Genomic DNA, 144,179 nt, shown 5'->3' on the forward strand with positions numbered 1-144,179 from the left:
TCAAGTGGCTTGACTTGGCGCATGTTCATGCATGTAGTTGAAACAAAATCAACATAGCCTCTATGATGTTTGTGTTCATGGTGATTTGTATCCTGTTCATGCTTGCATTCCATGTTGGTCAAACTCATTGCATCTTGATGACTGTTGTCGCTCTCTTGTTGGTCGCTTCCCAGTCTTTTGCTAGCCTTCACTCGTACTAAGAGGAATACTGCTTGTGCATCCACTTCCATAAACCCAAAAGTTTTTCCATGAGAGTCCACCATACCTACCTATTTGCGGTATTTACCTGCCGTTCCAAGTAAATTTGCATGTGCCATTCTCTAGCCTTCAAGAAATAATCTGTTTTGCATGCACGAACCGCTCATGTGGTGACAGGGGGCTATTGATATCTTCCATGTTAGGCGTGTTATCCTCGACATGTGTTTATTCACTATCATTCACGAGAAAGGGGCTGGTAATTGGAATGCCCAGTTCCACGCTTAAATCAAAAACATAACTGTAAAACAAGACTCCCCTCGTATTGATGTTAGTATGGACGGTACCCGAGGATTCGGCTAGCCGTGGAGTATGGTTGATTGGTGGTGGGGGAGTTAAAACTTTACTTCTCTGTTTGGGAACCGCCTATAGCATGAGTACCGTGGAAGATATTGAGAACTCTTGGTCATTGCGTTGACAATGAAAGCATGCCACCCAAAATTATTATCTCTGTTTTCAAAGCTTGAGGTCTGGCACCTCTACAAATCAATGCTTCCCTCTGCGAAGGGCCTGTCTATTTATTTTCCTATTGAGTCATCCTCTTCTTATATAAGCACCAATTAGAGAGCACCTCTGTCATTTTTATACTTTGCTTTTGATTGATATTGAGTATGACTATGACTGGATCTTCGTTGCTATGAATTACAATGTTTAGTCAGCCCTTGATCTTTGAAAGTGCTCTGCATTTATGTTTTGCGGTCTCAGAAAGAGCTAGCGAGATACCACCTATTCATATTGCTTCATGCCTGTTTTGATTGAATTGTTGGTATCTGAAACTCATTATTATTTGCTCGCTAGCTGATTATGCCATTGATATTAGTCTACCGTGAGACCTATGTGTCACTTGCTTATGTGGTTAACTTGTCATCTTGCTGAAATTCTGGTTATGAGTTAGACATAGTTGCAACAACAAGATCAAACAGAGTTTGTCAAAGTTTTTCTTTCTCTTTCAGTTTGTCAACTGAGTTGCTTGAGGACAAGCAAGGTTTTAAGCTTGGGGGAGTTGATACGTCTCCATCGTATCTACTTTTTCAAATTCTTTTGCCCTTGTTTTGGACTCTAATTTGCATGATTTGAATGGAACTAACCCGGACTGACGCTGTTTTCAGCAGAATTGCCATGGTTATGTTTTTGTGCAAAAATGGAAGTCCTCGGAACGTCCTGAAAATTTACGAAGAATTTTTCTAGAAAATATGAAAAATACCTGCGCAAAGATCCACCGGAGGGGATGGGCCAGTGGGCCACAAGCCCTGTTGCCGCGGCCTCCCCCCTGGCCGTGGCAACCAAGCTTGTGGGGCCCACGGGGGTCTGCCGCCCCCAACTCCAGCTCTATAAATTCACTTTCACCCAGAAAAAATAAGAAGAGAAGATTTCATCGCGTTTTCGATACGGAGGCGCCGCCACATCCTGTTCTTCATCTGGAGGACAGATCTGGAGTCCGTTTTGGGCTCCGGAGAGGGGAAATAGTCGCCATCGTCATCATCAACCTTCTTCCCTCTCCAATTCCATGAAGCTCTTCATCGTTCGTGAGTAATCTATTCGTAGGCTCGCTGGGCGGTGATGAGTAAGATGAGATCTATCATGTAACCGAGTTAGTTTTGACGGGGATTGATCCCTAGTATCCACTATGTTCTGAGATTGATGTTGCTACTACTTTGCCATGGTTAATGCTTGTCACTAGGGCCCGAGTGCCATGATTTCTGATCTGAAATTATTATGTTGTCACCAATATATGGATGCTTTAGATCCGATCTTGCAAGTTGTAGTTACCTACTATGTGTTATGACCCGGCAACCCCGGAGTGACAATAACCGGAACCACTCCCGGTGATGACCATAGTTTGAGGAGTTCATGTGTTCACCAAGTGCTAATGCGTTGTTCCGGTTCTTTATTAAAAGGAGAACCTTAATACCCCGTAGTATCCTTTTGGACCCCGCTGCCATGGGAGGGATGGACAATAGATGTCATGCACGTTTTTTTCCCTAAGCACGTATGACTACACACGGAATGCATGCCTACATCACATTGACGAACGGGACCTAGCCACATATCTCTCCATGTTATAACTGTTGCATGATGAATATCATCCAAACGAATCACCGACCCATTGCCTACGAGTTTGTCCCACTGCTGCTGTTACTTGTCTTCCTCTGCTGTTGTTACTACTATTGCTACTTACTACTGTTGTTACTACAGTTGCTACTTTCTACTGCTGTTACTACTGTTGCTTGCTACTGCTGCTACTTGCTACTGTTGCTACTTGCTACTGCTGTCACTATTGCTGTTCCTTGCCACTTCTGTTACTCGTTACACTGCTGCTACCTGCTACAATACTTGTTCGTACGACGTTGACGGGAAAGAACATTTCCCGTCCACGACAACTTCTGGCGCCATTGATACGACAGTTAGGAATAGTCTGCCTTGTCAACAGATCGTTTCTGACACCGTTGTTATCATACTACTTTGCTGCTGATACTTTGCTTGCAGATACTAATCTTTCAGGTGTGTTGAATCTGACACATTCAACTGCTAATACTCGAGAGTATCCTCTCACTTCCTGCCTGGCGAACCAAGAAATTTGGGTTGAATACTCTACCCTCGAAAACTGCCGCGAACCCACGCGCTGGTAGGACATTGCAAGACAATTGCTAATTGTTGAGCAACTGGGAGCAGTTCTGGCTCTGTTGTCGCAAAGCCATCAAGTCAGGGACACGTCAACAACATTCTTCTAGTTTCGTTGCCGGGGACTGCCGTCAGCAGGAGGAAATTGTGATTGCAACGAAAAAGTAAATGAAAGCGGTAAATGAGGGAGGTGTAAGCAATGATGGTGATATGGACCGGATTCACATGATGTTCACTAGTGATGTCTCTCTGCCAAAAGATGATAAACAACTATGCTTGGGTAAACAAATCATAGTTGGGCAATTGACAGAATTATGATCGCACCGCAATGCTAATTATGCTCCTTGATACTTAGAGGCTCAATAGTAATGGGAAGTACACCAATACAAGTAGACCGTTTGTTCATCAGCATCTACTTACTAATCATCCACCTTGAGATATCTATCCAGAACATCTCTCCGGTATTAAGTTGTGAGCCCCACCCAAAATGTAAACTCAAAGAAACGGACAACTGCATTAACGAACTACGCGTAAGGTAAAAAATCCTTGGAACCGTGGTCACAAGCACCGTTGTTTTCTCCCTGGTGGTAGAAAGCACATCCCCTAGTCCCATGTTTCTATCACTCAAGCTAGACATCAAGGGGCATGAACCCACAATCATGCATAACGCTCCCTCTTGGAGTTACAATCTACTACTTGGACAAAGGAATAAGAAGCAACTGAGAACATGCATGAATCACTAAGGAACATAATATAAAAGGACAATCAAATATATAACTCATAACAATCTGAACATAATCTCATAATCCATCGGATCCCAACAAAGCAACGATAGCAATAGCAAGAGAATTATATAGATGCCTTGATCATGTAGGGCAGCTCACATGGACTAACCATTGAAGCACAAGATTGGAGAGAAGACATCACATAGCTTCTGGTCATGGACTCATGGTCCAAGGGGGACTACTCACGACACGTCCGGGAAGCGTCCACGATGGTGGATAAGCTCCTGGAGGTCAATCCTCCCTCCGGCAGGGTGCCAGGAAGAGGTCTCCTAATGCTCCCGATCTCGGAAGCGCTGCGGCGGCGGAACGATGGAGAAATTCACGATTCCAGAAAGTCTGCGATGGTTTCCTCTCGGGACTCTAAATATAGGCCAAAGGAGGGCATAGAAGGAGGTGAGACCTACCCAGGTGATCTCCTGGTGCGGCCTAGGGCCTGGCCCCGCTAACAGGCCGCTTGGGAGGCCCCTGGCCCCCCTCTAGCCCTTCTTCGGTGATCCAGAAGCTTTTGTTTTGCTAATTTTTTATATATATTTTTTGGATTTTTTCGGGCTCCGGAAAATTGGGTAAAATCCCCTGCATAATAGACATCAAGAGACAAAAACTGGCACTGGGTGCACTGAGTTAGTAGGTTAGTCAAAATATGTGTAAAATTATATAAAAGTGTGGCAAAACATATAACAATGTCACCCAAAAGATCATGGAACAAGCAAAAATTATAGATACGTTTGGGACGTATCAAGAAGCATAGTTGGTGCAACATCCTGAGTGGCGACACGATGATGGAGAACATGATGATGGAGATCATGGTGTCATGCCAGTGGTGATGGAGATTGATACGTCTCCAACGTATCTATAATTTTTGATTGTTCCATGCTATTATATTATCTGTTTTGGATGTTTTACATGCACTAATATGCTATTTTATATTATTTTTGGGAGTAACCTATTACCCTAGAGACTAGTGCCAGTTTCTGTATTTCCATGTTTTTGAGTATTGATGATAAGGAATACTAAACGGAGTCCAAACGGAATAAAATCTCCGGAATGATTTTTCTTGGACCAGAAGAAACCTGCCACACTTGGAGAAGGGGGCAGCAGACCTACGGAGAGAAGACAAGCCTGTAGGGCGCGCCCTAGGGGGGGCCTGGCTTGTGAGACCCCTGCAGGCCTCCTAACCCTAATCTACGTCCTATAAATTCCCAAATATTCTCCCAATATGAGAACGACACCAAAAAATACTTTTCCGCCGCCGGGAGCCCCTGTTCCAGTGAGATCCAATCTAGGAGCCTTTTTCTGTAATCTGCTGGAGGGGGAATCGATCACGAAGGGCATCTACATCAACTCCATTGCCTCTCCGATGATGTGTGATTAGTTCACCAAAGACCTACGGGTCCATAGCTAGTAGCCAGATGGCTTCTTCTCTCTCTGTGTTCTTCAATAGCATGTTCTTCATGAGGATCTATCCGATGTAATACTCTTCTGCGGTGTGTTTGTCGAGATCTGATGAATTGTGGCTTTATGTTTAGATTATCTAAGAATATTATTTGAATCTTCTCTGAATTCTTATATCCATGATTTCATATCTTAGCAAGTCTCTTTGAGTTATTAGTTTGGTTTGGCCAACTAGATTGGTAATTCTGCAATGGGAGAAGTGCTTAGTTATGGGTTCAATCTTGCGGTGTCCTCACCCAGTGACAAAGTAGGGGTAGAGAGGCACGTATTGCATTGTTGCCATCGAGGATAAAAAGATGTGGTTTTCATCATATTGCTTGATTTTATACATCTACATCATGTCATATTACCTAATTCATTACTTTGTTCTTCATGAACTTAATACTCTAGATGCACGCAGGAGTCAACCGATGCGTGGAGTAATAGTAGTAGATGCAGAATCGTTTCGGTCTACTTGACACAGACATGATGCTATATGCATAATCATTGCCTTGGATATCTTCATAATTATTCGCTTTCTATCAACTGCTCGACAATAATTTGTTAACCCACCGTATTATTTTCCTTCATGAGAGAAGCCTCTAGTGAAACCTATGGCCCCTGGGTCTATTTTCCATATTATACTTCCAAATATATAAACCAAAAATACCAAAAATATATTGCTGCCATTTATTTACTTTTGTTTTACTTTTAATTGTAGCAATCTTTTATATTTGTCTCTATCAGATCTCATCCTTGCAAATAAACGTGAAGGGATTGACAACCCCTTTTTAGCGTTGGGTGCAAGTTTGATTGTTTCTGTAGGTGCTAAGATTGGGGCCTTGCTTGTTCCTCCTACTGGATTGATACCTTGGTTCTCAACAATCTTTTGTATCTATCTCTATCAGATCTCATCCTTGCAAATATCCATCAATGGATTGACAACCCCTTTTTAGCGTTGGGTGCAAGTGTTTGATTGTTTGTGTAGGTGCTAAGATTGGGGCCTTGCTTGTTCCTCCTACTGGATTGATACCTTGGTTCTCAACAAACGAAGGGAAATACTTATCTACTTTGCTGCATCACCCTTTCCTCTTCAAGGGAAAACCAATGCAAGCTCAAGAAGTAGCAAGAAGGATTTCTGGCACTGTTGCTGGGTAGGATACATAGCAAGATCAAGCCTACCAAGTACCCATCACAAACTCATCTCTTGCATTTACTTTATTTTTCGTTTGCCTCTCATTTTCCTCTCCCCACTTCACAAAAATTTTCCGTTTTATTCGCCCTCTTTTTCGTTTGCCTCTTTGCTTGTTTGCTACCTTTGCTTGTGTTGCCATGTGCCTTATATTTGCTTGCATCTTCGCTTGCTAAAAATCTTTTGATATGGATCCTCATCAACTTGCTAATCTTTTCAAAAGGCCAAATTATGATGAATCAATTGCTAGTGACTTGAGTGCACTTGATTATCTCTATCAAGTTTTATTTGAAAATCATGAATGTATTTTTTTGATGAAGTGTTGAAAGAAGAAATTTATGAAGTGATTCATGATAGCTCCTTGATTGAGAAGCATGATTGCAATGACGTTACTATAAATTCTATTGATGTCAATTATGTTAATGTTATGCAAAATTACAAGCTTGGGGATGATAATTTTGTCATGTCCACTACTCATTGTAATGATCATGATTGGGGTGATGCTTCTTATGATCTTGAAAATTTATTCAATCCTCATGATGAATATGTTATTGATAATAAGGTTTGCAATAGTATTGAAAGTGGGTTTGGAAGAGTGTCAAATTTATGTAAAAAAAATTCCACATATTTGGAGAGTGTCCAATCTTATGATTTTTTTTGTTAAAAGTGGGTTTGGAAAGGTCATGACTTTAGTTAATGTTAATCCCACTACCTTGGAAGACCTTAAGACTTTTATGCATGTGGATCATGAAAATAATTCTTTATGTGATAGTTATATTTTTGAATTTATTCATGATGCTATTGAAAATTACTATGAGAGAGGAACATATGCTTTTAAATACTATGTGTTGGAAATTTTAAAGTTATACTTGTTTTGCCTTCCTATGCTAATTGATTGTTGTTCCCGTAATTTGTTTGCTCACAAAATCCCTATGCACAGGAAGTGGGTTAGACTTAAATATTCTTGCCATGTGATTCATGATGCCCTTTTTATGTTTCAATTCTTTACCTTTATGCGAGCATCACTAAATCATCATGCCTAGCTAGGGGCGTTAAACAATAGCGCTTGTTGGGAGGCAACCCAATTTTATTTTTATGCGTTTGTTTTTGCTTCTTTTTTGAGTTCTTCACATATTATTACCTCTATAATAATTGTGCTTTCTTGTTTTAATTAGTGTTTGAGCCAAGTAAGACCTTTGGGATGGTCTACAGTGTTTGCAAGTTGATTTTGCTGAAAAACAGAAACTTTCGCTGTCAGTTCAGGAATTTTGTAAATTCACTGGAACGTACTTTTGATATGAATTTTTAAAACAATAATCGTATACAAATTTCCCTGATTTTACTATTGTTTCAGAATTTTTGGAGTTACACAAGTATCTGAAGTTTATAGATTGCTACAGACTATTCTGCTTTTGACAGATTCTGTTTTCTTTGTGTTGTTTGCTTATTTTGATGAATCTATGGTTGTATCGGGGGGTGTGAACCATGGAGAAGTTGGAATACAGAAAATATTACACCAATATAAATAAATAATGAGTTCACAAAAGTGTCTAAAGTGGTGATTTATTTTTCTTATACTAACAGATCTCATGAGTTTTCTGTTGAGTTTTGTGTTGTGAAGTTTTCAAGTTTTGGGTGTAGATTTGATGGACTATGGAATAAGGAGTGGCAAGATCCTAAGCTTTGGAATGCCCAAGGAAACCCAAGACATATTCAAGGATACCAAAGAGCCTAAGTTTGGGGATGCCTTGAAAGGCATCCCCTCTTTCGTCTTCAATCCATCGGTATGATATGAGTCTTTACTTTTTAATTTGCCACAATCATCCTTGCTGCACACATCTTTTGAGAGAGACACTCTGAATCATGAATTTATTAGAATACTCTATGTGCTTCACTTATATCTTTTGAGCTAGGCAATGTTGCTCTAGTGCTTCACTTATATCTTTTAGACCAGGGTGGTGTTTTATCTTATAGAAATTAATAAACTCTCATACCTCACTTATATTATTTTGCGAGTCTTTTAAACAGCATGGTAATTGGTTTAGGTTGTGAATTTAGTCCTAATATAATGGGCATCCAAGAGGGATATAATAAAAACTTTCATATTAAGTGCATTGAATATGATGAGAAGTTTGATTCCTTGCATACAGTTTTGAGATATGAAGATGGTAATATGAGAGTCATGCTAGTAAGTAATTGTGAATTGGAAGAAATACTTGTGTTAAAGCTTGTGATTCCTATAGCATGCACGTATGGTGAACCGTTATGTGATGAAGTCGGAGCATGATGTGTTGAATGATTGTCAACCTTTGTGTGGAGGTCGGGATCGCGCCATGGTTAACTCCTACCAACCCTTCCCCTAGGAGCATGCATGTAATTCTTTGCTTCGAGAACTAATAGGCTTTTGCAATAAGTATGTGAGTTCTTTATGACTTATTCTAAGTTCATGGATTATACGCACTCTCACCCTTCCACCTTTGCTAGCCTCTCTAGTACCACGCAAGTTTTGCGAGTACATTAAAACAACCTTCCTCAAAATAGCCACCATATACTTTCCTCAAAACAGCCACCATATCTACATATTATGGCATTTTCATAGTCACTCCGAGATATATTGCCATGCAACACCACCTTCCCTTTTTTATGACACGCACCATCACTTCCATATTGCTTTTAGAGTCATATTTTGTTCTAGATATCAAGTTGTAATATTTGAGTTGTAAGTAAATAAAAGTGTGCTGATTTGCATTATTAGAGCATTGTCCCGTGTGATAAAAGGATGATGGAAGCTATGATTCCCTCAAAAGTTGGGATGAGTCTCCGGACATTACAAAAAATAAAAGAGGCGAGTGAAGCCCATATAAAAAAATAAAAGAGGCCAAAGATGCTTGATACGTCCCCAACTATCTATAATTTTTAATTGTTCCATGCTATTATATTATATGTTTTGGATATTTTATATGCATTAATATGCTATTTTTTATTTTTTTGGGACTAACCTATTAACGTAGAGCCTAGTGCCAGTTTCTGTTTTTGGGACTTGGAGAAGGGGGTAGGAGACCTGTTGGGAGACGACAAGCCTACAGGGCGCGCCCTAGGGGGTGGGTGCCCCCTGGCTCATGGCCCCCCCTGCAGGCCTCCTAACCCTAATCTTTGTCCTATAAATTATCAAATATTATACCAATACCAGAACGACACCAAAAAATACTTTCTTGCCGCCTGGAGCCTCCGTTCTCATGAGATCCAATATGGGATCCTGTTCCTGTAATCTGCCGGAGGGGGAATCGATCACACATGGCATCTACATCAACTCCATTGCCTCTCCGATGATGCGTGAGTAGTTCACCACACACCTATGGGTCTATAGCTAGTAGCTAGATGGCTTCTTCTCTCTCTTTGTTCTTCAATACCATGTTCTTCATGATCTTCATGAAGATCTATCCGATGTAATACTGTTCTGCGGTGTGTTTGTCGAGATCCGATGAATTGTGGGTTTATGTTCATATTATCTATCAATATTATTTGAATCTTCTCTGAATTCTTATATGCATGATTTCATATCTTAGCTAGTCTCTTCGAGTTATTAGTTTGGTTTGTCCAACTAGATTGGTAATTCTTGCAATGGGAGAAGCGCTTAGTTTTGGGCTCAATCTTGCGTTGTCCTCACCCAGTGACAAAGTAGGGGTAGCAAGGCACGTATTGCATTGTTTCCATCGAGGATAAATAGTTGGTGTTTTCATCATATTGCTTGATTTTATCCCTCTACATCATGTCATCTTACCTAATGCGTTACTCTGTTCATCATGAACTTAATACTCTAGATGCACGCAGGAGTCGGTCGAAATGTGGAGTAATAGTAGTAGATGCAGAATTGTTTCGGTCTACTTGACACAAACGTGATGCCTATATGCATAATAATTGCCTTGGATATCTTCATAATTATTCATTTTTCTATCAATTTCTCAACACTAATTTGTTCACCCACCGTATTATTTTACTTCATGAGAGAAGTCTCTAGCGAAACCTATGGCCCTCGGGTCTATTTTTAAAATTATACTTTCAGATCTATACACCAAAAATACCAAAAATATATTCCTGACATTTATGTACTTTTGTTTTACTTTTAGTTCTAGCAATCTTTTATATCTATCTTTATTAGATCTCATCCTCGCAAATAACCGTGAAGGGATTGACTACCCCTTTTTAGCATTGGGTGCAAGTGTTTGATTGTTTGCGTAGGTGCTAAGATTGGGGCCTTGCTTGTTCCTCCTACTGGATTGATACCTTGGTTCTCAATAAACTGAGGGAAATACTTATCTACTTTGCTGCATCACCGTTTCCTCTTCAAGGGAAAACCAACGCAAGCTCAAGAAGTAGCAGAGATCATGTCGGTGCTTTTAAGATGGAGATCAAGAGCACAAGATAATGATGGCCATATCATGTCACTATTATGATTTGCATGTGATGTTAATCCTTTTATGCATCATATTTTTCTTAGGAGGGCGATTGAATTATAAGATGATCCCCAACTAAAATTTCAAGATAAAATTGTGTTCTCCCCAAGTGTGCACCGTTGCGAAGGTTCGTTGTTTCGAGGCACCACGTTATGATCGAGTGAGATAGACTCTACGTTCTCATACAACGGGTGTATGCCAGTTTTGCACATGCAGAACACTTGGGTTAAACTGACGAGCCTAGCATGTACAGACATGGCCTCGGAACACAGGAGACCGAAAGGTCGAACATGAGTCATATAGTAGATATGATCAACATGGATATGTTCACCATTGAAACCACCTCATCTCACATGATGATTGGACTTGGGTTGGTGGATTTGTGTCATGTCACACTCAAGCAACCTGAGGGATGTTGAGTTGAGTGGGAGTTCTTAAGTAATATGATTAACTGAACTCATTATCATGAACAATAGTCTAAGTTTTCTTTGCAAGTTATATTGTAGATCAATGGCTCGCGTGGTAGCTCCCCTGAATTTCAATGCCTTCCTAGATAAAGCTAAACTGAAAGATGATGGAAGAAACTTTGCGGACTGGGTCCATAATGAAAGGATTATCCTCATGGCTTTGCAAAAGGCTTGTGTCCTTGATGCACCGCTTGCTGCACCACCCCCTCTGGTGTCGTTTGTGGATGTTGTGAACGTTTGGCAAACACGTGTTGATGACTACATGATAGTTCAATGCGTGATTATGTACGGCTTAGAATCAGGAATTCAAAGGCGTTTTGAACATCATAGAGCATATGAGATGTTCGAGGAGTTGAACTTTGTTTTTCAAGCAAATGTCCAGATCGAGAGGTATGACACCTCCGATAAATGCTTTGCCTGCAAGATGGAGGAGAATAGTTCTGTCAGTGAGCAGATACTCAGAATGTCTGGGTACTACAATCGTTTGACTCAGCTGGGAATTGATATTCCGCTTGAGACGGTAACTGACAAAGTTCTTCAGTCACTGCGACCTAGCTATCAGGGCTTCGTTATGAACTATAATATGCAAGGGATGAACAAGTCAGTCTTTGAGCTATTCGTGATGCTGATAGTCGCGGAAGTAGAAATCAAGAGGAGAATCAAGTGTTGATGGTCAATAAAACCACCAGTTTCAAGAAGGGCAAGGGAAAGAAGGGTAACTTCAATAAGAACGGTAAAGCAGTTGACGCTCCCATGAAGAAACCCAAGGTTGGACCCAAGCGTGAGACTGAGTGCTACTATTGCAAGGGAACTGGCCACTGGAAACGGAACTACCCCAAGTATCTGGCTGAGAAGAAGGATGACAACGTCAATAACGGTATATATGATATACTCCCTCTATGTTAATGTGTACCTTACTAGCTCTCGTAGTAGTACCTGGGTATTTGATACCGGTTCGGTTGCTCATATTTGTAATTTGAAGCAGGAATACGGAATAAACGAAGACTAGCAAAGGATTAAGTGACGATGCGTGTGGGAAATGATACCAAGGTTGATGTGATCGCCGTTGGCACGCTCGCTCTTCTATTACCATCAGTTTACTGATGAATCTAAATAATTGTTATTTGCTGCCTTCTTTAAGCATGAACATTATATCTGGATCTTGTTTAATGCGAGACAATTACTCAATTAAATAAGAGAATAATGGTTATTCTATTTATATGAGTAATATCTTTTATGGTCATGCACCCGATGTGAATGGTTTGTTCTTCTTGAGTCACCCAATGATTTTTGCATCATCCCCCACCTTGTGCACTGCATTCACAACCTTTTTCCATGCTACCCCAAGGGAGTTACCTTAGAACTACGGATGCAACTCCGGACAATTTTGTTAAAATATTGTGGGATTTTACCCGCAGTACCATGGGTTCTCCCCTTCCACCCCGGTACGAGGTGTTCAAATCGAGGATCACTTCCACTACCTTGAAATATTGGGAAGTTATGCACATTTTTCTAGTGGACCCTAACAAAGACCCCATGGAAGTCTGCTTCAGCGGAAAATCTATGCCTTCCTTGGAAATGGCCATAGAGGTTGCTGCCTACAAAGCGATTACTCGTCTTCGATTTGCAGTACCATATGCCAGTGAAAGGGGGTACTGTTATTTTCTGAGCCGTGCAGTGCCCGGAGGAGCAGCGTCTTTTCGAGGAACCCGTTCAGAAAGAGACCCCGTGTTGATTAGCCTCGTGCAGTATGTCATCGCCTAAGAGAGCTTGACACGGCACATGATGGATTTCCTCCAAACCCTCGGTGTCCAAAACCCTCAGATCGCCATTGGCGGACCCCTGAGGATAGACCCAGCAGGACGTATTCTGCGCGTCCTCCAACCGCTCGCCCCTACAGACGAAGCAGATATTCCACCGCCAGGAATATTCCCTCATGACTGTTAGATTTTTCTTTTGTGTGTTCCGTAAATTCCTTATTGTATCTGCTAGTCTAGTTATGATCGTGTGATGTGATGGTTGTACTTTGCCTTGTAAATTATTGCATGCATGTGTTTTAGTTTAGTTGTGTGATCACTGCAATTTTTTCCTTGGATTGCTTTTCTTAGGACGGTCCTTTGCGCGATTATTTTATTAATACAACTATTGCAACAAAAATATTTTTAACTAGATTTTATTCGCATGGCAATCGGCTCACAACCACACTCACTCTGCCACTGCACTAAGAGCAGAACCACACACACAGAACCTAGCTAATTGCCTCGCTAACACAACAGTTTCTCCGAAAAGAATACATTGTGAGTATTTTTTTAAAGTGCTACCAGCGTGCCCATGTATTTTTGCGAACGCCCAGTCTTTGTGTTCATCGCCATTGCGGAGAGCCGCCACCTGAGCAGCAGCATCGCGACGATCATCCTGGATCATCACACATAGGAGCATTGGGAATCCGATCAACGCCGCCATTACTCCAGCCAGCAGGATTATCAACCACCCCGGGTGCTCGTCCACCATTGGAGCCTTGCTTCGAGCTCCTGCAAACTGAAAGAAAGAGGAGGAGGAAGCAGGAGCAGTGAGGCCGAGTGTGAGGTAGAGGAGAAAACGACGCGGTCGTTTTATAGCGTGAGACCGGTGTGCGATGGACGCAGTCCACCAGTGTCGCTCATCTCTTGATCGCCGGTGTTCGGAAGCGAATCCACGAGTACTGCCCACAAAGCGCTGGCCCGCGACACGAGTGCACGCTGCGCCGGCAGCTAGCACGCCGCGCACTACCACGGTACGACGCTAGACGCCTACGGTCTAGACACCACAATGGAGAAAACAGCGGAAAGCACGCGTGAGAGAGAGGAAGGAAGAGAGCCAGAGGAAGAATAAGAGAGTGACCGTGGGACCTGGGCCCACCTGTCACCGAGAGAGAGCACTATACACTCGGGTACGGCAAGCACAAATTCGGAAATTGAAAATTTTCCTTTTTTCAAATTTTTTGTCGTAGCCATTCGTAGCAACACCTCGTTTTCTCCAACCGTAGCAACAGTCTGTAGCCCATGTACCACACCACAGTTGCACCAATTATTGTTGTTACTATAACCTCATGGAGTAATTATTTTCGTGTAGATACTGTAGTGTGGTAGGAGTTTATATTTTGCAACGTCCCTAGCAAATCTCGAGGACGAGATTTTTCTTAAGGGGGGTAGAGTTTGTAACACCCCAAAATTTTGGGCATGATTTTTTTTTCATTATTTTTGGCCATGGTAATATAAAAATTTATTTTTGGGTTTTGTGTTGTTTTTGACCACTTCCTTGTTTTATTTTATAAAAAGATTTCTTTCTTAAGTAGGAGTTTTTGAAAGATATTATTGATTTGAGTGCTACCTCAAATATTTTCCAATTATTTCCAAATCAAATGATGTCATTTTTATAAATATTTCTTTAGGGTTCATTTATTCATAGATTTACCTCTAAATTCTTTAAAGGCTTGATTTGAACTACAACCATCTGATAACTTCTTTTAAAAAATTTCACAAAAACTTGGTAATAACCTAATATCTTTTTGGATCACTTTTATGCAATAATCTAGCTAAGTGTTTTGAAAAAATCGAGCTCATTATCTTCTTTTCTATTCTGGTCCAATTTGGTGCTTTGTACTACAACCCCTAGGTAAAATTCTTCAAAAATTCTACAAATATTTGGAGTGATCAAGGAGTTCATATAAATGAGTTTTATGCAAAAACATATATTAATCTTTTGAAAATTTTGAGCACCACTTCGTGTTTTCTGTTCTGGACCAGATTTGCACTTTCCACTACAACCCTATATTTTTCTCACCCAAAGCTTTTGAAAATTTTACTACTTGCACACGACCCTACAAAACCCTTAAGTCCAAAATTTCAGCCCCAGTGGCATTGTTTGAGACCAGGTTATAACCTCATTTTGTTTTTGTCCAGGAATGCTCTTTTGCAAAAATTGCACTAGAAAGTTTGTGCTTTGCAAAACTTAACCTTGCCATACTTGTTAGCTTCCAAGGAGACCTTAGCCTGGAAAGTTTGGTCGATAACAAGAATACCTAGAGGCCCCTGGCATTTTGTCAAACACTCTAAGTGCATGAACTGAGCTGGCATAGCTTTTAAACTTCATTGTGAAAATTCTTTACCTGCCAAACCAACATGTCTAGCACACCCCTAGTAAACCTCTTAGCCACCCTGTTAATTTGCAGTGCAACCCAAGCCTTCTAGGACCCCTTGACATTCTGCCGAGCGCATGATGGGTATGCCAAGAGCACGCTCGAGAGCTCGGCTCTTGCACCTAGCGTGTCTGAGCTACCGCGTCTCATCTGGCCTTGCCCCTTAACCCTTGCGCACTCGAGAATGCACTCCGCAACCCCTCCCACTTGCCAGAGTCGCACAACAACCTTTGGGAGCACCGCAGCCGTGCCGTCGTCGAAGTGAGAAGCACCTGCTGCGGCAATGGCAGAACAACTCTGCCCTCTTCCATGGCCATCACCGCCCAACTGCTACCCGCGTGCCACCTGCCCTGGACCCCCACCCTTGCAACATACCATTGCTGCACAGCCTTGCTCCCGCCCTCTGCCATCCTCATGAGGTGTCGCCGCCATTCTTATCCCCGACCATCGGGGTAACCGACCCTCCGGGGCTATAAATAGGACCCCTGAAGCCGCAACATAACTCATGAGCCCCCACGAAGCCGTAGCAAGCCTCCCTGGCACCAAATTGGCTGGAAGCCACCATCTTTCCCGTCTCTGACAGCTTCGGCCGCCGCCGCACTACAACCAATTTCGACCAAGCCAGGGCCTCGCTAGCTCCATTCGCGCCAGCATTCACTCTCCCTCAACCCCTCGAAGAAGTCTCACCTTCCCAAGATGATCGGGAACCACCGTAGGCCGAATCCCTAGCTAACCCGAAACCACCATCCGCCTCGGAACTCGCCGCTGGCAATTCAGTTCACCCCTCTGGTCATGGCGACTACATGAAGGACCACCCCGAAGAGGTGGATCCATTCCTGACGTAGGAGCCCCGTGGGGAGTCGCCAACCGTCGGCGACGATCGTCGGAGCGCCGCCTCTGTCTATCCAGAGAAGGAAGGAAGCCGGAGGACTGGTCAAACCTACTAGTGGACACGATGGACCCACTGTCAGTGACCTCCGAGTCATGCGCGTGCTGGATAAGTGGAGGCATAATTTAGCAAGTACGTAACCCCTACTGTGAAAGCATGTTTTGGTCTGAAACGTTTTTCTTTTGTGATTTTATTTAAAACAGATCTTTGACTGGCTCTAATTTCTAAACTAAAACTCCAATTGAGTTGATTCTTTTTCTCACCTCTTTCAAATTTCATCTAGTTTATTTTAGTATTTATTTGAAAATTTTCTTAGACAACTTTATATAATGTTTTTAAATTGTGTGTTAATTAGAATATTTTAAAAAATAGGACATGGAGAGAGGAGCAAAAACTTGCAAAAGTTTTGGAGTGAACCCTACCTCTATACACTTGGAAGGCAAGCATTCTGAACCTACATCTATCTTGGTTGTGTGTGGGTTGCTTGATGAGAATAACTTGATGGTTATGTTAAACAAGTGGTGTTATTTTATGTGACAATCATGCTTGTGGCTTCATGATTTGAAAGTAAAGTTGTTACAGGATTGAGATGCCTGGGACAACAGTCACACCTTCCTACCACACGTCTACCGGATGGGATACGGTAAGAGTCGGTGTCTTGTGGAGACACGACCTTGGGACTGACATCTCGTGGGATGAGAGTGGTCAGCAAGGCATGTTGGGGTACGACAGGTAGTGACTCTGTCTGCGGTGATAAAACAGTTTTTATTGTGCTAATCATGCATGGAATGTTTAAACCTCCCGAGTCAACCGTAGATCGCGTCTTGTCAGTATGTCACCTTAACCCTTCGTGCTGCCACAGGTCTTCCTGAAAAGGAATATGATTTAGTAGGAGGTAAACCTATTACCAGGTACACACCAAGTAGAGAGGCCGGGATGAAGGTATCCGGGGCACTGGACTAAATCCAGTCATCTGGTCAGGGGGCATGGATGTTTCCGGTCTGGGATCGAGAGGGGAAGAGCTCTCCCCTTGTAGCGCGCAGTATAAATTTGATCCCATGCGTGTCGAGGTTGGAGCCTCCCCGTCTTATTGTACTTCTTCGGTAGTGTAGTTCGAGTGATATCGGTCTTCGCGGGAGAAAAATGGGTGTGTAATGGTTCTGAGAGTTTACTTCTAAAATACCGCACGCGGGATTAGTCCGAGTGACTATTGAAACCCGTGGGCTATGGGTAAAGAGTACACCCTCCACAGAGTCAAAACTATTCGAGTAGCCGTGTCCACGGTCAAGGACGACGAGTTGACTAGTCAAGTGTTCGTGTGAGAGTCGGTCTTCGGAAGTAGTTAAGGAATAGTGAGACTAATCAGGAAATATGGTGGATGATTATAAACATTATTTTCTGTGGACTAACCCCTATGATTATGATTGTTGAATATCCCTAGGACCGTTGTACCTCCTGGAAATTCTTTATTTATTATTTCATATAAGCCCTTTATGTGGTGTAGCTGAGACACCTGACTCCGACATGTTTATAATTTCATATAAGCCCTTTATGTGGTGTCGCTTAGACGCCCGACTGTGGCATGTTTGTTATTTCATATAAGCCCTTTATGTAGTCTCGCTTAGACGCTCGACTGCGGCATCTTTATTATTTCATATAAGCCCTTTATGTGGTGTCACTTAGACGCCCGACTGCGGCATGTTTATTATTTCATATAAGACCTTTATGTGGTGTCATTTAGACGCCCGACTATGGCATGCTTGTTATTAGTTTACTCAATCCCTGTATGTGGTGTCGCTCAGACGCCCGACGGAGGCATGTTTTATAACACATCCGTTAATTTTACTCTTAGTGATTGCTTATTAATTTCTCAGTATGATTATATTTTCATTACTAGCACTTGAGAAGTACATCAGGGTTGACGAAGTATTGTGGTATTATTACATGTGTATACTAACCCTGCCAATTTATGTTTGTTTCATGATGTTTGGGAGTACATTCAAAGTACTCACTGGCTTGTCCGTGGCTATTGTCTTGGCCAGATTGCGTGCTTGGAGAGGAGGAACTCGACAATAAACGTGGAACCTAGGCACCGAAGACGGCATCAGCGTGAGATATGAATTATCCAGGTCAGCTGTTCGTGTGGGAAATGGAGTCCCATAGACGCTGGAGATCCCCGAACCGCTTCTGCCATCAACCATTAGAAACCTTTTGATGTATATTTCTAACTTTGCTTGGACAAATGTATCAAGGATTTGTGCACCAGCTAACAGTATTCCTCGGGTTGGAATGCACAAGGGCCATTTTGAAGGGAAATTAAAATCCCTGGAAATCCGGTGCTGACAGAGAGAGAATGCCATCTAGGTAGTGGAATGATAATATATGAGCATGGAACAATAAAATATTATAGATATGTTGGATATCTCTCAACCATCCCCAAGCTCAATTCCTACTCGTCCTCGAGTAGGTAAATGATAAAAACATAATTTTTGTTGTGACATGCTATCGAAGATTTAACCTTATGCATGCATGCTCATTGAGAAACGATGAATTAACAAATATTAAGACAACAATACTTATAGGTATAAGCGGCAAAATCATTAATATTTCAAAGTATACGATGCTCAAATATTGTTTTAGCTCATTCATCTTATCATATTAGCAAGGCATGGCTCCATCTTCACCACATTAATACAAATGTCAAGCACCACACTGTCTTAGTCAGGCAATTGGATCGTACTTTTTCAATATGCATCAACTTTTTATTTTTCGTGCAATGGATGAGCGTGAACCATTGGACATAGCATAAAGGTGGAATTGAATATGGTGGTATGTTTCAAAGGGGTGAAATTGGAGAAGCTAGTCTCACATCAACTAGGCATACCAACAAGCTATGGAGATGCCAATCGATAGATATCGGTGCAAGGAGTAGGAACATCCATGCAAATGATGAACTAGAGCTATAAGTGTAAGAAAGCTCCACTTAAGCTACATGGGGTGTGCATCGAACTTGCTTGCTCATGAAGAACTCAGGCATTTGAGGAAGCCCGTCATCAAAATATACAAGTCATGTTTATGGAAAAGTGATTCCCACTAGCATATGAAGGATATAACATGAGATTCTCTATATGAAGAACAAGGTGCCACTTTGAGGCACAAGTGTGGTACAGGATAGTAGCAAAGTCCCTTCTCTCTTTTTATATGATTCATTTTTTTATTTTTTTCATCATTTTTCATATGGTGGGATCATTTCGCCTCCCCATTTTTAGTTTCTCACTAGGACAATTCTCTAATAAGGATGATCATCACACTTCTATTTACTTACAACTCAATATGAGAACTGATAGGATGGGATGACTCTGTATGAATGCATCTGGCAGTGTTCCAGGATGTGCAAAGATCTAGCATGACATGTATTAAAAGTATGATGAACGGTGGCTTTGCCACAAATACTATGTCAACTCTATATGATCATGCAAAGCATTATGATGATGAACAGACTAGTTATGTGAAGTGATGATGGAATTTGCATGGCAATATATCTCAGAATGGATATGGAAATGCCAAGATAGGTAGGTATGGTGGTTGTTTTGAGGAGGATATAAAAAGGCTTATGTTTAACAGAGCTTGTCATGTCACACGGTTTGGATGCACCGGTGAAAGTTGCACCGATCCATAAGGTGAGAACGGGCGATGCACGGTACCGAAGAGGCTAACAAATATGAGGAGGTGAGATTGCGTATGTCCATCATGTCACATTATTCATGAAGAACTCATGCACTTATAACTAATCAAAGCACTGTTAGTCGACCCAAAACTTCCATCGACGACCAAGCTATTTCAGGGCAAAAATGGAATCCTCGAGCAGTGTAGGTTCTGACCCGACCCCTAACCCTCCCGATTAGGCCCCGAGATCGCCGGAATTTGTCGCCGGAGATAAGCTCCACGACACCCCCTCTCGGACCTCTATAAATAGAGCTCCCACTGTTGCCGAACCTCCTTAACCACTCCACCTCCTTCCCTCCTCGCTCAAAAACCACGCCCGAGCCAGGGAAGGGCCTCAGAGAGGCCTTCTTCCCCAGCTCCGGCCGCCCTGATCCGGTTTGGGTTCCAGTTAGATTTGAGCAAGGTGAGCAGAGGTAGGATCCCCTGAGGCATTCAGAAGCTTCTTGGTGAGCTCCTCATCCTAAGCTCCCCTCCAATACGATCGCACACAAGTCCCTCGGTGAGTCCCGGAGGTGCCCGAAGCTGCCGTCCACGGGAGCAAGGCCGCCGTCGATGTAGAGCCCCCCTTAGACCCCATCCACCTAACGAAGTGTAGGAGCATGGTGAGTGCGTAGGTGCCCTCTGTTGGACCTCTCCCTTCGTCAATCGCCACCGGCGATCACCGCAACGCCTCTGGTGCCGGTGGATTCAAACCTGACAGAGTGGACCCCCTTGTCAGGATTCTATCTTTTTGAAACGTTTTCCCCTCGAAGGCGTCTTCGCTAGGAGCCGTCTTCACAGTTGGATAGCGTATTCTATTGCGGGCACTTTGAGTATTCTCAAGCAAACCCGTGGACAAATTATGTTTCATTACTGATCAGTCCGTGGACTTGTTTTTTATAACTATTAAACTACAACAGCTTTGGAATTGATTCTTTTTGCAAAATCTTGCTCTGAGGGCCTAGTTTATTTTCAGATTTATTTAAAAATTAGTTGGAGACAGTAGCTAGTCCTCAACTCTTACGAAGTTGATGTTATATAACATAGATTCGGACGAAGGAAACACCAACATTAACTTCATCGGGCTTGATCCCAACTACGTGGAACCAGGCAAGCATGTTTGAACTTTTGATGTGTTGTTTCCTCACGAACAAGAATTTAATATTCATCCATTTTCATTATTCAAGCATGTTGCATATCTTATAAATAATGTTAAAAACATGACTATGGCAAGCGCTGGTTATGAGAGGTCGTGGATAACCTAGTCACGTGGAACATGATAGGTTATGTCTTGGTGATGATAGGTTATAGTTGCGGGGGTATAGTGGGTGTGTGCTGGATCTGAGAGTCTGCTTCTAAAATACCGTACGCGAGATTAGTCATATTGACTATCAGAAGCCGTGAGCTATGGGTAAAGAGTACGCCCTCTACAGAGTCAAAACTATTCGAGTAGCCGTGTCCACGGTTAAGGACGATCATTGGACAAGTCAAGTGTCGGTCTAAGAGTCGGTACTTGGAGTACAAGTGGTTGAACAATAATAGTTGTGGATATCTAATGATAATGTGGAATATTTTATGATTATATCCTGGGTTCAAGAATTATCCTGAAGGTTGGTTGTACCACCCGAATACTTCTTATTTATTTATATGCCCTTTTTGTGGTGCCGCTAAGACGCCCAACTGTGGCGTGTTATTTATTTATATGCCCTTTATGTGGTGTCGCTAAGACGCCCGACTGTGGCTTGTTATTTATTTTTATGCCCTTTCTGTGGTGTTGCTAAGACACCCGACTGTGGCTTGCTATTTATTTATATGCCCTTTTTGTGGTGTCGCTAAGACGCCTGACTATGGCTTGTTATTTATTTATATGCCCTTTCTGTGGTGTCGCTAAGACGCCCGACTGTGGTTCTTATTTATTTTTATGCTCTTTCTGTGGTGTCGCTAAGATGCGCATTTGTGGCTTGCTATTTATTTTACGCCGTGTATGTGGTGTCGCTCAGACGCGTGATGGTGGTTTACTAACCCTTGTTAACCTTTCGAGGCGTCGCTCGAGACACCCGATCGGTGCATTTTTACCTTTTTGTTAGGATATCTCGGGAGGATTACTTCCCGATATACCCAGTAGCTTAACTTACTTTTAAAACATCCTTTTTGATAAATTATGATCTGAACCATGCATATTAATAATTGACTACATGCATCTCATCTTTTGTGCAAATTGTTTGCGAGTACTTTTCGAAGTACTCACTGGCTTGTTGATGTGGCCAGATATGGAAGAAGGAGACCTCATGGATGAAGAGTTTCATAGCGAGTCCGATGTCTAGAGGAGTCCCAGTCAGTCTTGCGATCATGGAATCTGCCGCTGTATTATTTCACCGCTTCCGCCACCGCAAATAAATCATCAAGCCTCACTCTGATGCTTGGCGCGTAGTAGTACTTGTCATGTCACATTACTATAATGTGACGTCCCCTTTTATTACGAGCAGTAGAGTTATCCCATTACCACTATAACATATCTGTCTGTGTGAGACTTGGGCATGTTGTAATAAATTGTAGAGCAACCTCTGCTCTACGTGTTTAATATTAAGTACTACTGGTTTTCTGTATCAAGATGAGTCTATCAGTGGGAAATAATTTTTTACACAGGAGACGCACATGGCTGATTTCCAATAAATTGTTTTATTTGGAAACCGGTCGTGACAACCTTGGTATCAGAGCCATATTAACTGTAGGAAACCCCTAGGCACGATCGCTAACCAGATTAGTAATCTTATTTTTCTGCATGCTGTAGATATTTTGTATCAGTCAACATATATTTAAGTTATGACTATATGAAATTTTTGTCTACTGTGTAGATGGCTGGCAGTCATTGCCCGTCGCAGGTGTTCGCCAACGAGCCGGCGGGATTTTCGTGACTTCTTTCCGTCATTGCCTAGATCGTGTTTGGACCGACGACTCACACCGAGTACACGTTCTACCACCACAAGATCAGCAACTCCCTGACTATGCATCAGGCGTTAGTGCATTTTATTGGTGGGTGACCGGGGCCCGTCGTCTTCGTTTTGTTTGGAGAGCCATGCCTATAGAGAGGCAGGCTATTCAGATGGCACCTAGGGAGGCAATTGCCCGTCTCCGGGACACCCTCCTAGTGATGAAGACTCGTCCTTATCACTACCTACCTTGCCACATGTCGTACACCAGCCATTATGCTTTTGCCTGCCCCGAAGGAGAGGAATATGATGCTATTGGGATGCTCGTGCAGTACCTCATAGCCCTAGAGTCAGCATTTGATGGCTTAGTGGATGACTTGGTGGCTGCTCGCATGGAGAACCTTACTCTTCCTCACCGCAGGACTGAGGTCCTTCATCCCGCATCACCTCGTGCCCATCTTCTGCCTCATGCACTCCGCCAGCTCAGCTTCGCCGTCAGCTGCCTGCGATTGAGTCCTGCCCCCATTAGAGTTGCTATGCCAGCTAGTGCAATTCGTGCAGTCCGCCTAGTGCCCGTGCTAGAGGAAGTGGACTCCCCAGCTCCTCATCTGGGACTTTCCCTGGGTCAGCCAATCCAGGTCCCTTTCGACTCCACCTAGAGATGGTGCATTAGATCGCCAGTACGCTTGTGTGATATGTATGATATGTATGATGATGTGCTCCTAGACTAAAGGGAAGTAGCCATTTTGCGTCATGTAGGACCAGGGGAAGTGCAATATCTTAAATAACAAGTCACGCATACGAGAGTACGACCTGAGTGATACGTATAAGTACGTGCGATGTAAGATATACCGTAGTCCTTCTCCGAACGCGATGGTTAATTTATGAGAAGACTTTTCGCAGTCTTTCCCTTGGATTTAAAAAAAAATTATTTTCCATTGAACTTGAATTTCTCATTTGGTTTTTGCGACATTAACCCAACTTTGAGAAAATGAGTCGTCCCTCGACACGCTCCATGCCAAGAATACATGGAGAAAACCAATCTGCTGAGACAAGGAATTTTTTCACTCAAGGAGAGTCAAGCCGACACGAGAGCGACCCAGCATTTTCAGAGGTGTGTCGTCCGTATGAGCAAAGCCAACAACAACATCATGAGATGATGAATCAACTAATGAATATGGGGAATCAACGTTGACCACACCCACAACACTCCAGATTGGCTGAATTACAAAAGACATGTCTGCCAACTTTTTCGCACACCGGCAAACCTATGGAAGCAGATGATTGGTTACATGACATTGAGAGGAAGCTTACGATTGCGTAATGTTCCGACCATGAGAAATTACTCTACGCACCCCACTATCTGACTGGAGCCACAACTTCGTGGTGGGAAAATATCCTCCGCGTACATCCTGACGAGAACAACATCATGTGGGCTGAATTCAAGGAGAGTTTTTGTGGGGCACACATTCCCAACAGCGACATGAAAATTAAGAAGAGGAAATTTGAAGACCTTAAACAAAGGAGTTCCACTGTAATGGAATATCTGGACCAGTATAATCAATTATCCCATTCTGCAAGTGAAGATTATAAGACACAGGAGAAAAGAATGGATCAATTCCTCGATGGACTCGCTCCAGCATGAAAATGCCATCTAGTCGTTCACGCATTTCCAGACTTCAAAACACTTGTGGACAAGGCCAACATGCTAGAGGCCGAACGTCGCAGCTTGGATGACATTCGTAAATGCCGTCGTAACAACTCGACACGAGCGTGCAACATCAAGCACAAGACTAAGGACACAAAGAATCAAACTCCTCGTACTCCAACACCAACAAGTAAAGTCAACACCCACTTTTATGCGAGGAACAAGGGTTTTACTCCCCGCCCCGGTATCACAAGTTTTGCCTGCGAAGAGGCTGGACACTTCGCCCGACAATGCCCAAAGGCCGGGAATGGTGCAACTCAAACCAACCCTTCCATCTTTGACCCAGCACCAAAGCGCAACAACTTCAACCCCAACAACAACCACACGAAGGGTCACGTAAATCTTGTTGCCAAAGAAGATGCTATGAACGCGCCTGAAATAGTGCTCGGTAAGTTTCCTGTCAACAAAATTCCTTCCATGGTTTTGTTTGATTTTGGAGCTTCCCATTCATTCATTTCGGAAAAAAATTGTTTCAAAACATAACTTCTCAACCCTCCCCTTAGAAAATTCGATGACTATCAAGTCCCTAGGAGTAGAACAGATTACACAAAAATATTGCAAGGACGTTACTATTGAGATCGAAGACTTGACGTTTTGGGCAAATATCATTGTGATCGAAAGGAACAATGTGGATGTTATTCTGGGAATGGACTAGCTAAATACCAAGAAGGGATTTATTGACTGCTTCAATCGAACGGTCACACTCACCCACCATCAGGGTAAAAGAGTAAAAGTTGAAGCCTTAAATAAGGGAAAATCAAACCAAGCAAGACTAAATCAGATGGAAGCTTGTGAGCTGAAGGGCGTCCTAGTGGTATGTGAATTTCCGGATGTATTTGCTGACGAAATACCAGGCATGCCACGAGACCGGGAAATAGAATTTGTCATGGAGCTTGCACCTGGTACCACCGCAATATACAAAAAGCCATACCGCATGGCGCCTACTTAGTTAGTCGAACTCAAGAAGCAAATAAAGGAACTGTTGGACAAAGGATACATCAGACCAAGCTCTTCACCTTGGGGATCACCAGTATTATTTGCCAAAAAAGAGAGATGGGACACTAAGACTTTGCATCGTTTTTCGAGCCCTCAACATGGCCACCATCAAGAACAAGTATCCACTACCTAGGATAAATGATTTGTTTGACTAGTTAGCACAAGCAAAGGTATTCTCAAAGATCAATTTGCGGTCAGGGTATCATCAACTTAAGATACGTCGAGAAGACATTCCAAAGAAAACATTTACGTCATGACACAGAATGTATGAGTTTACGGTAATGCCTTTCATACTAACAAATGCACCAGCTTACTTCGTGCATTTAATTAATAAGGTATTCATGAAGTACATGGATAAGTTTGTCGTAGTCTTCATCGACGACATATTTGTCTACTACAATAACCCTGAAGAACATGCAGAACACCTAAGAATTGTGTTCGAAGAACTGCGTAAACATCAATTGTATGCCAAGTTCAGCAAATGTGAGTTTTGGCTGAGGCAAGTTGGATTTTTGGGACATGTAATGACCGAAGAAGGCATAGTTGTGGATCCTGAGAAGGTCAAGGCTGTAGTGAATGGCCGCAACCAGCCAATGTGACAGACATCTGAAGTTTCCTCGGAATAGCAGGATACTATAGGAGATTTATTGAATTTTTTTACACTATTGCCAAGCCCATGACCCAGCTACTCAAAAAGGAAAAGAAGTTTGAATGGAATGAAGCATGTGAGAATAGTTTCCAAGAGCTGAAGAAGAGACTGACCACGACTCCCGTGTTGATTGTGCTAGACTTAAACAAAATTTTGAAGTATACTGTGACGCCTAAAGGAAAGGCCTCGGATGCGTACTTATGCAGGAAGGGAAGGTCGTGGCTTACGCATCACGAAAACTACGACGACACGAAGAAAATTACCCCACTCACAATTTGGGTTGGCCGCCGTGATACACGCTCTCAAGGAATGGAGGCATTTTCTGCACGGAAATCTGTGCGAAATATACAGGATCATAAGAGTCTCAAATATATTTTCACGCAGCCAAATCTCAACCTACGACAACAACATTGGTTGGAGTTAATTAAACATTATGATGTTGGCATTCATTACCATCTTGGTAAGGCTAACGCGGTAGCCGATGCTCTTAGCCGAAACCCCACCTCAGACAAGGGCCTTGTACCAAAGCTAGGACCTGAGATTGCGAAAGAGTTCGCTCTGCTAAACCTGCTTCTCGTTCCAGAAGGCACCGTGGAACAACTAGAAGTACAACCCACTCTAGACGAGAATATCAACAAGGCTCAGAGAGAACACGCCAGCATAGAAGGCATAAAGAAAAATGTGAACCTTGGGAAAGCCCCCGTATTTATGGTTGATGAATAGGGGATTTTACGGTACGGAGACCGACTATGTGTACCAAACCAAGAGGACCTCAAAGCTAAAATTTGGAAGAAGCTCACAATATGCCATACTCTATCCACCTCGCAGGTACAAAAATGTTAAAAGATATTCAGACAAATATTGGTGACACGAAATGAAAAGAGATATTGCCTGTTTCATTGCCCGTTGTGATTCATGCCAACGAATCAAGGCGGAACACCGAAGGCGAGCAGGACTGTTGCAAACTATGAAGGTGTTGGAAATATGCCCTAGAGGCAATAATAAATTAGTTATTTTTATATTTCTTTGTTCATGATAATCGTTTATTACCCATGCTATAATTGTATTGATTGGAAACACAAATACATGTGTGGATACATAGACAAAACACTGTCCCTAATAAGCCTCTAGTTGACTAGCTCGTTGATCAAAGATGGTTAAGGTTTCCTAACCATAGGCAAGTGTTCTCACTTGATAACGTGATCACATCATTGGGAGAATAATGTGATGAACAATACCCAAACTATAAACATAGCATATGATTGTGTCAGTTTATTGCTACTGTTTTGTGCATGTCAATGTATCTGTTCCTATGACCATGAGATCATGCAACTCCCGCGTACCGGGGGAATACCTTGTGTGTATCAAACGTCGCAATGTAACTGGGTGACTATAAAGGTGCTCTACAGGTATCTCCGAAGGTGTCTGTTCGGTTGGCATGGATCAAGACTGAGATTTGTCACTCCGTGTGACGGAGAGGTATCTCGGGGGCCCACTCGGTAATACAACATCACAACAGGCCTTGCAAGCAATGTGACTAAGGAGTTAGTTATGGGATCTTGTATTTTGGAACGAATAAACAGACTTGCCGGTAACGAGATTGAACTAGGTATGGAGATACCAACGATCGAATCTCGGGAAAGTAACATAAGGAAGGACAAAGGGAATAGTATACGGGATTATATCAATACTTGACATAGAGGTTCAACCGATAGAGATCTCTGTAGAATATGTAGGAACCAATATGGACATCCAGGTCCCGTTGTTGGTTATTGACCGGAGAGTGTCTCAGGTCATGTCTGCATAGTTCTCGAACCCGCGGGGTCTGCACACTTAAGGTTCGGTGACGTTTTGGTATAGTTGAGTTATATGTGTCGGTGACTGAAGGTTGTTCGGAGTCCCTGATGAGATCTCGGACGTCACGAGGGTTTCCGGAATGGTCTGGAAACGAAGATTTATATATAGAAAGTCCTGTTTTGGTCACCGGAAAAGTTTCAAGCTCATCGGTAGTGTACCGGGAGTGCCGGGAGGGGTGCCGGGGACCATCGGGAGGGGTGTCACGCCCCAAGGGGCCTCATGGGCTGTGGTAAGAGATAAACCAGCCCCTAGTGGGTCGTAATAAGTTTCCACTAAGGCCCATAAGGTTTGAGAAGGAAAAAAACAAGGTGGAAAGAGTTTCCACGTGGGAAGGAGGAATCCTACTCCAAATAGGATTGGAGTAGAACTCCTACTCCTCTCCCTTGTGCAAGGGAAGAGAAGGATGCCCTAGTGCGCAACCCTCTCCCTCCTCTCTTCCTATATATACTAAGGGTTTTGAGGGTTTATAGACAACAGAAAACAACCACGTGCTGCCCTCTCTCTATAGATCTGTTTCTCCTCTAGTTTCAGTGGTGCTTAGGCGAAGCACTACTGGAATAGCTCCACCAACACCACCATCACACCTCTGTGCTGCAGAAATCATCTACCTCTCTGCCCCTCTTGCTGGATCAAGTAGGCGGAGATCGTCATCAAGCTGTACGTGTGCAGAACGCGGAGGTTCCGTCCGTTCGGCACTTGATCGGGACGGATCGTGGGACGGATCTTGAGACGGTTCGTGGGACGCATCGTGTGACGGTTCGTGGGACGGATCGTGAAGATGTACCACTACAACAACCACGTTTATTAACGCTTCCGCTTAGGGATCTACAAGGGTATGTGGATCCGATCTCCCTCTCGTAGATGATCATCACCATGCTAGGTCTTCGCGTGCGCCGGAATTTTTTTGTTTCCCATGCAACGTTCCCAACAGTGGCATCATGAGCTAGGTTCATGCGTAGATGTAATCTAGAGTAGAACACAAAAGTTTTTGTGGGTGTTGATGTTTGATTTTATGCCCTCCTTAGTCTTTTCTCGATTCAGCATTATTGTTGGATTGAAGCGGCTCGGATCACCTTATTCGTACACTTACGAGAGACCGGTTTCATCGACTAACATGCAACTTGTTGCATAAAGATGACTGGCGGGTGTCTGTTTCTTCAACTTTAGTTGAATCGGATTTGACCGAGGCTGTCCTTGGAGAAAGGTTAAATAGCAATTTTCATATCAATGTTGTGGCTTTGCGTAAGTAAGATGCGATCATACTAGATACCCATAGCAGCCACGTAAAACATGCAACAACAAATTAGAGGACGTCTAACTTGTTTTTGCAGGGTATGCACATGATGTGATATGGCCAAAGACATGATGTGATATATTGGATGTATGAGATGATCATGTTGTAATAGTTAAATATCGACTTGCACGTCGATGCTAGGAGAACCAGCAGGAGCCATAGGGTTGTCTTTAAACTAACGTTTGTGCTTGCAGATGCGTTTACTATATTGCTAGGTTGTAGCTTTAGTAGTAATAGCATAGATAGCACAAGAACCTCGCTGGTAGCACAATGATGGTGATCATGATGATGGAGATCATGGTGTGGCGCCGGTGACGATGAAGATCATGCCGGTGCTTTGGTGATGGAGATCAAGAAGCACAAGATCATGGCCATATCATGTCACTTATGAATTGCATGTGATGTTAATCCTTTTATGCACCTTATCTTGCTTAGAAGGATGGTAGCATTATAAGGTGATCCCTCACTAAAATTTCAAGATAAAATTGTGTTCTCCCCGACTGTGCACCGTTGCGAAAGTTCGTCGTTCTGAGACACCACGTGATGATCGGGTGTGATAGACTCAACGTTCACATACAACGGGGGCAAAACAGTTGCACATGCGGAACACTCGGGTTAAAATTGACGAGCCTAGCATGTACAGACATGGCCTCGGAACACAAGAGACCGAAAGGTCGAGCATGAATCATATAGTTGATATGATCAACATGGAGACGTTCACCACTGAAACTATACTCAACTCGCATGATGATCGGACTTGAGTTTGTGGATTTGGATCATGCGCCACTCAAATGACTAGAGGAATGTCTATTTTGAGTGGGAGTTATTAGTAATATGATTAGCTAAACTCAAATTATCATGAACATAGTCAAAAAGGTCTTTGCAAATTATGTTGTAGCTTGCGCTTGAGCTCTGCTGTCTTTATATGTTCCTAGAGAAAATTTAGTTGAAAGATGATAGTAGCAATTTTGCGGACTGAATCCGTAAACTGAGGATTGTCCTCATTGCTGTACAAAATGCTTATGTCCTTAATGCACCGCTCGGTGTGCTGAACCTCGAGCGTCGTTTGTGGATGTTGCGAAGATCTGACATACACGTTTTTGATGACTACGTGATAGTTCAATACCTAATGCTTAACGACTTAGAATTGGGGTGCCAAAGACGTTTTGAAACGTCGCGGAACATATGAGATGTTCCAAGAGATGAAATTGGGATTTCATGCTCGTGCCCCTGTTAAGATGTATGAGACCTCCAACAAGATTCTTTGTTTACATAGTAAGGGAGAAAGCTCAATCGTTGAGCATGTGCTCAGATTGTCTCAGTGCTACGATCGCTTGAATCGAGTGGGAGTTGATCTTCCAGATGAGATAGTGATGGTTCTCCAAAGTCACTACCACCAAGCTACTAGAGCATCCTGATGAACTATAACATATCAAGGATACATATGATGATACTTGAGCTATTCACAATGTTTGACACTGCGAAAGTAGAAATGAAGTAGGAGCATCAATTGTTGATGGTTAGTAAAACCACTAGTTTCAAGAAAGGGCAAGGGTAAGAAGTGATACTTTACGAAACGGCAAAACAGTTGCCGCTCTAGTGAAGAAACCCAGGGTTGAACCCAAACCCGAGACTAAGTGCTTCTGTTATGAGGGAAACGGTCACTGAGGCGGAACTACCCTAGATACTTGGTAGATGAGAAGGCTTGCAAAGTTGACAAAAGTATATTGGATATACCTGATATTGATGTGTACCTTACTAGTATTCCTAGTAGCACCAGGGTATTAGATACCAGTTCAGTTGCTAGTAACTCGAAGTTATAGCTACAGATTAAAAGGATACTAGCAAGGGTGAGGTGACGATGTGGTTGGAAGTAATTCTAAGGTTGATGTGATCAAACATCGCATGCTCCCTCTACCATCGGGATTGGTGTTAAACCTAAATAATTGTTATTTGGTGTTTGCGTTGAGCATGAACATGATTGGATCATGTTTATTGCAATAGGATTATTCATTTAAAGAGAATAATGGTTATTCTATTTGCTTGAATAATTACCTTCACTGGTTTATTAAATCTCGATAGTAGTTCTACACATGTTCATGATATTGATGCCAAAAGATACAAAGTAGTAATGATAGTACCACTTAGTTGTGGCACTGCCACTTGAGTCATGTTGGTATAAAATGCATGAAGAAGCTCCATGATGATGGATCTTTGTACTCACTCATTTTTGAAACGTTTGAGACATGCAAACCATAACTATTGGTATAAACACATGAAGAAACTCCATGCAGATGGATCGTTTGGACTCACTTGATTTTGAATCACCTGCCGCATGCAAATCATACCACATGGGCAAGATGACTGAAGGCCTCGTTTTGCAGTGAGGTGGAACAAGAAAGTAACTTGTTGGAAGTAATACATTTTTGATGTGTGTAGTCCAACGAGTGCTGAGGCACGCAGTGGATATCGTGATGTTCTTACTTCATTGACGATTTGAGTTGATACAAGAGTATTTACTTGATGAATCACAAGTCTGAAATATTGAAAAGTTCAAAGCTATTTCAGAGTGAAGATCGTCGTGACAATAGGATAAATTGTCGGGACCCCGATCCTGAGTCATAAGAACCCAGCCTGTAACACATCACATCACTTTGCGACCTCATGCACGGTAAACCCCATGGCTGCCAGCTTACCTTGGCCGGGACCGTTTGCGTCTTTTGGCTCATGTATATGAATATGTTGCTAGCGTTCAAACGACAAAGAACCCGGGTCGACATGACTAGTTATAAACCCAAGCGGTACATCCGTAGAGGGACATGCATACATAACCCAGCAAAGCAGGTGTCGATCAACAACGTGTGTAGACGAGTCGTAGCAAGCTACAAGGACTCCATTACACCGTGTGACATTTCCTCGATGGGACAGACACATCAGCAAAGAAGGATAAACGCCGGTCAATCAATGTGTCTAGAGCAGCAACAAGCTACCAAGGATCGATAGAAGCACAAAGAGGCATTTCTCTGTAAAGAGTACTACTAAAGGCACACAACTAGGTGTCGAATCCCACACATATAATGCATTTCATAACAGACACACAATATGCATGATATGTGTAGATACAACATGGCATCACAACATAACTCTATGACTCAAGCTTTTATTAAGGACTCATAAGAATCAACATAGTGTGTTATTACAAACAAGGGTCCCGTGAACCGACACTCAAGTCATACAAACAACAAGTGGAAGCAAATCATGTCTGGGTACAGACATCTACTGAAAGTGGCTAGAAGAGCCTGAAAAGCTACTACGGCCCTACCAAAGGAGCCAGACCTCTGTCTGGGATTCCCAAGCTATTCCGGTCAACATCGAACACATCGAGTAGAAACCTTTAATGAGACTAAATCTTCTCTGCAAAAACATAAATAAAGCAACTGTGAGTACAAAGGTACTCAGCAAGTCTTACATCAGGACTATCTACATATGCATCATGTTTCAATGAAAGGATTATGGGGTTTGATTGCAGCAAGCCAGTTTGACTCTTGGCTAACCTGTACTACGACTACAAGTTCTTTCTTTGAGGTGGGATAGCGCACACGAGTCCACATATTCACCAATGCAATACACCACTATGGATCCACTCTCGTCTCCCTACGAGAAAGCCTTCCATAGCACTCACACTTATCTTGCATGTTTTAGATTATCCATTTAAGTTGTCTATGTACCACGTAATGCTTCCAAGTAGTCCATATCCGAGGACGCGGCTATTCGAACAGATTGAATCACCCTGCAGGGGTATACTTCTTCACACATGCTCTCACCACTTAGCACCATATGCACGTCATGCATCTCGGCAACCTTCAAGCGGAAGCACTGGCGTGGGTGTCGGCCACGACCATTAAACACACAAGACCCTAGTCCAGGTTTATCGCCTATTTGAGACTGAACCCGCAAGGAAGTCCGACTGAGGTTTCCTCTACGGCCACAAACGATGTGCGTAGGGTTCCCAAGCCCACCATCCTGGTGCCACTTGGTACACTGTGCCACTATGTATCTACCGCAGAGAAGCCTACCCCGTCGGGTAGAGCTAAACACGGCCGCCAACACTTTTCCTACATACATCAGAAACTAATTGCAACTCCTGGAAAGGGATCTAGGCAATTAATAAGCCGAGCGGGGTCATATTTCAGGGCCCAATGCATGGTAGTATCTTGTCTTGGATAACATACACAGAACTCAATTCTTAAAGACGGTCCCAATGAGACAACCCACCATGTACTCCTACATGGCCTCTCATCGCTACCTTTACCAAATCGAATTCACACTTTTACTCTCACACTGTAGGACATGAACACAACCATTCCGATTCATCATCCAGATGGATCAGCCCGACACGACTCTAAGCATAGCAGACATTGTAAGCAAGCATGGATGAGTAAGCACAACAAAGCTCAAGAAGTTGCTACTCATGCTAAGTGGTTTCAACTATTTACTGTGACAAAATTAGGTCATGCAGAGGAATGGGTTCAACTACCGATAACATGTACGGTTGAATCGTGTTTGTCCTAATGCAGTAAAAGAGAGCAGGAGCGAGAGAGTGGGTTTATATCAATATGCTCAAGGGGGGTTTGCTTGCCTGACACGTCTGAAGATAGCAATGAGTCTTTGTCAATGTCAACGATCACATCGTCAGAACCATCGTCTACCGAGAAAGAACAACACCGGCAAACAAGAAAGGAACAACAATTACTTCACGGAAATGCAACACTATGATGCATGATCAAGAAATGGAAATGAAAGGTGGCAGGGCTAATGTGGCTATCATTCCTTAAGTTGAAGTTGGTTTGAATTAGGATTCAAACATCACTTCAGCCGGGTATTTTTCCAAATACCCTTATAATTGATTCGACCTGATGCTCATAACAAATTGTTCCAACATGCATGAAGTTAGTATTTTGAGGTACTGGTTTGCATTGACCAATGTTTGATGATAACAATTGAAGTGGAATTTAAATAAGTATCAAATTCCATCTCCAAACTAAATATGAAATTTATCCTATTCACCATTTTGCCTATTTGGTGATGTTAACTTTTTCAAACATGCATGAAAAATCAATAATCAGATTCTTTGGATTTTTTTGATCCTCTTTCATATATAAATGATTTCCATCCGAGTTATATTTTAATTTCTATGATTTTTACAAGTTTTGCTATTATTCTGGAATTAATTAAAATCACGAAAAGCTATTACTGCGTCAGGCTGATGTCATCCCTACGTCAGCAGGTCAACCAGCCGGTCCAGGTCAAACCCTGACCAGGGGGGCCCACTGGTCAGTGACCCCGGGGCTAACCCCGCGCTGACCAGCCCCTAATTGGGGTTTGACCAGGCGTGGGGCCCTCTGTCAGTGGCTCTAAGGCCTGATTAGTGGCGGGTTAAGGTGGCCACATCGGGGGCTGCCGGAGCCTTGCCGGCGGCGACCACGGGCACGGCTGAGGCTCGCCGGAGTTGTGCTAGAATGCGCTACAGGGGTCCATTTGCGACGCGGCTTGCGGCTACGGGACGCTGGCGAACCGGCCGTTCTCGCAGGGGGTAGCAAGAGGGCTAGGGTGGCCGGAAGAGGTGCCGACGACGAGCGTGCGCGGCGGCCGGAAATGGAGCTCGTCGGGGAGATGCTCTGGAGGGCGATTTCGAGCGGGAGAAAGAGGGGAAAGCATCGGAGGCTCACACGGGTTCCATTCCTGGCATCGGCGAAGTTGGAGGGGCTCTCTGACAGTGGATCTACGGCGGCGGATCTCGGTGATTGAGATGGGGAAGACGGCGGTGGCGACGCTTCAGGATGCTGCAACTTGATTCCTTCGGCGTGGAGAAGCTACTCGTCGTGGCAGAGAGGATGGACTGCTCGGGGAGGCTCGGTGCGGCCAGAAAGGCGCCGGTGAGCTCAAGCTGAGCTCGGCCATGGCGGGAGGAAGAAGAGCAGAGGGGGAGAAGGAGGAATGGATGAGGCAGAGGGGTTCGAGGGAGGAGGAAAAGCAAGGCACAGGGGTGAGGCATCGCGCTGGCTAGGAGGGACAGGCAGGTAGGTAGGAGGTGGCGCCCCTGGCCATGGCGACGTGCTCATCTTCTCCCTTGCCTTCTCACAGGAGGAGGGAGACGACAGGGGACCCCCCTGGTGGGCTGGGCCTAGAGGTAAGCGACAGGTAAGTCTCTCTCTCTCTTTTCCTTTTTCTGTTTTTATTTCTTTCTGGGACTTAGATTTAGGTTTTAAATAAAATGTTTAACTATTTTATAAAACCCTAAAATAGTGTTATGTGAGAGATATAAAATAATCAATGCCACAAAATAGTTTCATCAGTTTTTGAAACTCTTATTTTAATAGAAAACAAAATAACTCCATTCCAAACAGTTATTTGATCAAATCAAAAATCCATTTCAAAATGTTTCTGTGACTTAAAATTTTGGTTTGACAAACTTATTCCCTGTCACTATTTTGCCAATTATTTGGAACTTTTTCCTGGTCCCTTTTAAGGTAATATTTTTATTGCCCTTTCGTCAAATTTCAATTCATTTGGGCTTGATCACTTCCCTTTTGTAGATCATCCCCATTCCAATGAGTTGATTTGAATGCATGCATGAATGCCTGGCAAACAGAGCTATGCTAGGGTTGTGACATAAATTGTCTACGATATGATCATAGAGAAGAATATCTGAGTTGCGAGTTTTTGTACACAGTTTAGACAATGTGGAAATTGTTTTGCAATTCATAGTATGATGGTGTGTCCGAATGTCATAGCCAGACCCTTTGGATATAGCGCATATTATGATGTATCTTATCGAAATACCAGTATCATTTTGGGTTAGGCATTAGAGACAACCACATTCACTTTAAATAGGGCACCACGTAATTCCGTTGAGATGACACCGTATGATCTAGGGTTGGGAGAAACCTAAGCTGTCGTTTCTTGAAAGTTTGGGGCTACGACGCTTATGTGAAAAAGTTTAGTCTGATAAGCTCGAACCCGAAGCGGATAAATGCATCTTCATAGGATATCCAAAACAGTTGGGTAGATCTCCTATCTCAGATTGGGAAGCAAAGTGTTTGTTTCTAGAAATGGGTCCTTTCTCTAAGAAAGGTTTCTCTCGAAAGAATTGAGTGGGAGGGTGGTGGAACTTGATGAGATTATTGAACCGTCACTTCAACTAGTGTGTAGCAAGGCGTAGGAAGTTGTTTCTGTGGTGCCTACGCCAATTGAAGTGGAAACTGATGATAGTGATCATTAAGGTTCGGATCAAGTTACTACAAACCTCGTAGGTCGACAAGGTCGCGTACTGCTATAGAGTAGTACGGTAACCCTGTCTTGGAGGTCATGTTGTTGAACAACAATGAACCTACGAGCTATGGAGAAGCGACGGTGGGACCTGATTTCAGCAAATGGCTCGAGGCCATGAAATCCGAGAGAGGATCTATGTATAAAAACAAAGTATAGAATTTGGAAGAACTACTTGATGGACGTAAGACTATTAAGTACATATGGATCTTTATAAGGAAGACACACGATGATGGTGAAAAGTCACCATTAAGAAAAGCTCGACTTATCGCAAAGGTGTTTCCGACAAGTTCAAAGAAGTGACTATGAGGAGACTTTCTCACTCGTAGCGATGCTAAAAGTCTGTTAGAATTATATTAGCAGTTGCTGCATTATTTATGAAATATTGCACATAGGATGTCAAAACATTGTTTCCTCGACGGTTTCCTTGAGGAAAGGTTGTATGTGATACAACCAGAAGGTTTTGTCGATCCTAAGGATGCTAACAAGTATGCAAGCTCCAACGATCCTTCTATGGACTCATGCAAGCATCTCAGAGTTGGAATATATGCTTTGATGAGATGATCAAAGCTTTTGGGTTTATACAAGGTTTATGAGAAACTTGTATTTCCAAAGAAGTGAGTGTGAGCACTATAGAATTTCTGATAAGTATAGGCGGTTGACATATTATTGATCGGAAGTAATGTAGAACTTCTGGAAAGCATAAAGGGTTGTTTGAAAGGAGTTTTTCAAAGGAAAACCTAGATAGATCTACTTGAACATTGAGCATCAAGATCTATAGAGATAGATCAAAACGCTAAATAGAACTTTCAATGAAATGCATGCCTTGACAAGTTTTTGAAGGAGTTCAAAATAGATCAGCAAAGAAGGAGTTATTTGCTGTGTTGTAAGGTGTGAATTTGAGTAAGACTCAAAGCCCGACCACGTCAGAAGAAAGAGAAAGGATGAAGGTCATCCCCTATGCCTAGGCCATAGGCACTAAAGTATGCCATGTTGTGTACAGAAACTAATGTGTGCCTTGCCATAAGTCTGTCAAGGGGTACAAAGAGTGATCCAGGATTGAATCACTGAACAACGGTCAAAGTTATCCTTAGTAACTAGTGGACTAAGGAATTTTTCTCGATTATGGAGGTGATTAAAGAGTTCGTCGTAAAGGGTTACATCGATGCAAGCTTTGACACTAATCCGGATAACTCTAAGGAGTAAAGCGGATTCGTATAGTGGAGCAGTCATTTGGAATAGTTCCAAATGGCACGTAGTAGCAGCATCTACAGGATAACATAGAGATTTGTAAAGCACAGACAGATCTGAAAGGTTCAAACTTGTTGACTAAAACCTCTCTCACAAGCAAGACGCGATCAAACCCCAGAATTCTATGGGTGTTGGATTCGTTAAAATCACATAGTGATGTGAACTAGATTATTGACTCTAGTGCCAGTGGCAGACTGTTGGAAATATGCCCTAGAGCCAATAATAAATTAGTTATTATTATATTTCTTTGTTCATCATAATCGTTTATTATACATGCTATAATTGTATTGATTGGAAACACAAATACATGTGTGGATACATAGACAAAACACTGTCCCTAGTAAGCCTCTAGTTGACTAGCTCGTTGATCAAAGATGGTTAAGGTTTCCTAACCATAGGCAAGTGTTGTCACTTGATAACTGGATCACATCATTGGGATAATGATGTGATGGACAAGACCCAAACTATAAACGTAGCATATAATCGTGTCAGTTTATTGCTACTGTTTTCTACATGTCAATGTATCTGTTCCTATGACCTCGAGATCATGCAACTCCCGAACACTGGAGGAATACGTTGTGTGTATCAAATGTCGCAACATAACTGGGTGACTGTAAATGTGCTCTAGAGGTATCTCCGAAGGTGTCTGTTGGGTTGGCATGGATCAAGACTGGGATTTGTCACTTCGTGTGACGGAGAGGTATCTCGGGGGCCCACTCGGTAATACAACATCACAACAAGGCTTGCAAGCAATGTGACTAAGGAGTTAGTTACGGGATCTTGTATTATGGAACGAGTAAAGAGACTTGCCGGTAACGAGATTGAACTAGGTATGGAGATACCGACGATCGAATCTCGGGCAAGTAACATACCGAAGGACAAAAGGAATAGTATACAGGATTATTTGAATCCTTAACATAAAGGTTCAACCGATAGAGATCTTCATAGAATATGTAGGAGCCAATATGCACATCCAGGTCCAGTTGTTGGTTTTTGACCGGAGAGTGTCTCAGGTTATGTCTGCATAGTTCTCGAACCCACAGGGTCTGCACACTTAAGGTTCAATGACGTTTCAGTATAGTTGGGTTATATGTGTTGGTGACCGAAGGTTGTTCGGAGTCCCGGATAAGATCCCGGACGTCACGAGCGTTTCCGGAATGGTCCGAAAACAAAGATTGATATATAGGAAGTCTTGTTTTGGTAACCGGAAAAGTTTCGGGCTCATCGGTAGTGTACCGGGAGTGCCAGGAGGGGTGCCGGGGACCATCAGGAGGGGTGTCATGCCCCAAGGGGCCTCATGGGCTGTGGGAAGAGATAAACCAGACCCTAGTGGGCTGGAATAAGTTTGCACTAAGGCCCATAAGGTTTGAGAAGGAAAAAAAACAAGGTGGAAAGAGTTTCCAACTGGGAAGGAGGAATCCTACTCCAAATAGGATTGGAGTAGGACTCCTTCTCCTCTCCCTTGCGCAAGGGAAGAGAACACTACCCTAGGGCGCAGCCCTCTCCCTCCTCGCCTCCTATATATACTAAGGGTTTTGAGCGTTTTTAGACAAGAGAAAACAGCCACGTGCTGCCCTCTCTCTAGATCTGTTTCTCCCCTAGTTTCAGCGGTGCTTTGGCGAAGCCCTGCTGGAATAGCTCCACCAACACCACCACCATGCCACCGTGCTGGAGAACTCATCTACCTCTCTGCCCCCTCTAGCTGGATCAAGAAGGCGGAGATCGTCATCAAGCTGTACATGTGCAGAACACGGAGGTGCCGTCCGTTTGGCACTTGATCGAATCGGATCGTGGGACGGATCTTGAGACGTTTCGTGGGACGGATTGTGGGATGGTTCGTGGAATGGATCGTGAAGGCGTACCACTACATCAACAACGTTTACTAACGCTTCTGCTTAGCGATCTACAAGGATATGTGGATCAGATCTCCCTCTCGTAGATGATCATCACCATGATAGGTCTTCGTGTGCGTAGGATTTTTTTTGTTTCCCATGCAACGTTCCCCAACAGAAGGTACCCAAGTGGAAGTGGGATGAGGTAGGCATGGACTGCATTGTCCAACTACCCCAGTCACGACACGAACATGATGCTATATGGGTTATCATAGATCGACTCACAAAGGTGGCTGAGTTCATTCCAGTAAAGACTACGTACTCCACTCGGAAGCTAGCAAGGTTATACCTCGCCCGTATTGTGTGCTCGCATGGGATACCTGAAACTATTGTATCCGATAGAGGCACCTAGTTTACATCAAGGTTTTGGGAGTATTTACAACAAGCTTTGAGAACTCAGTTAGTGTTCAGCACATCATATCACCCTCAAACTCGAGGACAGACCGAACGTGTAAATCAGATTCTCGAAGACATGCTCAGGGCTTGTGTGCTCGCATATGGAAACAGTTGGGAGGACAGTTTGCCTTACGCCGAATTCTCATACAACAACAGTTATAAGGCAAGCTTACAAATGCCACCTTTTGAAGCCTCATATGAAAGAAGATGCCATACACCTCTAAATTGGTTAGAAACCGAAGATAGCCGTATCTTCGGCCCACAACTACTTCAAAAGGGAGAGGACAAGGTAAAACTCATAAGGGACAAACTCAAGACAGCCCAAAGCCTTCAGAAAAGCTATTACGATTAGAAACACCATGACGTCGACTTCAACCCTAATTATTATGTATATCTAAAGGTATCACCCATGAGAGGACTACAAAGGTTGAAGGTGAAGGGCAAGCTTGTGCCCCGTTTCATCGGACCATTTCACTTAATTGCTCGAAGAGGCCAAGTTGCCTACCAACTGGATCTACCCGCAGAACTGTCAGACGTGCACGACGTGTTCCACATTTCTCAACTAAGGAAGTGTGTAAGGAACCCCGATCAACAGGTAGCCCATGACAATATAGAAGTGCAACCGGACCAATCCTATCAGGAACACCCCATGAAAATATTAGAGGAAGCAGAAAGGAGGACACGACAGAACGTCACCAAGGTATTCAGGGTAGACTTGAGCAACCATTCACAGGATTAGGCCCCTTGGGAAAGAGAGGATTTCCTGTAGAAAGAACAACTACAACTTCTTGAGGACTAGCTAAAATGCCAGGGACGAGATTTTTCTTAAGGGGGTAGGTGTTGTAACACCCAAATTTTTAATTGGATTTCTTGATTTTTTTAAAATAGATTTTTAAATTTGGCTTTGATAAAAAGCTTTGAAGCTCTTTGACAACCTCTTTGAGAAAACTTTTAGAGCTTTCTTTTCTCAACCTTCCTGGTTTTAAAACAGTATTCTTTTGGCCTCTTCTCAAAATGAATTGGTTTGGGAGAATATTCTATTCTTTTGCAAAACCTTGGAAATTATTCCTATAGGTTCAATTCTTTTAAAGGTTTTCTTTTTCCTCCATCCCGTTTTAGACCATTTTGCACTTCTACATCACCTAGGTCTTCATTTTTAATTATTTACCAAAATTTAGAAAGGTTGGACCACCTTCCATTATTTATTTTTAATAAAATAAATTTCTGTATTCAGTTTCGACCCTAGCAAATTTACAAAGGAACTTAGTGATTCCTTTGAAGTTTTGGACCCAAACTCTTACCCTTAGAAGACCTTAGTACCCTCAACCTATTTCACCAAGAAGTTTGGAGTCACAAGTTTGAAAATTTCAAATTTGATTTGACTTAAGTTTGACCAAAATATTCGTTTTTATTAAAAAACTGCTTAAAATTTTTCAAAAATTCTGAAAATTTGCACACTGTCTTTGCACCCAATGAGAGGTCATCTGAAAAAAATTCAGCTCAAGATATTTTGTGCACGTGCCATTTTCAGTTAATCGAACACCTGTTGTGCAATAGCCACCACATGCTGAATCTTTTTCAATCAAAATTCAGAGTTTTAGTGCATCGTCGATTCAGTCTCGCAGCACTTTCAATCTCAGCAGTGTTAGCGGCAGGATTCACTTGCCACTGTGCCCGTTTCTTATCCCCGTGCCGCACGGTCTCTTAGCCGCATGCGTGCGTCGGCGGTGAGCTGGCCGAGCCGGCCAAGCCCTCACAATAGCACCCCCAGCGGCTGCCACGGCCACCAGCTGCACCCCTCCTGCAGCCCCGCACCGACCGGCACCGCCCCTCGCAACTGAAGCCTCTGCGTGTCCGTGGCCACCAGTGCATGCCGCAATTGCCGTCGCCATGCACCGGGCATGACAAAGCACAAACTCTATTTCCACAGTGCACCGCGAGCACCGCCCCATCGACCGGAATCCTCCGTCGATTACGAAGATGTTTCAGGGCAAAAATGGAAACCCCGAGCAGCGTAGGTACTGACCCGACCCCTAACCCTCCTGATTAGGCCCTCAGATCGCCGTCATTTTTCGCCGGAGATAAACTCCGCGGCACCGCCTCTCGGCCTTCTATAAATAGATCTCCCCATGCTGCCGAACCTCCTCAACCTCTCCACCTCCTTCACTCCTCAATCCAAAAATGAACCCGAGACAGAGAAGCGTCTCGGAGAGGCCTTCTTCCCCAGCTCCGGCCGCCCCGATCCGCTTCGGGTTCTGGTTAGATTCGAGCAAGGTTAGCAGAGGTAGGAGCCCCTGAGGCATTCAGGAACTTCCTAGTGACCTTCTCATCCTGAGATCCCCTCTGATTCGATCGCACGCAAGTCCCATGGTGAGTCCCGGAGGTGCCCGAAGGTGCCGTCCGCCGAAGCAAGGTCGCCGTCACCGTAGAGTCCCCCTTCGACACCATCCACATCTCAATGAAGCGCAGGAGCACGGTGAGTGCGTTGGTGCCCTGTGTTGGCCCTCTCCCTCCGTCAATCGCCGCCTGCAATCACCGCAACGCCTCTAGCGCCGGTGGATTCAAACCTGACAGGGAGGACCCCTTGTTAGGATTCTATATTTTTGAAGCGTCTTTCCCTCGAAGGCGCCATCGCCAGGAGCCGTCTTTGCAACTGGATAGCATATTCTATTGCAGGCGCTTTGAGTATTCTCAAGCTAGCTCCTGGAAAAATTCTGTTTCATTACAGATCAGTCCCTGGACTTGTTTTTCTTATAACTATTAAACTACAACAGCTTTGGAATTAATTCTTTTTGCAAAATCTTACACTAAGGGCCTAGTTTATTGTCAGATTTATTTACAAATTATTTGGAGCCAGTAGCTAGGCCTCAACTCCTACGGCGTCGCATGTTATATAACTTAGATTCCGACGAAGGAAACACCGACGTTAACTTCACCGAGCTTGATCCCGACTATGTGGAACCAGGCAAGCATGTTTCAACATTTGATGTGTTGTTTGCTCACTAACAAGAATTTAATATTCATCCATTTGCATTATTCAAGCATGTTGCATATCTTATAAATAATGTTAAAAACATGACTATGACAAGTGATGGTTATGAGAGGTCGTGGATAATCTAGTCATGCGGAAAGTGATAGGTTATGGCCTGGTCATGACAAGTGCATAATGGTATTGCTAAGAAATTGATAACTCCAGTATCGACCTAGATCGTGTCTTGTCCGTGTATTACTTAATTTTTTCGTGCTACCACAGTTTCTTGAATAAGGATTCGTTGTAGTCGGTCGCGGGCCTATTATAAGTCACACACCGAGTAGAGGGGCCAGGATGAAGGTATACATGGCCGTGGACTAAATCCAGTCATCCGGTCAGGGGGCATGGGTGTTTCCGGTCTGGGACCGAGAGGGAGGGCACTGCCTTGTAGCTCGCGGTATAAATTTGATCCCATGCTAGTCGAGGTTGGATCCTCCCCGTCTTATGGTTTTGCCCTCGCAGCGTAGTCCGGGTGAAGCCGGGCTTCGCGGGGGTAAAGTGGGTGTGTGATGGTTCTTAGAGTCTACTTGTAAAATACCATACGCGAGATTAGTTATATTTATTTATATGCTGGGCTTCGGGATAATTCTTATTTATTTATATGCCCTTTTTGTGGTGTCGGTAAGACGCCCGACCGTGGCTTGTTATTTATTTATATGCCCTTTCTATGGTGCCGCTAAGACTCCCGACTGTGGCTTGTTATTTATTTTTATGCCTTTCTGTGGTGTCGCTAGGACGCCCGACTGTGGCTTGTTATTTATTTATATGCCCTTTCTATGGTGTCGCTAAGTGATACGTCTCCAACGTATCTATAATTTTTGATGGTTTCATGCTATTATCTTGTCAAACTTTGGGTGTTTTGGATGCCTTTTATATATTTTTTGGGACTAACTTATTAACTCAGTGCCAAGAGCCAGTTCCAGTTTTTTCCATGTTTTTGACCCCTTTGAGAGGAGGATTTTGAACGGAGTCCAAACGGAATGAAACTGCCAAAAAGATTTTTTCCGGAATAGAAAAAGATCGGGAAGCCGGAGAATCAGGGCAGGGGGCCACCAGGGACCCCACAAGCCCTCATGGCGCGGCTAGGGGGCCCCGTGCCCCCTGGCTTGTGGGCTCCCTCAGGCTCCTTTGCCCTAGGTTTTGCGCCTATATATTCCCTAAATTTCCATAAAAAACCAGGAGATCATCGAAAGTACTTTTCCGCCGCTGCAAGCTTCTGTCTCCGCAAGATCCCATTTGGGGCATGTTCTGGTGCCCTGCCGGAGGGGGATTCGGATACGGAGGGCTTCTTCATCAACACCATGACATCTCCGATGATGCGTGAGTAGTTCACCATAGACCTACGGGTCCATAGCTAGTAGCTAGATGGCTTCTTCTCTCTCTTGGATCTTCAATACAAAGTTTTCCATGATCTTCATGGAGATCTATCCAATGTAATCTTCTTTTGCGGTGTGTTTGTTGAGATCCGATGAATTGTGGATTTATGATCAGATTATCTATGTATCTTATTTGAGTTTCTTCTGATCTCTCTTATGCATGATTTCATATCCTTGTAATTCTCTTCGAGTTGTGGGTTTTGTTTGGCCAACTAGATCTATGATTCTTGCAATGGGAGATGTTCTTGGTTTTGGGTTCATACCGTGCGGTGACCTCACCTAGTGACAAAAGGGGTAGCGAGGCACTCATCGTGTTGTTTCCATCAAGGGTAAAAAGATGGGGTTTTGATTATTGGTTTGAGATTATCCCTCTACATCATGTCATCTTGCTTAAGGCGTTACTCTGTTCGTCATGAACTCAATACACTAGATTCATGCTGGATAGCGGTCAATGTGTGGAGTAATAGTAGTAGATGCAGAAAGTATTGGTCTACTTGTCTCGGACATGATGCCTATATGTATGATCATTGCCTTGGATATCGTCATGACTTTGCGCGGTTCTATCAATTGCTCGACAGTAATTTGTTCACCCACCGTGATACTTGCTATTTTGAGAGAAGCCTCTAGTGAACACTATGGCCCCGGGGTCTACTCCACAACATATTTTCAGCATTACTCTTTTTCTTCGTTGCACTTTCCGCCTTCAGATCTCACTTTGCAATCAATCTTGAAGGGATTGAGAACCCCTTTATAGCGTTGGCTGCAAGCTCTTTTGTGTTTGCGCACGTACTCTGGACTTGACGACATTCTCCTACTGGATTGAAACCTTGGTTCTCAAACTGAGGGAAATACGTACTGCTCCTGTGCTGCATCACCCTTTCCTCTTCAAGGTAAAAACCAACGCAAGCTCAAGAGACGACAGAAGGATTTCTGGCACCATTGCCGGGAAAGGACTTTAGTTGCCGTAGCACTAAGACGCCCGATTGTGGCTTGTTATTTATTTGTATGCCGTTTTTACGGAGTCGGTAAGACGCCCGACTGTGGTTGTTATTTATTTTTATGCCCTTTCTGTGGTGTCGATAAGACTTCCGTTTGTGGCTTGCTATTTATTTTATGCCCTGTATGTGGTGCACTCAGACGCCCGATGGTGGTTTACAAACCCTTGTTAACCTGTCGAGGCGTCGCTCCACACACCCGATCGGTGCATTTTTACCTTTCTGTTTGGATATCTTGGGAGGATTACCGCCCAATTTATCCTCTAACTTAACTTATTTCTCACACATCCTTTTTGATAAATTATGATATGAACCATGCATATTAATAATTGACAGCATGCATCTCATGTTTTGTGCAAACTGTTTGTGAGTACTTTTCGAAGTACTCACGGGGTTGTTGATGTGGCCATATATGGATGAAGGAGACCTCATGGATGAAAAGTTTGATAGCGAGTCCGATGTCTAGAGGAGTCCCACTCAGTCTTGCGATCCTGGAGTGTGCCGCTGTATTATTTCACCGCTTCCACCACCGCGAATAAATCATCAAGCCTCACTCCGATGCTTAGCGCGTAGTCGTACTTGTCATGTCAAATTACTGTTATGTGACGTGACCCTTTTATTACGAGCAGTAGAGTTATCCCATTACCAATGTAACATATCCGTTTTTGTGAGATTTGGGCATGTTGTAATAAATTGTAGAGCAACCTCTGCTCTACCTGTTTAATATTAAGTACTACTGGTTTTCTGTATCAAGATGAGTCTATCAGTGGGAAATAATTTTCTACACTCGAGACGCACATGGCTGATTTCCAATAAATTATTATATTTGGAAACCGGCCGTGACAATCACCCTTTCATCTTCATGGAAAACCCAACGCGGATCACAAGTATCAGCTTGTCTTGTCAAAATAGACGTGGTGGGCGCGCCCAGGCGTCCCCATATCCATCGTGTATATGGGCTGGGTATGGGGAGCGACAGTCAGTCCAGATCTTTTGGTCGGATTTTTGACGTGCAGTTGGGTGGCAAATTTGCACCCGAGGAGTGAGGTGGCATCCTGCTTGGGCATTTGGGGCGGATTTGTTGGCTCCAGTTATAGATACTCCAACAGCATCTCGAGTAACAATCTTATTTTTGGGCACAAGGTGTTTTCTAGGCACGAAGACGCTAAAACACCCGCCAACAGTTGCCCAAATGCAAAAATACAATTTTTCAAGACAATTTTAAAATACAACATGAAATTATGCAAATATACATCACTCAAGTGGCTACCAAAAATCGTGCGGATGCAACCCGATGCTCAACCGCACCCTTTTTCCTTCCTACCCCTGGGGAGAATGCCCACCTTTGCCCGCTGACCGGGTGATTTATTGTTATGGGTACGCCCCGCTTCTCTATTATCATCCAAGGCACCAACATCGCTCTCCTCTCTGATCCACCATCGAGATTCACCACCAGCTTCCATCACTCCAACAGATCGTCTGTGTTGTGGTCAAGGTCTTCATTGCCCCGCCTCTAGCTGCCAGCATGCCACGCTAGGAGGACAAACAATGAGCTTGCGGCGGCTGTGACTTGGGCCTGAGCTCGCGGCTTCTGTTGTAGTAAAATCTAGCAAATCTCAAGTAGGAGGTCCTGAGCTGGTAGCCATGGTGCGATGATAACATGAAACACGGAGATTTACCCAAGTTCAGGCTCTCTCAAAGAGATAATACCCTATGCCTCGTGTGATTGTATTGATTTATACGGAGTACAAGTTACATGTTGACCTACCATCAGAGTGTGTGTATGAGAGTTGTGGTCTATGGTCCTCACCCCTTGTCTTATATAGATACTGAGGGTGCTTAGGGTTTACACATAGTTTGGTTACGCCTAAGGGTCGTCGTGAAGAAGACTTCCAAAGTCTTGGAGCATGCGCAAAGTCTTCAAAAACTTCCATCTTGAATCTCCTTGGCCCAACGAACATAGTGCACTAGTTGATAATATTAGGGATCCTTCGCCCAATCCAAATGGCTGGGAGATGATGTATGCATTGAGCATCGATACTTGTGATTCGTGTTGGGTTTTCTGTCAAGAGAAATGGGTTATCATAGCACAATGTGGGTAAGTATTTCCCTTAGATATGAAACCAAAGGTTACTCAACCAATAGTAATATTAACCACAATCGTCTTCAGCGGCTGCACACAAAAGAACAAGCAACTTGCACCCAATGCGGGGAAGTGGGTTGTCAATCCTCTTGTTCTTGTTATTTGCAAGCGAGTGAGGTATGTAGATAATTCTACATAGGAAGATAAAATAAGAACAATTAAATGGTGGCAAGGTATTGAACGTTTTTCATATATCTTGTGAATAGACCCAGGGCCATAGTTTTCCCTAATGGCATCTCTCAGGAAAAATATCATACAGTGGGTAAAAAAATTATTGTGGGGGAAATTGATAGAAAAGCAGATAGTTATGTGATATTCACGACAATGATCATGTGTACATATGCATTACGTCCATAAACAAATAGGCCGACTTCTGCCTGCACCTATTACTAGTAATCCACTCATTGACCGCTATCCAACATGCATCTAGAGTATTAAGTAAAAATAGAGTAATGCATGGAGAACAATGACACGATGTAGACAAAGTAAGCGCAAGCAATATGAATAAACCCCGTTGTTTTATCCTTTGTAGCAGCAACACAAAGACACATCTTGTCCCCTTCTGTCACAGGGATATAGAAATTTGCCAAGTTGAACCTACTACAACGTACCTCTCTCACCGAAGAAATATCAATCTAGTAGGCCGAACTATTTCAATAAATCAGAAAGTATTACGGATCTATCAAAATCATGCACATAAGAATCACAGTATTATCAGAGGAGACTCAAATATTTATCAAGAATAATTTGAACATAAACTCACAATTCATCGCATCCCAACAAACGCACCACACAAAAGGAATTACATCATGTGTATCAAAGCGAAAATGTGATGATCATTGTATTGAAGATCAAGAGAGAGAGAGAGAGAGAGAGTGTAACACCCCAAAATGTTGGGCATGATTTTTTATTATTTTTGGCCATGGTGATTTAAAATTTTGTTTTTGGGTTTGTGCTATTTCCACACCCCTTCCTTGTTTTATTATATAAAAATATTTCTTTCTTAAGTAAGAGTTTTTGAAAGATATTATTGATTTGAGTGCTGCCTCAAATATTTTCCAATTATTTTCCAATAAAATGATAGCATTTTTATAAATATTTCTTTAGGGTTCATTTATTCATAGATTTACCTCTAAATTGTTTAAAGGCCTGATTTGAACTACAACCATCTGATAACTTCTTTTAAATATTTCACAAAAACTTGGTAATAACCTAATATGTTTTGGATCACTTTTATGTAATAAGCTAGCTAAGTGTTTTGGAAAAAACGAGCTCAATATCTTATTTTCTATTCTGGTCCAATTTGGTGCTTTGTACTACAACCCCTAGGTAAAATTCATCAAAAATTCTATAAGAAATTGGAGTGGTCAAGGAGTTCATATAAATGAGTTTTATGCAAAAACATATATTAGTCTGTTGAAAATTTTGAGCACCACTTCCTGTTTTCTATTCTATACCGGATTTGAAGTTTGCACTGCAACCCTATTTATTTCTTACCCAAAGCTTTAGAAAATTTTACTACTTGCACAGGACCCTACAAAACCCTTATTTCAGCCCCAGTGGCATTGTTTGAGACCAGGTTATAACCTCATTTTGTTTCTATCCAGGAATGTTCTTTTGCAAAAATTGGACTAGAATGTTTGTGCTTTGCAAAACTTAACCTTGCCATCCTTGTTAGCTTCCAAGGAGACCTGAGCCTGGAAAGTTTGGTGGCTAACAAGAATACCTAGAGGCCCTTAGCATTTTGTCAAACACTCTGAGTGCATGACGTGAGCTGACATAGCTTTTAAACCGCATTGTGAAAATTCTTTCCCTCCCAAACCAGCATGTCTAGCAGACCCCTAGTAAACCTCTTAGCCACCCTGTTAATTTGCAGTGCAACCCAAGCCTTCTAGGACCCCTTGGCATTCTGCCGAGCACATTGTGGGCATGCCAAGAGCGCGCTCCAGAATGCGCCTCTTGCAGCTAGCGTGTCTGAGCCGCCGTGTCTCGCCTCGCCTTGCCCCGTAACCCTTGTGCACTCGAGAAGGCCCTCCCCGACCTCTCCCACTCGCTAGAGTTGCGCAAGAACCTTTGGGAGCACCGCAGCCGTGTCGGCCGTCAAAGCCAGCAGTGCCTGCTGTGGCAATGGCTACCCAGCTCTGCCCTCTGCCATGGCCAGCACCGCCCAATTTTTCCCCGCATGCCGCCTGCCCTGGATCCCACCCTTGCAACGTACCATTGCTGCACAACCTTGCTGGCGGCTTCTGTTGCTCCTCTGCCATCATCAGGAGCTGTCGCCACCGTTCTTATCCCCGAACACCACGGTAAACGACCCTCCGGGGCTATAAATAGGACCCCAGAAACCGTAACGTAACTCATGAGCCCCCACGAAGCCGTAGCAAGCCTCCCCTGGCTACAAATTCGCTGGAAGCCACCATCTTCCCCGTCTCCGGTAGCTTCGGCCGCCGCCGCACTACAGCCAAATTCGACTAAGCCATGGCCTCGCTAGCTCTACTCATGCCAGCATTCTCTCTCCCCTCAACCCCTCGAAGTCGTCCCACCTTCGCAAGATGATCAAGAACCATCGTAAGGCGAATCCCCAGCTAACCCAAAACCACCGTCCTCCTCGGAGCTCGCCGCCGGTGATTCAGTCCACCCCTCTGGTCATGGTGACTACACGGAGGACCACCACGAAGAGGTGGATCCTTTCCCGATGTCGGAGCCCCGTGGGGAGTCGCCAAACGCCAGCGACGATCGCCGAAGCGCCGGCCGTGTTTGTCCAGAGAAGGAAGGAAGTGGGAGGACTAGTCAAACCTGCCAGTGGACCTGATGGACCCACTCTCAGTGACCCCCGAGTCATGCACGCGCTGGATAAGTGGAGGCATAATGTAGCAACTATGTAACCCCTTCTGTGAAAGCGTATTCTTTTCTTATTTTATTTAGAACACATCTTTGACCATCTTTGATTGGCTCTAATTTCTGAAATAAAACTCCAATTGAGTTGAATCTTTTTCTCACCACTTCCAAATTACATCTAGTTTATTTTAGTATATTTGAAAATTCTCTAAGACAACTTTCTGTACCGTTTTTAAATTGTGTGTCAATTAGAATATTTTCAAAAATAGGACATGGAGAGAGGAGCAAAAACTTGCAATAGTTTTGTAGTGAACCCTACCTCTCTACACTTGGATGGCAAGCATTCCGAACCTACATCTATCTTGGTTGTGTCTGGGTTGCTTGATCAGAATAACTTTATGGTTATGTTAAACAAGTGGTGTTATTTTATGTGAAAATCATTCTTGTAGCATCGTGATTCGAAAGTAAAGTTGTGACAAGATTGAGATGCCTGGAAGAACAGTCACACCTTCCTACCACACAATTCTACGAGATGGGATTCGGTAAGAGTCGGTGTCTTGTGGAGACACGACCTTGGGACTGACATCTCGTGGGACGAGAGTTGTCCGCAAGGCATGTTGGGGTACGAAAGGTAGTTATTTTGTCTGCGGTGATAAAACATTGTTGGTTGTGCTAATCATGCAGGGAATATTTAGAACTCCCAAGTCGACCGTAGATCGAGTCTTGTTAGTATGTCACCTTAACCCTTCGTGCTGCCACAGATCTTCCTAAAAAGGAATATGGTTTAGTAGGAGGTAAACCTATTACCACGTACACACCAGGTAGAGAGGCCGAGATGAAGGTATCCGGGGCACTGGACTAAATCCAGTCATCCGGTCAGGGGGCATGGGTGTTTCCGGTGTGAGACCGAGAGGGGAAGAGATCTCCCCTTGTAGAGCGCGGTATAAATATGATCCCATGCTAGTCGAGGTTGGAGCCTCTCCGTCTTATGGTTCTTCTCTAGCAGCGTAGTCTGAGTGATATCAATCTTCACGGGAGAAAAATGTATGTGTAATGGGTCTGAGAGTTTACTTCTAAAATACCGTACGCGGGATTAGTCGGAGTGACTATTGAAACCCGCGGGCTGTGGGTAGAGAGTACACCCTCTCCAGAGTCAAAACTATTCGAGTAGGCGTGTCCACAGTCAAGGACGACCGGTTGACTAGTCAAGTATCGGTCTCAGAGTCGGTCTATGGAGGTAGTTATAGAATTGTGAGACTAATCGGGAAATATGGTGGATGATTATAAACATTATTTTCTAAGGAGTAACCCTTTGATTATGATTGTTGAATATCCTTGGGACGGTTCTACCTCCTAGATATTCTTTATTTATTTTTTCATATAAGCCCTTTATGTGGTGTCGCTGAGACACCCGAGTGCGGCATGTTTATTACTTCATATAAGCCCTTTATGTGGTGTCGCTTAGACGCCCGACCGCGACATTTTTATTAATTCATATAAGCCCTTTATGTGGTGTCACTTAGACGCCCGACTGCGGCATGTTTATTATTTCATATAAGCCCTTTATGTGGTGTAGCTTAGACGCCCGACTACGACATGTTAATTATTTCATATAAGCCCTTTATGTGGTGTCGCTTAGACGCCCGACTGTGGCATGCTTGTTATTATTTTACTCAAGTCTTGTATGTGGTGTCGCTCAGGCTTACTGATTGCTTATTAATTTCTCAGTATGATTATATTTCCATGACTTGTACCTGAGTAGTACATCAAGGTTGACGAAGTATTGTGGTATTACAAGTGTATATTAACCCTGCCAATTTATGTCTGTGTCATGATGTTTGCGAGTACATTCATAGTACTCACTGGATTGTCCCTGGCTATTGTCTTGGCCAGATTGCGTGCTTGGAGAGGAGGAACTCGGCGATAAACCTGGAACCTAGGCACCGAAGACAACAACCGCATGAGATAGGAATTATCCAGGTGAGTAGTTCCTGTGGGAAATGGAGTCCCAGAGATGCTGGAGATCCCCGAACCGCTTCCCCCATCAACCATTAGAAACCTTTGGATGTACTCTATGGACCACCTCGGTCTTGTACTTCGAATTTGTAACTTTGCTTGGACAAATGTATCAAGGATTCGTGCACCAGCTAATAGTATTCCTGGGGCTTGAATGCACAAGGGCCATTTTGAAGGGAAATTAAAATCCCTAAAAATCCGGTCCTGACAACCTTGGTATCAGAGCCAGGTTGACCATTGGCTAATCCTATCTTAGCCGGGTCAATAGACCCTTAGTAACCACCCAGCCAAGCTTGCCCAAACCAGTAGCCCGAATAGTGTTCGCCAACACCTTTCGGCAATCGGTGCCCAACCTATCACACTAGCCCTGTGGTCACATGCAAGTGACCGACGACCAATTTGTCCTTTTTTGCAATCTTGCAAGAGAAGACTCCGTTTTAGTTTTCTATGAAGGGAACGATTGCACATCATAGAACATCAGAACCACTTCCACCTCAAGATGCCATGCACCATTGTCCACAATGAGACCACCGCTGCGGACCAAGGAGGTTTTGTAGTCATCCTAACCAACCTGACCCGTCGTGCCTTTGCCATGGAAGAGCCTCCGGAGTATGTTGTGTACCAAGAGCACTCGAGTGATGTCATCAGTCACTTCTGGGCCATGGTACACATGTACGGAAGGAGTGTCACCCAATGTGTCCCCATCGGTTCACCGGAAGGACAACTTCCTACGGGCCCGAAGCCATCCAGCTCGCAGCTCGAGAGGCAATAGTTCAACTCCAACACCTCTCGCCGGGAGTTAACTGTCGGTCGTTCTACTACTACCCTAGCCGTGAAGGTTATGGTAGGCCCCTCCAAGTCGCCAGCGGAGACCATGAGACCGACCCCGCCCTGTTGCACCTTGTGCGCTATGTGAGAGCGCAAGAGGCACTGTACGCTGAGGTCACCCTTGACCTGCTTGCAGCTCATGAACAGCTAGCCCATCTTGACCCAAGGAGGAGAAAAGTGGAGCCCGATGCCAACAACCATGTAGTGCTGTTTGGGAGACTGTTTGAGCTCCAGAGGTTTGTCCCACTGCCGAACCGAATCATGCGTCTATCTCCCCTGTGGAGCTTTGCCGTATTTTGGGGATTTCCTCCAACGGAACGGTAGCCATAGCACCCCGCAATGGACACCGGCGCTACCCCAACCTTGTAGCTCCTCCTCCTTCCCCGAGCAACCATGGTGCCGTGGTCCGCAAACTCGACGTCCGCAAGACCCGCCCACCTAGATGTAAACGAAGTAGACTAAGCCTTAACCCTGCCTTAGAGCTCTCTTGCGTGTAATGTATGAGCTGGTATTATCATAAAATAAATGGGCAAGTTGTTTTTGTACCATTATAAGTACCACTGATAGTCCTCTCTGTATGCTTTTGGGCTGCATAGCTATAGTTGGACGTAACCACGAGAAGTCGGTTCCCAACTGACCACCACAATAATATGTCACCTTTCGTGGACTATTATCTATGGCCTCGACCGAACCACGTTAGAGCGAAGCCAACCACCGAAACCAGCCCAACCTATGGCTTGTGCCCCAACCCCGCCTATATAAGAGTCACCCAGTGATTTTTCCAGCATCCCCCACCTTGTGCATTGCATTCACAGCCTTTTGCCATGCTACCCCAAGGGAATTACCTCAGAACTACAGATGCAACTCAGGGCAGTTTTATTAAAATATTGTGGGATTTTACCCGCAGTACCATGGGTTCTCCCCTTCCACCCCGGTACGAGCTGTTCAAATCGAGGATCACTTCCACTACCTCGAAATATCGGGCAGGTGTGCACATTTTCCCAGTGGACCCTAACCAAGACCCCACAGAAGTCTGATTCAGCGGAAAATCTATGCCTTCCCTAGAAATGGCCATATAGGTTGCTACCTACGAAGCGATTACTCGTCTTCGATTTGCAGTACCATAGCCAGTGAAAGGGGGTACTATTATTTTCCGAGCCATGCAGTTCCCGGAAGAGCAACGTCTTTTCCAGGAACCCCTTCAGAAAGAGATCCCGTGTTGATCAGGCTCGTGCAGTATGTCATCGCTCAAGAGCGGTTGACACAACACGTGATGGATTTGCTCCAGACCCTCGTTGTCCAAAATCCTCAAATCACCATTGGCGAACCCCTGAGGACAGACCCAGCAGGACGCATTTTATGAGTCCTCTAACCGCTCGCCCCTAGAGACAAAGTAGATATTCCATTGTGAGGAATATTCCCTCATGACTGTTAGATTTTTCTTTTGTGTGTTTTGTAAATGCCTTGTTGTATCTGCTAGTCTAGTTATGATCGTGTGATGTGCTGGTTGTACTTTGCCTTGTATATTATTGCATGCACGTGTTTTATTTTAGTTGTGTGATCACTGCAATTTTTGACTTGGATTGCTTTTCTTAGAACGATCCTTTGCATGATTATTTTCTCAATACAACTATTGCAACAAAAATATTTTTAACAAGATTTTATTCGCATGCCAATCGGCTCACAACCACACCCACTCTGCCAATGCACTAAGAGAAGAACCACACATAGAGAACCTAGCTAATTGCCTCGCTAACACCACAGTTTCTCCGAAAGGAATATAGTGTGAGTATTTTTTAAGTGCTACCAGCATGCTGGCAGCCACCCATGCATTTTTGCGCATGCCCAGTCTTCATGTTCATCGCCACGGCGGAGAGCCGCCACCCGAGCAGCAGCATCACGACGATCATCCTGGATCATCACGCATTGGAGCATTGAGAACCCGATCAGTGCCGCCTTTACTCCAGCCAGCAGAATTATCAGCCACCCCAGGTGCTGGTCCACCATTGGAGCATCGCTTCGAGCTCCTGCAAACAGAAAGAAAGAGGACGAGGAAGTAGGAGGAGTGAGGCCGAGTGTGAGGTAGAGGAGAAAACGATGCGATCGTCTTATAGCCTGAGATAGGTGTGCGATGGACGCAGTCCACCAGCACCGCTCATCGCTCAATCTCCGATGTTTGGAAACGAATCCGCGAGTAGTGCCGACAAAGCGCTGGCCTACGACACGAGTGCACGCTGCGCTGATAGCTAGCATGCCGCATACTACCAAGGTACGATGCTAGACGCCTACGCGCTAGACGCCACACATGGAGAATTCAGCGGAAAGTGCGCGGGAGAGAGGAAGGAAGAGAGCCGGAGGAACAAAAGAGACTGACCGTAGGCCCTGGGCCCACCTATCAGCGAGAGAGAGTTCTATGTACTCAGGTACGACAAGCACAAATTCGGAAATTGAAAATTTCCTTTTTTTGGAAAATTTTGTCGTAGCCATTCGTAGCAACACCTCATTTTCTCCAACCGTAGCAACATTGTGTTGCCCATGTACCACACCGTAGTTGCACCAATTATCGTTGTTACTATAACCACATGGAGTAATAATTTTTGTGTAGATACTGCAGTGTGGTAGGAGTTTGTTTTTGCAACGTCCCTAGCAAATCTCGAGGACGAGATTTTTCTTAAGGGGGTAGAGTTTGTAACACCCCAAAATTTTGGGCATATTTATTTTATTTTATCTTTGGCCATGGTAATTTAAAAATTTATTTTTGGGTTTTGTGTTGTTTCTAGATACCTTCCGTGTTTTATTTTATAAAAAGTTTTCTTTCTTAAGTAGGAGTTTTTGAAAGATATTATTGATTTGAGTGCTGCCTCAAATATTTTCCAATTATTTCCAAATCAAATGATAGCATTTTTATAAATATTTCTTCAGGGTTCATTTATTAATTGATTTACCTCTAAATTCTTTAAAGTCCTGATTTGAACTACAACCATCTGATAACTTCTTTTATAAATTTCAGAAAAACTTGGTAATAACCTAATATGTTTTTGGATCACTTTTATGCAATAAGCTAGCTAAGTGTTTTGGAAAAATTGAGCTCGTTATCTTCTTCTCTATTCTGGTCCAATTTGTGCTTTGTACCACAACCCCTAGGTAAAATTCTTCAAACATTCTTCAAAAATTTGGAGTGGTCAAGGGGTTCATATAAACTAGTTTTATGCAAAAACATATATTACTCTTTTGAAAATTTTGAGCAACACTTCGTGTTTTCTTTTCTGGACCAGATTTGTAGTTTGGACCAAATTTCTTACCCAAAGCTTTCGATAATTTTACTACTTACAAAGGACCCTACAAAACCCTTAAGTCCAGAATTTCAGCCCGAGTGGCATTGTTTGAGACCAGGTTATAACCTCATTTTGTTTCTATCCAGGAATGCTCTTTTGAAAAAATTGCACTAGAAAGTTTGTGCTTTGCAAAACTTAACCTTGCCATCCTTGTTAGCTTCCAAGGAGACATCAACCAGGAAAGTTTGGTGGCTAACAAGAATACCTAGAGGCCCCTGGCATTTTGTCAAACACTCTAAGTGCATGACCTGAGCTGGCATAGCTTTTAAACTGCATTGTGAAAATTCTTTCCCTGCCAAACTAGCATGTCTAGCAGACCCCTAGTAAACCACTTAGACACCCTACAAATTTGCAGCGCAACCCAAGCCTTCTAGGACCCCTTGGCATTCTGCCGAGCGCATGGTGGGCATGCCAAGAGCGCGCTCCTTAACCCTTGCGCACTTGAAAAGGCAATCCCCTCCCCCTCCCCCTCGCCAGAGTCGCGTGACCATCTGTGGGAGCACTGCAGCCGTGCCGGCCGTCGAAGCCAGCAGCGCCTGCTGTGGTAATGGCAGCACAACTCTGCCCTCTGTCATGGCCAACACCGCCCAATTTCTCCCCGTGTGCCACCTGCCCTGGACCCCCACCCTTAGGACGTACCATTGCTGCACAGCCTTGCTGCCGCCCTCTGCTGCCCCTCTGCCATCGTCGTGAGGTGTCGCCGCCATTGATATCCCCGACCACCGTGGTAACCGACCCTCCGGGGCTATAAATAGGACCCCCAAGCCGGAGCTTAACTCATGAGCCCCGATGAAGCCGTAGCAAGCCTCCCCTAGCACCAAATTGGTTGGAAGCCACCATCTTCCCCGTCTCCGGCAACTTCGGTCACCGCCTGCAGTACAACCAATTTCGACGAAGCCAGGGCATCGCTAGCTCCACTCGCGCCAGCATTTGCTCTCCCTCATCCCCTCGAAGCCGTCCCACCTTCCCAAGCTGATCAGGAACCACCGTAGGCCGAATCCCTAGCTAACCCGAAACCACCGTCCGCCTCGAAACTCGACGCTGGAAGTCAGTCCACTCCTCTTGTCATGGCGACCACCTAGAGGACCACCCCGAAGAGGTGGATCCATTCCTGACGTCAGAGCAGAGTGGGGAGTCGCCAACCGCCGGCCACGATCGCCGGAGTGACGCCTCTGTCTGTCCAGAGAAGGAAGGAAGCGGGAGGACTGGTCAAACCTGCCAGTGGACACGATGGACCCACTGTCAGTGACCCCCGAGTCATGCGCGTGCTAGATAAGTGGAGGCGTAATTTAGCAAGTACGTAACCCCTTTTCTGAAAGCGTATTTTGGTCTTAAATGTTTTTCTTTTCTCATTTTATTTAAAACAAATCATTTACCATATTTGACTGGCTCTAGTTTCTAAACTAAAAATCCAATTGAGTTGATTCTTTTTCTCACCTCTTTCAAATATCATCTAGTTTATTTTAGTATTTATTTGAAAAATTTCTTAGCTTCTATAATGTTTTTAAATTGTGTGTTAATTAGAATATTTTCGAAAATTGGACATGGAGAGAGGAGCAAAAACTTGCAAAAGTTTTGGAGTGAACCCTACCTCTCTGCACTTGGAAGGCAAGCATTCTGAACCTACATCTATCTTGGTTGTGTGCGGGTTGCTTGATGAGAATAATTTTATGGTTATGTTAAACAAGTGGTGTTATTTTATGTGACAATCATGCTTGTGGCTTCATGATTTCAAAGTAAAGTTGTTACAGGATTGAGATGCCTGGGACAGCAGTCACACCTTCCTACCACACATGTCTATCGAATGGGATACAGTAAGAGTCGCTGTCTTGTGGAGACACGACCTTGAGACTAGCATCTTGTGGGACGAGAGTGGTCAGCAAGGCATGTTGGGTTACGACAAGTAGTGACTCTATCTCGGTGATAAAACATTTTTTATTGTGCTAATCATGCATGGAATATTTAAACCTCCCGAGTCGACCGTATATCGAGTCTTGTCAGTATGTCACCTTAACCCTTCGTGCTGCCACGGGTGTTCCTGATAAGGAATATGGTTTAGTAGGAGGTAAACTTATGACCAGGTACACACCATATAAGTGAAGTACTAGAGCAACTGCTAAGCTCTAAAGATATAAGTGAAGCACATAGAGTATTCTATCAAATTGTGATGATGTGGTATATCTCTCAAATAGGTTTTTCCAGAAAATGATGATTGTAGAAAACTTGAAGTAAAATCAAACAAAAGCAAACGACGCTCCAAGCAAAATTCATATCATGTGAGGAATAAAAATGTAGCTCAAAGTGACATACCGATGGATTGAGACGAAAAGAGGGGATGCCTTCCGGGGCCTCCCTAAGCTTAGACGCTAGAATATTCCTAGAATATTACCTTGGGTTGCCTTGAATCCCCAAGCTTTGGCTTTTTCTGCTCCTCAATCCTTTGTCCATCGGGTTAATACCCAACACTTGAAAAACTCAATCACATAAAGCTCAACAAAACTTCATGCGATCCATTAGTATAAGCAACATATCAAATATGTTCTGGTGCAGATATAAGTTAATTCTTATTTTATTTTAGCATAGCAAATGATGATTATACCCCCCGATACAATCCATAGCATCATCAAAACAAGCAAACTATGCAACCAAGCACAGAATCTGACTAAAATAGAATAGTCTAAAATAATATGTAATGAACCTATACTTATTTTACTCCAAAAATTATGAAAAATAAGATGACTTGAGGAATTTGTATAGAAATACTGTGTAAACAATTCAGCATAAAAAGACGTTACAGTAAAATTATAGAAATTTTGCACTGGTCGTCAAAGTTTCTATTTTTAAACCGTATCAATTCTACTCATCATACAAATCATCCCAAAGGCTTTACTGGGCACCAACACTAATTATATCATAAAAACACACTCATTACATAAGAAATATCCCTGTTATCACAAACAAATACAATGTAATAGACAAAAAAGATAACTATTGGGATGCCTCCCAACAAGCGCTATTGTTTTACGCTCCTACCTAGGCATATTGCATAGGTTCAAGTGATGTCATCTTTGCGAGAATGACCCATCGTGCTATAATCATATTCCCTTCTTTCTGCAGCAAGCTTTCGGATAGGTAAGAAAATAATAATTGTAGGGACTAAGTAACGCAACATTAGGACCCGAACGGTCTACTTTCGGAGAAACATGAGGCTCTTCCTTATGTTTTTCATAAGTGATAGTTAGTTCATCATTGTATAAGTTCCTTTAGAGGTATTTACTTCATTTTATTTCAACCTCATTATCAAATCCTGGTTTTGGTATAACAAATTGATCATTGTGTTTAGAAATCTTATCAACTAAGACATTAAACGGTACCTTCTTTCTAAGATTCTCATCATTAGCAACATAGTCCCTAGATCTTAGTTTTCTTATTTCTTCCACTCATAAGGAATTACCTCTATGGATGGGAAGTCACTGTTAACACTACAATGAGAATATATATCCCTCTCTTCTCGACGATATTACTAAATTCTTGACAAAGAAATATAGTAGCTAGACATTTAGTGGAAGCATCATGGATATTAGAGAATTATAGGAACAACCATTGCATAAAAGGATGCATGTGCATAAATTGTCTTTCCCATTGAACTATAAGAGAAGATCTAGGATCTGCATGACTTGTAGTTATAGCAACAATAGAACCTCTTATCAATGGTAATCATCTCGCACAAGTGATTTTTGTTGAATCACAATCTTTCAAATAATACTACCACTACCTATGCGGAGTCTCCTAGTTTGCATAATAGGTTCTACCTTAGGGGGGTCATAAAGTTTTTCATTAGCATCTTCATCAAAATTTCTTTTAGCATTATGATGACAAGGTGAATATGGAAAATTAAGGGCTTCCGCACTAGAGGCAGAGGCATCACTAATTTCCAACTCAGACATGATAGCAATTTTCAAGCAAACTAGAGAGCGTAGATGCAATTTAGTGACAAGCTAAAAAAGCAAAGATACATATTTATTTTTTTGTATCTTTTTAAGAAACAAACTAAATATAACAGCAAATAAAAAGGAGTACAAGTGAATGAAAACTTGTCTGGAGTTACTTGGTAGTTGGTGATGATATTCCCACGCAACGACACCACAAATCCTTCCTGATACTTGTTGCATTGGGTTTTCCAAGAAGAGGAACGAGTTATCGCAATACAGTGTGGGTAAGTATTTCCCTGAGTTATGAAACCAAGGTTCATTGAATCAATAGGAATATCAACCACAACCGTCTTCAGCGGCTACACATGAAAGAACAAACAATTTGCACCCAACGTGGGCAAGAGGGTTGTCAATCCTCTTGTTCTTGTTATTTGCAAGCGAGTGAGGTGTGTAGATAATTCTAGATAGCAAGGTAAAATATAAACAAGTAAATGTCAGCAAGGTATTGAAGGTTTTTTATATATGTTGTGAATAGACCTCGGGGTCATAGTTTTCCCTAATGGCATCTCTCATGAAAAATAGCTTATGGTGGGTCAACAAATTACTATTGAGAAATTGACAGAAAAGTGGATAGTTATGCGATATTAAGAACAATGAGCATGTGTATATATGCATCACATCCATAAACAAATTTGACGACTTCTACGTGCATGTATTACAATTACTTCACTCATAGACCGCTACCTAGCATGCATCTAGAGTTTTAAGTAAAACAGAGTAATTCATGGAGAACAATAACATGATGTAGACCAAGTAAAATCAAGCAATATGAATAAACCCCATTGTTTTATCCTTAATATAAGAAACGCAAAGATGTGTCTCGTACCCTTCTATCACCAGGATATAGATATTCTCCAGGTTGAACCTACTACGACGCACCTCTCAAATCAAAGAAATATTTCAATAAATCGGAGATAATTACGATGCTATCATAATAATACACATAATAATTATAATAGTATTCATAGGAGACTCAAATATTTATCATGAATAGTCTAAACATAAACCCACAATTCATCGGATCCCAACAAACATACCGCACAAAAGGAATTACATCATGTGGATCAAAGCAAAGATGCGATGATCATTGTATTGAAGATCAAGAGAGATTGATTGGCATCTTAGTACTGGCCATGGGCCCATAGGTCTGTGGTGAACTACTCACACATCATGGTGAGGGCGGTAAGGTTGATGAAGAGGCCCTCCGTGATTGATCCCCGCTCCGGCAGGGTGCCGGAACGGAGCTCCATATGTCCTCCCGTCGGAACAGAGACTTGCGTTGGCATAAAAAGTATTTCGGGACTCGTTTTGATGTTTTTAGGGTATAAAAGAATTTATAAGCAAGTGAAGGGAGTCAGGAGGGCCTTGAGGGGCCCAGAAGCCAACATGGCACCCCCTAGACCACATAGTGTGGGCCCCAACCTTGCTTCGATGCTTGTTGCTATTCTTTTGGTCTAGAAAAAGTCACCAAAAAGTTTCAGGTCAATTGGACTTCGTTTGGTATGGAAAACCTAAAAAGTGAATATATGTCGAAAAGAGCAACTAGCACTAGGTACTGGGTCAATATGTTAGTGCTAAAAAATAATATAAATTGGTAAATAAATACCCCAAAAGTATTTTAGAATGATAATATATCAGCATGGAACAATAATAAATTATAGATGCATTGGACATATATCAAGCACCCTCTAGTCGAGGGCACCATCAGTAGCTCATGTGTCACATCCGTGGCCCCTTAAGAAAGTTAGCTTTGTGCTCATGTTTTCTTTGCATTGCATCTAGGAAATTCTCAACAAGAACAACGTAAGTGGTGAAGGAAAATTCAACAAACCCTAGCCACTTCTCAAATTAAAGGAAATTCAAACTAGTTAAAATCAATGAACCCAAAATGGCCTCAAGAAAAGTTCAATCTTTCTGATAAATCATGCAAGTAAATAAGCAATGAAGAAAACCTTTTTCTTGACACTTTAAGCATTTTAAATAAATGCAAAAAGCTACTGGTTTCAAGTTTTAAATTTGAAATCAGAAACTTTAAACTTTCAAAAATGTTGAAAACTTTGGGAATGGTTGGAAATATTCCAACAAATATTCTGGTGTGTATAAAATAGCTTCTACAAACTATTTGGGAGCTGAAATAAATAGCAAGTTAATGAAATAGCAAAACAGAAACAAATCAGAAAGAAAATGAGAAAAACCTTACCTGACGCTCACCTAGCCCGGCCCATGTGCTCCTGTCGTCTTCCTCCTCGCCAGTAGAAGCAAGAGGTGGCCGCCGCGTCACCGCGCGCCTCCACGCAGCTCCCTGGCTGCCTGGCCGCCGCTTCACGCTGGCAAGCACGGGGATAACCTCCCCGAGCTCGTAGCTATCCGTTCCCCAGCTCATTCTCCCCCTCTACCTCGTTTCTTTCTGCCGTCATTGGAGCCCGAGCACAGCTCGAGCTAGCCGTCGTTCTAGCCTACCCTTCTCCCTCCTGAGCCGCGCAATAGGTCCGCCGCAACTCCCTGAAGCTTTCTAGCCACGAGCCCGACACCGAGAAGCAGTGAAACGACGAGACGCAGTCGTCTTCTTCCTCGGGTCGCCGAAGCTCGTCGCCGGCGTTCTTCCTCTCCAGGCCGTCCCCGAGCAAGCTAGCGCCACCGCTGCACTCCTCGTGAGCTTGCGCAATTTTCCCCTAAGATCTCCCCGTCGATCCCCTCCTCTAGGCCTAGTTCCGTCGGAGCCCGACGAGATCTGCCGCGGGAGCTCGTCGCCGGTAGCCCTCCGGTGATCAGCTCGTCCTTCTGAGGTCACCAGCAGCTTCAGGCCATCGCGTAGATGCCGTAGGAGCTAAGTCCCGTGCGTAACTCCCTCTGTATCGAAGACCCCGATGACGTCCGAACCTTGGCCGCCGCCAAGCTCGTCGCCGGCGTCATCTCCGGCCAGATCAGCCCCAGCCAAGTGCAAAAATGAACCCGCGGGAGAAGTGTCGTTCCTCTGGTGCTCTCCGCGCCGAGTTTGGCCCCCTGTGCGCCATTTCCGAGCCCCTCCGACGTACTGGTGCTTGCCGGAGGCTCCCCGCCGGCGAGGACGACCTCGCCGCCGGTGGATCTCAGCTGGCCTGAGCCACTGACATGTGGGGCCAGCCTTTGGGAGTTTAGGATTAAAGAAAATAAATTTGATTAATTTGATAAGTCACTCACATGTGGGTCTTGTGAGATTAATTAGCTAATTAAGTTTAATTTTAATCTAAAACTGACCATCGACACTGACTAGTGGGTCCCACTGGTCAGGTTTGACTTTCAACGGCCAGTTGGACCTGCTGATGTCATGCTGATGTAGTAAAGGGGTTTTCCATTATAAAAATAATTCCAAAAATGTTTAAAACTTCTAAAATTCATAGAAATTAATCTGTAACTCCAATGAAAATAATTTATATATGAAAAAGTATCAGTAAAATTCAAGGAATCTGAATATGTTATTTTCAAACATGTTTGAAAATGTTACAGAACCCAAACATGTAGACTAATGAATAAGTTAATTCTTATAAATACTTTATAAATGGATTATGGAAAATATTTAAATTTCACTATGATTGACATCATCAAATACTATCCTAATTACCAACCAGCAACCTAACATGTCATTCCATGCATGTTAACATCAAGTTGATCTGAGCATCAGGTCGAATCAATTAAAATTGTATCCGAGAATACCTCGTTTGAAGTGATATTTGAATTTGATTCGAATCTACTTCAAACCTAATACATGATAGTTATAATAGTATATCACCTTGCATTCTCATGCCATGCTCATGCATCATCTTGATTGCATATGCTTGATATTGATTGATGTCATTCCTATCGGTAGGCTCCACTCCCCGGATTCCACCGAATATCCGTCTGACAGATATTGTCACTCCTCTGAGCAACAAGGCAAGCAACCATTTTGATCATTCCGATAAATCCCATGTTCTCGCTCCTGCACTTACTTATTGCATTAGGATCAAATGCTTCAAATGCTTTTGCCACGTTAGTTGAACCCACTTCCTTTGCATGACCTATCCTTGTCACAGTAAATAGCTGAACCTTGCAACCTAGCATACCTGGTAGTTGCTTGAGCCGTGATGTGCCTTATCCTGCTATGCATGCTATGCTTAGAGTTGTGTATGGTCTGTCATCTGGGAGATGAACAGAATTGTGAGAATGTGTTCGGTAAGCAAAGGTTGTGTGTTGAACCTGATTTGGTAAAGGTACCGGTGAAAGGCTGTGTAGGAGTACATGGCGGGTTGTTTCATTGGAATCGTCCTTAGGAACTGAGTTCCGTGTATGTAATCCAAGACTAGATACTACCACACGTTGGGATACTTAATTGACCCTCTCGACTTATTAATCTCTTAGTGCTCGGTCCAGGAGTTGCAAGTAGTTTCTAGTGTTTATAGTCATGCTGGAGGCCGTGCATAGCGCTGACCTGAGAGGTCGGCTGTGATGTGGTAGGCAGTGGCACGGTGTACCAAGTGGCACCCGGATGGTGGGCTTGGGAACCCTGCGCACATCGTTTGGGGCCGTGGAGGAAACCTCAGCCGGACTTCCGTGCGGGTTACCCTCAGATAGGCGATAAACCTGGACTAGGTACTAGTGTGCTTAACGGTCGTGGCCGACTCCCTCGCTAGGCTTCCGCTTGAAGGTTGCCGAGGTGCATGACGTGCACATGGCGATAAGTAGCAAGGCGTGTGTGACGAAGTACACCCCTGCAGGGTTATGATCTATTCGAATAGACGCGTCCGTGGATATGGACTACTTGGAGACATATGTTGTTCATAGATAACTTCAATGGCTACTCATAAAATTGTCAAGATAAGCGTGAGTGTCGTGGACGGCAATTCCGTATGGAGACGGAATGATTCCATGATGGTGTATTGATTGTGGTGTTAGTGGACTCGTGTGCGAGAAATCAAGTTGTAAAAATTATTTTAAAAATGCAAGTTGTCTAGCCATGAGTCAAATTCTGGCTTTCCGCATAAAACCCCACCATACCTTGTTGATACATTGCATGAGTAGTTAGTTATCCTAAAGTCTTGCTGAGTACCTCCGTACTTATGTTTGCTTAATAAATGTTGCAGAGGTTGCTAATGACCCTAATGGAGGGTTCTTCATAGACATCGACGACGACGAGTAGCTGGTGTCCTAGCTACGATCTGGCCCTATGTTGGGTCTGTAGTATAGTCAGGCCATGTGCCTATTAGTTGCACCTGTCTGTACTCAGACAGTGTTAAACTCTTCCGCTGGCTTGTAACTGAATGACTGCTATTATGGGTCGTGAGACCCTTACTGTGTAATATTATGTGTGTGGCTCTTCCGAGCCTCTTAAATAAAGCTTGTATGTTAGAGTTATGTTGTGATGCCATCGATGTATCTATACATATCGATATGCCATGCGTACGTGTGTCGTACTTGATATGTATGGGGTTCGATTACCTAGTCGTGAATTTTAGTAGCACACCTTACAGAGAAATGCCCCTTTGTGATCCAACGAGCCATGGTAGCTCGCTACTGCTCCGGACACATTGGTTGACCGGCATGTGTCCTTCTTAGCTGCTGTGTCTGTCCCCTTTGGGGAAATGTCACGCGATGTAATGGAGTCCTGGTAGCTTGCTACGACTCGTCTACACTCGTTGGTGACCGACACCTGCTTTGTTGGGTCATGTATGCCTGTCCTTGTGCGGTGCTGCCACTTTGGTTTATCACTATACTTGTCGATCCGGATTCTTTGACATTGGAATGCTAGCGACACTATTGCATACGTGAGTCAAAAGACGCAAACGGTCCCGGCTAAGGTAAGGCTGCAGCCGTGGAGTTAACCGTGCGTGAGACGGCAAAGGGATGCGATGTGTTACAGGCTGGATTCCTATGGCTTAGGATCGGGGTCCCGACAGTGTTGGTATCAGAGCCTGACTGATTGTAGGATTACTAAGCCAAACTGGTCGAAGTTGAGTCTAGAATTGCTTTAGTTATATATAAGGGAATTGTTTGTGGAAGGGAACGTAAGACTCTTGTTCTCTTCTGAAGATTATTCTATTCTAGTCATCCTCGTCTTTTCTGCTGGAATTAAGGACTAGGTTACTCATCTTCTTCTAGGCTCGTGTTTCTGATCAATAGATCATAGGACTACGGGTCAAGAGATATTTGGGTTTCTTCCATTCCTAGGAAAAAGGAAGTAAGTTTGATGATTAGAGAGTTGAACTTGATAGTTGAGTGGTTACGCTATTCCATTTTTGGGTTGTCTCAAAATTTGTTTTTGAGCATTTACAGCTGTTATGCTGCCCAATTTTGCATTCAGAGCTCTAATGCTTTCGCATTACTCTCTATTTACAGATGCCTGGCCGGCCTTCTCGTCAGGTGGTATGTCGGACCAGGTGCATTGATGTACCTGGTCATACGGCCATGCTGGTCAGGGTGATGTCGCTGTGCGGTTACCGCTGGTACCCCTAGTACAGACAGTGGAGGAACAGTACCAAGACTTCAACCAAAGTGAGTATATCTGCACTGTTAGGGTATTTCTAGACTACCCTGGAGCTGAGGAGCCAATCCATTGGTCCTATGGGTTGGGAGTCACTGTTGATATGGCAGTACAAGATGCTGCCTATTCAACGCTGACCATTATGAGAGCGAGACACGCACTGCTGCAGAATTCAGAATTCTGCTATGTTCCGGCCTCTCAGCCTGGTGAAGAGGGATACCTCAGCGGAGTGTATTTTGATTCTTCTATGGAGGATCCACTACTGCAGTCCACTGTTGAGATGCTAGAGAACAGAGACAGGGATGCTCGTGCTCTCCGCATGGAGCTTTATGCTACCCGTGCCCGTCTGTGGACGGCTTTGACGCAGCTGGCACCGGTAGTTCAGACAGGGTACGGAGATATGGAGATGCTGAACCCTGTTAGGACCCATCTTCCGGCCCACGTTGACTGGCCAGCTATAGGAAGAGTCACCCCTCTTCGGGGACCCCTCTTACCACCAGTCACGGGACCAAGGCCACATCCGTGTCCTTATGGATCCCAGGGATCTCAGGCTAGAGTGTTTCTTGATCCGCAGGTTGAGCTTCCAGGTCATGGAGGTAATCTCTATGAGATGTTCTATGCGGATGCCTGTGATGTGGGCGGAAGGATAGCATGGTAGTAGCCGTATGTTCACAGTCCTGCGTGACTTGTGAAGTATGCCTGTGATGTGAAATGAATTCCGGAGGCCTAGATAAATAATGTACAGGAAGCTTGTAAGCCTATGATGAGTAGTTTCATAATTTCAGTAGTTTGCTCTTCGGTTAAGGTTGTACTGAACTATGTAAGGGTGTGTATGAACCATGGTGTATATATAGCAGTTGCTTGTTACCATGTTGTTCAGATATTCATTTCCGCATTCCGTGTGTTCAGTACATTCTTAACCCATAGCTAGTATTGATATGATATTGGTCTAAGCTTTGAGTTTGTTTGTCAGGATGGTGTTCACCAGGTTGAACCGTGCCCCTGGTCATGAGCAAGGCGAGGGTAGTCAAGTGTCGCAGGAAGACCTGCCTCACCCGCCCTCTCTGGCGGAAGTTATGCTTGAGGTAGAGAGAAACAAAAGGGAGACCAACCGACTGTTAGAGCGTATTGAGCAGAATACGGCTCGTCAGCCTAGGAATGCCGGAGTGTCCCTCAACGACTTTGTGAAGCCGAATCCTCCAAAGTTTCATCATTCCGTCGATCCCCTCGACGCTGATGACTGGCTATGAAGCATCGCACGCAAGATTCGTTCTGCGAATGTTTCTGAGGCCGACAAGGTGACCTTTGCGGCGTATTTCCTGGAAGGACCCGCCAATCTGTGGTGGGAGAACTTTGAAGCTATGCGTCCCGCTGAACCAGCAGCCACATGGGCAGACTTGAGTGCAGCCTTACGTCTGCACCATATTCCAGAGGGCCTTATGGACAGAAAGAGAGAGGAGTTCTGTACTTTCACCCAGGGCAAGTTGACCATGGATGTCTATAGCCGCGAGTTCGGTAACCTCGCCCACTATGCAATAGGGGAGGTGTCTACCGACGCCAAGAAGCAAGCAAGATTCCGTAAGGGTCTGAGCCCTGAGCTTCGTCGTGATCTGCGCCTCCACGAGTGTGCAAGCTTTCAAGCCCTGGTCAACAAGGCGATCAGTGCCGAGACTGGCCAAACTGACTTTGAAGCCACAAGAAAGCACTCCCGTGACTTTGGCTCGTCTTCTGGTTCCGCGTTCCCAAAATGCAGGCTGTGGGTTCCGAACAGTTCCCTTCCGCCAAGATACACTCCGAGGCCATCCTACGTGGCGCCTCGGACGAATCAAACCAACCCTCCAGCAAAAACCTATGGTGGTCCAGCTAGCAATGCTGCACCACGTGCCAACCAAGTGATATGCTACAAGTCTGGAGAACCAGGGCACTACTCCCGTGAGTGTCCTCAAAATGTGGGTGCCAAGCAACCCGGAAAGTCCGTCGGGCAAGGCAAGTCGGGCAAAGCTTACTATGTGAAGCCAACTCCTCCACGTGGCTGTGTGAACTATGTCTCAGCAGAAGAAGCTGCAGAGGATCCCGACGTCATACTGGGTACGCTTCTTGTTAATCATCACCCAGCGTCTGTTCTCTTTGACACTGGGTCTTCTCATTCCTTCATTTCAAAAAGTTATGCACAGTTGCATAACATGTCTTTTTGTGATATGCCAATTCCGTTGGTTGTCCAAACTCCTGGTAGTAAATGGAAAACCTCTAGGATAATCTATGACAATGAAATTCTAGTAGACAGGCTAGTTTTTCTAGCCTCATTGATAGCCTTGAAATCTTCGGATATTAATATCATCTTGGGCATGGACTGGATCTCAGCTCACTATGCTAAGATTGATACCCATTCTAGAAATGTCCAGCTTACCCATCCCTCGGGTGAGATAGTAAATGTCTCTACTCGAGTTGCCAAATGCCAACTCTATTCCTTAAATGCCAACCCTCTTCCGGAACTTGAAGACATTCCGGTAGTCCGTGACTTCCCGGATGTCTTTCGAGAGGAACTGCGAGGAATTCCACCTGACAGAGATGTAGAGTTTGTGACAGATCTTGTTCCGGGAACTGTCCCAATAGCCAGAAGACCATATAAGATGGCACCCCTGGAGCTAGCCGAACTTAAGAAGCAACTAGATGAGGCCTTGAATAAAGGTTTCATTCGTCCTAGCTCTTCTCCTTGGGCTTGCCCCGTCCTCTTCGTCAAGAAGAAAGACGGAACGAATGGTTGTAGATTACCGACCAGTCAATCTGGTCACCATAAAGAACAAGTATCCGCTCCCCAGGATCAACGACCTGTACGATCAACTCGCTGGATCCTCAGTCTTCTCCAAAATGGATTTGAGGTTGGGATACCATCAAATCAAGATCAAGAACGGGGACATTCCAAAAAACAGCTTTTGTTACTCGTTATGGCCAATACGAGTACACCGTCATGTCCTTCGGTTTAACCAATGCCCCAGCCACCTACTCTCGTTTGATGAATTCAATCTTCATGGAGTATTTGGATAAATTCGTCGTGGTATACCTCGATGATATTCTCAACTACTCGAAGAACGAACAAGAACATGCCGAGCATCTAAGGCTGGTATTGATGAAACTTCGAGAGCATCGCCTTTATGCCATGTTTTCAAAATGTGAATTTTGGTTACCAGAAGTGACCTATCTAGGTCACGTAATCTCTGGTAAGGGTATTGCTATCAATCCCGAGAGAGTTCAAGCTGTCCTTGATTGGACTCAACCTGAATCGGTTAAGCAAGTTAGGAGTTTTCTTGGTCTAGCGAGCTATTGTCGTCGCTTTGTCGAGAATTTCTCCAAGGTTGCAAAGCCTCTAACTGAACTCCTCAAGAAGGATAAAATGTTTGAGTGGACACCACAGTGTGAGCATAGCTTTCACGAACTGAAAAGACGCCTGACTTCCGCACCTGTCTTGCTACCACCAGAATTTTCTAAGGACTTTGTTATCTATTGCGACGCCTCGCGACAAGGATTAGGTTGCATTCTCATGCAAGATCATCATGTGATCGCATACGCATCTCGACAGTTGCGTCCACATGAGGATAATTATCCCACACATGACCTTGAGCTTGCAGCTGTGGTCCATGCACTAAAAACCTGGCGACATTACCTTCTGGGTAACCATTGCGAAAACTGATCACCAAAGTCTGAAATATATCTTCACCCAGCCGGATTTGAATCTCTGGCAAAGACGGTGGGTTGAGTTGATCTCGGATTAGGACTTAGGGATAACTTACACCCCGGGGAAGGCCAATGTTATGGCTGATGCACTAAGTCGTAAATCTTATTGTAACAATTTGATGCTACAACAAGGTCAACCACATCTCTATGAGGACTTTCAGAAGTTGAATCTTCATATTGTTCCTCAAGGATTCCTTTCTACCTTGGTGGCGAAGCCTACTCTTAGGGATCAAATCATAGCCGTGTAGGCTTATGATAAGGGTATATCTCGGATCAAGGACAATATTGCTAGCGGTAACGCTAGGGATTTCTCCATCAATGAGAAAGGTGTTGTGTTCTTTCAGAACCGTTTATTGGTTCCTAAGAGCAAACGTCTGCGGCAATTGATCCTTAAAGAGGCCCATGATACTCCTCTCACCATTCATCTCGGTAGTACTAAGATGTATCAGGACCTACGCCAGAGGTTCTGGTGGACTAGGATGAAGAGAGAAATTGGGGAGTTCGTTGCTAACTGCGACGTTTGTCGTCGAGTTAAGGCAGAACATCGAAGGCCTGCTGGCACCCTTCAACCTCTAGCTATTCCTGAATGGAAATGGGATAAATTTAGCATGGATTTCAGTACCGGATTTCCCAAGACCAAGAAAGGAAATAATGCTATCTTTGTGGTCATTGACCGTCTTTCCAAAGTGGCTCATTTTCTTCCCGTTCTTGAGAGTATAACAGCTAGCCAGCTAGCAGAGCTATATCTCTCTCGAATAGTGTCTCTTCATGGTGTTCCCTTGGAGATTAACTCGGACCGTGGGAGTATCTTTACTTCTCGCTTCTGGGAAAGTTTTCAGAATGCCATGGGGACTCACCTATCTTTTAGCACTGCTTTCCATCCCCAATCAAGTGGTCAAGTAGAAAGAGTGAATCAAATCCTAGAAGATATGCTCCGAGCTTGTGTTATATCGTTCGGTATGAATTGGGAGAAGTGCCTTCCATTCGCCGAATTCGCTTATAACAATAGTTATCAATCAAGCTTGGGCAAAGCTCCTTTTGAAGTTCTCTATGGACGAAGATGTCGAACACCTCTTAATTGGTCAGAAACCGGAGAGAGGCAACTCTTTGGCCCGGATATGATCCAGGATGCAGAAGAGCAGGTTCGCATTATTCGTGAAAAGTTGAAAACAGCCCAGTCTCGTCAAAAGAGCCAATATGATCGTCATCATAAGGCTGTGACCTTTGAAGTTGACGAGAAGGCCTACCTTCGGGTTACACCTTTGAAGGGTACCCATCGATTCGGTATCAAGGGCAAGTTGGCTCCTCGTTACATTGGTCCTTTTCGCATTCTTGCCAAATGAGGAGAAGTTGCCTACCAGTTGGAACTTCCTCCGCATATTTCCAAGGTTCATGATGTCTTCCACGTCTCGCAACTCAGGCGTTGCTTTTCGGATCCTATCCGTGAAGTGGACCACGAAACGCTTGATCTCCAAGATAACCTTTCATACAGAGAATACCCCGTGCGTATTCTTGATCAAGCTGAGCGTACCACTCGACATCGAAACCTCAATTTTCTTAAAGTTCAATGGTCAAATCATTCTGAAAAGGAGGCAACTTGGCTGCTGGCCCCTGGCTGCTCCCTGGCTGCCTGGCCGCCGCTTCGCGCTGGCAAGCACGGGGATAACCTCCCGGAGCTCGTAGCTATCCGTTCCCCAGCTCATTCTCCCCCTCTGCCTCGTTTCTTTCTGCCGCCATTGGAGCCCGAGCAGAGCTCGAGCTCGCCGTCGTTCTAGCCTACCCTTCTCCCTCCTGAGCCGCGCAATAGGTCCACCGCAACTCCCTGAAGCTTTCTAGCCACGAGCCCGACGCCGAGACGCAGTCGTCTTCTTCCTCGAGTCACCGAAGCTCATCGCCGCCGTTCTTCCTCTACAGGCCGTCCCTGAACAAGCTAGCGCCACCGCTGCACTCCTCGTGAGCTTGCGCGTCTTTCCCCTAAGATCTCCCCGTCGATCCCCTCCTCTAGGCCTAGTTCCATCGGAGCCCGACGAGATCTGCCGCGGGAGCTCGTCGCCGGCAGCCCTCCGTTGATCAGCTCGTCCTTCTGAGGCCACCAGCAGCTTCAGGCCGTCGCGTAGATGCCGTAGGAGCTAAGTCCCGTGCGTAACTCCCTCTGTATCGAAGACCCCGATGACGCCCGAACCTTGGCTGCCGCCAAGCTCGTTGCCGGCGTCATCTCCGGCCAGATCAGCCCCAGCCAAGTGCAAAAATGAACCCGCGGGAGAAGTGTCGTTCCTCTGGTGCTCTCCGTGCCGAGTTTGGCCCCCTATGCGCCGTTTCCGAGCCCCTCCGACGTACTGGTGCTCGCCGGAGGCTCCCCGCCGGCGAGGACGACCTCGCCGCCGGTGGATCTCAGCTGGCCTGAGCCACTGACGTGTGGGGCCAGCCTCTGGGAGTTTAGGATTAAAGAAAATAAATTTAATTAATTTGATAAGTCACTGACATGTGGGTCTAGTGAGATTAATTAGCTAATTAAGTTTAATTTTAATCTAAACCTGACCAGAGACACTGACTAGTGGGTCCCACTGGTCAGGTTTGATTTTCAACGGCAAGTTGGACCTGCTGATGTCATGCTGATGCAGTAAAGGGGTTTTCCAGTATAAAAATAATTCCAGAAATGTTTAAAACTTCTAAAATTCATAGAAATTAATCTGTAACTCCAATGAAAATAATTTATATATTAAAAAGTATGAGAAAAATTCAAGGAATCTGAATATGTCATTTTCAAACTGGTTTGAAAATGTTACAGAACCCAAACATGTATACTAATGAATAAGTTAATTCTTATAAATACTTTATAAATGGATTATGGAAAATATTTAAATTTCACTATGATTAACATGATCAAATACTGTCCTAATTACCAACCAGCAACCTAACATGTCATTCCATGCATGTTAACATCAAGTTGATCTTAGCATCAGGTCGAATAAATTAAAATGGTATCCGAGAATACCTCGTTTGAAGTGATATTTGAATTTGATTCAAATCAACTTCAAACCTAATACATGTTAGTTATAATAGTATATCACCTTGCATTCTCATGTCATGCTCATGCATCATCTTGATTGCATATGCTTGATATTGATTGATGTCATTCCTATCGGTAGGCTCAGCTCCCCCGGATTCCATCGAATATCCGTCTGACGGATATTGTCACTCCTCTGAGCAACAAGGCAAGCAACCATTTTGATCATTCCGATAAATCCCATGTTCTTGCTCCTACACTTACTTATTGCATTCGGATCAAATGCTTCAAATGTTTTTGCCACGTTAGTTGAACCCACTTCCTTTGCATGACCTATCCTTGTCAGAGTAAATAGCTGAACCTTGCAACCTAGCATACCTGGTAGTTGCTTGAGCCGTGATGTGCCTTATCCTGCTATGCATGCTATGCTTAGAGTTGTGTATGGTCTGTCATCTAGGAGATGAACAGAATTGTGAGAATGTGTTCGTAAGCAAAGGTTGTGTGTTGAACCTGATTTGGTAAAGGTACCGGTGAAAGGCTGTGTAGGAGTACATGGCGGGTTGTTTCATTGGAACCGTCCTTAGGAACTGAGTTCCGTGTATGTAATCCAAGACTAGATACTACCACACGTTGGGATACTTAATTGACCCACTCGACTTATTAATCGCTTAGTGCTCGGTCCAGGAGTTGCAAGTAGTTTCTCGTGTTTATAGTCATGCTGGAGGCCGTGCAGAGCGCTGACCTGAGAGGTGGGCTGTGATGCGGTAGGCAGTGGCACGGTGTACCAAGTGGCACCCGGATGGTGGGCTTGGGAACCCTGCGCACATCATTTGGGGCCGTGGAGGAAACCTCGGCCGGACTTCCGTGCGGGTTACCGTCAGATAGGCGCTAAACCTGGACTAGGTACTAGTGTGGTTAGCGGTCATGGCCGACTCCCTCGCTAGGCTTCCGCTTGAAGGTTGCCGAGGTGCATGACGTGCACATGGCGATAAGTGGCGAGAGCGTGTGTGACGAAGTACACCCCTGCAGGTTATGATCTATTCGAATAGCCGCGTCCGCGGATATGGACTACTTGGAGACATATGTTGTTCATAGATAACTTCAATGTCTACTCATAAAATTGTCAAGATAAGCGTGAGTGTCATGGACGGCAATTCCGTATGGATACGGAATGATTCCATGATGGTGTATTGATTGTGGTGTTAGTGGACTTGTGTGCGAGAAATCAAGTTGTCAAAATTATTTTAAAAATGCAAGTTGTCTAGCCACGAGTCAAATGCTAGCTTTCTGCATAAAACCCCACCATACCTTGTTGATACATTGCATGAGTAGTTAGTTATCCTAAAGTCTTGCTGAGTACCTCCGTACTCATGTTTGCTTAATAAATGTTGGAGAGGTTGCTAATGACCCTAATGGAGGGTTCTTCATAGACATCGACGACGACGAGTAGCTGGTGTCCCAGCTACGATCTGGCCCTATGTTGGGTCTGTAGTATAGTCACGTCATGTGCCTTTTAGTTGCACCTGTCTGTACTCAGACAGTGTTAAACTCTTCCGCTGGCTTGTAACTGAATGACTACTATTATGGGTCGTGAGACCCTTACTATGTAATATTATGTGTGTGGCTCTTCCGAGCCTCTTAAATAAATCTTGTATGTTAGGGTTATGTTGTGATGCCATCGATGTATCTATACATATCGATATGCCATGCGTACGTGTGTCGTACTTGATATGTATGGGGTTCGATTACCTAGTCGTGAATTTTAGTAGCACACCTTACAGAGAAATGCCCCTTTGTGATCCAACGAGCCATGGTAGCTCGCTACTGCTCCGGACACATTGGTTGACCGGCATGTGTCCTTCTTAGCTGCTGTGTCTGTCCCCTTTGGGGAAATGTCACGCGATGTAATGGAGTCCTGGTAGCTTGCTACGACTCGTCTACACTCGTTGGTGACCGACACCTGCTTTGTTGGGTCATGTATGCCTGTCCTTGTGCGGTGCTGCCACTTTGGTTTATCACTATACTTGTCGATCCGGATTCTTTGACATTGCAATGCTAGCGACACTATTGCATACGTGAGTCAAAAGACGCAAACGGTCCCGGCTAAGGTAAGGCTGCAGCCGTGGAGTTAACCGTGTGTGAGACCGCAAAGGGATGTGATGTGTTACAGGCTGGATTCCTATGGCTTAGGATCGGGGTTCCGACATCATGAACCAGTCTTCAAGTCGAGGACGCTCCCTGGTCCTTCCGAGCTATTCTCTGATAGATCTCCAACGTATCGATATTTTTACTTGTACCATGCTATTATATTATCAATCTTTGATGCTTTATATGCAATTATATGCTACTTTATATCATTTTTGGGAACTAACTATTAACCCAGTGCCAAGTGTCAGTTGTTGTCTTCTACATGTTTTTGGCTTTTCAGGAAACCAACACCAAAGGAAGTCCAAATGCTATGAAACTTTTTGATGATTTTTTCTCGACCAAAAGAGGACCTATAAGCTTTGGAGCGAGACTAGACAACACACGAGGAGACGGCAAGGCAACATGGAACGCCTAGGGCGGTAGACACGCCTTGATGCCTTTTGGGCCCCACGTGGATTCGTCTGACCTAATTCCACCTCCATAAATTCTGTAAAATCATGAAACTAATAGAGTGACCCAAAACATTTTTGCCAATGCCACAAGTCTCTGTTCCAATGGGAGGCCATCTAGCGACCTTTTCTGGTGTCGTGTCGGAGGGGGAATCGATTATGGAGGCCATCTACATCAACCTTGTTGCCTCCATGATGATGTATGAGTAGTCTAGCACGGACCTATGGGTCCATAGCTAGTACCTAGATAGCTTCTTCTCTCTTTTTAATATTCAATACATAATTCACCACGATTCCCGCGGTGATCTATCCAATGTAATCTTATTTTGCGGTGTGTTTGTTGGGATCCAATGAATTGTGGGCTTATGATCAAATTATTCATCAATATATACTAAGTCTTCTCTAAACTCTTTTATGCATGATCATCGTAGCTTCGTATTTATCTCCGTTTTATCAGCCTGGTTTGGCCAACTAGATTGATTTATATTCACTCGGTGTGGTGCATTGTGATGGGTTTAATCTTGCGTTGCTTAGTCCCACTGACACAAAGGGACATTACATGTATTGTATTGGTTCCATTAGCGATTAAATGATGGGTTCTGAACATATTGCATGTCTTACTTTATCTACATCATGTCATCTTGCTCCAAGGATTACTCTGTTTAATACTTAATACTCTAGATGCATGGTGGATAGCGATCGATGAGTGGAGTAATAGTATTAGATGCAACCAGGAGTTGGTCTACTTGTTTATGGATGTGATGTCTATATACATGATCATTGGCATGAATAACATGTCATAACTATGTGCTATTCCGTCAATTGCCCAACAATAATTTGTTTTCCCACCGTATGCTATGTTCAAGATAGAAGCCTCTAGAAAAAACTATGTCCGCCAGGTCTACTTAAAAATAATAACAAAATCTCCAAAAATAATTTGCTGCAATTTATTTAGAGTTATTTACTTTTATTTACTTCTATCACCTATCTATCAGTATTTAAGACTTGTAAGTAAAGAGTTCTAGGGGCTTGACAACCCTGTTGGTTGCGTTGGGTGCATTTGTTTTTTTGTGTGTTTAGGTCCTGCTAAATAAGGTTTCGTGATTATCATATTTGTTTGATAACCTTGGTTACGACCAAGGGAAATACTTATGTCTACTGTGTTGCATCTCCCGTCCATTCTGGGGAAAATTCCAATGAAGTTTATAACGAGGAGGAAGAATTTCCGGTGCCGTTGACGGGGAGATATCATCAAATTATTATCACGCCCCTTCACATAAATTATCATTCACTTGTTTTACTTTTTATTTGATATTATATTTTCTTGCTAAAAAAATTATTTTTTATCTTTGCTAGTTTACTTATTTCGTTTTCTAGTTTGCTTGGTTTGTTGTCATGTCTCAAGAAAATATCGAACTATGTGATTTCTCACGTACTAATAATAATGATTTTATTAGTACTCCTATACCACCCACCACTAGTGTAGAGTTTTTTGATATTAATGTTGCATTGCTAAATCTTGTTATGAAAGAACAATCTACTGGAAGTCCTAATGAGGATCCTGCTTTGCATCTTAATAAGTTTGTTGAATTATGTGATATACAAAAGAAAAAGGATATGGATAATGATGTGGTTAAATTAAATTATTTCCCTTCTCACTAAGAGATAAAGCTAAAGCATGGTTTTCATCCTTACCTCATAATAGTATTGGAAATTGGGATAAGTGTAAGGATGGTTTTATTGCTAAGTATTTTCCTCCTACTAAAATTATTTCTCTCTGAAAACGAATTATATATTTTAAACAACATGGGTAAGAACATGTTGCGCAAGCATGGGATAGAATGAAATTGATGATTAGAAATTGTCCCACTCATTTCCTAAGTGTATGGACGATAATACAAAATTTCTATGTGGGACTAAACTTTCTGTCTAGAAATCTTCTAGATTCTGTCGTAGGTGGTACATTCATGGACGTTACATTGGGAGAAGCTACAAACTTCAGGACAATATCATGACAAATTATTCTCAATGGCATACCAAGCGAGCTCCAACTGGTAAGAAGGTAAACTTTGTTAAAGAAATAGTTACTCTGAGTGATAAGATGGATGCTCTTATGAATATGGTTGCTAATAAAAATGCTCTTGTTTATCCCAATGATGTGACACTATCTACTTTGCTTGAACAAAATATATGCTATTTATGTAAATTTTGTCTCTCGAAATAATTTCAACAACAATGCTTATAGAGGAAATTTCAATCCTAAACCATATGCCATTAATACCTCAAATAATTATGGTAATTCCTATGGAGATTTTTCTAATAATATTAATAGGATATCCTCTGTTCTTGAGAACACCATTAAATAATTTATTAGTTCTCAAAATATTTTCAACACTATGGTGGAGAAAAAACTACATAAAGTTGACGATATTGCTCGAAACATGGATAGGATTTGTCTTAATGTGAATACTCTGATAAGTACATTTTCCCACCTCAACATGATGGTAATGATTCAATCAAATACATTCAAGTATATATTAATGAAATTAAGTAGAAGACCACTAGATTGAGAGCTAAGCGAGAATTCCTAGAAAAGGCTCTTCCACCCAAATTTTACAGTAATAATGATGAAGATATTAAAATGATTCGTGTTTATCGTGTTGAATCTTTTTTACTAATTTAAAAATTAATTAAAAATGGATTCGAGATGAGTCAAGTTTAGCTAGAAGGCTTCCCACTTACTCGGAGGGTGATTATGCTGATAAAAATGAAAAATGCGGGTTTGGGGTTGTCAAAATATTAGCTAGTGATGTGCCCACTATTTTGGATTACAAGGACTTAAATTATGAAAGTTGTTCCTTAGTTGAATTTATTTCCTTGTTACAATCCATAATTAGCGCACCTCTTCCTTATGAACTAAATAAGGCTTTTACTAAACATATTGTATAAGCTATGGTAAAAGCTCATGAGGAGAAAGTTGAACTAGAGGTTTCAATACCTAGAAAATTGCACGTGTTATGAATGTACTGCTTTGTGCTTAAATTGCATGTGTTATGAATGTACTGCTTTGTGCTTAACTATTGTTCAAATTAAGCTTAAAGATTATGAATGTACTCCTTTGTGTGACCCTGGTGCTAGTGTTTCTACTATTCCTAAATCTCTATGTGATGTGCTAGGTCTGACCAATATACATGAATGTTCCCTTAAATTGCATCTTGCGGATTCCATTATTAAGAAATGTTCGAGTAGAATAAATGATAAGATTATTCCTTCTAATAGAATTTATGTGCTTGTGGATTTCATTGTGCTTGATATTGAATGCAATGTATCTTGTCCAATAATACTTGGTAGGCCTTTCTTATGAACTACTCGTGCTATTATTGATAGAAAAGAACGAAATATAAGATCCCAATTCCCAAAGGGATGGATACTTACAAAAAAATATACTTAAACAACTTTATGAATCTATCATAAGGGTGTGACACCCTCGATTTAATCATACAAGCATATGCGTACGATCAAACTCAAGGACTCACTGGAACATATCACAACACAACTCTAGACACAAATAAAACATCCAAGCTTCATATTACAAGCCACGGGCCTCGAGGGCTAGAATACACAAGCTCAATAAACACACGAGTCAGTGGAAGCAACAAATATCTGAGTACAGACATTAAACATGGGGTGCCTTTGAGAAGGCTAGCACAAAAGATACAACGATCGAACGAGGCGAGGCCTCCTGCTTGGGATTATCCTAAGTACCCCCGGTCTTAAGTGGCCTCCACGTAGCAGTAGGCTCCGTCGGGGTAGCAGTCATCGTCGGCGGGATACTCCATTTCCTAGGCTCCATAATCTGGTCGAAGCAATGGATCAAGGGGACAAAGGAGGAGCAAATAAACGATGAGTACTCATCCAAAGTACTCGCAAGGCTGACATCACAACTATGTTAAGAATGCAACAATATCAAAGGAAGTTGTTTATATGTGGACTGACTACAGGAATGCGAGAATAGAGAGAGAAGGCCTAGTCCTATGGAAGACTAGCATCTTCAGGGGTCTTGCAGCAATAGACGAGAGTAGAAGAGGAACACAAATAATAGTCATATTGTTGCAGCAATAATAATATGAGGTCATGCCCAGAGGTTCTCCCTCGACTCCCGGCGAGGAAGCAATCCCGGAACAAACATTTCAGTTAAGTAACAGTTGTAGTTGTAAAAGATCGGGGCACAACTCCAAGTCGTCCTGTAACCGTGGACGCGGCTATCCGAATAGTTAATTTTCATCCCTATAGGGGTGCACCAAGTTTCCCGTCACGCTCGATAACACTTTGGCTGGACACACTTTTCTGGGTCATGCCTGGCCTCGGAATATCGACACGCCGCAGCCCCACCTAAGCTTAATAGAGAGGCCAGCCCGCCGGTCTAAATTCTAAGCACAAAGGGGTCATGGTCCCACTTGCCCTCTGCGCTACTGCATGACGCAAGGGTGGCCAATGTCAGTCCTAGCACCCATTAAAACAAGCGCGATGCATCTCGGGACCACTTGGGCACGCGTCGCTCCATTGTTGACGTCTGAAGAGTTTCGGCTGATACCACGACGCTGAGTACCCATAACTTCTCCCGCGTAGCCGGTTAGTGCGAAAAGGTCTCCCACCAACCGAGATCAAATACCCAAATCCATTAACATTTTAATTAACTTATCGGCACATCCACGCGGGAATCCACCCGCCTAACATTATTCATCAAGGTTCCTAGTAACAAGGTCAAGTAAATGTGTGGTTGTAACATCAGGGGGAATCCGAGGTATCACCCTCGTTGGATTCCAAAGGATGTAAACATTAAGGTGGACTTAGAGGAGTCACCCTCGAGCGTCTCACACTTGAGGGGTTGTACGACAGATACATCGTCGGGAGTGGTGAAGGAGGAATCACCCTCGATAACCACGACCGACTAGCTACACTACAGAGATATCATCATGAGTACTTTGCGAGGTGTCACCCTCGGTACCCGATAGTAGCTCTGCAGCGTCGTACAACTAAGGGGGTGTGAGTGCTGTGTCGGGTCTTGGCTCGTCGATTAGGGATCGAGACTTGACAATAAAGCAAGGCAACTGGACAAAGGGTGAGAGGGGATGACTGCTCCACCTATGCTAAACAGTTTCAAGTGCGGTACTGAAAGTAGTAGTTTGTCAAAAACAGGCTATGCATCAGATATAGGAGCTAACTACAAAAGTGGCAAAATTCTAATGCAAGCATGAGGGAGAAAGAAAAGGGCGATATAGGAATGATCAAGGGGGTTTGCTTGCCTTGTTGCTCTGCAGAGAAAATGGATCCTCAACTAGGAAGTAGTCAATCACCGGATCATCATCGGTCTTGGGGCCTACTGGAAAGGAAGTAGCGAAGGGGAAACACAATAAATAACAGAACAATCAAAAGCATCACAAAGCAAGACGTGGTTTAAAGGCAGCGCTAGGCATGAGCTAATGGAGTGCTATCCGTCATAGACGAATCGGGAAAATATCTGATGATATTTCCCGGGTTTGTGGCTACTACTGGTCAGATGGAAAACGATGGAAAAGTTCGACATTTGCTATGCTAGGGACACGTGACAAACGAGCGGGTATCTTGGTTCGTCTCGTTCTGCTTATCAACTTTCATGTTAGAAATATTTTCACCTGACTTATGATTTATTTTATATTATTTTTTTAAGTTTTATTGATTATTTAGGAATTAACAGATTATATTAATTCAATTTAACACAATTATGACATTAACATGATGTTATGCTGACATCATCAGTTAGCAGGGCGTTGACTCGTCAAACTAAAGAGTGGGTCCTACGTGTCATTGACCGAGGTTTTAACAATGTCTTAATTTAATTTTAACAGATTAATTTAAACCATATTAATTAGTTTTAAATCGGTTGGCCCACATGTCATTCTCTCCTAAGTTAACAAAGTGCTAATTAATACTCTAATTAAGGTGATTAACTATTTAATTAGTTTATCCATTGATTTAATATAATTATTAATTTACATATTTTTCTAACAAATTTTTTAATGATCTGTTTAGGGCGCATGGGCCCCCATTGGCATAGAGTGGGGGGAGGCTCGCACTACTGGACAACGGCCAAGGGCCACATACACGCTCGACGTGGACACGGCAGCGGCCGGCAACGGGGCAAAGCGGCAACAACAGCACATAGACGGGGCGTAGGACCGCGACGGCGCGAACGAGCGAGCGAGCAGCAGTAGGCACGGGTGCGCGCGCCCTCGGCGCAGCCCGATGGTGGCGGTGCAGAAGACCAAAAAAGGGGGAAGGAAAGGGGGAGTAGCTCACCCCCGTTTGGAGGGGAGTGGCACCAGGCTCGGGGCGAGGCCGACGGTGAGGAACGAGGCAAGGCTGTGAGGTGGCCCGCCGGAGGGGATCGGTGGTCGGTCGGTGGCTACGGTTGGGGCGAGGAGGGGATCGGTGCAGGGGAGGGTTCGGCCTCTCTAGTGAGGGGGGAGGGAGAGTTCAGGGGAGGCGAGGTCGAGCGAGGGGAGGGAACCAAGGGCAAGGCGGTGGCTGGCGCGAGCGAGGTGGTGCAGGGCGCTGGACGAGGGAGGGGTGGCTGGCGAGGCTGGGATCATGGCGGAACAAGCGAGGGGAGAAGGGGAGGGAACGAGGGACAGTTCCCTCCTGGGGTTCCATAGAGGCTGGTTGGAGGGAGGAGTGGGAGCACGCAGGTGGCTAGGGTTTCGGTGGGCGTAATATACGCCCACGGAGGTGGGCCGGTTGGGTGGCCAGCTGGGCCGGTTAGCCGAGCGTTTTTTTTTCTTTTTTTTTTCTTTTTAGTTTCTATTTTTATTTTATTTAGTGAAATTAAATCCCCTCAAAATTAATAATTCTTAAAGGACAATTTCCTAAGTACTATTTGACAAACATCTAACATTTTTATTTTTGTAATTAAATTTTTTTATCGCTTGACTTTATTTTAAATTTAAATTCGAACCATTTTGAACTAACGCGAGATTAACAATAGCAATCACGATGACATGGCATCATTGCCATATGGTTACTGTAGTTTATTCACATAGATCATTGTAGCAAAAGCTGTGGATGTTGCATAGGGCCACTGATGGAACGAATGTCAATGATGACAACACTTGATACTATGAATTATGCCTAGCTAGGGGCATAAAATGATAGCGCTTGTTGGGTGGCAACGAAAAATAATCCCAAATTTTCTATTTAACTTTATATTTGGTGTTTTTACTTGATTATTTATACTGTAAAAATTGTGTTTTATGTTTTAATTAGTGTTTGTGCCAACAAAATCCTTTGGGATTATTTGGATGATCATTGAATTGATCGTGTGCAAAAACAGTAACTTTTATGTCGAGTGCAAAATTTCTCTTATTTTACTGGATGTATTTCTAATCCGTATTTTTTACACATCATTTATTTACAAATTTTCCAGGTTTTACTAAGTTTTCAAATTTTTTGAAGCTACACAAGTATGGTTTTAATGCTGATCACCATAGACGGTTCTGTTTTAGACACATTCTATTTTTGCTTGCATAGTTTGCTTATTTTGATGAACCTATGGATTATATAGGGGGGTATAAGTCATGGGTAAGTTATAATATAGTACCTTATGCAATAATTAAATACGAACCAATTTATAACAGTACCTAAAGATTATGATTTTCCTATTATACTAACGGATCTCACGAGGTTTCTATTGAGTTTTGTGTGCTGAAGTATTCAAGTTTTGGGTCAGACAATGATGGATGAAGGAATAAGGAGCGACAAGACCATAAGATTGGGTATGCCCAAGGCACCCCAAGGTAATATTCAAGGAATACCCAAGGGTCTAAGCTTGGGGATGCCCAGAAGGTATCCCCTCTTTCGTCTCCATTCTATTGGTTTAGGGTCAATTGGAGCTATATTTTTATTCATCACATGATATGTGTTCTGTTTGGACCGTTGTGTATTATAGTTTGATTTTATTTTAGTTTTCTACAATTAGTGTTTGATGGACACACATATGTGAGAGAGAAACTTGTTCATCACAATTTGTTAGAATACACTATAAGCTTGACTTATATCTTTTGATCTAGGCAGTTGCTCTAGTGCTTCACTTATATCTTTTAGAGAACGATTGCGTTCAAATTTTATGGAATAATTGAACTCTCATGATTCACTTAAATATTTTTAGGAGTCTGTGAAATTGTAATGGCAATATGCACGGGTTATAAGACTAGTACAAAAACGATAGGTATCCAAAATAAAATTTTCATGCAGCTCACTAAAATGGAAATGTGGGTTAATTATATTGATGTAGTAAGATTGAAGGACTTGAGTAAATGATTATTTTTTAGTAGAAATCTAGGTATTAAAGCATGTTATAAATTACTATTCTAAATATTTGTTATGTCATGATGATGATGCGTGAGGGTTCTTATGTTTGATTGAAATCCTATGTGTTCGAGTCAGAATCGTGCGATGGTTAGCTCCTACCAACCTTCTCCATAGGGCTATGTGGTAGTACTTTAGTTCGAGAGTTCATAGGCTTCACAATAAATATTTATATTCTTTATGACTAGTGTGAATCCATGGATATGTGCACTCTCACCTTTTCATAATTTCTAGATATATTGCCGCAACTTCCACCATTCTGCCACATCACTTGTGTGTTCATCATCCTATAGCTTTGCATGATCATGTTGCTAACATAGTATTTGTGAAGCCACTGTTCATCATTACCTACATGTTATGCTAGATCATTACACATCCTTGTACACTATGAGGGGCATTCATATATAATCATCTTGTATAGTAGTTTTTCATATCGAGTTGTAAGTAAATAAAAGTGTGATGATCATCATTATTAGGGCACTGTCGTAGTGAGGAAAGGATAATGGTGACAATGATTTCCCCACAAGTTGAGATGAGATTCTAGACAGAAAAAAGGGGAAGGAAAAAAAGAAAAAAAAGGAAAAAGGGGGAGAAATAAGAAGAAAAAGAAAATAAATTGAGAGAAAAGAGAGAAGGGCAATGCTATTATATTTTTCCACACTTGTGCTTAGAGGGAGCACCATGTTGTTCATATAGAGAGTCTGCTCAGTTGTCATTTGCATATGCTAGTGGGAATTTTTTTAGTATAGAACGTGTCTTGTATATTTTGATGACAGGCTTCCTCAAATGCTCGAGGTCTTCATGATCAAGAAAGTCGGATGCACGCCTTACGGTGTCATGGGTTAGGGGGTCTTAACCTAATTAGCCTGAACTCTTCGAGCTGGGCCTGGAGTGATTCACCTTCTAAAGATGGACTCCAGAAACTGCATGATGGGTCGAGATTAAGACTACATCTGTTCGAGGCTTGACATATGCACCAAGACTCCTCATGCCACCTTTACTTTATAGTACCGACCTTGTAACCCAAGATACCCTACTCAACGTGTGTACAAGCCATGGGGTTTAGCCCGTAGAAGGAGAGGGAACAGAACATTACTCACCTAGCCCTTCGGTTAGAACACATCTCATGATCTTGAGGTAGATCAACTCTGTATTCGATACTACTCCATCATTATAAACAAGAGAATGACGTAGGGTTTTACCTCCATCGAGAGGGCCCAAATGTGGGTAAACATTGTCTCTCCCTGTTCCTATTACCATCGATCTAAGATCCATAGCACGGGACGCCCTATCCCAATGTGTGTAGGTTTTTACACTGACACTAGTGCTTTCATTGAGAGTTCCGTTGTGATATCGATGGAAGGATTGTTGGGATCATTGGCCAACGAATCCAATCTTACGGGTATGATTCCCATACCCGAGATTTCTATCATGAGGATGCCCACTCCCGTTTGCGGAATCGAGGCAACCCAGGATTTTGCCTCGTCCCTATGCGAACTCTCCTTGAAGGACAGGGGGCTCAGGGATTTTTTGGAAGGTAATAGAGGAAATAGCCGACTAGGTAAACCACCTCAAATCAGCACGACTGATCCGAAGACTACTGATGTGACCCGGAATGAGCATGCAAGGGCTTCGGACATGCGATCCTTAGAGATTGAAAAACTGCCACCCGCCTCCTAGATTGAATATCATCCCGACAACTCAGGGCCACCAGATGTTCTGGATCTAGCCTATGTACAACAACTTCCCACTGAGAGAATCAGGCAGTTCTGGGCCAGGTTATCGTCCATTAAGGATACAATACCGAGCTACCAGGACTGAGATATAATAGCAGCCTTCCAGCATAGATGCAAGGAAAAAAGGAATTTTGAATGCTCTTGCATGCCGCTAGGTTCAGAAACTTCCAGAATTGACCTGCATCGTGTCCAGATTTTGCATCAACGAAGACACCTATCTAGCCGAGGAAAACATAAAATCTATCTGTGCACCCAACTTAAAGTACCATGTACCCTCACCAGAGCGTGAGCCTCGCAAACGGAATATCTCGGGCGAAAAACCTCAGAAGAAGAAGAAAACCTCCAGTCACTGGTACTCATGATCTGCGTTGCGTTTTCCATGAAGATGAACCTGTTATCGCAACACAAAGTGGGTAAGTATTTCCCTCAGTTATGAAACCAAGGCTTATCGAACCAATAGGAATATCAACCACAACCATCGTGAGTGGCTACATACAAAAGAACAAATAGCTTGCACCCAACACGGGGAAGAAGGTTGTCAATCCCCTTGGTCTCGTTATTTGCAAGTGAATGAGGTGTGTAGATAATTGTAAAAGTGCAAAATAAGATAAAAACAAATAAATGGAAGAAAGGTGTTGGAGGTATTAGACATATGTTGTGAATAGACCCGAGGTCCATAGCTTTCCCTAATGGGATCTCTCATAAAAATAACGCACAGTGGGTAAACAAATTACTGTTGGGCAAATGATAAAAGAGCTGATAGTTATGCGATTTTCACAGTAATGATCATGTAAATATGGGTATCACGTCCATAAACAAATAGACCGAATCCTGCCTGCAACTATTACTATTACTTGACTTCAAGAGCGATTTTATGCTAATAAGACAAATGAAGTAATGCTTGGAGTAAGATGACATGATGTAGACAAAGTAAACTAAACCAATATGAATTAACCCCATCATTTTACCCTTAGTAGCAGCTACACAAAGACACAACTTGACCCCTTCTATCAGTGGGATATAGAAACTCGCCAGGTTGAACCTACTACAACGTACCTCCCTCGCCGAAGAAATATTAATATAGTTCGCCAAGCTATTTCAATAGATCGGAGAGAATTACGAAGCTATCATAATTATGCACATAAGAATCATATTATATATTGGAGTAGACTTAAATATTTATCATGAATAATGTAAACATAAACCCACAATTCATCGAATCTCAACAAATGCATCGTACAAAAGAGTTACATCATATGGATCAAAGCGAAGATGTGATGAGCATTGTATTGAAGATCGAAGAGGGAGAGAGAGATAGCTATCTAGGTACTATTAGAGTATTGTCCGAGTGAGGAAATAACCATCGCGAGAGGGATAGGGTTGGTAGGAATTAACCATCGCGCAACTCCGACTCGAAACAACACAAGGTTTTGAACGAGGAATAAAAATGCTCACACATCAGTACCATGCCCTTAATATCAATACATCTCTGAATTAATTATTATGCACTCACACCTTTTCATATCACCACATCAATATTATTAACCACAAATTCTCAATATGTGCTACATGATGGTTTTAACTATCACTTATTGAACACTCATTATTTTTGATCTAGTCTTATGACCCATGCAAATTACCGTCAGTATTCATTAACTCTCAAAAAATATAAGTTAGGAATGAGAGCATATTATTTCTATATTATATACACGGCACCATGCTCAAAAAGATATAAGTGAAGTACTAGAGAAACTGCTAAACTCAAAAGATATAAGTGAAGCACATACAGTATTGTAACAAATCATGATGATGGTGTCTCTCTCTCAGATAGGTGTGTCCATCAAACAATTATTGTGCCAAACTGAAAGTAAAAGTAAACAAAAGCAAACGATTCTCCAAGCAAAACTCATATCATGTGATGAATAAAAATGTAGCTCCAAGTAACATACCGATGGATTGAGACGAAAGAGGGGATGGCTTCCCAGGGCATCCCCAAGTTAGACACTTGAGTGTTCCTATAATATTACCTTGGGGTGCCTTGGGAATTCGCAAGATTAGGCTCTTTCCACTTCTCATTTCTTTGTCCATCGAGATAATACCCAAAACTTGAAAACTTCAATCACATAAAACTCAACAAAACTTCATGAGATCCATTAGTATAGGCAACATAATAAACACTTTTTGGTACTGTTATAAATTTCTTCTTTTATTTTAGCATAAGGTACTCTATTATAACTTCTCCATGGATTATCCCCCCCCCGATATAAACCATAATATAATCAGAACAACCAAACTATGCATGCTAAAAACAGAATTTGTTTAAAACATAAAAGTGTGTAGTAATATATTTAATTGCAATACTTCTGTAACTCCAAAAATTCTGAAAAATTAGGACGACCTGAGGAATTTGTATATAAGTACTCTGTAAAATATTCAGCTTAAAAAGACTCTAGTACAATCATAGAAATTTAGCACTCGGCGTCAAAGTTTCTCTTTTGCACCGTATCACTTCTGCCAAAGTTCATGTATTTGCAACGTATCAGTTCTACTCATCATGCAAATCATCCCAAAGGGTTTACTTGGCACAAACACTAATTAAAACGTAAAGCACAATTATTACCGAGGCAATAATCATGTTATCACAGACTAACAAAAATTAAATCTAACTATTGGGTTGCCTCCCAACAAGCGCTATTGTTTTACTCCCCTAGCTTGGCATATCGCATAGTTTCAAGTGTTGTCATATTTCACATTGTATTGAGAAGTATGTTTTTCGAAGACAATAGGGAATAAATTATCGAGTCATATCTTGGCATCTTTAGTGGTGCTCTCCTTAAACCCTTCCCTATTCTCTCTTACTATCCATGAGTATTGTTTATTTTTGGTATTCACAACTTGTTGGATAATATGGATAGGAAGGACCTCTTTAAATTTGTTTTAATCACAAGTGTGATTATACTTGAACACATATCTCATCATATAGTCCTTTTGTGTAAAATTTCATCTAATACGGGAAGTTCACAACTCATATTATAGTGCTCAAAGATCCCCCGTGCTTCACATACTATATAGTCAAATTCTTGCATGAGGATAAGCACTGCTATTTTCTTAACTCTCGGTTCTTTTAATAACGGTAACTCATAGAAAAGCCTTTGCAAAGTAGGGTTAGTGCGCATAAATCTTCTTTCAAGTTTTAAAACAAGGGAGGAAATAACATCGACATAAGTCTTGGTTCTTTTTAGGATAGGAGTTTCCTTGCAAGTTAAAGCTCCTAGACATTTAAAAATTCTTGGATAATGCTTATCCCCATGATATTCCCTTTTCCTAGAATGATAGCTTTCATGTATCACCGTGGAGGAGTTTCCTCAATGGGAAATTACGCCCATCATCCTTTTCAATGACAAAGTCAAACATAGTAGCAACTTTCAAGCAAACTAGAGAGTGAAGATGCAATCTAGTGACAAGATAATCAACCAAAGATATATATATATCTATATATATATATTTGTATTTTTTATAGGAGACAAATTAACTATACCAAAAAATAAAAAGGGGAATAAATGAATGATATTTTGTGTGGAGCTACTTGATAGTTGATGATTATATTGCCCGGCAACGGCGCCAGAAATCTTTCATCATACTCGTGATCTGTGGTGGGTTTTCTGTGAAGAGGAATGTGTTATCGCAACACAAAGTGGGTAAGTGTTTACCTCAGTTATGAAAACTAGGTTTATCGAACCAATAGGAATATCAACCACAACCGACTTCAACGGCTGCATACAAAAGAACAAACAAATTGCACCCAACACGGGCAAGAGGGTTGTCAATCCCCTTGGTCTCGTTATTTCCAAGCGAATGAGGTAAGTAGATAATTGTAGATAATTATAAAAGTGCAAAATAAAACAAAAGAAAATAAATGTGAGAAAGGTATTCGAGGTTTTAGAAATATGTTGAGAATAGACACGGGGGCATAGATTTCCCTAATGTCATCGCTCATAAAAATAGCACACGGTGGGTAAACAAATTACTGTTGGACAGTTGATAGCAGAGTAGATAGGTATGCAATTTTCATGGAAATAATCATGTAAATATAGGCATCATGTCAATAAACAAATAGGCTGACTCCTGCCTACAAGTATTACTATTAGTTCACTTCAAGAGCGCTTCTATGCTTGCCTCTCTATGTACTAAGCTCATGACAAACAAAGTAATGCTTGGAGTAAGATGACATGACGTGGACAAAGTAAACTAAACTAATGTGAATTAGCCCCATCATTTTACCCTTAGTACCAGCAACACAAAGACGCTACTTGTCCCCTTCCGTTAGTGGGATATTGAAACTCGCCAGTTTGAACCTACTAGAACATACCTCCCTCACCGAAGAAATATCAATCTAGTTGGCCAAACTATTTCAACAGATCGGAGAGAATTACAAAGCAATCATAATCGTGCACATAAGAATCATATTATATATTAATGCAGACTTAAATATTTATCATGAATAATGTGAACATAAACCCACAATTCATCGGATCCCAACAAAAGCATCGTACAAAAGAGTTACATCATATGGATCAAAGCGAAGATGTGATGATCATTGTATTGAAGATCAAACAGGGAAAGATAGCCATCTAGGTACTGCTATGGACTCCTAGGTGTGTGGTGCACTACTCACACATCATCATGAGGGCAGGAAGGTTGATGAAGAAGCCCTTAGTGATGATCCCCCCTCTGGCAGAGTGCCGGAACGGAGCTCTAGATGACCCCCCGTTGGAACAAAGACTTGAAGTGGAGAAAAAGGTGTTTAGGGACCTCCCTCGAAGGTTTCCGGGTAAATAAGAATTTATAGGACAAAGAACAGGGTGGGGAGAGACACGAGGCAAACACAAGCCATCACTGCGCCCCAGGTCGGGCCCTGTTGGCTTGTGGTGGCCTCGTGCGCCCTGTGACCTTCTTCCAATGCTCCACGGTCTTGTTTTGTTCCATAAAATATTCACGAAAATTTTGAGGTCAATTGGGATTCGTTTGGAACTAGAACCTGAAAAGTAAAAAAACATGCAGAAAGCAGCAAGTGGCACTGGGCACTGGGTAATAGGTTAGTGCTAAAAAATAATATAAATTCGTAGATAAGTTAATGAAAAGTGTTCTAATATGATAAAATAATATCATGGAACAATGAAATATTATAGATACATTGGAGATGTATTAGTCACCCTTGAACAACACTCGACGGCCTCCTGGATAAACCATGCCCAATACACGCTATTCTGCTTAACTCTTGTCCAACTCATAGTCTTCACGAACGTTGGGTTGTGAGGCAAGTGGCCAAGGGAAGACCCGCTCTTCTAGGAGGTACCTCCAGCCTTGTAGAGCAGTACTCAGACGAAGACGAAGTCATGATGATCTACGAAACTTCCGTTTCCAACAACCAATACAAACTAGCTGTGAGGGAAATCAATTTCATCCAGCTGGTACTAGTTGAGGGCGCGTGGGAAAACACATCGATCAGCTTTGATCATATAGATCAACCAAGTTTGGAAGGTACTAGGTGCCCCACCGCGCTGGTCCTCAATACAATTATGGATGAGTGCCGACTTTGGAAGGTGCTCATGGATGGCAACATCAGCCTAAATCTGATATATGATGACACTTTGGACAAAATGCACAATGATAAATCGCGCATAGGTCAAAGTGGCACCACCTTTAAAGGTATAATACCGGTGCGAGAGGCACGATGCAACAACAGAATAATCTTGGACATAGTCTTCATAACATCAGACAATTACCGCTCTCAAGAGGTTTCTTTCCATAATTCCCCTTCAAAAGTGGATATTACGCCCTACTAGGGTGGGACAACTTCGCCAAAGTCCACGTAGTACCACATGACAACTACATGAAGCTGAAAGCACGACTTCTCCAAAATGTGGTTTTGGTAATTAATAGCAACATATGTGTCATTGATCTAATGATACTATCTAGTGTATTTGAGGAAAAGTTCAATATGCATTGGCTAAGGATGGTGAGGAGAACCTCTAGATGCAAGTAAAATCTATTTGCAACAAGCTTGAAGGCTCTACTTTTTGTATTTTGTGAAAAACCACATTTGACTCCATAGGAAAGCCAATACTATTAAAAGGGGATGAGGTTACTATGATGATCTGGTTTCTCAAGTGCTTAGAGTTTGCCACAAAAAATACTTATGAAATCCTCCAACAAATATTATGTACAAATCATAAATATCCAAAATTCGGTGCTACCAACTTTGTCCTTTCGTCCCTACCAAGTATTACCCAGACAGATCCCATGCCAAACCCTAGAGCCTCGGTACCACCAAGTTCCACTTTGGTGCAACCGAAATCAGTGCCCCCAGCTCTGTTAACTAATTTCTTAAAATCGGAATTTAGGGGTCTTGAGAATCGGTCTCACTAAGTTAAGCAAATTAACTAGGCCAGCCAAAATCACGACCACCGAGATTCATATATCGGATTCACCGAAAGGATAAAAGTTGCCACATTTTGCACTAGTCTGTGCCACCGAGTTTTACTTCGGTTTCACCGAGTTGGGAAATAATGTTGTAACAGTTGGATTTTTGGAGATGCCAATATACACCCCTCCACCACCTCTCATTTGCACAAGAAGCACTCAGAACGACCCAACATTTGACATATCCAATTTATTGAGTGAGAGAGCCACCTACTCATGTGTTGAGATCAAGATATTCCATTCCTACCATATGAATCTTGATTTCTAGCCTCCCCAAGTTGCTTTCCACCCAATGAATCTCTTCTACCCTAGCCAAATATGTGAGAGAGTGATTGAGTGTCCAGGAGATTATCTTTTGAACCACAAGAGCACGGAGTTCATCATACTACCACATCTACTACCTTTTCAAGAGTGGTGTCTCCTAGATTGGTTAAGTGTCACTTGGGAGCCTCCTACTTCATGTTGTGGAGTTGAACCAAGAAGTTTCTAAGGGCAAGGAGATTGCCTACTTAGTGAAGATCTACCCCGAGTGAGGCTAGTCCTTTGTGGAGATATGCCGCGATGGAATAGACAAGGGTTATTCTCTATGGACCCTTTGTGGGTTGAGCCCTCCGTGGACTCGTGCGGCCTTTTTTCTCCGTGGATTGAAGTCTCCATCAATGTGTAGGTACGATATCACCACCTATCAGAACCACGCCAAAAATCACCCTGTCAATATTTGTGTTTGATCTTCCTATCCCTACCCCCTATTCACATGTGTATGTCTTTACTTTCCGCTGCTATACTCTTAGGCTTTCATGTGTAGGATGTGCTTGAATTGATAAAATTGCTAAAACTTGCCACAACTAAAATTTGGAAAAGGCTAAGTTTTTATTCGTTCAAGTAGTCTAATCACCACCCTCTAGACATACTTCGGGTCCTACACGTGGTATCAGAGCTTTGGTCTCCATTTCATTGGCTTCACAATCTAGGAGAGTATAGCGTCTAGTGAGGGAAATTACCACCGTAGAGGTCCTTACTTTGTTGGTACAAAGTTTGCTAGTTGGAAGCATAAAATAAAAATACATATTCTTGGTCATAAACTCGTCATTTGGGCTATTGTTTGTGTTGGTTTGCAAGGTGAATTATTTGGTTATGGAAGGGAACCGGATCATGAAGTCACCGCGGAAGAATTTAAGATGTTGTAATACAACGCTCAATCACGCGACATTCTATTCAACAACCTATGCCCCAAAGAGTTCAACAAGTTTAGCTGTCTTGAGAATGCAAAGGAAATTTGGGATAATTTGGTTGATATGCACTAAGGTATTGAATCCATCAGAAAATCTAAGTTGGATGTGCTACAAAGTCAACTTTACATGTTCAAGATGAAGGATGGTGAAGGAGTCGCTTAGATGTACTCTAGGCTTGCCCCCAACACAAATGCAATTTCCGGCTTAGAAAGTGAAGAAATGACCGACAAATTCATCATCAGGAAGATCCTTAGAGCCTTGGATGGAAAGCACAACACCATGTTGACACGTATCCAACGTATCTATAATTTTTTATTGTTCCATGCTATTATATTATCATTCTCGAATGTTTTATGATCATTATATGGCAACTTCATATCAGTTTTTGGGACTAACCTATTGACATAGTGCCCAGTGCCAGTTGTTGTTTTTTGTTGTTTTTTCCTTTACAGAAAATCGATACCGAATGAATCCAAATGCCATAAAACTTTTTGGAGATAGTTTGTATGAAAGGAAACTTGGGGACCAAGGATGATCACCACAGGAGGACCAGACGACCCACTAGACACGAGGGCACACCCATGGCCCTTGGTGCAGCCTGGTGGCTAGTGGGGACCACAAGCACCTCTTCCACCGCGTGTGAGCTCTATAAATACCCCAATATACGAGAAACCCTAGATGAGTTGACGAAAAATCGTTTCAGCCGTCGCAAGTTCCAGAAGCCACAAAATCCAATCTAGAGCTTGTTCCAGAGAGGAACGCGATCACACAGGGGTTCATCATCCACATTGGTGCTCCTGCAATGATTCGTGAGTAGTTCATATCAGACTTACGCGTCCATAGTCAGTAGCTAGATGACTTTCTCTCTCGTTTTGCTTCTCAATACAATGGTCTCTTGGAGATCCATTTGATGTAACTCTATCTTTTGCGGTGTGTTTGTTGGGATCCGATGAATTGTGAGTTTATGATCAAATCTATGAAATTATATCCATTCTTGATTATTATAGCCTCGTATTTCTTCTTTGATATTTGGTTTTTGTGTGGCCAACTTTATCTTTTATCTTGCAATGGGAAGAGGTGCTTTGTGATGGGTTCAATCTTGCAGTGCTCAATCTGAGTGACAGAAGGAGACATGACACACATGTATTGTTGCTATTAAGGATACAACAGTGGGGTCTATTCCTACATAAATAGATCTTGTCTACATCGTGTCATCTTTCTTAAAGCATTACTCCATTTCTCCATGAAATTAATACACTAGATGCATGCTGGATAGTGGTCGATGTGTGAAGTAATAGAAGTAGATGCAAGTAGAAGTCGGTCTACTTGTCTTGGACGTGATGCCTATATACATGATCATTGTCTTGGATATCGTCATAATTATTTTATATTCTATAAATTTCCCAACAGTAATTTGTCAACCCAGTATTTGCTATTTTCTTAAGAGAATCTACTACTGAAACCTACGACCCTCGAGTCTATTTCACATCATCTATTTGCAATCTCTACTTTGCTATACGCATTTACATTTAATTTGCTATTTTATTTTCAGATCTATATTATGAAAAAACCCAAAAATAAAATTGCTGCATTTTATTTTCCATCACTTTATTTGCACCTATCAATCTATCCTTTTACTTTACGCATGAGGGATTGACAACCCCTACACGTGTTGGGTTGTGAGGATTTGTTGTTTCTGTGGAGGTACCTCTTACATAGTCTTGTGGATCTTCCTACTGGATTGATATCTTGGTTTCATATCTGGGGGAAATATTTGCCGTCGCTGTGCTATATCACCCTTTAATCTTGGAGGGAAACCAACACAAATCAGCGGGGTGTCACATGTGCACATTGATCCAAATGATGCCAAACTACAGAGATCCCAAGCTAACATAAGTCAGGAAGGATTGTTTCTCATGAAATGTCACTGAAGTAGAAAGAAGAGCTTCATAACAAGTCAAGCAGTGCTTGCAAAGCTTCAAGTGATACCCCCGCTACTTCACTTGACAACCTTGTCACCAATGAAGGGATAAGCCTCGTGGTCAAGAAATTCAACAAGTTCTACAAGAGTAGAGGAAAAGAGAGAAGCTCCAACACAAGATATGAAGAGAAGTGTTCATCTAGACATGACCTAGACACTACTCCAATGAGTGCTCGACCCCCCCACAGAAGAGAAGAGTCACCTAGAAGATGAAGCTCAAGAAACGAGTCACCTCGAAGAGAGAGAAGGAGTAGAGAAGATCGTTATGATCGAAGAACCACCCAGAGAAGCAAGGAATCGGAGAAGAAGGACAAATACACCAAGAACCACTCAATAAGAAGACATTAAGCTCATGTTGGTGAATGGGTATCCGACTCCTAATGTGACAACCAATCCGAGAGTAGGTACCACTCCAACTCCGACTATAGTCAAGATGAAGGTGCTTCTGGTCTTGCACTGATATCCTCCAACTCCTATGTCATATTTGATTCACCAAATAAAGGGATTGGAAAATGCTTCACGGAGAAAGTCCCCAAGGCATCACACCTCGAGTACTTTGAATTCAGTAGTGATGAGGATGACTTATTAGGAGATGATGACTACCTATTTGATAAAACTAGTGATGTTAATGAAAATGAACTTGATGATAATCATGCTAAGCAAGGTAAGTCATGTGATGATCATAAGAAGGATACTGAGCGTCTAACTAGAGAGTTAAACACTCTTAAATTGCCCATAAATCTAGTCTAGAAGATTATATAGAGCTTGCTGAAAGTGCATTATATCGACTAGAGGGGGGGTGAATAGGCGATTTTTACAATTACATCACTAAGGAAATTCCTAGTGAGGAATGTCCTCACTAATGAACTGAGTTCAACGGAAATAGTACAATGTCAGAGGTGCAAAAACAACTACAACAAAGTACTCAGAGTGATTTCATATAATCGGTTTGCACAGGTCACAATTACAGGATAAGCAGGTGAGGAATAACTCAGGTGAAGAATTTGAGGTTGAGGAAATTCAGAGAAAGTCTTCAGTCAAATTCTTCAAATAGTACAGATGAAAGTCTTCAACATGCAATTGAGGAAATGAGAGAGTTGAAGAAATAGAACCAGCAGCTTGATGAAGATAGTTGTTGTTGACCCAGTTCCAACTGCTGTGACAATTGTACGACTGGTTTGGAGCGGCTTTGTATTGAAACCAAACGACACACAGTCCCGGGACACACAGTCCCTACCGTATTCTCCTTGAGCTAAGGACACACAATCCTCGCCCAACACTCGTGGTAAGTCTTTAGGGCATACTTCCAAACCCTCACAAACTCGGTCACCCGACGATCCACAATTGACTACTGGATGCTCTAGACCATGACGCCTAGCTGTCTAGAGGATGCACAGTCCTCAAAGGTAACAAGTGTCGGTTCCACATAGGAATAACTTATTTAGTGATTCTCAATCACTTGGGTTTTCGTTTGGGTTCGGGTATTTGGGGTATTTCCCCACATGATGATTTTTACTCAAAGGTTCTGAGGAACTTGGGTTGCTCTAAATGACTAGTGTCAGTTCTCTCGGAGCAGCCAACTAGCTAGTGGTTGTGGGGGGTGGCTATTTATAGCCTAAGAGCATCCCGACATGATTTGACATAAATGACCTTTAATAATATGACCGTTGGGTGGATAAGATCTGGGACAGGTGGCGCATGGCGCCACAACGGTCGGAACTTTCAACTGTGAAAGTCCTCACGTCTCTCATGTTCCCCACTTTGAGGATTTGGAAGTGGTAGGATTGAGTTGAGCATCATGAGGAAATTCGTTCCATAGTTTTACCTCGACCCCCTTTAACAGGACGGTGTTCCTATGACTCAAGTATAAAGAAATTTAAACAAAAAGAGTAAATCTTTAAGCTTCAGAGTCTTTAGTGTTCTTTCTTCGGGACACACCAAATTCCTCATCTTAAATATCATCATGAGGAATATCAATTTCTTCGCAACTTCTTCGCGATCAAAGTCTTCAAGGAATGACCAAAGTTTTCAGCCGAAGGCATCCATTTTTAGGGGTCGATATTCATTGAATAACTCAAACTCCTCAGTGACTTATGGAGCCTGTGTATACTCACAAACATATCAGTCTCTTAACCTATAAGTCTTCAAGCCACCAAAATCACTAAGGGGCACTAGATGCACTTTCAATATCCCCTTTTTTTGTGGTTGGTGACAAATGGGTTAAGTTTTCAACGGGGATAAATTATATGAAATGTAAATACTAAGTTTGAGGAATTGAAGGTAAGATACAGAGAAACTCCCCCTAAAGATGTGCATGTTTTGGGGAATTTGCTTTAAATAGCAAATGCACATTGATGTTATATATCATGGAGATCTCCCCCTGTATCTTGTAATTCATGCATGCATTTGACATATAGTATGAGAAATTTGAAATGCATGATGAAAAATGACATCTGACGAATTTCAGCATGCATGCATTAATTAACTTGATGAATAAGCACGCGGTGCAAATCATTCGAAAGTGTCAGGACACCATCGGGCTTAAGTTACAACTCATTACATAAAACACTTCACAAGAACCAAGAGTTTGTAACTTCATAAAGTTTAATAAGCCCATAAATTTGTCCCGCTTGAAGACTAACTCTCAGATTTCTCCCCCTTTGTCATCAAGTGACGGAAAGGGACGAAACTGAGGACTAACTCCCATGAAGAATTTCAGTTCTGAGTTGAGGTATACACGTGAGCATTCTTGGAGACAGACTTCCTTGTTAGACCAGTTAAAGTATCCTCAGGTTCGTCATCTAAATTAGCAGTGCGGAATGCAGAAAATGAGCTGTCCACCAAGTCAGGAACTGGAATAGTCTTGAATTTTTTCTTTGGTGGCCATGACCAATCGAAGTCGCGAGTGAATTCCAATTCTTCAAGTTCCTGTCGAGTCTTCAGGTGTGACAATATGGCCCAAGTGCGGTCAAATACCTCATGAACATAATAGTGATTTTTCTTCACAACATTTTGAATCTCGTTGAGGGTTTTCACGATGGAGCCAAACTGGCGTTTTACCCACTTGTGATTGGGATCGACTTTCTGATGAAGACTTAGGAAAAGCTCTCTGTTAGTCATCACCCTTGGGGCAGTTGGGCTTGGAGGTTTTGCTCTGCCGTCAGATTCTTGAGTGGCAGTGTCATCATATGAGGAATGAGAGGCATCCTTGCGAAATTGACCATCCAGGGGCCGATTTCCTTCCTCAATCACTGACTTGCCTCTGCCTTCAATTGGTTCAAAAGTTTTCTTGATGACATTGAGAGGCGGGAGAGAACCGAGGTGATTTTGATAGTCATCTTGGTAATTGAAGGCGGGTCTGTTTCTGATGAATCTCAAGATCCAAGGCGCATAAATTTTTAGCTCAGATTGTGACAAGGCATTATCGACCAAATTCCTCAAGAAGAAATCGTGAAGGTTCATTTTTATGCCATGAATGAAGTTGAACAGGATGTTCCTCATGATTCCTACAACATCTTCTTCCTTATCATGCCCTTTGATTCGTGCAATGGAATATGCCAATATTCCGTAGTCAGTTCTGGGCACATACTTCAATTCCTTCACGAGGAATCTAGTCCTTGGAGGTTGGACCGCAGCTAAAGGTTTCATGAGGACCGCCATGAGCTTATTTGGCAATTCTCTTTCATCATACAGTTTGACAGCATCATCTCAAGGAATTGAGATAGGTAGATGATACGTCTCCATCGTATCTACTTTTCCAAACTCTTTTGCCCTTGTCTTGGAGTCTAATTTGCATGATTTGAATGGAACTAACCTGGACTGACGTTGTTTTCAGCAGAATTGCCTTGGTGTTATTTTTCTGCAGAAATCAAAGTTCTCCAAACGTCGTGAAAATTTACGGGGAGCATTTTTGGAAAATATGAAAACTATCTGCGTCAAGTTCCACCTGAGGGGGTGGGCCAGTGGGCCACAAGCCCTGGCTCCACCACCACCCCCTGGTGGCGGTGGGCAAGCTTGTGGGGCCCACACAGCTCTGCCACCCCCAATTCCAGCTCTATAAGTTCCCTTTCGTCCCAGAAAAAATAAAAACAGAAATTTTCGTCGCATTTGCGATACAGAGGCGCCGCCACCACCTGTTCTTCATCTGGAGAGCAGATCTGGAGTCCGTCTTGGGCTCCGGAGAGGGGAAATCGTCGCCATCGTCATCATCAACCTTATTCCCTCTCCAATTCCATGAAGCTCTTCGTCGTTCATGAGTAATCTATTCGTAGGCTCGCTGGGTGGTGATGAGTAGGATGAGATCTATCATGTAATCGCGTTAGTTTTGATGGGGATTGATCCCTAGTATCCACTATGTTCTGATATTGATGTTGCTACTACTTTGCCATGCTTAATGCTTGTCACTAGGGCCCGAGTGCCATGATTTCAGATATGAAATTATTATGTTGTCACCAATATATGTGTATTAGATCTGATCTTGCAAGTTGTCGTTACCTACTATGTGTTATGATCCGGCAACCCTGGAGTGACAATAACCGGAAGCACTCCCGGTGACGACCATAGTTTGAGGAGTTCATGTGTTCACCAAGTGCTAATGCGTTGGTCCGGTTCTTTATTAAAAGGAGAACCTTAATATCCTGCAGTTTCCTTTTGGACCCCGCTGCCACGGGAGGGATGGACAATAGATGTCATGCAAGTTCTTTTTCCTAAGCACGTATGACGACACACAGAATGCATGCCTACATGACATTGACGAACGTGAGCTAGCCACATGTCTCTCCGTGTTATAACTGTTGCATGATGAATATCATCCAAACAAATCACCGTCCCATTGCTTACGAGTTTGTCCTACTACTGTTGTTACTTGTCTTGCTCTGTTGCTACTACTACTGTTGCTACTGTTGTTACTTGTCTTGCTCTACTGCTACTGTTGCTACTACTGTCGCTTGCTACTGTTGCTACTTGCTACTACTGTCACTACTGTTGTTCCTTTCCACTTCTATTACTCGTTACACTGTTGTTACCTGCTACAATTTTGGTTCGATAGTCGTTGACGAGAACTGACAATTTCCGTCAACGAGGCAACTTGGCGCCAGTGATACAATCGTTTGAAATAGTGTGCCGTGTCAACAGATCGTTTCTGACACCGTTGTTATCATACTACTTTAGTGTTACTACTTTGCTTGCAGATACTAATCTTTCAGGTGTGGTTGAATCTGACAAATTCAATTGCTAATGCTCGAGAAGTTTGGGTCGAATACTCTACCCTCGAAAACTGCTACGATCCCATGCGCTGGTGGGCCGTCAACAACATTCTTCTAGTTTTGATTTCCGGAGAGTGCTAGAGGCATTCTTATGGTGTCGTTGCAAGGGGAAGAACAGTTGACATCAAGCATTTTTCTGGCGCCATTGCCGGGGAGGTATTGCTATATTCTCTGAGTCACTTGGGATTTATATCTGCTGATCACTATGAAGAATCTAAAGGATCCGAAGACCAAAGTCTTGCCTTCAACTACGAGGGGAGGTAAGGAATTGCCATCTAGCTCTGCACTTGAATCACCTTCAGTTATGAGTAAGTTTGCGACATCGCCTCCTGCTAGAAATCTTGATATGTCGCTTGTGCTTGATGATGCTTATGATGCTACTGCTAGAGATGCTATGCTTGATACTGCTTTGCCTCATGATGCTAGAGATGCTATTTTGCCTGATGATGTTATGCTTGATAGTGCTAGAGATACTACTTTGCCTGATGTTCCACTAGGAGTGTTCCTTGATGCTCATATTGCTAGAGTTACTGCCAATGCTCGTGATGCTTTTGATACCGCCGATACTATTGAGATAGAACCTGCTTTTGCTCCTGTTAGATCTAGCTCTCCTAGATATGAATTGCCTGATATACCTGAGGGTTACGTTATGGAGGGAGAGATAGCTGAGGATTTTCTTGTGTGTAAGGATGCCTATGACGCTGAGTAATTACTTCTCAAGTGGAAGGAAAAATCTCGGGAAGGTAGGATGAAATACGACCCGAAGTTTGCCACTTCACCTATCTTTATCACCGATAAGGATTATGAATTCTCTGTCGATCCTGAGATATTCTCTCTAGTCAAATATGATCCTTTTCATGGTTATGAGTCTGAGACGGTCATAGCCCATCTTGCCAAACTACACGATACAGTCACCCTTTTCACTAATGAGGAGAAGATCAGTCACTACTATATCCTTAAGCTGTTCCCTTTCTCTCTAAAGGATGATGCTAAAGCCTGGTTCACCTCTCTTGCTCCTGGATGTGTGAGTAGTCCCCAGGAGATGGTCTATTACTTCTGCGAGAAATATTTCCCTGCCCATAATAAGAAAGCTGCCTTGCAGGAAATATACAACTTTGCTCAACTCCAAGAAGAGAGTCTTCCACAAGCTTGGGGGAGGCTCGTCCAACTACATGATGCTTTGCCTGATCACCCTCTTAAGATGAACGAGATACTAGATATCCTCTATAACGGACTTACCGATGCCTCTAGAGACCACCTAGATAGTTGTGCCGGTTCTGTTTTAGGGAACGAAATGTAGAACAAGCTAAGACTCTACTGAATAACATCTTGATCAATGATAATGCTTGGACTATTCCCGAACCACCTCCTAAGCCAACTCCAAAGAAAAGAGGTATTCTATTCCTCAGTCCCGAAGATATGCAAGAAGCCAAGAAATATATGCAAGAGAAAGGCATTAGGTCTGAAGATGTCAAAAATCTACCACCTATCGAAGAGATCCATCGTCTCGATAACCCGATACAGGTAGTAGAAGTGAATTCTCTACGTAGGTTTGATGAGAGTGATATTACTTTTGACAAACCTGCTAGCCTATGCTTTGTTGAATTTGACAACTTTGTTTCTAAACAACAGAGTTTCAATGATTATGTTAGCAGAAATTTGGAAAAAAGTACTCGTATGCTTAGCCATTTAACTGCTTGTGTATACAGAAATGTCAATGATCTGAAGCTTCTGAGTAAACATGCCTCTATGATTACTACTCAGGTAGAACAAGTACTTAAAGCTCAGAATGACTTGCTCAATGAATTAAATGACAACTATGTCAGAGTCATTACTAGAGGAGGCAAAATGACTCAGGAACCTTTGTATCCTGAAGGTCACCCTAAGAGAATTGATGAAGATTCTCAAGGAATCAATGCTGATACACCCGGTCATCCTAAGGAGAATAAGAAGGATGATAGAAACCTACATGCCAGTTTACCAATTACTATCACATCGGAAGAACCTAATGATATTTCTGCGTCTGATGTAGAAACACAATCTGGTGATGAACATGAACCTCGTGACAATATGGACAGTGTTGTTCATAATAATGCTCAACCTAGCAATGATAAGGATGTGGAGATTGAACCTACGGTTAATCCTGATAACCCACAACCTAAGAGATACGATAAGAATGACTTCACTGGTAGGAAGCATGGTAAAGAAAGGGAGCCATGGGTTCAGAGACCTATGCCCTTACCTCCTAAGCCATCCAAGAAAAAGAATGATGAGGATTTTGAGCGCTTCGTTGAGATGATAAGACCCATCTTTCTGCAGATGCGGTTAACTGTTATGCTCAAGATGTCTCCGTATGCCAAGTACATGAAAGATATCGTGACTAATAAACGGAAGATACCAGATCTTGAGTTCTCCACCATGCTTGCCAATTACACTTTCAAAGGTGGAACTCCTAAGAAACTTGGTGATCCCGGAGTGCCCACTATACCTTGCTCCATTAAAGGAAACTACGTAAGAACTGCCTTATGTGACCTTGGAGCCGGTGTTAGTGTTATCCCACTCTCTCTTTATCGTAGACTTGAATTGGATAAGTTGACACCCACTAAAATTTCTCTGAAAATGCCCGACAAATCAACTGCTTTCCCTATCGGCATTTGCGAGGATGTGCCTGTTGTGGTTGCTAACACCACTATCTTAACAGACTTTGTTATCTTGGATATTCCCGAGGACGATGCCATGGTTGTCATCCTCAGAAGACCCTTTTTAAACACGGCAGGGGCTGTTATAGATTGCAACAAAGGCAATGTCACTTTCCATGTCAACGGTAATGAGCACCCCGTGCACTTTTCGAAGAAACGATATCAAGTACATTGCATCAATGCTATCAAAAAGACTTGATCGATTCTCATTGGGAGCTTTGAATGCCCTATTCCTCGTGTCAAGATGAACTATGATTTGCTTGTTGGGGAGATACATATCCCCATTGAGGTGACTTAGTGGCTATTCGAAAATTCTCCATTCTCTCTTGCGATTCGAGAAGGTTTTGTCATAAGGACTTGATCAATCCCATTGACGAATTTCTTTCGATGACCATGAAACGGATGAATCAAAGGGTCACATACCTCTGTTTTAAAGTATTCATTTTCTTTTGCTTAGAAGAAAAATGATAGAATTAGTTTAGTTTTCCCTATTTTCTCTTTTAGCGTCCCGGAGAAAAATACCTCGAAAATAAAAGTTCTCCGATGGTCCTGAAAATTTAGTATGATTGTTTTTGGAATTTTTGAAAATTACTGGTCCTGAGAGCTGGCCTGGGGGCCAGACCAGTGGGCCACAAGCCCTGCCACCGCCACCTACGCCCCCTGGTGGCAGTGTGCAAGCTTGTGGGGCCCACAGGGACCCCCTCCACTCATTCCAGCTCCCATCCTCTTCTTCCGCCTCCAGAAAAAATTGTTTCGCAGCTCAAACCCGTGTTCTTGCTCATTTGGTTGTGATTTTTGATCCCCTTTCTCAAAGCACCATTCACCGAACCATTTTGGGGAAATTACTCCTTGGTAAGTGACTCCTCCATTGGTCCAATTAGTTTTTGCTCTAGTGCTTTATCCTTCGCGTATTCTTGCTACCTTGGTGACCCTGCTCTTGAGCTGGAAATCTTGATTTTAGCTGGTCCCAAGTAGTTTTAGCGCGTGATACGGTCTCTAGGCACTAGTAGGAGTAGTTGCTACAAGGTATGGATGGTCTTCATTCACTTTTGTCTTGAACTTCAAAAATTTCAGCAAAAGGAAATTATGTTTAGGAGGTAGTTTCATGGTGGTTCCTCAAGTAAGAAGGGTCCTCGTCTTTCTTTTCGGGAGCCCGAACCTTTTCAACTAAGGGACGCACCGGTACAACCATGTGAATGGCCTTCCGATGAGTTCATGATCGAAGCAGGTTTCAAGGATGAGTTTGATACACTTGTCCGCAATATCGGGTTAGAAGAGTTCCTCTCAGAGAAATGCGAATAGTATGCTATGCTCACTGCCTCTTTCGTGCGTAGATTTAAATTTTTAGTTGGCCGTGACTCATCCATACTGTTTGATCTGTACGATAAATCTTATACCATGGATTTGGGGCATTTCAATAGGATTTGCAAGATACCCGATGGGGGTAGTATTAATGATCCTTCTAAGTCTTCGGTTAGAGACTTTGTCTCTAGTATAACTGTTGGAGAAACCAGAGATATCACGCAAGCCACCATAGGAAGCATCCATTTCCCTGCCTTGCACTACCTTGCCCTCTTCATAGGTAGGTGCATTAATGGCAAGGGTGCACATTGTCACCTATGCGCTTCCGACCTTAGTATCCTTAAGAGTGCAGTAACAGGTGACAGGAGCTTCAATATGGGAGCTATAATAGAAAGGAGGCTGAATAAAAATGCCAGTGAGGGGGATTTCTTTGGTGGAGTTTATGCTACACGCTTAGCAAATTTTCTTGGAGTATCCATCCATCCAGAAGACCCTCCTCTCCGTACAGCCTACCTAGATCGTGTCGCTCTAACATGCTACCAGTTCCTTGAGAGAGATCATGGATCCCTCCTATACTGCTTGATATTTAACCGGCAGCGTGTTTTCCATATTACCCTTCCTGCTCCTGCTTTCTTTGACTTTCAGGTAAAACAAAGATACTACATAACCATAGGAGAGGCAGAGGAGTATGAGAGGGAGGCGACTGCTACTCGACTTTGTGAGGCAGCTATTCAGGCAGTGGCTATAGCACTCCCGTATAACACCCATTATGATTTTGGGTTTCGCCAGGACCATCCATGGGAGTAGACCAAGCTAGGCCAAAAGCCTAAGCTTGGGGGAGTACGTGTTCTCACCGACTTTACATTCATGCTTATGCTTTCACTTTGTTAGCCGGTGTTTACACTTTGCCAATGTATTATCCATGCTAGTTTATTTTCGTTTTCTTGTTTTCTTGTTTTGTGTCCTTCTGAGAAAACCCAAAATGATTTTTCTTTCTTCTTTTGCCTGTTGGGAGCTTTCCCGTGTAAATAGTTTTCTTTTTCTTTGGGTCAAGGTAGAAGATATTGGTTACAATATTTAGTGGTTCTTGCATGCTTACCTGTTTAGCTTTCAAAGAGCCATATTACTTTGTCTTCTCCTTTGTGTTTGCCAGCAGATTCAACTTAGTCCAATGTGCTTATTATTGTTTACATTGTTCGATCGTGCAAGTGAAAGGAAATAATGATGATTATGATGAAGTAACTGAGACTGAAAAGCTGGTACGAACTCTATCTATTTTGTTTTTGTAAATATGACTAGCTTGTCGACCTAGTTTCAGCTTTGTTGTGAGAGAACCATGTTTGCAATGACAACTTAGAAATCATGGTTTCTGATGCCATGCTTATTTAGCTGAGAGTTTATAATGGTTTGTCTTGAATGACAACATAGATTTTGAGATGACTATGATGTAGTATGATAGGATGGTATTCTCCTTTGAATGTTTCAAGTGGCTTGACTTGGCGCATGTTCATGCATGTAGTTGAAACAAAATCAACATAGCCTCTATGATGTTCGTGTTCATGGTGATTTATATCATGTTCATGCTTGCATTTAATGTTAGTCAAACTCATTGCATCTTGATGACTGTTGTCGCTCTCTAGTTGGTCGCTTCCCAGTCTTTTGCTAGCCTTCACTTGTACTAAGCGGAATACTGCTTGTGCATCCACTTCCATAAACCCAAAAGTTTTTCCATGAGAGTCCACCATACCTACCTATTTGCGGTATCTACCTACCGTTCCAAGTAAATTTGCATGTGCCATTCTCTAAACCTTCAAGAAATAATCTATTTTGCATGCCCGAACCGCTCATGTGGTGACAGGGGGCTATTGTATCTTCCATGCTAGGAGTGTTATCCCCGACATGTGTTTATTCATTGTCATTCACGAGAAAGGGGCAGATAATTGGAATGCCCAGTTCCACGTTTAAATCGAAAACATAACTGTAAAACAAGACTCCCCCTGGATTGATGTTAGTATGGACGGTACCCGAGGATTTGGCTAGCCGTGGAGTGTGATTGATTGGTGACGGGGGAGTTAAAACTTTACTTTTCTGTTTGGGAACCTCCTATAGCATGAGTAGCTTGGAAGATATTGAGAACTCTTGGTCATTGCGTTGACAATGAAAGCATGCCACCCAAAATTATTATCTCTGTTTTCAAAGCTTGAGCTCTGGCACCTCTGCAAATCAATGCTTCCCCCTGTGAAGGGCCTGTCTATTTATTTTCCTATCGAGTCATCCTCTTCTTTTATAAGCACCAATTAGAGAGCACCTTTGTCATTTTTATGCTTTGCTTTTGATTGATATTGAGTATGACTATGACTGGATCTTCGTTGCTATGAATTACAATGTTTAGTGAGCCCTTGATCTTTGAAAGTGCTCTGCATTTATGTTTTGCGGTCTCAGAAAGAGCTAGCGAGATACCACCTGTTCATATTGCTTCATGCCTGTTTTGATTGAAGTGTTGGTATTTGAAGCTCATTATTATTTGCTCGTTAGCTGATTATGCCATTTATATTAGTTTACCGTGAGACCTTTGTGTCATTTGCTTATGTGGTTAACTTGTGATCTTGTTGAAATTCTCGTTATGAGTTAGACATAGTTGCAACAACAAGATCAAACAGAGTTTGTCAAAGTTCTTCTTTCTCTCTCAGTTTCTCAACTGAGTTGCTTGAGGACAAGCAAGGTTTTAAGCTTGGGGGAGTTCTTACGTCTCCATCGTATCTACTTTTCCAAACTCTTTTGCCCTTGTTTTGGACTCTAATGTGCATGATTTGAATGGAACTAACCTAGATTGACGCTGTTTTCAGCAGAATTGCCTTGGTGTTATTTTTGTGCAGAAGTCAAAGTTCTCCAATTGTCCTGAAAATTTACGGGGAGCATTTTTGGAAAATGTGAAAAATATCTGCGCCAAGTTCCTCCTGAGGGGGTGTGCCAGTGGGCCACAAGCGCTGGCTCCGCCACCACCCCCTGGTGGCGGTGGGCAGGATTGTGGGGCCCACACGGCTCTGCCGCCCCCAATTCCAGCTCTATAAGTTCCCTTTCATCCCAAAAATAAATAAAAAGAGAAGTTTTCATCGCGTTTGCGATACGGAGGCGCCGCCACCACCTGTTCTTCATCTGGAGGGCAGATCTGGAGTCCGTCTTGGGCTCCGGAGAGGGGAAATCGTCGCCATCGTCATCATCAACCTTGTTCCCTCTCCAATTCCATGAAGCTCTTCGTCGTTCGTGAGTAATCTATTCGTAGGCTCGCTGGGCGGTGATGAGTAGGATGAGATCTATCATGTAATCGAGTTAGTTTTGATCCCTAGTATCCACTATGTTCTAAGATTGATGTTCCTACTACTTTGCCATGCTTAATGCTTGTCACTAGGGCCCGAGTGCCATGATTTCAGATATGAAATTATTATGTTGTCACCAATATATGTGTGTTTTAGATCGGATCTTGCAAGTTGTAGTTACCTACTATGTGTTATGATCGAGCAACCCCGGAGTGACAATAACCGGAACCACTCCCGGTGATGACCATAGTTTGAGGAGTTCATGTGTTCACCAAGTGCTAATGCGTTGGTCCGGTTCTTTATTAAAAGGAGAACCTTAATATCCCATAGTTTCCTTTTGGACCCCGCTGCCACGGGAGGGATGGACTATAGATGTCATGCAAGTTCTTTTCCCTAAGCACGTATGACAACACACGGAATGCATGCCTACATCACATTGACGAATGGGAGCTAGCCACATATCTTTCCGTGTTATAACGGTTGCATGATGAATATCATCCAAACAAATCACCGACCCATTGCCTACGAGTTTGTCCTACTACTGTTGTTACTTGTATTGCTCTGCTGCTGTTACTACTTTTGCTACTACTCTTACTTGTCTTGCTCTGCTGCTACTGTTGCTAGTACTGTCGCTTGCTACTGTTGCTACCTGCTACTGCTGTCACTACTGTTGTTCCTTGCCACTACTATTACTCGTTACACTGCTATTACCTGCTACAATTTTGGTTCGCTGGTCGTTGACGGGAACTGACAATTTCCGTCAACGAGGCAAGTTGGTGCCATTGATACACTCGTTAGAAATAGTCTCTTGTGTCAACAGATCGTTTCTAACACCGTTGTTATCATACTACTTTGCTATTACTACATTGCTTGCAGATACTAATCTTTCAGGTGTGGTTGAATCTGACAAATTCAACTGCTAATACTCGAGAGTATTCTCTCAACTTCTGTCTTGGCGATCAACAAGTTTGGGTCGAATACTCTACCCTCGAAAACTGCTACGATCCCACGCGCTGGTGGGCCGTCAACAACATTCTTCTAGTTTCGATTGCCGGAGAGTGCTAGCAGCATTCTTCTGGTGCCATTTCAAGGGGAAGAACAATTGACATCAGTAGAGCTCGAAGAAATTATGTGGCTAGAGCTTTCTAGTGAGTGTGTTGTGTCATCTAGTCCAAGACCCACGAGTTGATGTCTTTGGGGTCAAGTGAAATATGTAGTGTGGCATAGAACTAAAGAATAATATCAGTATTCCAGTCACCGATATATGTGCAGAGTAGCAGTAGCCCTGCTTCGAGAAGAACACTCAGTACTAGGGTGAAGCAAGGAATTTCCTCCATGTCACAATCAGGAATGTGGGTGTGATGAAATACCTTCATTTTCCCATAGAGCACAGAAGCATAGTAATTAAGTTGAGTTCTGGTCCAAAAATTTCTGTGCGTGATATGAAGCCTATCATAAGGATTTTCTCAAGTGAAGAAGTGATGTTCATCATAGAAATCATCCTTCAAAAATCTTCCAGCAGTCATCTTTGTCTTCAATAGACCAGGTGAAGATTTGAGAGCTAAGCCTGAGGCAGATGGTACTAAGGAACTTGGATTTTCTGCTTGATGCTTCTTGAGTTGTGACTGCGGTGGAGGTGAAGACTTTGCTGATGTTGAGGACTTGGCAGTCGTTGTAGCACCATTCTGAGGAATTTTCTCTTTTGAAAATGCTATTGAGGGTGTGGCCTTGAGACCCCTTTTGTTCTTCAGGACTTTCTTCTTAGGTTGTTCTGTAGCACATGCCTCAGCAGCAGAAGAAGTAGCAGCAGTTGCTGCAGCAGCAGAGTCCTCATTAAACTTTGTGACCACAACTTTTGACTTTTTCTGTAGCTTAGACAAATACTTGTCTTTTTATTAAGATAGTCCTCAATTGTAGCTACACTTGAGGGATGTGCTGTTTGTTGGTCTCCCTATGGCAATCTTTTGCAAGGAGGCTTGAGGGCAAACTTCTTGGCATACTTCAGAGTGACATACATGTATTCCTTCCACTCCTTTGCCAATCTGCATTCAATCCTTTGAAGCCTCATCTTCGTTTTGACATGGTCTATTTTCCATGAATTTCTTCATCTGGCGTGCAATACTTAGCATATATCTCCTCTGGGATCTCAAAGGCAATGTTCTGTTCCAGTTTCTTGCCACCCTTTTATTTTCTGTCTTCCTCCATTTTCTTCAACTAAGGTTTTTGCTGTGAAATTTGTATTCTTGAGGAATTTGAGGACACAGGTGATGTTTCTTCAAGAAATGTTGCAAATGAGTTAAGTTGATGAGAACCTAGTGATTCATCAGCTGGCAGTTTGTACATGTGAACAGAGTATAGGTGCGAAGAATTTGGAGGGGTCATATGTGTTCTCTGATTTGAGGAAATTGAAAATTTTCTTCAGTTGAGGAATTTGACAAGTGTGTAGAGGAATTTAACTAAGCATTCTGATCTTGGGTTCCACAGTTGTGCAGATTTGAAAATTTACACAATTGAGGAATCTCGTGAATAATTTTAGGGCTTAGTGAAATTCATCAACTCTTCTAGACATGGGTGTGCACAGCTGAGAGATTTTTTGAGGAAAAACTGATTTCATGAATCCAAAGAGAATAAATGGATCAAACAAGGATGGTAAAATAGGATTTTAATTACCCTATATGAAGAACACGATGAACTGGGGAGGTAAAACGGAAGTTCTTCGGCTCAGATCTTCAGTGCCCTAACTTGGTGACTAAAAACAGCTACGACAGCGGCAGAGGAAGATGTTCCGCGGTCGGCGTGAGTCCTGCGATGGCGAGGTCGAGGCAGTGAAGCTGTTCCTCACCGGCGACGAGGAAGCTAGTGGAGGCGCTAGGTTTTGAGATTGAGTGGAGGAGTCAAGAGGGAGGAATAGTTTTTGAGGGGGGTAAGGGGCTATTTATAGCTCAGGTGAAAACAGTCTGAAGCAAAAAAAAAAAACTTCGGCGGAACTGCCCTTGCCCTTTCGTCCCCGCATGACACGTGCTACCCATGATCGAAGTGGTGGAGATCGTGGTTATCCTATCATAAGTAGTGGGTGCGGTTACTGTGGTAACGTTAAAATTACTTTTTGAATTTTGAGGATTTTGTTGCGAAGTCCTCAGCTGATAAGGACTCAGTGAGGATTTTGAGAAAGTGTCAAACAGAAGCATATAAAGAATTGGAGAATAGAATGGGTTGACCTTAGCATAGAGGGGAGATGGGTCCGATCGCATTCACTTAGATGAAATACGAACTTGAAGACTTAGCAATAAGTGAATGCTTTTGAGGATATTGAAATCTCGTTATAATATATATATAGTCAGTGAAGGACATCACAATTTTTTTGAAAAATTTGAAAATTTCGAAGACTTTGAAAATTTGGAGGAATTTGTGATAAAGTCTGAGATTGAAGAATTTCCAAGTTGAAGAATTTCAAAGTTTGGTGGTGGCGTGACCCATCATATAAGAATGATGATTTCAGGCGCCGCGTACAATTGTCATAGGGCCCTGAGAACAAAATTCTTCATTAGTTTCTTCACACTTAGAGTGATATTCTTCATTGATGGAAGAAAATCGTTACTTGGTGTGTTGCACATCTAAGTCATCAATTTTGCATAAGTGTCAGGATGTGTGCATGTTTACAAAACATTTGAATACTCTAGGATATTTAGCGGACACCGCAACTTGCAAAACCTTCTCTCATCCAAGGGCTTTGTGAAGATATCTGCTAGCTGCCCATCAGTCTTCACATGATCGATGATGATATTGCCCTTGAGTACATGATCACGAATAAAATGATGACGAATCTAGATGTAATTGGTCTTCAAGTTTTGTACTACTTTGTAGGCGATCTTGATTGCACTCTCATTGTCGTAGTAGAGGGGCACATTCTTCATGTTGAAGCCGTAATCACTAAGGGTTTGCTTCATCCATAGGAGTTGAGCACAACATGATCCAACAACAATGTATTCAGCTTCAGGAGTGGAGAATGATACGCAGTTCTGCTTCTTCGAGGACCAGCAGACTAAAGTTCTTCCGAGGAAATGACATGTGACTGATGTTGAATTGCGATCCACACGGTCACCAGCATAATAAGAATCATCATATCCAACGAGGTGAAGATTTGAGCCCTTGGGGTAAGATAATCCTAGTGTTGGTGTGTGAGCTAGATATCAAAGAATATGTTTCACACCCTTATGGTGTGATTCCTTCGGTTTTTCTTGAAAACAAGCACACATACAAACACTAAGCATAATGTGTGGCCTAGATGCACATAGGTAAAATAAAGAGCCAATCATAGAGCGATATACCTGCTGATCAAAATCTACACCATTTTTGTCATTGCAGAGGTGGCCGTTGGTAGGCGTAGGTATCTTGACGCCTTTGCATTAATGCACGCCCAATTTCCTCAGAACATCCTTGAGGTATTTCTCCCGACATATGAAGATGCCATTGCGTTGTTGACAAATTTGCAAACGTAAGAAGAATTTCAGCTCCCCCATTATGGACATTTGATATACCTCACCCATCATGTAGGAAAATTCATCATGGTTTGAAGCCTTTATTCATGAGGAAATCCTTCAATGTATCATACCATGCCCGAGGGGATTGCTTGAGGCCATAGAGTGCCTTTTTGAGTGTGAAGACTTTGTCACGATGCTTCAGGTCTTCAAAACCTGGGGGTTGAGCAACATATACTTCTTCATCAAGCTTACCATTGAGGAATGCACTTTTCACATCCATTTGATATAGAGTAATATTTTTATGGTTAGCAAAAGCAAGTAATATATGAATAGCTTCAAATTCTAGCAAGAGGTGCAAAAGTTTCATCAAAGTCAATTCCTTCAACTTGTGTGTAGCCTTGGGCTACAAGCCATGCCTTGTTCCTCACAACCTGACCATCCTCATCTTGCTTGTCTCAGTAGATCCACTTGGACTGAAGAAGTTCATCTTGCATGGCTTGAATCCACTCAGGTTCCATAAAGGCTTCAACAACTTTTGAGGGTTATGTGATAGACACAAAATAGGACCGCCCACAAAAGTTAACTAGATGTGAAGCTTTTGGGTGATTGAGAGGACCTAGCACATTGATGTCATCGAGGATTTTGTCAAGTTCCACTTCATTTGCAATCCCTGGATGAGCTGGTTCAAGACTTTGGTTGGGCTGAGGAATTTGATCGGTAGCATTTTCCTCAGGTATACCTGCTTGAGTTTCCTCAATGTTGTGGACGACTTCTTCAGCAATGGGTGGTTCCTCAGTAGGAATGATATCTTCAATAGCCTTGTGCTTAATAGCATCCTCAGGGTTAATTTATCTGGCACAGGAGGCAATTGCTCTCTTTGCGAGCCATTAGTTTCATCAAGCCACACATCTATAGTTTCAACAACCTTCTTGTGATAGGTGTTGAAGACTCTGTAGGTGTGCGAGTCCTTTCCGTAACCACGCATAAAACCCTCATGTGCTTTAGGTGGAAACTTTGAGCTACGGTGAGGATCTCTAATCCAACATCATGCACCGAAGACTTTGAAATAACTTACATTGGGTTTCTTGTCAGTGAGGAGCTCATATGAGGTTTTCTTCAGGAATTTGTGAAAATATACCCTGTTGATGATGTGGCAAGCAGTGTTGATTGCTTCTAGCCAAAAGCGACGAGGAGTCTGATATTCTTCAAGCATAGTCCATGCCATTTATACCAGAGTCCTGTTCTTGCATTCAATGACACCATTCCATTGAGGAGTATAAGGAGAAGACAATTCGTGAGTAATACCAAGTTCATAAAGATAATCATCAAGACCAATATTTTTGAATTCTGTTCCATTATCACACCTGATGTGTTTGATCTTGATGCCGAAATTCGTCTAGGCCCTTGAGGAAAATCGTTTGAAGACTTCATGCACTTCAGTTTTATATAGAATGACGTGCACCCAGGTATAACGAGAGTAGTCATCAACGATGACAAAGCCATATAAAGATGCTTCATTAGTTAGAATAGCATAATGAGTTGGTCCAAACAGATCCATGTGAAGCAATTAAAATGGATGAGTGGTAGTCATGATAGTCTTTGACGGGTGTTTGGTTCTGGTCATTTTTCCACACTCATAAGCACCGCCGAGATGGTCCTTGAGGAATTTGAGAGATTCGATGCCAATGACATGCTTCTTCTTTGCCAGTGTGTGCAAATTCCTCATGCCTGCATGACCAAGTCATCGATGCCAAAGCTAGTCTTCTGAGCTTTTGCTAGTAAACATGTGGCTGGTTGAGGACCTGTGGAAAAATCAACAATGTATAAGTCTCGTCTCCTAAAGCCTTCGAAGATCTTTGATTTGTCAGATTCCATGATGACGAAACATCTATATTTTCCAAAGATGACAATCATATCAAGATCACAAAGCATTGAGATAGACATGAGGTTAAACCCAAGGGATTCTACAAGCATAACCTTGTCCATGTGCCGATCCTTAGAGATAGCCACTTTACCAAGTCTCAATACCTTGCTTTTACCTTTATCAACATACGTGATTTGCTTGAGTGGTATATTCATCACTAAGATTTTATAACCAGTCATGTGATTTGTGCAACCACTGTCAGGAACCCACTCTGTATTCTTGGGTTTGTCATCCTGAAGATGAATTAGTACAGCTTACCATCTCATATGCTTCAGACATGAAGAATATGATATCAATTTCATCAGCCATTCATCATAAACAGTAAATTTGAAGGTGTGTGAAATGTTATTATTATATCATGTTTTAGCTTGCATCCAACCAAGCAATTTCCTCGGGTCTCCAGAAAATTCTTCAGACGATGACTTTCATCTGGAGACCTGACCTGCAGAAGTGATTAGTTTGATTTATTCACCACCGACATATGAAGGGGTGGCAAAGAGTTCATCATCCTGCGAGCAACATATGAGAATGGAGGCGCTGAAGCTAATGCACTTGTTTTCACAGTAGGTCTACTCGGGCGCGCACGCGCTCACATATGAAGGGGTGGCAAAGAGTTCATCATCCGGCCTGGAACCCATCCTATGATCGATGATGATGAAGAACAATCATCGCGCTCACATAAAAGTATCACTTTACATACACCTTCAACGGTTGTTGTAGTAATCTGTGAGCTACAAGGACTCAACAATCTCATTTCCAAAGGAACCAATACTTGTAAATGTCCTTGTGTTATTCTACACATTTTTCTGCTCAAGTTACATATGTGGATCATTTTAATCATATGTATGGTTAATTACTTATGAAATAAATTGTTTTAACATGACATTTATGCAAATTAAATGAAATAGCAAGTTAAACATGTGTGAAAGTTGGTTATTGTGAAACTACAGAATTCTAAGCATTTTTCATGTATAAAGTTTTTAAATCCGATGCACGGTTAAATAGTTATTAGAATTTTTAGATCATGCAATTTTTATGTAATTTAAATGTCGTGGATAAATCCTAAAATCGCGGAGAGAAAAGAAAAAAACATACATGGCCGAATTGCATCACACTGCAGCGCCCAGGAGTGGAACCGGCCCAAGTGGCCATATGTGTGTGCAAAATAAATAGAAACCTGGAAAAATTGGGGTGCTTGGGTTTCAAACCCACGACATCCCTCGTGGAAAACAAACGCACCAACTAGTCGGACTATGAAGTGTTTGTCATAAGTAGAGGATTGTTTGTAAAATAAACATGCACATACGTTAAACCTGAACGGAACTGAAAATGCAACAGGGTATATCTGAACCTGAGGCAAAACAAAATAGGGGTAGGTGGGATACGAACCCCAGACCCGTCGCTTATAACGCACGGCGATGACCAACTTACCTAACATATAGCTTGCAAACGACAGCACTGACACAGCTAAACATTGTATAATCCAAAACGGATCGAGGCAAAAAAAGAAGCCTTTTGGCCAAGGCGCTGAGCTCCTCACCGGCAACGAATGGGAAGGCCACGACGATGTCGTCCGGAGGCGCGGTCCGGAAGCGGCAGATCCGACGGCTCGGGCTCCATTCCTAGCATCAGGAGCTCGATTCGGAGGCAGGAACGACCGGTGCACTAGCTACGAGCTTCAGATCCTTGGCGGCGTGCTACTTCTTCTGGTGACGAGAGAGATAGAGAGAGAGAGCTGAGCGAGGGGGAGGAGAAGGAAGAACATGGGAGGCACGAGAGGAACATGAGGTGGCGCAGAGGCCGTCCCTGGAGGTGCGGCAAGGCACAAACGACCCCGTTGAAGCTCCAATGGCGGGCATTGTGTCCAGAGGTTGGAGGATCTCGGAATCGAGAGGCTACTCCATTTGCACGGTTGCGGGACGATCACACGAAACAAAAGAGGCAGGGAATCTTAGGTGGGGGACTCCTCGCATCGTGCTCGACCTCGAGGATTGAGCGCTTGCTCTCCTCGGGCGCGCGCATGCCTTGGCTGGGCAAGTCAGCTCAATCAGCTGAAGGGATGGATGTCTGCGGGCTGGTTGGTCAGGCGAAGAGAGCAAGGAAGGTGTTGGCGCTGGTTTGGGCAGGTTGGAACCCGAGGGGGTCTGGTGGGATGGTGGCGGCGATAAGACAAGTTAGATGATTTTTAGGGATTAGGTTTAGTAAAGGGTTTTGATACGTCCATTTTGCATCATGTTTTCCTACTGTTATTTATGTTGGTTTACTATATAATAATGCTTTTTGGAGTAATTCTAATGACTTTTCTCTCAAAATATGCACGATATACACAAAGCGGGACAATTCTGGCAGCTGGAAATCTGGACCTGAAATGGCTACGTCAGGCTACCTATTCTGCACAACTCCAAATGAGCTGAAACTTCAATAGGAATTTTATGGAATATTAGAAGAGTATTGGAGCAAATAAGTACCATAGGGGGCCCACGAGGTGGGCAGAACCCATCTGGGCGAGCCAGGGAGCCCAGGCGCGCACCGGTGGGTTGTGCTCACCCAGGCCCACCTCCGGTGCCCCTCTTCTGGTATATAAGTCATTTTGACCTAGAAAAAAGAAGAAGAGGATTTTCGGGACGAAGCGTCGCCGTCTCGAGGCGGAACTTGGACCGGAGCACTTTTGCCCTCAGGCAGAGCGATTCCGCCGGGGGAACATCCCTCCCGGAGGGGGAAATCATTGTCATCATCATCACCAACAACTTTCCCATCTTGGGGAGGGCTATCTTCATCAACATCTTCAACAACACCAACTCCGCTCAAACCCTAGTTCATCTGTTGTGTTCAATCTTTGTATCGGAACTGCAGATTGGTGCTTGTGGGTGACTAGTAGTGTTGATTACATCCTGTAGTTGATTTCTATATGGTCTATTTGGTGGAAGATTATATGTTCAGATCCATTATGCGATTTAATGCCCCTCTGATCTTGAGCATAGTTATCATTTGTGAGTAGTTACTTTTGTTCTTGAGGTCACGGGAGAAATCATGTTGCATGTAATCATGTGAACTTGATATGTGTCCGATATTGTGATGATATGTATGTTGTGAATCCCTTAGTGGTGTCATGTGAACTTCGACTACATGATTCTTCACCATATTTGGGCCTAAGGGAATGCATTGTGGAGCATTTATTAGATGATGGGTTGCGAGAGTGACATAATCTTAAACCCTAATTTATCTGCTATTCCGTAAGGGGCCGATTGGATCCAAAAGTTTAATGCTATGGTTAGAATTTATTCTTAATACTTTTCTCATAGTTGCGGATGCTTGCGAGAGGGTTAATCATAAGTAGGATGTTTGTTCGAGTAAGAACAACACTAAGCACCGGTCCACCCACATACCGAATTATAAAAGTAGCAAACATGAATTAAGCCAATATGGTGAAAGTGACTAGATGAAATTCTCGTGTACCCTCAAGAACACTTTGCTCATCATAAGAGACCATTTTGGCTTGTCCTTTGCCTCAAAAGGATTGAGCTACCTTGCTTCACTTTTGTTACTACCATCATTACTTGCTCGTTAAAAATTATCTTGCTATCAAACTACTACGCTACTTACAATTTTAGCACTTGCAGACATTACCTTGCTCAAAACCACTTGTCATTTCCTTCTGCTCATCGTTGGGTTCGACACTCTTACGAAAAGGCTACAATTGACCCCATATACTTGTGGGTCATCAAGGCTATTTTCTGGTGCCGTTGCCGGGGAGTGATGCGCTCTTGGTAAGTGGAAATTGGTAAGGAAACATTATTACTACATGCTGAAATTTATTGGCACTTGCTACTATCGAAAACAATCCTTTGAGGGGTTTGTTCGGGGTATCTTCACCTCGACCAGAACCACAATTAGTTTCCCCTCAACCTACTACACCTACTGAAAATATTGAATATTAAATTCCTTCGAGTATGGTAGAACAACTGCTAGCTAATCCTTATGCAGGAGAGGGAACCAAACATCCTGATATGCACTTCATATACGTGGACGAAATTTGTGGATTGTTTAAGCTTGCAGGTTTACCCGGAGATGAAGCTAAGAATAAGTTTTCCCCTTTATCTTTGAAGGTAAAATCATTAACATGGTATAGGCTATGCGATGATATTGGATCTTGCAACTGGAATCGGTTGAAATTGGAATTCCATCAAAAAATTTATCCTATGCATCTAGTTCATCGTGATTGGAATTATATATATAATTTTTGGCCACGTGAAGGATAAAGTATCGCTCTAGTTTGGGGGAGGCTTAAGTCAATGTTATATTCATGCCCCAATCATGAGGTCTCAAGAGAAATTATTATTCAGAATTTTTATGCTCGTCTTTCTCGTAATGATCAATCCATGCTCGATAGTTCTAGTAATGGTTCTTTTATGAAGACGACTATTGAATTCCGATGGGATCTTTTAGAAACAATTAAACACAACTCTGAATATTGGGAACTTGACAAAGGTAAAGGGTCACGTATTGAACCTAAATTATATTGTGTTAAATGTTTTATGAATACCGATGCTTTTCAAAAGATTAGCACTAAATATGGACTTGACTCTGAGATAGTAGCTTCCTTTTGTGAATCTTTTGCTACTCATGTTGATCTCCCAAAGGAGGAGTGGTTTAAATATGACCCACCTATTAAAGAAGAAATTAAATAACCGGTAAAAGCTAAAGAAGAAACTATCATTTACAACGTTGATCCAGTTGTTCCCACTGCTTATATTGAAAAACCACCTTTCCCTGTTAGGATGAAGGAACATACTAAAGCTTCAACTGCGGTTAACAAAAGTTATGTCATAACACCCAAACCAGCTGAACAAATTAGAGTTGAACCTAGTGTTGCTATGATTAAAGATCTCTTGGTCGATAATATCGATGGGCATGATATTTACTGCTGTGATGAAGCTTCTAGAATTGCCAAACCGGATAAAAAAGATAAACATAGACCAGTTGTTGGCATGCCTGTGTCTCAGTTAAGATAGGAGATCATTGTTATCATGGGATATGTGACCTAGGTTCTAGTGTGAGTGCTATTCCTTTTCCATTATATGAAGAAATTAAGAATGAAATAACACCTGCTGAAATAGAAGACATAGATGTTACTATTAAACTTGCCAATAGAGATATAATATAACCAATTGGGATTCTCAGAGTTGTTGAAGTCTTGTGTGGGAAGATAAAATACCTTGTTCTTGGCTCCCCACAAGATGACTTTTGTGCCATTTTATTTGGTAGACCTTTCTTGAACGCCATCAATGACAAAATAGATTGTAAGAAACAAACTTTCGGTGCTAGCTTTGGTGATGAATCTCATGAATTTAACTTTTCCAAGTTTAGTAGACAACTGCATAAGAAAGATTTGCCTAGTAAGGATGAAATTATTGGTCTTGCTTCTACTGATCTACGTCCTACTGATCCTTTAGAACAATATTTGCTAGACCATGAAAATGATTTGCATATGTGTGAAAGAAATGAAATAGATAGAATCTTTTTCGAACAACAACCTCTGCTTAAGCACAATTTCCCTATTGAAACTCTAGGAGGTCCCCCCTCCACCTAAATACGATCCTATGTTTGAATTAAAACTATTGTCAGACAATTGGAAATATGCTTATATTGATGAGAAAAAGATATATCATGTTATTATTAGTGCTAACCTTTCAGAACATGAATAAGAAAGATTATTGGAAGTTCTAAGGAAGCACTGAGTTGCTATTGGGTATACTCTTGATGATCTTAAGGGCATTAGTCCCACTCTACGTCAGCACAAGATTAATATGGAACCTGATGCTAAACCCATTGTTGATCACCAACATCGGTTAAATCGGAAGATGAAAGACGTGGTAAAAATGGAAATATTGAAACTTCTGGAAGCAGGTATAATCTATCCTATAGTTGATAGTAGATGGGTAAGTCCTGTTCATTGTGACCCTAAGAAGGGAGGTATTACTGTTGTTCCTAATGATAAGATTGAACTTATTCCACAAAGATATATCATAGGCTATAGAATGGTAATTGATTTTATAAAATTAAGCAAAGCAACTAGAAAAGATCATTACCCTCTGCCTTTTATTGATCAAATGTTAGAAAGACTATCTAAGAACGCACATTTTTGCTTTCTTGATGGATATTCTGGTTTTTCACACATACCTGTTTTGCAACTTGATCAAGAAAAGACGACTTTTACTTGTCCTTTTGGAACTTATGCTTATAGATGAAAGCCTTTTGGTTTATGTAATGCACCTTCTACCTTTCAAAGATGTATGACTACTATATTCTCTGATTTCTGTGAAAATATTGTTGAGGTTTTCATGGATGCCTTTTCTGTTTATACGAAGTCTTTTGATGATTTGATTAAGCAATCTTGATCGATTTTTGCAGAGATGTGAACAAACAAATCTTGTCTTGAATTGGGAGAAGTGCCACTTTATGGTTAACGAAGGTGTTGTTTTGGGCCATAAAATTTCTGAAAGAGGCATTGAGAAGTACAAATCCAAGGTTGATGCAATTGATAAAATCCCATGTCCTAAAGTTATCAAAGGTATTCATAGTTTCCTTGGTCATGTTGGTTTCTATAGGACGTTTATCAAAGACTTTTCTAAAATTTCTAGGCCTCTTATAAATCTTTTGCAAAAGGATATTCCTTTTGTGTTTGATGATCATTGTTTGGAATCCTTCAAAACACCAAAGAAAACCTTAATTACTGCACCTGTCGTTCAACCACCCGATTGGAACTTGCCTTTTGAGATTATGTGTGATGCTAGTGATTATGCTGTTGGTGTTGTTCTAGGACAAAGAGTTGATAACAAATTGAATGTTATCCATTATGCTAGTAAAACTATGGACAATGCTCAACGAAATTATGCCACTACTGAAAAAGAATTCTTAGGAGTAGTGTTTGCTTGTGATAAATTCAGATCTTATATTGTTGATTCTAAAGTTATTGTTCACACCGATCATGCTTCTATTAAATATCTTATGGAAAATAAAGGTGCTAAACCTATACTCATTAGGTGGGTTCTTCTGTTACAAGAATTTGATTTGCATATCACTCATAGGAAAGGAGTAGAGAACCCTGTAGGCGATAACTTGTCTAGGCTTCAAAATATTTTTGATGACCCACAACCAATTAATGATAGCTTTCCAGATGAACAATTAGCTGCAATAAATATTTCCAATAGTACACCCTTGTATGCTGATTACGCTAATTATATTATTGCTAAATACATACCACCTAGCTTCACATACCAACAAAAGAAAAAAATCTTCTATGATTTAGCAAATTACTTTTGGGATGACCCACATCTTTATTAAGAAGGAGTAGATGGTATTATTAGACTTGTGTACCTGAGCATGAACAGGAACAGATCCTACAGAAATGTCATTCCCAAGCTTATGGAGGGCATCACACGGGAGACAAAACCGCTCATAAGGTATTGCAATCTGGTTTTGATTGGCCTACTCTCTTCAGGGATGCCCGTAAGTTCGTATCATCTTGTGATCAATGTCAAAGAACAGGTAATATCGGTAAGCTTCAAGAAATACCTATGAATTATTCACTTGCTGTTGAAGCATTTGATGTTTGGGGATTTGATTTCATGGGACCTTTTCCTTCCTCTAATGGGTATACACATATTTTGGTTGTTGTTGAGTATGTTACTAATTGGGTAGAAGCTATTCCAACTAGTAGTGCTGATCACAACACCTCTATTAAAATGCTTAAGGAAGTTATTTTCCCAAGGTTTGGAGTTCCTAGATTTTTAATGACTAATGGTGGTTCACACTTTATTCATGGTGCTCTCGGTAAAATGATTGCTAAGTATGATGTTAATTGTAGAATTGCATCACCTTATCATCCTCGGTCGAGTGGTCAAGGATAACCTGGCTATAGAGAACTAAAAGTAATCTTACAAAAGATTGTCAATAGGTCCCGGAAGAATTGGTCTAAGAAATTAGATTATGCATTTTGGTCTTACAGAAAAGCATATAAAAAGCCTATGGGCATGTCTCCTTATAAAATGGTTTATGGAAAATCTTGTCATTTGCCTCTTGATTTAGAACATAAAGCATCTTAAGCAATCAAAGAACTCAACTATGATTTCAAACTTCCTTGTGAAAATAAGTTATTTGATATTAGCTCATTATATGAATGGAGAACCTAAGTTCATGAAAATGCAAATTTATTTAAAGAAAAAGTTAAAAGATTGCATGACAAAAGAATCCAAAGACATGAGTTCAAAGTTGGAGAATATGTTCTTTTGTACAACTCTCGTTTCAGATTCTTTGTAGGAAAACTCATCTCCAAATGGGAAGGACCCTATGTTATCGAGGAGGTCTATCGATCCGGAGCTATCAAAATAAATAATGCCAAAGGTACTAACCCAAAGGTTGTCAATGGGCAATGAATAAAACATTATATCTCGGGTACGCCCTTTAATGTTGAAAGCAATATTATCCAATCTATGACACCGGAATAACACAAAAAGAAACCTTCCGGAACACTCCAGAATTGTGAAAAAGGGAGGTACGTGATACGGTAAGTAAAGTAAACGAACTCTGAAAAATCCGCAAAAATATTTTTTGTCACTTTTGGAATATTGAAAAAAATTAGGAAAATAAGAAACTTCGAGGAAAGTGACCCTCGTGGGCACGATACGGTACTTTACGGACTCCGTTTTTCTTCTGTTCTGCTTGTTCCCCAAGATTAAAAAAACTTTATATACCCCCCGAACCTGTTGACCTCCGTATCGCGAAGAAATCTCCTGTTTTCTTTTCTTACTATTTTTTGTGAGATCCAATCCACCATAGCCGCTTCAAGCTCATCCAATCCAACAGCGATGTGCAAGGACCGAAGGAGACTGGATCCTAGGAGGCCAGGCTTGAAGCTATGGAGCAGGAAGTCTTCTGGTGCAAGGGGATGGTGGAACGTGGGCTCAATGCCAATCACCTCATGATCGCAGACTACACCCATGATCTCATGGTGGATGGCAAGTCCATGAAGGAGTTTCCCTCAACGAGCAAATCAACTTCCTCCAACGCAAGATCCACGACCTTCGAAGCCAAGTCTTTGAATATGAGGTAAGGTTTAAAGGTATGAGTGCGGCTGCTAGTTGCAGGATCCGAGAGACTCACTCTTCCTCTTATGATGATGACCCTCTGCCATGGAAACCGGAGGACAATATTGCTCCTACTTCATCACCACCACCTCCTTCTTCATCACCAAAGAAAATTGAGTATCGGGTATGGGCACTCCCCTTGGCTTTCACCAAGCTTGGGGGAGGTGCCCCGGTATCGTATCACCTCCACTATCTTTGGCCTTTACTTTTCCTAGTTCGATCCGTGGTTATCTTTTGCTTTAGATGAATACAAGTTTAGTTCAATCCTTTCTTTCCAAGAGTTTGCTTAGTGATCAATCTATGCAATCGTGTGCGAGATATATAATAAAGTTTAGTTTGAGTTTTGCCTTCTTCACTTTCTTGTTTCAATAAAAAGAAAGGAGAAGTGAAAAAGATCATATGCTAATATTATGCTAAGTGATGACATTACACAAGGAAAAGTATAAGTAGAAAATTTTATTGTAGAGTGACAAACATAGCATTGGTCAATGATGGAACTCATGAAATAATTAATAAGGGAAGAGAAGATTCACATGCAAATACACTATCCTGGAAATCTTTTGTGATTGTGAGCACCCATAAAAATATTATATGCCAAAATTGTTGACGTTGGACAAGGAAGACAACGTAATGAATTATGTTTGTTTATATTCACATAGAAGTTATATTGTCATGGATCCTTGAACATGTGGTACTTGCCCCTATCTTTGCTAGCCAAAAACTCCGCACTAAGTAGAGATACTACTTGTGCATCCAAAACCCTTAAATCCAAATCTTGTTTGAGATTCCACCATACCTACCTATGGATTGAGTAAGATACTTCAAGTAAGTTGTCATCGGTGCAAAAAGGGCAATAAAAATTGCTTCTAAAGGTATAAGATCATTTAGTGTAAGGGCAAATTGAGCGTTGTACAAACCTGTGATGGTGAAGAATAAAAGCAATAGACTGCATAATAAATGTTGCTATCACAAGGGGCAATATAGCGTGACGTTCTATTGCACTAAGGGGTTGAGCATAGAAACAAAAAGCGCATGGCAACCTCTGCTTCCCTCTGCGAAGGGCCTATCTTTTACCTTTATGAATTTACTTTCGTGCAAGAGTCAAAGTTTTTCTCTCTATTCCTTTTTATTTTCTCCTTTGGCAAACATCATGTGTTGAGTAAAGATCTAGGCACATATATCCAGTTGAATATGGGTAGCATGTGTCATTATTGTTGACATCCCCATTGAGGTGAATTCTTTGAGAGGCGAAACTATAAGCTCCTATCTTTCTATGTGTTCGGTTGAAACGTTTTGCTCATGTGTACATTTGTGAGTGTTAGCAATCATAGAAGACTAAATGATGGTTGAGTATGTGGACTTGCCTAAAGGTTTCGATATGTGACCCTTCCTGAAAAGATGATGAATTGTAGTTGCAAAGTTGACTGAGAACATAGTTTCTTGGTTTCCAATAGAGTTTATGCATTATACTTCGATATTGTGATGAATTGTCACTTGTTCATGAGAAGCCTATGATAAAATTTCTGTGATAAAAGTTGTATGCTAAAGTTTGTTGATGTTATAATAATTTACATGATGCTGCTATGTCCGTATTTTTGTTTTTATCGACACCTCTCTCTCTCTAAGCATGTGGACATGTTTCTCGATTTTGGTTTTCGCTTGAGGACAAGTGAGGACTAAGCTTGCGGGAGTTGATACGTCCATTTTGCATCATGTTTTCCTACTGTTATTTATGTTGTTTTATTGTATAATAATGCTTTTTGGAGTAATTCTAATGCCTTTACTCTCATAATATGCAAGGTATACACAAAGGGGGAGAATTCTCGCAGCTCGAAATCTGTACCTAAAAAGGCTACATCAGTCTACCTATTTCGCACAACTCCAAATGAGCTGAAACTATAAGAGGAATGTTTATGGAACATTTGAGGAATATTGGAGCAAATAAGGACAAGAGGGGGGCCACTAGGTGGGCACAACCCACCTGGGCGAGCCAGGGAGCCCAGGTATGCCCCGGTGGGGTGTGCTCACCCAGGCCCACCTCAGGTGCCCCTCTTTTGGTATATAAGTCATTTTGACCTAGAAAAAAGGAGGAGAGGATTTTCGGAATGAAGCGCCGCCGTCTCGAGGCGGAACTTAGGCAGGAGCACTTTTGCCCTCCGGCGGAGCGATTTCGCCAGGGGAACTTCCCTCCCGGAGGGGGAAATCATCGTCATCATCATCACCAACAACTCTACCATCTTGGGGCGGGCTATATTCATCAACATCTTCAACAACACGGACTCTTCTCAAACCCTACTTCATTTCTTGTGTTTGTGGGTGACTATAGATTGGTGCTTCTGGGTTACTGGTAGTGTTGATTACATCTTGTAGTTGATTACTATGTGGTTTATTTGGTGGAAGATTGTATGTCCACATCCATTATGCTATTTAATAGCCCTCTGATCTTGAGCATGATTATCATTTGTGAGTAGTTACTTTTGTTCTTGAGATCACGGGAGAAATCATGTTGCAAGTAATCATGTGAACTAGATACGTGTTTGATATTTTGATGATATGTATGATGTGATTCCCTTAGTGGTGTCATATGAACGTCGACTACATGACACTTCACCATATTTGGGCCTAAGGGAATGCATTGTGGAGTAGTTATTAGATGATGGGTTGCGAGAGTGGTAGAAGCTTAAACCCTAGTTTATGCGCTATTCCGTAGGGGACCGATTGGATCCAAAAGTTTAATGCTATGGTTATAATTTATTCTTAATACTTTTCTCATAGTTGTGGATTCTTGCGAGAGGGTTAATCATAAGTAGGAGGTTTGTTCATGTAAGAACAACACCTAAGCACCGGTCCACCGACATACCAAATTATCAAAGGAGTGAACTCGAATTAAGCCAACATGATGAAAGTGACTAGATGAAATTCCCATGTACCCTCAAGAACACTTTGCTTATCATGAGAGACCGTTTTGGCGTGTCCTTTGCCTCAAAAGGATAGGGATACCTTGCTGCACTTTTGTTACTTCTATCGTTACTTGCTTGTTACAAATTATCTTGCTATCAAAATACTCCGCTACTTACAATTTTAGCACTTGCAGACATTACCTTGGTGAAAACCACTTGACATTTCCTTCTGCTCCTTGTTGGGTTCAACACTCTTACTTATCGAAAAGTCTATGATACGTCTCCAACTTATCTATAATTTTTTATGGTTTCATGCTATTATCTTGTCAAACTTTGGATGTTTCGCATGCCTTTTATATATTTTTTGGGACTAACTTATTAAATCAGTGCCAAGTGGAAGTTCCTGTTTTTTTCCATGTTTTTGACCCCTTTCAGAGGAGGTTTGAACAAAGTCCATAAGGAACGAAACTACCAAAAATATTTTTTCCGAAACAAAAAAAATGGGAAGCCTGAGAATGACGGCAGGGGGCCTGCAGGGACACCACAAGCCCCCTAGCCGCAGCCAGGGCGGGTCCGCGCCTCCCTGGCTTGTGGGCTCCCTGGGCCACCTCTGCCCTAGGGCTTTCGCCTATAAATTTCCTAAAATCCCAGAAAAAATCAGGAGATCATCGAAAGTACTTTTCCGCCGCCGCAAGCTTCTGTCTCCGCAAGATCCCATCTGGGTCACGTTCTGGTGCCCTGCCGCAGGGGGGATTCAGATACGGAGGGCTTCTTCATTAACACCATGACCTCTCCGATGATGCATGAGTAGTTCACCATAGACCTACGGGCCCATAGCTAGTAGCTAGATGGCTTCTTCTCTCTCTTGGATCTTCAATACAAAGTTCTCCATGATCTTCATGGAGATCTATCCGATGTAATCTTCTTTTGCGGTGTGTTTGTCAAGATTCGATGAATTGTGGATTTATGATCAGATTATCTATGAATCCTATTTGAGTTTCTTTTGATCTCTCTTATGCATGATTTCATATCCTTGTAATTCTCTTCGAGTTGTGGGTTTTCTTTGGCCAACTAGATCTATGACTCTTGCAATGGGAGAAGTGCTTGGTTTTGGGTTCATACCGTGCGGTGACCTCACCCAGTGACAGAAGGGGTAGCGCGGCACGCATCGTGTTGTTTCCATCAGGGGTAAAAATATGGGGTTTTCATCATTGGTTTGAGATTATCCCTCTACATCATGTCATCTTGCTTAAGGCGTTACTCTGTTCGTCATGAACTCAATACACTATATGCATGCTGGATACCGGTCGATGTGTGGAGTAATAGTAGTAGATGCATAAAGTATCGGTCTACTTGTCTCGGACGTGATGCCTATATGTATGATCATTGCCTTAGATATCGTCATGACTTTGCAAGGTTCTATCAATTGCTCGACTGTAATTTGTTCACCCACCATAATACTTGATATTTTGAGAGAAGCCTCTAGTGAACACTATGGCCCCCGGGTCTACTCCACACCATATTTTCATCCTTACTGTTTTTCTTCGTTGCACTTTCCAACTTCAGATCTCACATTGCAATCAATCTTGAAGGGATTGACAACCCCTTTATAGTGTTGGGTGCAAGCTCTTTTTTGTTTGCGTAGGTACTCTGGACTTGATAGATTCTCCTACTGGATTGATACCTTGCTTCTCAAACTGAGAGAAATACTTACTGCTCCTGTGCTGCATCACCCTTTCCTCTTCAAGGGAAAAACCAACGCAAGCTCAAGAGACGACAGAAGGATTTCTGGCACCATTGCCGGGAAAGGACTTTTGTTGCCGTAGCACAAGAATTTCTCGCGCTGTTGCCGGGGAGGATCAAGTCAAGAACTCATCCAAGTAAGTGTTGCAAACTCATCCCTTGCATTTACTTTTTTGCCTCTCGTTTGCCTCTCCCCTACTTCTGAAAAACAAAAATTTACAAAAAGATTTGCCTTTTTCATTCGCCCTTTCTTTCACTTGCCTTTCCTTTGCTTGTGTACTATGTGCCTTCATTATGCTTGCATCTTTGCTTGGTGAAAATCTATTGATATGGATCCTCATCCACATGCTAATCTCTTTAAGAGATCCAATTGTGTTGATCCAATTGCTAGTGAGTTGAGTGCACTTGACTATCTTTATCGAGTTTTCCTTGAGATGCGTGAATATGAAAATTGTGATGACGAAATTCATTAAGTGATTCACGAGGGCTCCTTGAATGAAAAGCATGATTGCAATGGTTTCACTATAAATTCTATTAGTGACGATCATGCTAAAAATATGCAAAACCCTAAGCTTGGGGATGCTAGTTTTGCTATGACCACTACTTATTGCAATAATCATGATTGGGGTGATGATCTTTCTTATGATCTTGAAAATTTGTTTAAACCTCGTGATGAATATGATATTTGCAACAATATTGAAAGTGGGTTTGGAGAAGTCATGACTTTAGTTGATGATAATCCCACTATTTTTGAAGAGCGTCAACTTTGCATGCATGTGGATCATGAAAAGAATATCCTATGTGATAGTTACATTGTTGAATTCGAATATGATCCCACATGTAATTGCTATAAGAGAGGAAAATATTGTGGTAGAAACTTTCATCTTACCTAATTACCTCTTGTTATGTGGAGATTGCTATTGTCTCTTTCTTCTTCCTTGCATATGGCAACTATTGGTTGTCTTGATAATCTGTTTTCCTTTAAAATTCCTATGCATAGGAAGTATGTTAGACTTAGATGTGATTTTCACATGCTTTATGATGCTCTCGTTGTGCTTCAATTCTTGTCTTTTGTGTGAGCATCATTGATTTATGAATGCTTAGCTAAGGGAGTTAAACAATAACGCTTGTTGGGAGGCAACCCCATGAGTTTATCTTTTTCTTTCAGTTTTTTTGCGTCCACGCCATCATAATTCTATTGTGATTTTGTTTTTTGTGTTTCTTTTTGTGTTTGAGCCAAGCAAAACCTTTATGACTTGTCTTTGTGAGGGTTGTTTAATCCTGTTGGAAAAAGATAGAAACTTTTCGCTCACGAGATGATTTTTCATTTTTATTCAGAAAGATCTTTTGAGTTGATTCTTTTTGCTGCTGGTTGATATACCTTTTTCACACGCATTAGTAATTGTTTAGAATTTTTGAGGTAACATAAGTATACGAAGTATACAGATTGCTATAGACTAGTCTGTTTTTGACAGATTCTGTTTTTGTTGAGTTGGTTGCTTGTTTTGATGAAACTATGGATAGTATCGGGGGGTACTAGCCATAGAAAAGTGAGAATACAGTAGAAAAACACCAATATAAATAGAAATCAAGATTGCTACAGTACCTAAAGAGGTGGTAGTTTGTTTTCTTGTGCTAATGTTATCACGAGTTTGTGTTTAATTTTGTGTTGCGAAGTTTTCAAGTTTTTGGTGATGTTCTCATGGACAAAGAGATAAGGAGTGGAAAGAGCTCAAGCTTGGGGATACCCAAGGCATCCCAAGCCAAATTCAAGGACACCAAAAAGCCTAATCTTGGGGATGCCCCGGGAAGGCATCCCCTCTTTCGTCTTCAATCCATCGGTAATATTACTTGGGGCTATATTTTTATTCACCACATGATATGTGTTTTGCTTGGAGAGTCTTGTATCTTAGGAGTCTTCTCTTTTTTTGTGTCACAATCATCCTTGCTGCACACCTTTTTTAGAGAGATAGAGATGCACTCATCGTGATTTTGCTAGAATGCTCATAGTGCTTCACTTATATCTTTTGAGCTAGATAATTTTGCTGTATGTGCATCACTTAGATCTTTTAGAGAACGGCGGTGCGTGACTTGGTAGTTGGCTTATGCTATGAAAGTAGTTCCAAAGGTGATAGGTACCCAAGGAGGATACAAAAACCTCCATCTTCATGTGCATTGAGTAGAAAGGGATGCCTTGATTCCTCTCAATTAGTTTTGAGGCGTGGATTTGGTAATATTAAGAGTTATGTTAGTAGGGTGTTGTGGATCTAGAAATACTTGTGTTGAAGTTAGTGATTCCCGTTGCATCCACGTATGGTGAACCACTATGTTAGGAAGACGGAGCATAATTGATCTATAGATTGTCATCCTTTGTGTTGAGGTCGGGATTGCGCGATGGTTAACACCTACCAACCCTTCCCCTAGGAGTATGCGTTTAGCACTTTGTATCGATTACTAATAAAAACTTTCGCAACAAGTATGTGAGTTCTTCATGACTAATGTGAGTCCATGGTATAGATGCACTTTCTCCTTCCACCATTGCTAGCCTCTCTAGTGCCGCGCAATTTTCGCCGGTACACATACCCACCATATACCTTCCTCCAAACATCCACCATACCTACCTACTATGGCATTTTCATAGCCATTCCAAGATATATTGCCATGCAACTCTCACCGTTCTGTCTCATGACTTGTGCCGTCATGCTCATATTGCCATTGCATGATCGTAAGATAGCTAGCGAGATGTTTCAATGTCATACGCCAAGCTAGATCGTTGTACATCCCGGTACACTGCCGGAGGCATTTCCTACAGAGTCATCATCATTCTAAGCTTTGAGTTGTGAGTAAATAAAAGTGTGATGATCATCATTATTAGAGCATTGTCCCATGTGAGGAAATAAAAAAAGAGGCCAAACAGACCAAATAAAAAAAACGAAAAAAAGAGAGGCCCAAGAGCCCAAATAAAAAAAGGGAGAGAAAAAGAGAGAACCGACAATGCTACTATCTTTTTCCACACTTGTGCTTCATAATAGCACCATGTTCTTCATGATTGAGAGCTTCTTGCTTTGTCACTACCATATGCTAGTGGGAATCTTCATTATATAACTTGGCTTGTATATTCCAATGATGGGCTTCCTCAAAATTGCCCTAGGTCTTCGTGAGCAAGCAAGTTGGATGCATACCCACTAGTTCTCCTTTTGAGCTTTCACATACTTATAGCTCTAGTGCATCCCTTGTATGGCAATCCCTACTCATTCACATTGATATCTATTAATGGGCATCTCCATAGCCCTTTGATATGTCGAGTCAATGTGACCATCTCCTCCTTTTTGTCTCGCAACCACCACCACAATCTATTCCACCAATAGTGCTATATCCATGGCTCACGCTCTTGTATTGCGTGAGAGTTATAAAGAGTTTGAGAAAGTAAGAGTGCGAAAACAATTATTTGGCCAATACTGGGGTTGTGCATGATTTACATTAGTTGTGTGAGGATGATGGAGCATAGCCAGACTATATGATTTTGTAGGGATAACTTTCCTTGGCCTTGTTATTTTGAAAGTTCATGATTACCTTGCTAGTTTGCTTGAAGTATTATTGTTTTCATGTCAATAGCAAACTGTTGTTTTGAATCTTATGGATCTGAACATTCATGTCACATGAAAGAAGTTGCAATGGACAACTATGCCAGGTAGCATTCCACATCAAAAATTCAATCTTTATCACTTCCATACTCGAGGATGAGCAGGAGTTAAGCTTGGGGATGCTTGATACGTCTCCAACGGATCTATGATTTTTGATGGTTTCATGCTATTATCTTGTCAGACTTTGGATGTTTTGCATACCTTTTATATATTTTTTGGGACTAACTTATTAACTTAGTGCCAAGTGCCAGTTCCTGTTTTTGCCATGTTTTGACCCCTTTTAGAGGAGGATTTTGAACGGAGTCCAAACGGAACGAAACTGCCAAAAAGATTTTCCGAAACAGAAAAAGACCGGGAAGCGTGAGAATCAGGGCAGGGGGCCTGCAGAGACCCCACAAGCCCCCTAGCCGTGGCTAGGGGGGATCGCACCTCCCTGGCTTCTGGGCTCACTGGGCCACCTCTGCCCTAGGACTTTCGCCTATAAATTCCCTAAAATCCCAGAAAAAATCAGGAGATCATCGAAAGTTATTTTCCACCATCGCAAGCTTCTGTCTCCGCAAGATCCCATCTGGGTCACGTACTGGTGCCCTGCCGGAGGGGGGATTCAGATACGGAGGGCTTCTTCATCAACACCATGACCTCTCCGATGATGCGTGAGTAGTTCACCATAGACCTATGGGTCCATAGCTAGTAGCTAGATGACTTCTTCTCTCTCTGGGATCTTCAATACAAAGTTCTCCATGATCTTCATGGAGATCTATCCGATGTAATCTTCTTTTGCGGTGTGTTTCTCGAGATCCGATGAATTGTGGATTTATGATCAGATTATCTATGAATCTTATTTGAGTTTCTTCTTATCTCTCTTATACATGATTTCATATCCTTGTAATTCTCTTCGAGTTGTGGGTTTTGTTTGGCCACCTAGATCTATGATTCTTGCAATGGGGGAAGTGCTTGGTTTTCGGTTCATACGGTGTGGTGACCTCACCAAGTGACAGAAGGGGTAGCGAGGCACGCATCGTGTTGTTGCCATCAAGGGTAAAAAGATGGGGTTTTCATCATTGGTTTAAGATTATCCCTCTACATCATGTCATCTTGCTTAAGGCGTTACTCTGTTCGTCATGAATTCAATACACTAGATGCATGCTGGATAGCGGTCGATGTGTGGAGTAATAGTAGTAGATGCAAAAAGTATCGGTCTACTTGTCTCGGACGTGATGCCTATATGTATGATCATTGCTTTAGATATCGTCATGACTTTGCGCAGTTCTATCAATTGCTCGACAGTAATTTGTTCACCCACCGTAATACTTGCTATTTTGAGAGAAGCTTCTAGTGAACACTATGGCCCCCGGGTCTACTCCACAACATATTTTCAGCCTTACTCTTTTTCTTCGTTGCACTTTCCACCTTCAGATCTGACTTTTTAATCAATCTTGAAGGGATTGACAACCCCTTTATAGCGTTGGGTGCAAGCTCTTTTGTGTTTGCGCAGGTACTCTGGACTTGACGAGATTCTCCTACTGGATTGATACCTTGGTTCTCAAACTGAGGGAAATACTTACTGCTCTCGTGCTGCATCACCCTTTCCTCTTCAAGGGAAAAACAAACGCAAGCTCAAGAGACGACAGAAGGATTTCTGGCACCATTGCCGGGAAAGGACTTTTGTTGTCGTAGCAGGGTACAATTGACCCGATATACTTGTGGGTCATCTGGTTTATATATATAGGGACGAAACTATGGTGGGATGAATTGCGTTCGTTCGATGACGATCCGATGGCCACGAATGGAGGTGGGTTTAGATGGGCTAGGTGGCTGTGTAGACGAGCTAAGCTGATAAAGAGGGAAGGTCCTGGCTTGTGATAGAGTTTTATAAACCGAAAACGTCTCACAATTTTACTCGGTATAGTGCCGCTATATATTTAACGCTTCGAGTATCAAACGGGCTCCATTGCGGCGAAATTTGGTAGGCGGTCTACCTATACAATAATAAGACCACACGCCAACTTTGAACCTAATCCCAGAAATTTGTATCCACACTTTTGAAAACAATACTTTAACGATGTCGCGGGTGCATGCGTGTGTGGTTGGTCTCAAAACGATTGAGAAAAAATGGAGAGAACCGACAACTAACAACGGATGCAAGTTTTTAAAAATGACGGCAACACAGTGCCGATGCAATGCGGATGATGTGCATGATGCAATGATGAATGCAACAACTAAATAAATAACACACCGACAACAGAATAAAAGGGGAATCTTGTAGAGCGTCGATTCCGGGTTGTTACATGCACAGACACATATACGGGCTGAGGCCGAGGCAGAGGCATCTAGAGCTTCTAGTGCTCAAGCAATGAGATCCAAAAGAGTTCAAATGGAATTTCTTATTAGCACCATCCAAGGGATGGATAAGAACATCACAAACATCTTCCTGAATCAGAAGAGTCTTGAGAGGATCGTGGAAACCAAATTCCATGACCTAGATATCAAGGCCACTGAGCTGACAACCACATTCAACTAGTTGAAGCATGAAGTTGATGCAGTCCACAATCCGATATCCAATAGTGATGATGATGATGATTCGTCTCTTCAAACTTCCACCCAATTCAAGAACCATGCCTAATCTGCAACTCTGATAGTTCCAAAGTCCAGACCGTCTTCATAAGGCCAAGCATCAGCTCCATTCGCTACACCAACTCCTGCACATGTAGTGTCTACACCACCACCTCAGAGGACATCTGCTAAAGCCTTCGTATAATCTCTCCTGTAGACTCCATCAACTACTAGCGGAGGAGATCCAGCCTAGAGCGACGGGTACTTCTCGATCTTTGAACATTTTGGTAACTTGTTGCTAAAGGGCGAGAAGTGTATAGACCAATAGGGCTTTGAGAGAGTGTGTTGTTTTTGTTGCTCTCTTTGGTTTTCTAAAACATTTGGTTCGTTTGGATGTCTTAAACTTTATCGTGTTTGATCATACACTTTGATTGTTGATTCTACTATTTCCTATCCTTGCGCAATCTATAGGATGGTCATTCACTTATTGTTTGGTGTTATGTGCATTACTATTCATTCATATCATTTATGTGCACCACCAAGTTGTATGTGACATGGAAGAATGACCCATGTTCCTAATCGATTGTGCATTTGCATTCAAACGCAAATTTAAAATAATGCACATATTTAGTGGGAGAGCTTGCTTATCACATACTTCTCAAAGCGACGATGCTATTCATTGATTATATCTTATGTCGAAGCTTTGATCTATATGTTGTCATCAATTACCAAAAAGGGGGAGATTGAAAGCACAACTTCTCCCTAAGGTGGTTTTCGTAATTAATAACAACATATGTGTCATTGATATAATGATTCTATCTAGTATATTTCAGGAAAAGTTTAATGATACATTGGCTAAGGATTGTGAGGAGAACCCCCAGATGCAAGGAAAATTGATTGGCAACAAGCTTGAAGACTCTACATTTTATATTTCGTGAGAAATCACATTTGAGTCCATAGGAATGCCAATACTATTAAAAGGGGGCCAGGTGACTGTGATGATCTGGTTGCTCAAGTGCTTAGACTTAGCCACCAAAAATACTCATGAAATTCTACCACAATTATTCTGTCCAAATCCTAACTATCCAAAATGCGGTGCCACCAACTTTATCCATCCGGTCCTATCGAGTTTTTCCCTAGACAGATCCCATGCTAAACCCTAGAGTCTCGGTACCACCAAGTTCCATTTCGGTGCAACCGAAATCAGTGCCCCCGGCTCTATTCACCAACTTCTTAAAATCTGAATTTTTTGGTTTTAATAATCAGTCCCACCAAGTTGAGGAAACTAACTAGGCCAACCAAATTTGGGACCAGTGAGATTCATATATCGGTCTCACCAAAAAGACAAAAGTTGCCACATATTGCACTAGTCGGTGCCATCGAGTTGGGCAATAATGTTATAATGGTTGAATTTTCGGAGATGGCTATATATACCCCACCACCGCCTCTCATTCGTTGAGAAAGCACTGAGAATGACCCACCAATTGCCATATCCTTTTTTGAGAGAGATACACCTACTCATGTGTTGAGACCAATATATCCAATTCTACCATATGAATCTTGATTTCTACCCTCCCCAAGTTTCTTTCCACCCAATCAATCTCTTCTACCCAAGCCAAATCTGTGAGAGAGTGATTGAGTGTTGAGGAGACTATATTTTGAAGCACAAGAGCAAGGAGTTCATCATACTACCACATCTATTACCTTCTGGAGAGTGGTGACTTTTAGATTGGTTAGGTGTCTCTTGGGAGCCTCCTACTTCGTGTTGTGGAGTTGAACCAAGAAGGTTGTAAGGGCAAGGAGGTCGCCTACTTCGTGATGATCTACCCCGAGTGAGGCTAGTCCTTCATGGATATAAGCCGTAATGGAATAGACAATGTTGCTTCTTCATGGACCCTTTGTGGGTTGAGCCCTCCGTGGACTCGCACAGCCTTTATCCTCCGTGGGTTGAAGTCTCCATCCACATGGACTTACGATAACACCACCTATCGGAACCACGCCAAAAATTGTCGTGTCAATGTTTGTGATTGATCTTCCTATCCCTACCCTCTATTTACATGTGCATGTCTTTAATTTCCGCGGCTATACTCTTTGACTTGCATGTGTAGGGTGTGCTTGACTTGCTACAATTTCTAAAACTTGTCCACAACTAAAATTGGGAAAAGGCTATGTTTTCATTTGATCAAGTAGTCTAATCAATCCCCTCTAGGCATACTTTGGATCCTACAGAAGCTCAAAATGTCGGGCCAAAACGGGATCATTACTATCTCAAGCTACCCCAGCAAAGCACTACGAGTCGGGAATAAAACGACATTGCTCGCCCTAGAAACCTGTTTGAAGCCCTCGCGGACGAGGACTTAACCACACATCATGGATATTTGAGGATTTATAGAATGAATAGGGATGTCAACAGGAGCCTGGGGCCCACCACACATCAGGGTGCGACCACCCCTCTCGACGCATCCTATTGTGTGGTGGATCCCTCGTGTGGCCTCCAATCTCCTCTCGGAGCTTCTTGATCTTCTAGGCAATTGGACTTCGTTTGGTACATTAACCCTATAAAGCCAAAAACATGGAGAAAACAACAACTAACACTGGGCACTGGTTAATATGTTAGTGCTCAAAAATAATATTAATTAGTATACAAATACCCAAAAATCATCCTAGAATGCTAACATTTAGCACAAAACAATCAAAAATCATAGATACGTTGGAGGCGTATCAGCATCCCCAAGCTTAACTCATCCTCGTCCTCGAGCAGGTAAATGATAAGAACATAATTTTTTATGTGACATGCTACCACACATGTAATCTATTGCAGGTTTGATCATTGAAAACGATGAATTAGTAAACATTAACATAGTAATATTCATAAACATAAGCAACATAATCATCAAGTTTCAAAATATAATATCTTTAAAGAATGTTCACCCCCTATTCGTTTTATCATATAAGTATAGCATGTCTTTGTCTGCACCACATAAATACAGATGTTAAGCACCACGGTGTCAAGTGAGGCAATTGGATCGTACTCTTTAACGCGCTTCCTGTGATTATTACGCACTCAATATATGAGTGTGTACCATGGATATAGAATATAGGTGCAATAGAATAAGGTGGTAGGTTTCAAAAGGGTGAAATCAGAGAAGAAAGTCTTGCATCAACATCAAGGGCTATGCAGATGCACATCAATAGATAACAATGCGAGGAGTAGGGATTTCCATGCAACGGATGCACTAGAGCTATAATTGTATGAAAGCTCAACTTAAGCTAAATGGGTGTGCATCGAACTTGATTGATCATGAAGACCTCGAGAATTCGAGGAAGTCCGTCAGCGGGATATACAAGCCAAGTTCTATAATGAAAAATTCCCACTAGCATATGGAAGTGACAAATCAAGAGACTCTCTATATGAAGAACATGGTGCCACTTTGAGGCCCAAGTGTGCAAAATGAGGTAGTAGAACTGTCCCTTCTCTCTTTTCTCTCATTTTTTCTCATTTTTTCTCTTTCTTTTATTAATTTTCGTGCATAGTCTCATCCCAACTTCTCGGGGAATCATTATCTCCATGAGCCTTTCCTCACTGAGAAACTGCCCTAATAATGATGATCATCACACTTTTATTTGCTTACAACTGAACATGAAAAATTGTAGTATGACTATATGAATGCCTCTCGCAGTGTACCAGGATGTGCAATGATCAAGCATAAGATTTATAAAAATGATGAATTGTGCCTTTTCCACAAATACTATGTGATCTTATATGACCATGCCAAGCAATATGACAATGGAAGCACAAGTCATATGATGTGACCGTGGAAGTTGCATGGCAATATATCTCGGATTGGCTATGGAAATGTCATGATAGGTAGGTATGGTGGCTGTTTTCACGAAGATATAATGAGGTTTATGTGCAACAGAGTGTAAAATGTCACGGGTTTTGGATGCACCGGCGAAGGTTGCATCAATCCTTGAGGTGAGAATGTGCAATTCATAGTACCTTAGAGGCTAGCACATATGAGTAGGTGACAGTGCGTATATCCATGGATTCACATTAGTCATAAAGTACTCACATACTTATTGTAAGATTTTATTAGCTCACTTGAAACAAATCACTAATCACATTCCCTTGGGGAGGAGGTTGGTAGGAGATAACCATCACGCGCACCCAAGTTAAACAACACTCGGATTTCAATGAGGCATAAGTATGCTCACACATCATTAGCATGCCATAAAAATATTTGGATGAGCAGCAAGTTAACAACCTCTAATTCACGATACTTATACTAACCAATGATAATGCGCTCATGCTTTTTCACATTACCACATTAATATCATTAACCACGATTTCTCTTTTATGTGCTATATGTGGTTTCAATTATGCACTAACTGAATACCTATTATTTTTGGACTACTCTTATAACCCATGCAAATTACCATCAATGTTTATTAACTCTGAAAAAATATAAGTGAACAACGAGACTTCAACTATTTATTTCAAATCTATACGCCACTATGCTCTAAAAGATATAAGTGAAGCACTAGAGCAACTGCTAAGCTCAAAAGATATAAGTGAAGCACAAAGAGTATTCTAATAAATCATGGTGATCTCGTGTCTGTCTCAAGTGGGTGTATTCATAGAACAATGATTGCGGAAAACTTGAAAAACCAAACTAAAGCAGACGACACTGCAAGCAAAACTCGTATCATGTGATGAATAAAAATATAGCTCCAAGCTTCATACCGATGGATTGAGATGAAAGAGGGGATGCCTTCCGGGGCATCCCCGATCTTAGGTGCTTGACTCTTCCTAGATAGCTATTGTGTTGCCTCCCAACTAGCGCTATTGTTTTACGTCCCTAGCTAAGCACAATGCATATGACTCAAGTGTTGTCATCGTTGACACTCCACCCATAAGTATGCCTCATGATAGATTCATAATGTGGTTTTATTCTCTTTGTAGGGAGGTTTACCATACCTTTATTTAATGGTAATTGGAACTGTATGTTTCCCTCTTTCATATCAATTAATACACCTATAGTTCATAGAAAAGGTCTCCAAACTATTATTGGACAATATGGGTTGCATTCAATATCAAGAAGTATAAAATCTATAGGCACATAATTTCTATTATAAATTATGAGAACATCATTTATTCTTCCCATAGTTTTCTTGATATTAGAGTCCGTAAGATGTAAATTAAAACAACAGTCATGAATATTAGTGAGACCAAGTACATCACATGAAGATTTAGGTATAGTTGAAATACTAGCGCTTAGGTCATACAAGGCATTTCATTCATATTCTATGATTTTAATTTTAGTAGTAGGTTCACACTCATCAGGCAGCTTTCTATGAAGAGAGACTTCTAATTCAAGTTTTTCATCATTGGGTTTTACCATAGCTTCTACTATATGTTAGGTAAAAGCTTTATTTTCACTAGTAGAAAAAGGACCATTTGTTCCGGTTCCAGAGGCACATTAGCCCCGGTTCTTGAACCGGGACTAAAGGGTCGGGACTAAAGGCCCAAACCTTTAGTCCCGATTGGCCTATGAACCGGGCCTAAAGGAGCTCCAGGTGGCCGCTGCGGGGAGCCCAGAGAGGAGGAACTTTAGACCCGGTTGGTCACACCAACCGAGACCAAATGGCATCCACGCGTCAGCATCTGGCGGGAGCTGGGGTTTTGTTTTTTGAATGGGGGGGGGTTGGGGGGTTTGGACGGTTTATTTAGTGGTTTCATATTGTGTTAGCTAGCTAATAGAGAGAAGTGTCCTCTCTTTCTCTGTGCTTGGTCGAACAATAAGTTTTCGTATATCTATCCGGCGCTATTACATATATACAATATAACATCTTTTACAATTAATACAGAACATCATGTAATTAAGATCCAATGACAAATCCACATGGCATTCTACGTCTTTAGGTATGACGTGGTCAAGAAAGAATCCCGCCAATACCTCTTGAATTGCTCGTATGCGATCATATGGTAGGAGTTCATCTTGCATATGTGAGATCTAATTTAAAGAAGGGGGGTCAATACATGCATATATATGAATAAAACTCAACACAATTGTGAATATTATTTACGTACTTGCAATTGTTTCTCAGAGAACACCCACTCATAGGTCGAGTGGCGAATGAACTCGCATACGTAGTATGCACATAAAGCAGTGCCTTCTTTCTGGTACATACACTTTACGAGATTAGAGTTCAATCAGAGTGATAAGCAAGCATGTTAATGATATATTGATGTAAATTTGAATCAATCAGAGATGCGCAGAACTAGCTAGTACTACTTACTTTGGGGTGCGTAAATCGCAATTCTTTGTTTAGACCGGGAACCTTATTGGCGAACTTCATCCAAACCGTACCAGGAAAAGAAAATGATTACTTGATATCAGGAAATTAACGAAAGTTGCATGCCGTTATGGTCTCGGTATACTGACTGAACTTACTTCTTGAGCATTGCAGTAATGTCCTGATAATCCTCATAGTCTTTACCTCTCGAGTCTAAGACATTTACTAATGCCCTGCCAACGTCGATGGATAGCAGCATAAAATGGTCTTTGCGCATGCATATGTAGCTCATCAATTACATTACTTAATTAACCTCGAGTAAGCGAGACCGAGTTTACAGAGAAGACAACAAAACTCAGTTGAAGTTGTAAGGAAAGATTATTTCCCCTTTTTCATGTATAAGGAACGAGTTTAGCAAGTTCTCCTCGGTCTCTTTGATTGAGTTTTGTACCGTCAATTCATTTACGACATCTGGGCTAATGAACCCAACGTCGATGATTCATGCTTTTTTTTATTCGACGATCTTCAATATGCATAACATATATAGTGAGGATAATTATATATACATGCAATAAACGAGCTGAGCTAGAGACTTAACTATAGAAGTAATACTTACAGACAGTAGGAAGCCATGAGTTGTTTGTCGAGGGCCAGTTGATTGTATAACTGAAATAACTCCTCAAATTGAATAGTAATCACCGGAAGTCCAATGAATTCTTGCTCTGGTTTCACTGCCACATATATAGCGTTTTTACCAGACTTCTGCAGGTTTTCATGTACCACTCCTGCAATCTTTGCATCATCGTTGCTAGAGCAGGATGACCAGGTTTGACGAGTGGCGTCCCGTGCACGTATTTATATTGTTCTTTTGATACATCATCCCCCAAGTAATCATCAGGATTGTACCGGGCACCATCTCCGGATGATTAGCAACGACGATATCGAGCTTGGGAATTGTTTTCCCACTTCTTTGTTCTGCTAACCTTGCATCACTATAACTAGTTCCCGACCGCACCGCTTGTGCATATGTCTATTTAAGAATGTGGTCATAGTTGGAATCCGACGGAGGTGCTGGTGGTCGCTGCAGTTGATTGATACTGCGCTCCACTTTCACCAGATCTAGCTTCTCCTTCGGAGGTGGAGTTTTCTTTGCAAAATGGGCCCTCAATTCGGCACGACATATGTCCCCCTTTTCCTCCTTAGTCCTCTCATATGGTAACTTTTCCACGGGCTTGAGAGATGGACCGTATTTCCTGCCTCTGCTTGTACTGCTAGCGGCCGGAGAGAAGGAGGCGTATCTCTTCTACTTGAGAGAAGGAGGCGGATTGCTCTGATGCGCCGGATGAGACGGAGCGATGGCGTTTGTCTTCCGTCATTGCCGACGAGGCGAAGGAGGATGCGTAATGCTCTGACATGCCGGAGTAGGCGAAGGAGGAGGCAAAGTGCCCTCACGCGTCGGAGGAGCTGGAGAAGGAGGCGGAGTGTCGTGATCACTCACCGGAGGAGGAGGAGGAGGGGGAGGAGGAGGTGTAGTGCCTTGACTCATCGGAGGAGGAGGAGGCAGAGGCGTCGAGTTTGGAAGCTTGATGAACTCCTTCTGCCATAGACATGTACTCCCCAGAGCACTAATCAGCTGAATCTCCCCTTCACCAATAGGGTGGTCAAGCTCGAGCTGCTCAAATTCCTCCATTACTTGATCGACCAAAACAACATCATAGCCATTTGGAATCGGAAGGCAGTGAAAAGTTCCATTGGGTTGAGGAGGTTCAACAGAGCCGACAACCGCCTTAAAGTGAGGTTCCGACATTTCATTATAAGCTCGGAACATTGCACCTTCGTTATAGTTTCCACAGGGTAGCTAGGAGCCGTGAAGTCATGCTAAACGGGCTCCGTGGAAGCCACGCTGCTTCTCCATTGAGATGGCGGAGTACCTTCTAGGGTAGCTTCGTGCCGCTGAGATGGTTGGCCAGCAGCTCGCTGGCTCTCAAGTTCCTCAAGCTTTTGCAATCTTGCCTTGATCTGCTGCATGTCGCTCAGCTCCGCTTTCCTCTTTCTCTCCCGGCTTCTATAACCACTTGCGTCAGGAAACCCAAAGTTCCACGGAATGGAGCTTGGTGTGCCTCCTGTTCGTCTAGGGTGCTCATTCCCTAGGGCCTTAGTCAACTCGTCCTTCTCTTTGTCTCGAATGAACGTCCCTTCTTGCACTGCGGTGATACACTTCTGAAACTTGATCATGGGTATTGCAAGTTGCTCGTCCGTCCAACGGCACTTCCCTATTTCAGGGTCCGAAGTTCCCCCAACCCCGAAGAACCAAGTCCTTGAACAGTCTGGCCAGTTCAATGTCTGTGGTTCGACACCTTTAGCAAGCAAGTCATTCTCAGCTTTGTCCCACAACGGCCGGGCTTTGAG

This window comes from Hordeum vulgare, chromosome 7H (genome assembly GCF_904849725.1).
Source record: "Hordeum vulgare subsp. vulgare chromosome 7H, MorexV3_pseudomolecules_assembly, whole genome shotgun sequence".
Classification (NCBI taxonomy): Eukaryota; Viridiplantae; Streptophyta; class Magnoliopsida; order Poales; family Poaceae; genus Hordeum; species Hordeum vulgare.